The sequence below is a fragment of the Alligator mississippiensis genome, chromosome 9 (genome assembly GCF_030867095.1).
Source record: "Alligator mississippiensis isolate rAllMis1 chromosome 9, rAllMis1, whole genome shotgun sequence".
In the NCBI taxonomy this organism is placed as follows: Eukaryota; Metazoa; Chordata; order Crocodylia; family Alligatoridae; genus Alligator; species Alligator mississippiensis.
Window position 1 is genome coordinate 3,593,367 of NC_081832.1, and position 125,696 is coordinate 3,719,062.

A 125,696-nucleotide genomic window follows, 5' to 3' on the forward strand; every position below is an offset into this window, starting at 1 on the left:
TTGCATTTAGCCCTATTTGATTTCCCCCCCATGATTTTAAAATATATTTAATCGGGGGTTGTTTTTTTTTTTTTTTTCCACCAGATCTTCCTTGTTATTACACTTGCTAGGTTTTGCAATATCCTGGTAAATACATTTTCATATGTCCATCTTTGCGTGCTGTAAAACGCACACAATATATATTTCCTGGGTATGGGTGAGATGATATATTTATTAAAAGCACTGCATGTTCTAGGTTGTCCAGTTGTCCCATTTATCAAAACAGAAAGCAATGTAGCGGAGAGAGTTTATCTGATGTATTTTAACTGTGAAATAATGTAGCTTGTAGCCAGTAAAAGAAGGGGAATTGTAAATATAGCTTTCCCCTTTCACAGCCACTTGCACTGTAGTTTTGTATAGTAGACTAGTGCTTTTAATAGACTAACTGTAGCATAGCATTTTTTGCGTAGTCTCTAAGCACCGTGGATATACCACCAGTTTTTCTGTTGACTATTTCACACTTGTTTGCTTTTTAAATGTCCTTTCTAGATTTCTAGATTTTGATAGGATCGTAAATTCATATCTGAGCAAAAAAAAAACAAAAAAAAGGAACAAGCTTCAAATGGTTTTAATCTTAAGTTCGTCGATTCCAAAATGTGTACAAAGGTAACAAGACAAATTTGCATATCTTATAAGGCATGCAAAAATGTTTCAGTTGACAATTTTTTTTTTTTTTTTTTAAATGAGTGTTTCTATACTAATAAATGCAGTAAAGACATTTTGGCTTTCTTAACATTGTATCCGGTTGTATTTAGGATTTTTTATGAAAATAAGTATTTTCATAACTACAGGAAGGAATGTGTGGTGTCGTAGACGAGATCATTCGTCAAGTCACGCAGACGTATTTTACACCGAATCCTTTAAAACTTGGAGCATCCGCTTCCAAAATAGCACAATTGATGATCTACAAACCAGAAGGTAATGGAAATGTGGAAGACTTTATGTTGGCCCATTAGGAGTGCGTGTGGAATGGGTATGCATTTAATAGTATAGCAATATCCTGGTAAGCAAATTTTCTTATTTACACCTGTCTGTGTGAGTACAAGGTAACCATCCAGGCTTCTTTCTCTTGCCGGCGCTGTGAAAAATTCCATTTTGGCTTCAGGTGCAATTGGAAACTACTTTGAATGGCAGGTGTATTAGCGGACCTGTTTTCTACACTTGGGCAAGCAGCACTCTTCCTTTTTTCCTTTGCATCCTCTGCATCGGTCCAGGCCTGTGCACGGGGACTGGGTGTAACACGTTCTCTCTGGTGCAAAGCAGCAGCGATGCGCTCACATGCTGCAAATTCCTTTGGTTTCCACCCGCTGCTGATCCGAAACGTTTGTATTTTCTATTTGTTTGGGGGTATGCGTGTGCCATGTTCTGCCTTCAGGAAGGCAATGTGGTTATATGTCGCTGAATCCATTTAAAAGGCAAAGGTCCCCTTTTCAATAATTGTCATTGTCTGACAGAGGGAACACTGGACAAATGCTGTGTAGGGACAGGTAACTGGGATTTAACAGTTAAATTGCTGTATGCGTAATAAGGACTTCAAAATGGGCTATTAATTGGGGTTCCCTTTGTACGAACTCTTAAAACACATTCCAATTCTGCTAAATACCTGCTCATGCGGACACGAGAGAGGAAAAGAAAGGATTTGACTGATACTCTGAAGGGCTTGGAGGAAAGCCTCTGACAACCTGCATACACTTAAACTCCGGGGCTGTGTGATGGGAGAGTCTCTAGGTAAGATGTCATGCTACCACAGCTCTCTGGAAAGTGATGAAGAGCTCCCCAGGAGGTATTAGTAAGGGGGGATGTTTTTCTTCCCTTCTGCTTGGGGTTAGTCGTCTCGTGTTTAAAAAAAGAGGAGCCTGGACGGTCACCTTGCTGGGGTCGCTTGACCCCAGTTGTCTGTCCCGCTTGGTGCAGGGGGGCTGGACCCAGTGATCTTCCGAGATCCCTTCTAGCCCTCAATCTATGAATGCATCTATGAACACTGTGAAAACAGTAGTATTCTGATAATCATCATTCATCTGTGGATAAACGAAATCTTTAGCAGTGTTTTTCCCTTTTGTATTACTCCATGCTAAAAAGTAGTGTTTCTTAGTTCATCCCATAGACTAAGGGTGGGCAGTGATAAATGTTCTAGAAATCCAAGTTGGGGCATGTCATTGATGCCATTGTCCTGGTTGGGTCTCTGTGAGGCATTCAGAGGTGTATATAACCAAATACTGAACTGATTCCTCCATAATTGAACCAGAGAAAGCTATGTTTAAAATATCTACTTCGAATTGCCAAGCTTGGATACTCATTGACAATAATTGGAGCGCCACTCAAAACATGAAGACACTTGGACGGGGAATCAATACCCAGCCATATCTTTCCTTGAGGCATACTTGCAACTCTCATGGGTGTTTGTCTGAGTTGCGCTTGTAGCTTGAGGTAACCAAAAGTAAAGAGGCGTCTAGTATCTTGGGATCCATGTAGTGCACAAGTGCAGCCGGGTTCGGACCAGTGTTTCAGGTGTATCCTTTGATTCCTTTTTTTTTATTTGATTTTTTTTTTAATTATTATTTTTTTTTTGGACTGCCTTTGAGAATCTGAGGACATTTTGAACATACAGCTTGTGGTTTAATTTCTTCTGAAGCGGCAGCCCTGTTAATTCCATGTAGGAAACAAGTGAGCCTATTCCAAGGACTCTCTTAGACTTGGTATTTTGTGTGTATTATATATTTCCAGTATACCCTGTAAATGCACACTGATAAAAGAGTGTGTCTGCATGCTACGTAGTAGAGGAAATGTTGCAGTATCTATAGTTATGAAAATTAATGCACATGCGCAGCATCTATTTTTAACAGGCTTTTCTAACTATGTAGAAGATCCCAGTTTACACTGTAGGCTGATAGCACTGTAAAAATCATTACTCCGAAAAACAAAAACTTGGTGACGTGGGATCTCCTAGGGTGAGACTTTGTGAAAAATTAATCTCAGTGGCATTATTGGGTGCTAATACAATAATTGAGCAAAAAAGTCTTGATTTTTATATTTTCTCCCAGATTTAGGTTTACTAAAACTACTACTAAAGTTACTATAATATCCCAGCAGTGACCCAAGCCTAGCTCTTCATCAAAAGGTGACGCTCATTCTTGTCTCTCTCCTACTAAAACCCGTTGATGGGTTGTCTTTAAATTCTAACGCTTTTATTTGCTCTTTTTAATTTTATATTAAGAGGCTGTTGATTTGTAGCCACTATATTCTGCCTGATAACTTGATTTCTTCCCTTGAAACCTCCAAATAAGTGTCAGCATTATTTACTGATATATTCATAATGGAAAATGTTCATTTGGAAGCAGTGTGTTGGGGGGGGGGGGGGGGCGCGGTTCCTTACTGTCCAATGTGTTTTCCACATTTGTGAAGAGCCAAAACACTTCTTTCTGGGGGTTTTCCCCTCCATATAACCTCTCCTGTTGATAGTGGTTTTATTTTGTAGATCAAGTCGGTTTCTAAATAAAGTGCTTACGGATTTTTTGATGTGTACTTAGTTTTTCTATTGTGTGCTTTCCACTGAGGTTTTTTTTTTTTAAGCTGGCACATGGTTCATTAGTAGGTATAACACCTGGGGTGGGGGTGGTTTGGGGTTTTTCTACTTTTTAAAAAATTATTTATTTATTTATTTATTTATTTATTTATTTATTACAATAAATATTATTTATGAAACTTAATTTCACATGGTTGGATATCTACAATAAATACTCACTGTGTCAGGACAAGACAACTTGGAACTGAAGTGGATGTGATCGGAAAAGGTAAATATAGAAATGATAGGAAAAAAAGGGCTAGCGTGGACCTTGGGGAAAACCTCTAATCAACCCCCCTGCTCGGGGCGGGAGCTTCTCTGCCTTAACCTGCCCAGCTAAGCCTTTGTCCAACTTGTGCTTGGTGACTTCCAGTGATGGAGATGCCGCAGTTTCTCTAGGTGGACGGCTTGAACCCATGCGTTAACTCTTCCCGTGGTTGTTCCCATTACCTGTGAAATTCCAACTCTCTTCCAGAGCGGTGCATGCCCTTTGGGGTATACGTTGTGATGCTGATGGATAAATTTAACTATGCAAAAAACGATGCATTTAATAACTGCAACTCAGAAGGCCAGTGGTCTGTAAGAGCAGCAACAGCAAACGGATGCAAAAGATAAAATGCGTAGTGGGGGAGAAAAAGATGTTAATTGAGAACTGCAACTACTTTATCAAGAGCCCATTTCCTCTGAGGAACTGTAAAAACTTGCTGCTTTTAATACAGAATGGCTTCCTGTATATAATTGTTGGCAAATCTTCCAACTTCACCAATATCCCTACCTTGCCTTCGACAGCATCTGGGTGAATGGACGTTCTTCATTGCAAAATAATGCACCAAGCCAAGGTACCCTAGTCACCGTAGCTATGGGAAAGATTGAATCCCCTATGAGCACTGACCTTAATGAAATGTCTCTGGAACATCTAGGCAGACAAGGTTCCTTGGGTGAATTTGATATCTTTTATTAGACCAACCCAAATGGTTGGAGAATGGTTATTAAGCAAGCTTTCGGGTTCAAAAACCCTTCATCTATGGGTTTAAATGGGGGTGGGTTGGAGCTTATTTTCATAGAGAGGATTTAAGTGGGGTGGGGGGGAAAGCATTGCTTTTTTGTAAGCTGAATTGGTTTGGAGAAGATGGATATAGCTATGGGACACTGAGCAGTTGTACCCTGAGAAGGCTATGACCTATTTGTGCTAAGTTACTCCCGGGCACCATGGGTCATCAGGGTGTACCCAACCCATGGTGCCTGGGTCTGTCGGACTCCAGCATGACTGGGATATTGGTGTAGAGCTTGTATAATTTTGACATAACATTTTGGCAAAACTTGAACCCAAGTCAAGGCCGCCTTGTTTATAAACAAGTGCATAGGTTAACTTTTAAACTAGTTTCAAATTAGAATTTAAACTTCTTGTTACTTTGGAAGAGTCCCGTTACATCTAGTGGTTTATTAGCCATCCGTGGTATGTTATTAGGAGAGGGGGTTTTGCCACTAGAGGTCACACTTACTACCCTAGAATCAAGTCCGCAGAGTAAAGGTGGAAACGTCCCTGCACATTTGCCTCGTTTTTTCAAGCAAGTGCCAGTATAAATAGCAGATCGCTGGAGGGCTGGACACAAACCTGGCGCTGTGCGTCTCCTCTTTCTGGCGGAGAAGTGAGTGACTTTTTTACCTTCAACTCCTTTAAAAGCCCAGATGATCAGATCCAACGCAACAGCCGCACACTGTTGTATAGTTGGTTCATTTGGCTAGTGCAATGGGAATTACTTTAGAAATGTTCTGCAACAGCTTCTCAAAACTCTGATTTGGACGGGGAGTATTGCTAGAAAATCTCTGAACCCTAGAAGGCTGAAGTAATGCCAAGAGCTCGGGGAGAAAGGGAAAACATAAATGCAAGGAAATACAGGCTGAAAAAGCTGAACTCCTTTCATTCGTCAATAGTGTAGGAACCGATGCCTGTATCCAGAGAAGCGTACCATTGCGGGAATCTGTAGTGATTAGAGGGCTCTCCTTCATTTCTAACTTCCCTGCGTTTTGAAGACAATTGGGCTCTTGCTAATCTCTTTTTGTGTCATTTTAATTATTTCACAGTTTAAACGATGGAAAAGATGACTGACTTGATGGGAACTTTGAATGGATCCTGCAGACAGAAGCCTGGAAAGATGCCTTGTTCAGAGTTTCTGGAATAGCCATATTCCTTAATGAACTTCAATACTTCCCACTCTAGTTATGGCTTTGCATATAATCATCTCTGAAAAAGTTTCAGAATTATTTAACCCTTTAAACTTCTTCTTATTGAAAGTTAAGACTTCCAGTCTGAAGACCTGATTTGCCTTTCTTCCCCGAATTCGTTGTCACATCACACGCGAGTGCTAGGATTTGCATTTCCCTACTTGAAGGAGACAGCATCACTCTTTTGAACTCCTACTCATCTGAAAGGGTTTCATTGCCTTGTGTTTATACTATGTTTCATTGCCTTTAACTTACTTAAATTTGCATTTTTCAAGTTGGTAGATGAGACATCCCAGTATCAAAGCATTTTATTTGGCCACTTTGATCAATGAGTAATCAACTGAGGAGCTATTGATTAGGCTGTCGAGTCCATTTTCCTTCTGTTAAGTGTATATGTTGCCTCTGATACTGTTCTTTGCATGTAGTTTATTGCCACGACTGATCAAACTCTTAAAACCACCAGAAGCCTTAGTTGAATATTACTGACGTAGTTGCTTGTAGCATGGAGAGGCTACTGTCTTTCTGCCCTGAACAGCTTACTCTCTGAATAGATGAGACGGAAAAAAAGGCTCAGGGAAAAGGGACGTCTCATCACCTCTAAGTTGGAGTGGGGGCACCAAGATGGAGATTAAGGGATTTCCTCCAAGATTGTACTAAAAATAACGGAGCCCAGGTCTCTTGCGACCCAGTCCGGACCTGCACCCATGTGTTCCCCCATCCCAACAAAGTGGACTTCATTAATATCTACCAGAGACTTCCCTTCCCTCACATTTTTAAACCAGCCAAGAAATGTGCCAAAGGGGAAGGCGCGGAGTTAATTCATTATTCCAGCTGAGAGTCGAGGCAAGCGTAAGTCGAAAGCAATTGTGGGTGTCAAATATAAGCTCTGAAGGGGGGAGCCGTTCGCTCTCGCATGATGTATGTTAGGGCCTTGTTTTAATTGAAAACACATGCTGATGAAGTCTAGGAGGAGGGGACTCGGGGCTGGGAAACTTTTGTCAGCTCCCTGCAGTTCTGAACCGGGGAGCCTGCACGCCAGCAAACACCATGCTGGTCAGGTCTGCAGCTCTCCCAGGCTTTCTGCTTTTTCTCCTCTTGCCCGGCATCTCCTGCTCCTGTCCTAGCCGCTGCTTGTGCTTTCGGACGACGGTCAGATGCATGCATCTGATGCTGGAAAACGTCCCCGATGTCCCACCGCAGACCAACATCCTGTGAGTAGCCGATGCATTTTGTTGCCTTTGTAACCTGATCAGACTTCTGGGTGAAGAAAGAAAACCCAGAGGCAAAGGCAGGGGCTCTACCCTGTGCTTTTCCTACAGGATTGTGCTTGCGCAGCAAAAGCCTCCCTTTTAGACACTGTCTTATTTAACCTCCGTTGCTAATTAACAGGGTGATTAAAAGAAACAGAAAACCCATAGGGTTGCAAGAGGTAACCTTTGATTATCCAAGGCTAATATTAAACTGGGCTGATGTAAAGGAAATCTATATGTTTCCACCAAGGGAAAGCATGGGAGTGTGGAGAGAGAAGCTATCCAGGTCTGTCTGTAAGAAGTGTGTGCTTTTTTTGCTTTGAAACACCACTCCCTTCTCCTTTTAACATTTTATCTTTCCCATCCCCACAGGAAGGCTTCTTTAGGGAGAAAGCGTGGTAAAAAATAAAAACTTATGAACCCTTATAAATCCACTAGCTTGCTGGCACTTCTGGGGCTGGTGGCAGTTGCAAACACTTGGTTGGGTCTATTGCAGTCGAAGGTCTGAAAACTTGCCGGGAGGTGCATGTAGCATGTTGATACCATTTTGGGGCTTGTACACAGTTCATTGCAAGACATGTAAAACAGTAAACTGCCTAGGACTTCTAAGAAATGCCATTTCTAAAATTCGACGCGCGTCTGGCTGTCCAGAAGAGCTTTATTTGGATAGCACAAAGATAATCTTAGTTTGGAGAGTCGGACAGTGTCAAAAGAGTAGGAAGTTACCAAAGTTTCATTATACACACAGCTGGTCTGGGCTAGGCTGTTGCTGACCGCAAAACTTGTTCAACATGAACTAGCCAAGGATTTGCTCTTGTGGACCAAATTCTGAGCTCATCTGGGGCGTCTCTTTAGCTTTTTTCACCCAGTTTCCCACCATAGTCATTGCTGGCAGAAACAAGAGTGTAGTGGAGATGGTATGCTAGCAACCACAGACTTTTAAAATTTTTTTTAGCTGTTGTATCATCTAAATGTGCTCTGGGAGGAGTTAGACACCAGTGGTTCAAGTGCTGGCTATGTGTGTATTAATGTTATTACTGTTGCTACTGTCCTGGTGGGGGAATTTGTATTTTCAGTGGCACAGAGTAAATGGGGACCATTATAGTGGCCTTTATGGGCCTCAGATTGAATGTGCATTATAAGCTATAAACTCAATCTGCAAAGCAGATTCATCCAAAGAACATTGTCTGCCTATGCAGATCTTCATCGCATTGATCTGCTTTACAGTTATTTCCACCATGTCTGTTCAAGCACTCGCCAAATAGTTTTTTTATGTCACACCTTAAAATGTTAATCCATTTAAGTTGTGCTTATTCTCTTTCTTTACCCTCAGGGGAACAGTCTCTGCCTTGTGTTGTCTATGGGTTTCTTGGCTGAGAGGTCTTGTATCTCTTACCGGAGCGTGTCAACAGCGATGGATTATAACGGGGAAAGACTAACTCTGGTCTTTCTTTCATAGCAAGGCAGCATTTTACCTCTACGTCTGATTTAAATGGTTGCACTTCTTTCTATGAACTTCTTAGCTATAGACAGAGGGATATTTATGGGAGCAATTACTTTTTCTCTGTTGTGGAAACTTTTTCCATACAAAGATTCTGTAATGGTCTCAGATAAGCTCTTATGGGAAACAGCCTGTATGTTTGGAGACTTGCAGGCTGGGATCCTGCTCTGTGACTGCACCTCCTAGGTGCTCTGAGTAATGCAGACAATTCAAACCTCCCTGTGCTCACATCTTGTAAAGGGGATTGAGCTCTCTCTAGGATTTACCATGTGTATCCAGCCAGATTTTCAGGACTTTCAGGCGTGCTGTTACCATGACTGCATGAAGAAAGAAGGGGCTAGACTTGGGTACTTTCCAGTATCCAGTTCTCCTGTAAGTTGGTTGTGAATGCATCCGCACGTTTTCCAGGCCCCGAAGGTTGGAATACCTGGATAATTTTGCTTGATGTAGCAGGCCCAGGCAGCAAACAAAAGCAGTGGCTTTTAAATGTCAAGTCCTGAATGTGACTATACAGGCATGGACTGTAGATGGTGAATCAAAAACACTCCTTGCATGGTGTGGGGGGATGCATACTTCTTCATCAGGGATAGTGCTTCAGACTCATCAAAGGAAATGCATGAATCGCTTCCTTCTAATATGTCCTGTAACATTAAAAGCTCATTTTGGTCATACCTAGAGATTTAAGCTGACCTGGTCCAGGTGCAATATTTTCTGTTCCTGGATCACTGCAAAGGTATGGGGTGCCTTAAGCAACACTGTTTTAAGATGAACACGCCTGATGGGCAGCTTTTAATTGGATTTGTAAAAAAAACCCTTAATTGTTCACGTGCCATTTAAGAGATGCGATGGAGCGAAGAGCACAACTTGCATACCCCCCATGCCCCGATTCCAGACACCCCTCATCCTTGCCTGATGAGCAGGTGAACGTGAAGTTATTTTAAGTAGAAGGAAAAGAAAATGGTGGCGTTGTGATCTTTTACACATCCATGTCTTGGTACGAGCAGAACAAACCTTGGTACAAACCAGGCACCTCCGTGCTGAGCTTCAGCCCTGTTGTCGGTGCCACTTGAACAGTCAGGAGCAGCTGCAGGTCCCTTGGATGTAGGGAGGCACAAGCCTTGCAGGGCCTGTGTGTCTCGTGTCTATCTTCCTCTCTTGCATCCAGTGTAGGCAATGGGATTGTAAATGTAGGCAATGAGGGTTGTACAAAGCATGCAGTGTGTTGCTAGCTGATGGCTCCTTTGTGTCTGTAGCCAGTTGGCATAATTTACTGCCGCCTTTAAACTTAGAGCCAGTCCCAGGATGGATGAGCTGTCACTGGATCCCTTCTGGTTCCCATCTCTTCCCTCCCACAACCTCTATCCCAGCTGGGTCCAGCTAAGGGTCTGAACCAGGATCTGATTTTAGCAATGGAATAGCCATCTCTGCTTATGAACCCTGTTCATTTTATCCTGAACCAGGACGGCGGTAATGGTTGTATGCATACGGGTAAGTCAGCTCTAAAAATGAGCGCTGTATCACCGCAATTGTATTTTGGCTGCTGTCTGTTCGACTGGAGCATGGCTATCCAGATGTGATCTGCTGCTTACCCCTGGGACCTGGGCAGTGCTTGTAGCCAAGAGCCCAAGGAAAGGCAACAGCTGTGAAGCATACACTCTCTGAAATTTTTCAATAGGTCGTTAACCTTTTAAGCCATTTCTGGCATTTAAAGCAATACACTCTGAAATGTGGGTCTGGGGAGAAGGGGCCGGTGAGAAGATCTTCCATGTGCCTGGCAGCTAATGAATCCCGATCCTATTAGATACATGGATTATTCTCCTTTGCATTGTGCACAGCACACCATACAGAAGTAGTTCTCACTAAATTTAGCCCAGGGCACAAACCTCTGTGAGCTGAACTCACTGCTGGCCCCAAGCAAAGGTGACTCCATCTTTCCATCTCTCTCCACAGACTGTGTTGCTAACTTTGCATTTTTTGTGCATGGGTTTCCAGTTTGATAACCTTTGCCTTTCCTCCACAGTTGTTCAGTGTGCTGTGTCAGGTTGCCACTCAGCAGCTTGCTTCCTCCCCAGAGGTGGCTGCATTTTCAGTGGCAAAGCTGTATGCATGGCTTTGATCCTCTTTGGGGTCCTTGCGGATAAAATGTTTGGCAGAAAATGAAATACCATAGCTATAAGAAACGGCATGGAGCGAGTTTGCGGGGTTTTCTCAGGGGCAGGGGTGGGGGTTCAGGAATGGCTCCAGATTTTTCTCTCCGAGTATCGTTTTGTACGGTGGATGGGAGGGAGGAATGAGGAAAACTGCTTAGGACTGTCTGTGTCTGTGTCTAGCAGCCTGTAAACATGTATCCCTGCACTCTGGACACGCCAGGTGTGATCTTGTCCTGTTAGGCTATTTAATTAATCCTCATTAAAGCCTTAAGTGTTGGCCAGGCTCTTCTCTCTGCGCTGCAGAGGGGAAGTCTGTTTATCAGAAGGAAATGGGAAAGATGATTCAATACTCTCCTTTTCCCCCAGTTTTTGGGAGAATTCCTGTCTTCTTTGAATGAGCTGGAAAATCAGGGGCCTGAACTTGTGATGATGGGTTGCATAGTGTCTCACGGGACTAGTTCCAGGATAGATATTTATGTTTCTCCTGCTTACCCAGTCCCCTCCCCACCCCAATGGTTTCACCAGGATCCTTTGCTATCCTAAACCACAGGATTGCTTTGCTGCGTGCCTTGAAACAGCTGTTGTGCGTCCTCCAAGAGGTGACGGTGCTACAGCAATGGGTGGGGGAGGTATCCCTACCTCTTTCTCTAAGCAAGTGTCTGTGTGCACACACATGTATGTGCACACTTAGTCAGTTGTGGCCTCGGAAAAGCTGATGCCCAAGCTGCTGGAGAAGCAATATGAAAGCATGCAGCAGGCATTCATCTTAGGCTGGAAAGTGCCATGTGCCTGTTGGTTCCCCTGATGGGGATGACTTTATCTTAATGCCTAGATCCCTCAGGAGCAGTGAAATGATGCTCCAGGATCAGTGCTGGTGTCTGTGTTTCAGGAGGAGGGAAGAGCTGTCTTCCTTGGGCTCGGACAGTGTCCTGAGGCAGGAAAGCTGCAGCGTATTGAGGGAGCCCTGCTGCCCTCCCACCAAGAGGCTTATCTGCTTTGATCAGGATCCAACCCTAATCTCCTAGTTGCAAAAGGGGACCAATTGCTGCTATTAACACTTAATGGTTTGCATTAGCAGGGATTGCCTGGGTCAGCAGTTTGCTGCATAATCTGCTAATAGTAAGACCCAATATTTATTCCTGAGACTTCTTCTTCACTTCCCCCCCCCCCCCAACCATTTGGCTCCCAAAGGGGTGGTCACTAGAGGTGTTAGCCTAAGACTGGACTATGCAGTAGCCTACCACAGGGACTCGGGTCGTGTGCATGAGAAAAGGAGCCATGCATATGAAACTTAATGCAACCTGGGCAGCAGAGCAAGGAATCCAACAAGCAGACCAGGGCTAGGTACAGAAATGACGCATACACCAGTATAAATGATCAGAAACTGGTTCAAATCTGTAACACAACAGAGGTTCAGTGCACATAAACCAGTTTCAAAATGGCCCAAACTGGTTTAAGATGAACCTGGATGGATGTAGTATCAGACTTAACTGATTTAGTTTAAATCGGTTTATTGAACTTCTGTCCCAGATCCAGCTGAGGAGTGTGCTGGGTCTCCTGGTCCTAACAGGGCCACCAACCTCCTGCCTCTACTACATCAGTCCCCACTACAATAACTGGGAGATCATTTGTTAGCTGGGGTGAGTGGGGCTTTTGTGGGGGATGAAGTTCAAAGGGCTGCTTCTGCTGTCACCAGAGGTGGGCCTAAGGGCCAAGGTTGAGTGCGCAGGCTCTGGGAAACTCTTGGGACATGTTTCTGCCTTTCTTGTTATGGGGGCATATAATTTAATATAGCCTGATGTAATGTAAACCAGGCTGGAGGCTTCATATAATGAGCAGAAGCAAAACCTGAAGTTTTTATATTGTGCATTAGTAGTGCATCTGGACTTAGTGTTATGGGGTTACAGTGGACAATAAACTGGATATGATCCAGCAGTGTGCCCTTGTTGCCGAGAAGGCCAACACCATCCGGGGCTGCATTGGTAGGAGCGTTGCCAGCAGATGGAGGGCAGTGATTCTTCCCCTCCATTCGGCACTGGGGAGACCGCATCTGGAGTCCTGTGTCCAGCTGTGGGCCGCCCACGACAGAAAGGATGTGGACACATTGGAGAGAGTCCAGGGGAGGGCAACAAAAATGGTTCGGGGATTGGGGCATATGACTTGTGGGGAGAGACTGAGGGAACTGAGTTCATTTAGTCTGCAGAAGAGAAGAGTGAGGGGGGATTTAATAGCAGCCTCCAACTCCCTGCAGGGGGGCTGCAAAGAGGATGGAGCTGGGCTGTTCTCAGTGGGGGCAGATACAGGACAAGGAGCAATGGGCTCAAGTTGCAACAAGGGAGGTTGAGGTTGGATATTAGGAAAAAACTTTCACACGAGGAGGGTAGTAAAGCACTGGAACAGGTTACCCAGAGAGGTGGTGGGATCTCCATCCTTGGAGGTTTTTAAGGCCCAGCTTGACAAAGCCTTGGCTGGGATGATGTAGTTGGAGCTGGTCCTGCTGGGAGCAGGGGGTTGCACTAGATGTGACCTCCTGAGGTCCCTTCCCAGCCTCACTTTAGATGATTCTGTGATACAGTGACGTACATACCACCCATGCTACTTAAAAGGCAATAGGAAACGTTGGGTTTTTCCTATTCAGCACCTAGGAGTGCTCCAAACTATTGTCTCTTACTCCTATAATCTTGGTTGCAATGTCAAGTGTCTCATGCAATGCTAACCAAGTATTCCAGGTGAAACAGAAATGGTCACACTGTCAGAGGCAATAAATGAGCATGGATCCATGAATTGCAATGGAGCAATGTTAGTTTGCAGGAGGTGAGAGGTTTTGACCTTAATGCATATAGCATCCCTAGAGTGAACTCTGTGCCAGTGCTTGTAGTCAGTGCCCATGTTTTACTCCACTATTCCTTTGCAATCCAGCTCTCTTGAGACCCTTTCCAATACTTTGGCCAATCCCAAGCTCCTCGGGACCATGCCAGCCAAGCAATTACTGCTCAGAAAGAAAAGGCGAGCTTTTTTAGGAACATCTGAAGGGATTCCTAGAAGTGTTGCATGTGGAGTGCATAAGGGCGCATTGTTGTTGTTAGCCCCGGATGACATCTTTTGTTTCAAGGACGGCCATCTCCCCACGCTCCACTGAGTCACTCCATAAAAATACTTCATCTCAGGCCAGGTTTTGGAAATAGTTTGGGATATTGGCTGCTGGGTTGTTTTGAAATGTTTTTGCCTTGAGTGTCATAATGAGCATAGAGCACTGTTGAGAACCGGCCCTCCACTTGGGATGCTGACCCCAGCAAGGGCTGGTCTGGACGTCTGGCTGTCGTAGGATGCTGATTTTTACAATGGAGATTTTTTTTATCCCTTGAACTTAAAGGTGGAGTCATGCAGCAGTAAAAGCAAGAGAGAGCCACCTTTTGCTCTAGAGCAGAAGGCTCTTGGTGATTTTTGAAGCCTGAATTTTCATCCTCTTCCATCCCTACCTCTGCAGATCCATCCTGCACTGCGCTCTGCTTTATCTGAACTTGCTGCAGTATTTCTCCCCATCTCAGCTTCCTTGACAGGCATTGGGGGTGACCCACATTGAGACCCAAAGATAGCACGTGGGAAGAAACATCTCTTAGCATCCTTATCGGTCAAACAAGGACCGATAGGCAATACTTAAAAGGCAATAGGAAATGTTGGGTTTTTCTTCTTCAGCACCTAGGAGTGTTCCAGACTATTGTCTCTTACTCCTAAATTCTTGGTTACCGTGTCAAGTGTCTCATGCAATGCTAGTCAAACAAGCATAACAGCCCCCACTTTCTCTGTGTGAAGCTCAATGAGGGAAACGCAGTGGAAACGCTTTTGGGAGCTTCTCCATAGATCTGGTAGCCTGAGCAGAAAAGCCAAAAGCTGAATAGATGGGGAAGACCCAGGTCTCCTCCCGTGTGGCTTGTTTGACCCCTTTGTGGCATGCCTTGCATGTCTGTTGGCAGAGCAGTGGCGCCTGCCCAGCTCCTACAATCTGTGAATACGTGGAGGCAGTCGGCCTGCAGGGCTCTTACTTGCTTGAAGTTTACTTCAAAATAGTTGAATGTTTTTCTCCCGCAAAATGGTCTAGGATAGCCTCAGAGCCCTCTCCAATTCTCTCTGCCGGCATACAGTCCCGAAGAGCCAGGTCTTTGCCTATAAAGGCATTATTGGGCTTGCATTCAGTTCTGCTCTGAATGGCTTGGAAGACTATTCTTGTGAAAGCTGTAATACTCTTGCCAGTTCAATACTAGCAATAATTTCCAGGGCCTAGCAATATTCTTGCATTAAATGGCTCTTGCAGGTGATTATCTGCCTAGGCATCGTGGTGATCAATGCTTCTGTAAATGCCGAAATAGATTAAACACAAAGGAAAATGGCTAATAAGAACCACTGATTGCTTTGTGTCCTCCTGCCATGAATTATTCAGCTTAATGATTTACAGGATGATAACAGCTGAGCGGTTCAAAAGCATACAGCATTAGTACTTGGGTGGCACTGCAAACATCTGACTTCCCAGTCCTCTGGGTATAGTGCTTCATGCTTCCTGGGATAAACTTCATGGAGTTGCATGAAAAGGTGGAGGGTTTATTCTTGTAGCAGGTCCTAGGTCACCTGCTTATATCAACCCGGCTTCCCTGCTGTAGCTTCAGCTTTTTCACATGAGGCTTAGATCAGATTTACCCCCCAGGCAGCCACTGTCACCTGCTGGTGGTCCAGGGGGGATTATTAGTGCTTAGTGTCCCCAAGTCTGACTTCAATGATGCTGCAATCCTGGGCATGCCGGTCTGCATCGGAGGCACCACTGCCCCCACATAGCGGTATGGATTGCAAAGCCAAAGCTCGCTCTCCCTTGCAGACACGAGAGAGTTAAATCAGAATATCCCCCGCTTCTCTTCCCCACCCTGCACTTTGCAGATCCCAAGCTGGGGAGGTGAAAATAAACACGAGGGAGGTTTGCTGCTAATATCGAAAGCAGCTGGGGACAAGCTGGCGGGGGAGAAGCTGTGTGGTGGGTCCCCGGGAAAAGCATGCTTATTAGTTTAAGGAAACCTGAAGGTCTCAGTGACAGTACCCCGGGGGGGGGAAGCATTTCTGTGCAAGGAGGGATGAGGCCCCGGCAGGGAAGCTAGCCATCAAATGTAGGCACAGCATAGGCATGTCCCTGAGCAGCTTTCCATCCCATCCCATCCCTTCCCCAGTTACTCCAAGGCTGAGACATGGACTTCGTGACCCCAAAGCTGACTTTATACATGGGCAGGAATATGAATGGACAGGCAGTACCCCTAAAAGATGAGAGGGACTGAGAGGTATTTGACTGCTATAATGAAAGATGGGGAGAGAGAGGTCAGTGGAGGGGACGAGAGTGCTTGTTTGCACAGTAAGGTTTGAGGCACAGGCATCATGTCTCCAGTCTGTCCGTCCTGGCCTTAGATGCTATGGGTGTTAGATGTACTATTATATATATTAAGGGAGATATATAATATAATAAGGCATGTTGTGGAGAGCCCTTCCCCCAGGGTATTTCAAGGAAGCATAAGGAAATTAGGTATCTAACTTTCACTGATGCTTTTTTTGCAGTTGACTGGGCTCCAGCCCCCTTGAACTCATTTGCAAATCCCATCTGAAAGAGATGTCCTTCTCATGTGTCTATACCACATTTGACCATTTTATACGTGCTTTTGCTCATTTATTGTGCTCTGCTTTCATTGTCCACGTGCCTTCAAGCAGTGGGCATTGCAGCAGGTGTTGCAGTCTGAGGCTGTGCTGCCGTCGCAGGGGGTTGAACCCCTGGTCTAGCCCCACTTCATTCATTCCTTGCAGCATCCGACTCCAGTCTGTAAGCAGTTATAACCATGGTTGGTTAGCCTCTGGTAAGGGCTCAGCTGCTGAAATGTCCATTTTTTCACCATCACCTCTCCTTCCACATCTGTAGTCACGTCACCTCGGCTGTGGCATCAAGTTTGGGTGCTGGTGAGGAAGTGAATTCAGACCTTTGTGCACTGCTGGATGGTTGCACGGTGAGTCTCTCACATTTTCAGTTTGTCTCGGTTGTTTTATCCCGCCGGCCTCTGCTCTTCTGATGTCGGGCGGAGCGATGCCAGCCAGCGGGTTCACACCGTTTAGGCTGGTCGGCTTCAGACATCCTGCCATGCATCAGCAGCTATCGTTCAGAAAGGGGTCACGGTGCTTTGCATGTACAGATCTCTCCTACACAGGGCGTGCATGCTTGGCACAGGACAAGCTGAGAGCCAGACCAGTGGTTTGGGCGGCTGAGGGGCTAACTCCCCATTTTGAGTTGGTGAGCTTATGCAGAATATTGTTCCGAGTGCTTTTGTCTTCATGACCCCTTTTTGGATGAAGGAGTTCGATTGCAGCTGACCCCAAACTAAACTGAATTTGAACAGTGGGATAGTGGGGTCCTGGGCTGTGTAATGTTTTGCTGGTGGGTGGTCTCATGATTTTTCACATGGAAGGCATATACGTGTGTTTTTGCTGGGTTGGCCCAGGAGCTGGAAGAGATGAATGTGGTTATGCAGCAGGCTTTTCCCATAAGAAACGATGGATTGGTTTTTCCAGAAGCATTTTGCTGCTGGAAGTCCATGAGATGTGTTGCTAGCTGCAGATCCAAGCGAGGGGCTCTTGCTTTCCAACCGTAGAGACCGGAACAAGTTCCTGCGTTCCCGGGAGTCTGCCGGCCGGGGAGCCAGCAATGCAATCTCAGGATCTTGCACATGTTTTCAAGGGCTGGCACAGGTCAACGGACCAGGGTCAGCGTGTGGTCTCGACTGCAAAGCAGAGTGGATTTGCGTCGGGAATTAGAGACCGTGAAGGGAAAACCTCGGTGGTGCCGTGCTGTGAAAAGGGGACGTGGGCGGCTGGGACCTTCACTTGGTTGATTGTTTCCCGGGGAGGCCTCTGCAAGGAGCTCGAATTGGGGCGAGGGGGTGTGAGACGGAGAGGGAGGGAGAAGGCATGCTGCAAAATGAAAGCATTTAGTTGTGTTGACCAGAACCAATTAATTGTTTCTAATCTTTTTGTCTGACCTAAATTGCCGTCTGACCTAAACCGTGTTTTACACTTCACTGATTGCTTCCCGCTGTCCCTCTGAAGCGCCAGCCGGCTCGGCCTGCACCCTGACGTATTCCTCCCATTTATTTGTTACATTTCCCGTTACCTGTAGCCAGCTGCCTGAACCAATTACGCAGCTCCTTGCCGGTCTGCGGGAACGAGGCCTTCATGTGCATGCAACAAGGTGTCCATCGAATTAGCATTTCTTTACCGCTAGCCTTTCCTCACTTTCTCTTAGCAAGACGATGGAGAATAGCAAACGAGTTGCAATGCCACCCTTCTTTTTATTCAGGTGTATAGAGTCTGCCATCACCCGGACCGGCGTGCTTCGTCCAGATTCATAAGATCAAGACAACAGTGTGTAGAAAATCACCCATAAGCAGATTTTGCAGCCAATATGGGGGAAAGTGCATTTTGAGCAAGCTAGCCTATATATTTTATTCAGTTATTTTGAGCATTTATTCTGCATTTTGAGCAATGCAATAATTAAACATCAAGCACATCAGCAGACACGGTTAAAACCCAGCAAATTAGTTTTTGGAAAAAGCCATTAAAATATTCCAAATTGTTTCAGTTTGGAGGGTTTTCAATGGTAGCAAGGCGTTGTCTTGTAATGGTGCTCATTGTATTGGGTTCAGAGGGGAGAAAGGAAGAAACAGCACAGGACAAGAATTTGAAATTTCTGATTGAATCAAGACATGCATTTTTAGTTTGGGATGGTCTATCAAAAAGTAACATAGAAGTACAAGTACATAAAAGTACAAGTAGCTTCCTACGGTCATTTTCCAGGGACTTTGGTATTTGACTGCTTTATAAACCTCACTTTTCAGCAGGAAAAAATGTTGGTAAAAAAAAAAAATTTCAGTCGCCTCCACAAATTGCCAGTTGTAACATTACTGCCCAGACTGAACCTGGTTTACAGTTCCTGACATCCAAGCATCACAAAAACTTGCACGTGTTGGCAGACATCTCATGTCTACGACAAATTCTTACCTTGCTGACTCCTTGTTTTTCAGTGGAAGCATCATCAGGAAAAAACCCCCTGAGGTTTTAGCATACTTTAACGTTTCTGTAAATAGGATTCCCGGGGATCTGACGCTTGCACCTGAAATTCAAGGCTTACCCTGCCCCCTTATTGGAAAATCATACGTTTGAAAATCCATGCAAATCATTTTTTCTGTTCGTTCAAGGGGAAAAATTCAATGCAACCTTCAAGAATGAAATGCCTGAAGCTTCTCCGATGGCAACACCAACTGCAGGTGCTTCCTCAGCCTGATGAAGGGTGATGAATCCCCAAAAGCTTGCAAAGAAGATTTGTTCCGACTATTTGAGCTGGTTTAATAAAAGAGATCAGATTTACCCAAAGAAACTTGAAGCGTCAACTAAAGTGAATAGAAGAAGATCAAAATCTTCTTCTCCCTTGTTCTGTTTTAGGTGGTGTGCGGTTGTGGTGGGGTCTTTCATTTTGTGCGTGTTGTTTTTTGTCTTAAAAAAGCTTGCGCTATAGTGGGACTCAGGTCAGCAGACATTTCTTATAGCCTTGTTTTCTACTTGGTTAAATGTGTTAAATCATTTGGCTCTTATCCAATTAACAATCAAGACTATAGTTTTAGACTTCATGTCAGTGTAGTTCCACCCCTTTACATTTGCCAGCCCCTCCCTGGACTCGCTCTAATTGGAGTTGGCATAAATTGGAAATGGAGACAGCAATAAGTCTCTTTGATTTCCGGAGCATTTGTGAGCAGGATAAGAAATGCCTGTTACATGAGGCCAGTCAGCCAGATTGAACTATTTTAGGGCAAAATAAAGAAGTAAAATTGGCTGGAGTTGAAAGAACGAGTCCACAAAGCTGTCTACACACCTGGGTCGCCCTGCACGTGCATCTCTATTTTGGGACATGCCTTTGCAGACTGCTTGCATGCAGGAATAGGATCATAGGAAAGTCAGGCTGGAAGGGACCTCGTGAGATCATCTAGTCCAGCCCCTTGCTCCAGGCAGGGTCATCCCTGATTAAATCATCCCGGCCAAGTCTGTCCAACCTGCTCTTCACACTTCCAAGCGTGGCAATGCCACAGTTTCCCTAGGCAGCCTGTTGCAATGCTCGACCGTCCTCCTAGTCAAAAAGTTCCTTTTCTCCAAAATAAATGTCCCGTGCTGCAGCTTGAGGCCACGATGCAGGAGTTTGCATGCAAGTCTGGGGTTAGATGGGTGCTGCTATGTAGCTGCCACTGAAAATGTTGCTCTCAAACTCAGGTTGGAAATGCCGTGTCCTCTTTCTAAGACTATAAAAGCACAGGTTGGCTGGTACCCTAGCAAAGAGGAACAGGGTATGGTTTAGGTAGCTTTGCCTTGTTTGGATGTGCAAGATAGCACCTCTGAGCAAGTCCGCTTGTTAATGGCGTGTGGCATCTCAGTGCTCGAACCATTTGTGACTAGGTGATTGTGTATAAATTAATTATCCGATTCCTTTCAAAACTTGGCAGCTGCGCATCTGCTTAAGAAAAGGATCCTGTGCATGTAGTGCTACCTTCTGGCTACTGCCAGGTTGTCTGAGCAGCTCCCAGCTGCCCCAGAAAGGAGATTTTGTCTTCATTTTGCTAGCTCCTCTAGGTTTCACATGTGGAAATCTAAAGCGCTGATGGTGACTTGCTAATAAATCATCTTTCATCTTTCAGTCAGGCATGCATTGATTCATAGATGTTAGATGTTAGGGTCGGAAGGGACCTCAATAGATCATCAAGTCCGACCCCCAAAAGATTGATCAAAATCTTCTTGCTTTCAGGGATTTACGTTTCAACCACATCAAAGAGATCCAGCCTGGGGCCTTCAAGAGACTGAAAAACCTCAACACACTGTAAGTTGTCCCCCCTCTTAAGGGGCTTCCGGTTGTAATGCGGTCCTGTGCTTCTGAAAATGGGAAAATTGAGACCATCTAGGTTTTATAGGCACAGCCACCCATGGTTAAGTGCCAGCGTAACAGCCAGTTCCTTCATTTAGGAAGGCAATCGGGTACCTGATGCAGGAGAGACGTTTGAATGATATGAAGAGTAGGTAGCAGTAAGTGACTGCAGTGCTTATGTTATTAGTCCTTGTTATCACTTCATGAGCAGAGAAAAAAAGAAGTTAGATCCGAATACTCTGTTAAGCAATTGCATTGATGCAGGTATGAAGAGTAGAGCACCTAATACTCTTACTCCAAAGCTATCCTTGTCTGCTGTCCTATGTAGCAGGAGTCCTAATAGAAGACAATGTCCTCCCTATAGTCTGACCTCTGAATCTCTGCAGACCCCCTCGTGTCTTTGCATTTGAGAGCCCGCTGGTTGCTAATAACGCTCGACCTGCACACTTCATGCTGAGCTCACTTGGTTACAACGGTCGGGAATGGGGAGCTCCATTTTCTTTGCTCTTGGAGAAAACCCCTCTCTTTTCGAAGTCTGTAGTGGAGTTTCCTTCTGAATAATCCGCTAACAACCTTCTGCCTCAAACTAAAGGGACTTGTTAGACACCTTCGCTGTAAAAAATATGAGCTCATGGTGCACAAATGACATCGTGGCCAGGAATCTGCGTTTTTGTGTTTTTTTTATCCTGAGCCTACAAAGAGAGCCCTGATTTAGCTTTGCAGCCTGATTTTGAGAGGCCAAAACTCTGAGGGGGCAAAGTGAGGAAGGGAGGTGGCAGGAAGACACCAGGTAAGGTTTGTGGAGGTTGCCTGTATCCCTTGTGCATCTGGATGGAGCATCGAGAGCGCTCAAAATCCCAGCTTCTGTTTGCAAATACAACAGCAACCAGTTTGTCTGGGAGTCTATTAGGTGGTGGAAGCAGCTGTGCCCCAAGGTTGTGTTTTGCTTGTACGGCACAGTGTTGCACTGGAGTCTCTCTCCTGTTTTGGTGCACGAGTCCTCAGGCAGCTGTGGTGTTCGCTACCTGCTAAGGTTTCCCCCCCAGCTCTCAGTCATGTTTCCTTCACCCTCCAAATGGCTCAAGCTCTGCTTACAACTCCCAGCTTGATGCAGTTGGCCTGCAGGATATCAAACCCTGACAGCAGAGCTGATATCAGCTGAGTCAACAGACTGGAAGGAAACCCATGCTATGGGTGTCCCTGTAACTTGGGTATATTATATTGCAGCAACTCTGTCAGCTCTGCTTGAATGAGCCAATAACAACTCCCAAAGCACCAGACATGGTGATAGATCCATCTCTGCCTCTTTGCTTTAAAGTCAAATTGTAGTTGCATTTAGCTGCCTTGAAAGTGCAGACTCCCAATGCGACCTTGAAGTCAGGCATGATGAGAGCAGATCCTATCACAGTGATGACACATGGATTTGAATGCAGTGACGTTCAGCAGGTTGCATGCTGTGATCTCCTTGTGATTTGAGATTCAACCACGTTTAGGGTAAGACGGGGCACCTATTCTACAAGGCCAATAGTATGAAGCAGCCCTATGCAGGGATAGGAAAAAACAAAGCCAAAACAGATCTATTAATTTAGCCAACATCATGATGGACAAAGGTCTTTATCCAGGATACTGGGACAGGGGTTCATCCTCTTGCAGATATTTCTGGGGGGATGAGTGAGAATGGATCTAAAGGATAAATGCTGGTCAGGCTGCGGGGTGGATTCATATAGTGTCACTCTTCAAAGGGCTCAGATTGAGCGATAAGCGGAGCACAAATGCCTGGCTGGATAAACAGAGGTAGAAAGCCCTTAGCCAGGGGTATGTCTTATTGCAAAGACACCGATTTTATCTGTGCAGTGTGGCAATGTGCCTCCATCCAGACCTGCTGAACTCTGCTCTCTGACCCTAAAACTCTCCTGAGTTTTAAAAATATATATTTCCAAATGATGTCATGGTTTTGTGCTGCGGAGAGATGCTTGGCAAGGAGCAAGGCAGGACTGCCAAACTAGCTCGAGCTGAGCCCAAGTGAAATGAAGGCAGCTGGCAGACCTGTGCTTAGGCTTGTGTCCCACCTTTACCATGATAGGTTTGCATGTCTGTCATCTCCCTGTCGGGTGTGACTGGCCCCCAGCTGTGCAGTGTGGCTTAGCACGGTGCAGCTGCTTAAACAGCCAACAAATTAGTTAGTCTTGCTTAGGTTTTCACATTGCAATTCAGCACAGGTGATGGAGCAGGAAATGGGATTAATAGTAGTACTTCAAAAAGAGACAGTTTGCTATGGAGCCTCCTGAAAGTCTGCAGGTCTCCGCTGTCTGTCTCTGATATTTGTGCTGGAGTCCTGTACTAGTAATGAATTTGGACTTGGCAACCCTGCCTTAGGGTTATGAGGCATGCATGCATGCTCCTTAATACAGTTGCCTCGAGGCTTCCCATAGTATTTCCAGGGAGTGGCACAAGTGTCAAGACTGGAGGTATTTATGGCTACTGGCCATCCAATTCCTACCATAGCCTCTGTGCCTTCTGGTCTTAGAGAAATGGGACTGGAAGGGACCTCCAGAGGTCACATCTAGTCCAACCCCCTGTCTGAAGCAGGTTCATCCCTATCTAAACCATCCCATACGAAACTAGTGTCTAACCTCTTAGCAAAACGACACCGTCCACCCTGCCACAACACAACACAACACCCAAACCTGCCCCAGGTAAAGCAGAGGAACCACAGCAGCCAGCATCATGCTGCTGCCAAGGTTATAATATGTTCAAGAGATCTCAAGAAGAGGGCAATCTTGGATCCATAGTGCTTCTGGCCAGTTGCCATCACCTTCCTAATGATTTGGGGGTCCAAGGGGGTTTCATTTGCTAATTTAGCCTGCTTGGGAAGCTATGGATGCCAAGCACTGGGAAAGAGAAATGGCTTTGGAGGGAGCTTGTGGGTTCAGAATAAGTCCTTTTATTGTGGAAAGATCAGGGAAAGTGAAGGTTTTTGCCTCCACTTCAAGGCATAGCCCAGCATCCTTCCTCGGAGCTAGTTGGGAGGCTAGTCTATGAAGCCCTTTTTTAAATTAATCTCCAGAGTGTTTCTTGTATCTCGCTTGGGAACAGGCCGTTCCAAACCATTTTGTCAGTAAAAGGGAATTTCTGGCTGCGCATTGAAATAATACTTCAATACAAATTTAGTTTCTGCAGATAGGCATAACAAACAAGCCTGGCGTTGAGTAATGCAAGAATCTAGAGCTCTTGGTTCAGAGATGATTTGGGTTCAGAAGCCTTTTATTAGACCAACTAAGAAATCGCAATGTTTTTACATTTTATTTTATTTGGTTTAATAAAAGGTATCGTCTCTGAACCAAAAGCTCTACATCTTTGCATTTCTTTTTGTCTTGGACCAACACGGCTACCAAATACATCCCTGAAACATGGCTTCGAGTAAATATTTTTATGGCATTTCCCTCCTCTGCTTCTCGAACATGCCAGTGAATGAGAGGAGAAAAACAAACGGCATGCCCCCATGATAGGAGCACATGGGCTGTTGAATGGGGAGAAGGGCAGTGCACACCCACGTCCAAGATCACTCTTCTTGCATCATCAAAGAGCAATAGTACTATTGATTTTACAAACTGCTGCAAGAAGCATTGTCTTACAGTATCTTTCTATCTGTGCTTGGCAAATGAGGGAGGAAAAACCCTTTGGCCCGTCTTAGACATCGAGGGGTCTCATCTGCATTTCTCGAGCAGGAATAGGATCTATGTTGTTGGGGTCTCCACTTACATATTTTAGAGGCATATGGTGCAAAATTTACTGATGTGTTGTGGGCCTGACACTTGGCCTCTAGCTTGAAGAACTCAGAAGAGTAAATAGACTTTTTTCTTTCCTGCCATGGCCCTTCCCATCATCCCAGCCCATCTGCTCTGGCATATCTACTCTCAGTAGATTTGTTCATCCTTAGCTGGTGCTTGTTGGGAGCTTTCCACCCTCATTTGAAGGTGGTAGGAACTTGGGAGTTTTGCTAGTCACGTCAGTGGGGAGACTGGTGGAAAACCTGAGCTCCCTCATGCAAACGGGACTATGGTGCAGCTCTTACAGAGGCAGACGTGCCTGGAAATTGGGACTGTTTTAAATGCAACAGCTTGCAGAATAAACGCCTAAAATCTTTGCAGGACCGAGAAAAGTGGTCTTATATCCTAACTTTTCTCTGGAGGTAGCTTTCTTGACTGAAGACTTCCACTTCCTTGCATCATGTTGTGTATACCTTAGAAATGAGTATTTTCCCCCTCTGAAAATGAAGTGCTGCTATTCCACCCGCTCTTGTGTTTCCAAGGACCGTTGCAGCGTGGAAGGACCAGCAGAAGGATCTTTCTTTTTGATTCACTGCCTCTCACGTGCTTGGATCAGCTTTGCTTGTCAGGGGAAGAGGATGTGCTTTCAAAATTGAGGAAAAAATAAATCTTGCTTTTGAGTCTCTTCCAAAGCACAAGGAAGCCTTGAGATATTTCTGCTTCCAATGACTTTCTAAGCTCTCATCAGGCATCTAGAGGATTTTTTAAATGTATTTAAGGAATGGGCTTGCAGCCTCTTGCATCTGCTTCTCGCTCTGTGTGTGTGGCTTGTTTCCCGAGGGCTGGTGTTCGGTTTTGCTCGGGATGAATGATCCTGCTGGTGGAAGCTCTGCTTCTAGCAGATTTCCTCGTGGTTGATCCCCTGGAAACGGATGGGTTAACCTTTCAAAAATAGCAGCTGGGTTTGGTCATGGAAAGGGTTTCGTTTGTGGGATTGAGTCCAGGTTCAAATTTTTAGGATTACTGAATTAATTCCTAGAGGCTCCTTGTGCCAGGTGCTGTACAGAGCATTGGATAGGGACAAAGAGCCCAGCTGCGGGGAGTGAGCAAGGAGGTCGGATTTAGCCTTTGCTTACCACGGGTAAGAGGGGGCAGATGGCCGGTTACCAGAGGTCTTGCTCTCTTTTGGCTCAGTGCAAACTGACTGTTTGTCTGTGCCCAGGGTAGAAATGTCCCCACTTCAAAGGGAGCACACCACCCTGCAGCTGTCTGCCTGCCTGTGTGCAATGGGTGGTTGACGTCAGTCCCGTTGCTAGCAGACAGGTGCCGGCGGGCATGGAAATGGCATTGCAGCTGGCACGCGTTGCCATCCCATCTGGCGGTCTCAACTGAGGCCACGGATCAAGCAGCCCTGGGACCCAGAGGCCCGGCCATGCCCGGGGCTGGTCCTTCAAGCTGAGGGATGGCAGTCGGGTGGCAGGGGGAGGGATGCTTATGCTGCTGCTGCCTTTGCAGCATTTACTCTAGGAGAGCGAATAGATGGTGCTGTCTGCCTGGGCTGCTTTTGCCAGCACTCATTAGCAGCAGGGTTAATTGTTGAGCATTCAGGAGCTATTTTTTTTCTTTCAGCTTTGCTGGCACGAGAAACAGGCCATCTCAAGGACCTTATCGTTGCGGGGAGGTGGGGGGAGAAGCAGCTGCTTGGCCAGCGCCAGGGTGTTGAGCCTTGCTTCCAGCTGCAGGCAGAGGTTTCCCAGCGTCTCTCTGTAGTGACCTTCCACCCTTTCCTTTCTCTCTTGCTCTTGCTGCTGATTTATCTCAAGATCTCCTCTGTAGCTGGGGGCAGCTCCTGCAGAGACGACGAGCACGGTTTCTAAGACACCTCTGCAGCCAAGGAGCACGAGTCTCTCTGGCTTGCCCTGGGTTTTGGGTCCCAACATTGCTCACCCCCTCTGGAGATAGCTGCTTGCAAGAAGTGAGCTTTGCCCATTATTTTTTAGGCTCTACCAGCAGGGGTTGCCAACACCAGGGCCCTACTGAGAGATCTCTGAACCCTATTCCTACAAGCTACCCTGCAGGAGGCAATGGCTCTTGTGGGTTTTTTAAGAGCATAATTGCCAGAGAAGATCACCAGGGCAGGCAAAGAAAGAGCATGACTCTCTAACTTACTCGGGGTCCCATCCATGGAGAGCCTGGAGAATTGGGGCCTGGGTATTAGCCCAGTTTGAGCCATAGTGTTGCTAACTTCTTCCATCCTGTGGCTACTCCAAGAACGGCCGGTTTCTGCGCATCAGCAAACAGCACAAGCGAAAGGCTCAGAGAGGGGCAGTTCGGCAGGTAGGACGAATGGGTCAACTTTCTCTATTCAAGAGCTATTCATAAGCCATTGGTTCGGTTTCACCACTGTTAGGCTTGGCAGCAATCGCCGGCGAAATATCTCACGGCACCTAGACGCGTGCTTACCACGATTGCAGGCACCAGTTGGGTAGTGACCAAATGAAACACGCCTCTGTGGTCATTGGCACACGCATGGTTTTTTTACATGCATAATCATGGGGATTGCACATGCAAATCAGAGGCTCGTTGGCGGGAGCACGGTCATCCAGAGGTTTTGTATTGAAACCTTGCACCACGCTCGCTGACCTGAAATAGTCCTACGGGTCATTTCTAAATCGCCTTGTGCTGCTGGCCTGTGCTTGTTTTGCTATTCATTATTTTTCCACCTCTGCCTGGAAACCAATTGGATCCCAGGAGCATTTGTTTTATTACCATTATTTTTAGCTGGAGCAGTGACATGTTGATTTGCTCTGTGTTTATTACCACTGCTTTTTTCCGATGCAATGACACGTTCATTTGCTCTGTGTTTGTTCTGCTCTCATCGCTCTCAACCTGGGAGGTTTGCTCTCCAGCATTGACTCTTGTCCATGAGCGGGACACCAAACGCTTTTAAGAAGACAGATTGCAGCTTGGTGCTGCAGTGAAAGCCAGGGCACGTCTACACGTGGGTGTTAATGCTCATTAGCCTATTTTAATGCGCATTAAAGCATCACTTTTTAAAAGCTGTGCTATTTAGTTAATGGGCGTTAAAATAAGCTAATGCACATTAAGGGTCACTAAAAAAACATGCTTTTTAGTAAATGCTCATTAAGATAGGCTAAAGCACATTTTCCTAGTACCTCATAATGGCAATACTGGATTTAATGCGCATTAACAGAAGCACATTAATGCACATGTAGATACGCCCGTGGTGCCACAAGGCAAAGAAATGACATGGGGCTCAGTTTACGTTGGGCCTGATCCCATGTTAAGAGGCACTCGGTGCCTATCAGGATACAGCTGTAGTGGTCAATGCATTATAATCCAGTGAGCTTTGATCCGATGGTCCCTTCTGGGCTTAAACTCTCTACAACTGAAGAACTAAAGACAAGGTATAGGAATGTTATATTCATGTGTTATGCTTTCTCTCCTGGTTTTCAACAGGTTACTGAACAATAATTTGATCAAACAAATTGCAAGAAGGTCCTTTGAAGATCTGGAGAACTTGAAATACCTGTGAGTGCCTAACTTCTAACCCTAATAAGACCTAACAGCCTCTCTAACCACTAGCAATCAAGTACATGCTTTTGTAAGCTGCAAATGTGTAGATGCCATTGATACATTGCTGCTAATATTAATTGGAAAGCTCCAGCTGCATTTTTCCACTGTTTCTTTAATCTCCTGAAATGCACCAAATGGCAAAGTATCCTAGTGCTTAATGTGCTTCTGTTTCCTTCTCTCTCCAAAGCTACCTGTATAAAAATGAGATCCAGAGCATCCAACAGCATGCCTTCAAGGGGCTCCACTCTCTGGAGCAGCTGTAAGTACTGAAGAACGGTGGTGGCTTCTTATGTGATTCCTTTTAGAAAACTAAAGGGGGTCTGGTACCCGAATGGATGCGTGTGACCTTGGTCGGACTACAGCGACGTTGCATCAGGAGCTGCTCTGTTTGACTGGTTGATACCGAAGACTATTCCTATGTTTGGCTGCCTGTGTCCCCAAGAGATGCACCAGCTTCTGTAGACCTCTGGAGCATACTGTTACTCTGGCAGAGCTCCCCTTTCCATCCTCCACAGGCATTTAGCTTGTTCTGGAAAGTGATGGGAGAAGAGAGAGAGTTTCTAGAGTAGCATTAACCAGGGGGAACCAGCCCCTCCGGCATTGCAACTGCTTTGTGTCATTGGAGCAAGCCCCATGATGTAGCCTGTAGCTTGCATTTTGGATGAAGGATCTGTTTCTCTTTTATCCAAGCCAGGGTGCCCTTTGCTGACAATTGGACTGTTGTGCAAGTTGGAAAGCTCAAGTATTTATGGCAACCATCGACACTTGGGTGCATGCACAAATTAAAACCCCGGCTGTGTGGGTAAGGTTCTCCACAAAAGCCAAGGCCTTCTACCAAGCTGCATTTGTGAAGGAAGGAGTGTTGCATTCTGCTTTGCACCTGAATGACACTTCATCTTCCCATAAAAGCATTCCTGCTGCATCCCTAGGAAATGCAAATGGTTTCTCTGCACAAATGACTTGGGTTTCCAATTATCAGCACTTCAAACTCAAAAGGTGAATTAAGGAGGTCTTCCGAAGCATTCTCAAAAGTTGGACTATAGGTTTGCTGCTATCCAGGGCCATAATCTCTGGTGGGTGGATAGGTAGTTATATGAGCATGAGTGTGAGGATTAAGCTAGGGTTTGGGTTGTAGCCGTGTTGGTCTAAGGACATAGGCAGACAAGGTTCCTTGGGTGAATTTGATATCTTTTATTAGACCAACCCAAATGGTTGGAGAATAGTTATTAAGCAAGCTTTCGGGTTCAAAAACCCTTTGTCAGGCAGGATTAAGCTAGGCATTCAGAAAGTACTTGCCCAAGATGGAGGATATGAGACAAAGTGGGGAGTCCTTTCTAGTTCTCATGTCGCCACCTCTCACAAAGATTATAGAGTTGGAAGGTAACTGGTTATTTAGCAGTGCGAGGAAAAATAGGTTCCCGCTTGGTCTCTGTGGCTGACAGTAGTAAGTAAATATAGTTACAAGAGGAAATGTTCAACAGTCTTAATTATAGGTGTGCTGTTGAGCCCTGTCTAAAATATGCTTTCCTTCCCAACCAACTAAGCAAAGATAGAAACCGCGGGAGTGGGTGCTGCTCAGGCTGCATGGAGAGGGGCTGTTCGCAGAGGCGCACCGTTCTGGCCACAGTAACATTTGAACAATGAACAAACCAGACTTGATATCAGAAGGATGAAGGGGAAAGGAAAAAAACATGCATCACATCTGTTTCCAATCTCTGAAACAGGCTCTCTTCCAAGCAAATTAACCTTGCTCCAATCTTCTGGAGAAGCCAGCTTCTCAAGTAAAAGTAGAGCCTGATTGATGGACAGTATCAGATGCTTTCCTCAAAGTCCAAAGCCATGACAGCCCACATCTGAGACCTATTAAAACACTCAAGCCTGGCTCCATATTCCCTCCCTCCACACACACATACCCCCAGCCATGGATTGAGTCACGCTGCTTTAGTTTTCATTCTAATAACCAACCCTGTATAGCAAACCGTTCCTTTACAAATGAAACAGCCACCCACTGAGACCTTTTATTTCAAAGACCCATTGGATGCACTTGGGAACAACGTATGCTTGCAAACCTCAGACTGATCAGGGGATCCCCATGGCATCATATAACGGGAAGGTGCTCTTAAACCTTGAAGCTGTGAGAAGGACTTAGCTGAAAATCAGAGCAATGTCAATGATGTGAGTTGATGTACCAGTTAGAGAGAGGTGGGAGTATCTCATGGTGCTCTTGAGCATCATTGTCCATGATATGGGAGCGTACTACAACCCTGTATTACACGATACATTGGTGGATGTGATGTTGCAGCAGAACCAAAAATATTAGCCCAAGCAACTATATTTTCACAGACTGGGGCTACCAGACCATCTCTCGACTGGGAACCTCCTTGCTCGGTGTCTCCTGCGGTTGCTTAGAGATGGTTGGGGATGCTGTAGGCAGTAGGAGGGAAGCGGGGAAGCTGGCTGTATGCTTACAATCACTAGCTAAGCAGAGGACAGATGCAGACAACTCCACTGAAACACAGATTAGGATGGTCCCTTCCTGCAGCTAAGAGTATGGTGAGTTGGTGGTGATAGTGAAGTTCCTAGGACTGAGGGGAGAGCTTTGCAAATCTGACCTCCTGTGTGTTTCTTAGGCTTTTAGGGAAGGGGGATTAATAATTCACTAAAGTTTCTTGGAAGGGATAGAAAGGGCCAAGCCTTTTGAGTATGGGGTTACCATTTTTTCCAAAGCAAATTGCAACGACAACAGCCAAGGTTGTCTTCTGAGAATCTGTCCTACCTGCGTGGTGGCTGAAGGGTGAACACTGCAATTTATTCTCTTAAACAATTGCCATATAACACCACCCTTGTGCTTTTCTTTTTGTGACAGCTACCTCCATTTCAACAACCTGGAAACCTTGGAACCAGAGACCTTTAGTGACCTGCCCAAACTGGAACGACTGTAAGTAGAGACGACATGGGCATCTCTTGCTAAAGGTACTCATTGCTTCTCCTGATTTTTGGCCGTTGGATGAGATGCACCTTAGCTGATGGGCAAGGGGGTTTCTGTAGCTTTGATTTTGGGCTTCATATCCTGCTTCAGCTGCATGGAGCAAAGCTCCATCTTGAGCTGCAATGGAGAGCTGGGAAGGAGTTTCTCCAAATGAAGAGACTTTAAGTGCCTGCAGGGCAGAAAGGATAGCAGGATGTTATGGGATGGAAAGATCTCCTGGTTCTGTGCATCCTCTTGCGTAGGAAGCTGTAAGTCCATAGACAGTCCTATGTCAGCCAAGTGTTATTAGGATGCTGTTTTTTTATGCTGGCCTGCAGGTTACGATTAGTCACTCTTGGGCAGCTCGCATGAAAAGAAGGGGAGAAAATGTAGTTGGAGAAAAGGATAACAAGAAAAACATGTCTCATTCCTCAGGCTAGAGGCATCAATCCTTTTCCTCTCCCACTCCCCGGTGTACCTCAAAGCAATCACGCTGCAGCCAGAGCACGAGTGCGGGTGCAGCTTCATGCTCCGTGTTGAAATCGATAAGCCAGGTCTATGCCACCCACAAATAGACCGTATATCCGTATTGCACCAAAAGAAGCCAAGGGAGGGAGGGCAGAAGGCATCTAAACACGCCCTGAACTGTAGGAAAATCCAGACCTGGGTGCAGACATTGTGGCTAATTTTTATCTCTGTAATTGAGTGAACCAAAAAAATCCTGGATCTGCACATCAGGGGAGCTTTGTCCGGACCCAAACTGTAAGGTAGGCTGGATGTTAGTTCACGCTATTGCGCATCCACGTGCCGTACTGGTCCTCCGTTCCTTTCCTTGCTCCATTATTCAGTGCAGTTACTCCCAAATATCTATCATGGCCCTATAACAACTCCCAACAGAGGCATAGGAAGCTCGTTATTCCCACTCATGTGCATTCTAGTAATTAATTTCCTGCTCTTCGTTTCCTGGATGATGAAGTAAGAGTCTTAAGTGAGGTGCTGGGAGCCTGGAGCTGAGACTTTTGCCTTGATTTTTTTAATCTAGAAATCAGACAAAGAGATGATGTTTGGATTTATATGAGATCTGCAGTGGGGCTTGGGTTCAAGTGCACGTCAAGCCTAGGGGGAGGATTTGGGTTGAGAGTTGGTTGCGCCGAGTGACCCACAACCAAAATAGCCCTGAGGCATTCGACCCCCTTTCCTTTCTCAGATTGTGACGTGATTTGGCTCAGTTGTTTCAAACCCTGAGTTGCCCTTTCCACTACCCACCCCATCCTTGTTATTGCATATTCCACTGGGTTCGCTAGCAAATTAACAACACCCACACCAGTCCCCAGCAAGCGTTGAATGATCACGCGCACGCCGTAACCTCAGCCGTTCAGCTGGGTTCTGGTGACCCATCTCAACAATAATTCAGCTGAGCCTTGACCTAGGATGTTATTGTCTGTATAGGGTAAAGACTGAGTAATGCTTTGGCATTGATATTCTCATTACAGATTCTTGCACAACAACAGAATTTCCAAAATCCAGCCAGGATCCTTCTCTCAACTGGAATCCCTCAAACGCCTGTAAGGGAACAGCATTGCCTGCAAAGAGAGCTATTGTTTATCTTGTATCAAATGGTGCAGATCTTGGGACTGGCACGGCTGGCCAAGGGAGGTTGAAGTTAACACAGTTTGGACGCCAGTGCTATGACCACTGCACAGTTGTGGCCACACGCAAAATCAGGCTTAATGAGCCAGTCCTGCCGCATCGCGGCGTCTCAAATGCCTGCAGTATGTCCTATATCTTGCTGCAGGTCGGGGTCTAAACGCAACCATCGTAGAGCTCGGTCCAGCAAGATGCTCCTGGAACATGTTGCTCTCCTGGCAGGGCTTTGCGCCCGTGGGGACCTCATCCAAAGTCCAGTGAAGTCAGAGCAATGGCTCGTGTTGCTAGTCATTGTAGGCTCCTTCAGGGCCATACACCCAATGGAAGGAGAAATGATAGGAAGTGAAGTCTTGTAATATCTATTTTATGGAGACTGAAGTGCTTGCTCCAGAGCCAAAGCACGTGGTTCTCTTACAACAAAACGCACGCTCTGCTATGTGTTATTTTTTACTTAACCTGGCTGTCTCCAGGGCTCTCTTTGTTTCACTTAATAATCCTACTGAGCTTTGAGCTGGTCCTTTTTATGATCTCTGGCAATGAGCTGTGTGATAAGTTTGGACCAAAAGTGCAAGCCGAAGAATTTCTGGGGTTCTGCCACGGTTGCAAATGCTGAGAGAGGATCACGTTTCCCCACCGTAGCCTCCTCTCCGTTGGCTGCGAGCAGGAAAAGCTGCTGCTGGTCTTTCTAAAAAAAAAAGGGGAAATTTTACTCTAGCACAGGAGTTGAGCTGGGTATTTGCAAAATGTGGTGCGATTGGTTGTAGGAAACATCGTGCACATGTTTAATGAACTGTGTCGATTTTTTTTAAAGACCTTTAAAATGTGAAATTCAAGCTTTCTTCCACAGCCCAAAAGGGAATGGGGAATATAATCCCTTTATCTAGCACTGGCAAGAATAACCAGATCTGCAGAGAAGAAAGTACAGCATGAGCTCAAATGCTGTTCCTCCCTTTCCATAAAGGGTGGCTGGGCAATAAAACCTCCTTCTCTGCTCACTCTGGCACGGGCTTCACAACTGCTGGGTATTAGGGGCAGCTCCAGACACAATAGACGCCAAGGGATTCGTTCCACTGGTTTCAGTGGCTTTTGGTGAAGCCTCAAACCACCAAATAATCAGATTGCGGTTGCTCCTTCCCTATCGATTTGCATTTATAAGCTGCTGCATGTCTCTGCATGGCTTTACGGGAGCTTGCAAAACCCGTGATTGGAAATTATTATATCGCTAGAAGATTTGTGCCTGCATTCATGTTCCCATAAACAAATTGTGGATCCAAATATTAGTATCTGCCAGGAACATACCTGCTTTCTTTAACTTGGAGCTACATGAAATATCTACATATTAAGCAACAACATTTATTCAAATAATCGGGGTATAATTCAAAGTAACTGGCCCCGGGGGAGTAAGAACAGGATTTCTACCGTCTGCAGGTCAGAGCAGAGCCGCACAGAAATTGGAATTTTGATCTCGGGGGAAATTCTCGTGTTTCAGTGCTTTGTTTTTGTACTGAACTGAGCTCAAAAAGATTAAATTGGAGCTGGCTGGCAGGGTGGGGGAGAAGCCTTTTAGATTAAACAGTTTTCCATTGAAATTGAAATGCTTTGTTAGTACAGTTTAATGTTCAACTGACTGGAAACAAAGTGTTTTATATCACTCCAACAAACAGTATTTCGCTTGGGTTGGACCAGCCACTTCAGTTGTCCTGATGGTTGACAAAATCACAGCGTTGCATAGGAGAAATGTTTTTGATTTTTCCAGTGAGAAGTTACTCGGATGGAAAAACTCCCAACCATCGATTCCTGAATTAGATGTGTATTGCTGGCAGAGAAGCACTGGTAAAAACTGAAGGCTGGCTATTCAAAAGCTCCCTTACATAAAAGACCTTTGGGACAGAGAGGACTTCTGAAAATCACCCTTTTTCTGGGCTCCCTCTTCAAAGTCTGGTCCTTCGAGGTGTAGGCAAATGATTGTATATGCTAGAAAAGAAGGTGGGGAGGAGGATGGGAGATTTAATTGCACATGTGGCCTATGTCTCTCTAGGCGGCTGGACTCCAATGCTTTGCACTGCGATTGTGACTTGATGTGGCTGGCTGAACTGCTGAAGAAGTATGCCGAGCAAGGCAACATCCAGACCGCGGCTACCTGCGAGAGCCCTCGGGAGCTTCAGGGCCGGTCCATCACCACCCTGACAACTCAAGAATTGAACTGTGGTGAGCACCTTTTGCTTGCTTTCTCTATTCACCCTGCAAAAGCTCAGTGCTGAAGTGGGAGGGCTTACAATAAGTGAGAACAGACCTGAAACCATCTGCTTTCCATCCGCTCTCGTTGCGGCAGAGAGAGAGAGACGCTGAACAGCATCAAGTGACTTGATCCAAGTAACTTGCAGGGAAGAGGGCACCTCGAGCCAGAACCCAGGACCCTTTTGGTTCGTACTTCTTTTCTGTGGCCATGAGACCGATGGAGCTGGATGAAGCATGGGTCTCACCCATAAGCATCTTCTAGAAGTGGACAGCAATGGTCTCTGAAACCATTTCAGCCATGTTTTTAGGTTTCTCAGAGCCACCACATTACAATATATTAACTGCTAGCATGCCACCTCCCATCCTGGGTGCATATTAGTGCAATACTAGCGCTCCCCAGGAGCGCCTTGCCTTCAAAGGGAAAGAAGAGGACTATAGGTCCAGAAGGGCCCTCCTGAACCATCACGTCCAGTCTCTTGCACCATATTCCATTTTTGGATAGGAAACTAAGCTGAAAAATCAGGGGGGAAAAATAGATTTGGGACAGCCCAAACCAGAAATGTTTTAAGGTGTTTGGTGAAATGGGAGGGGGGGAAATCATTTGGTTTGACTCAAAATTCAGTCTTAACACTTGTTTTTCATGGTCTTAACCCTTTTGTTTGACCTTTTCTTTGGTTTTGGTTAATCTTTAAATCAAAGCGTGCTGTTGCAGAATAAAAAGTCAATCCATTTCACCATAAGAAAATGTCAACACGAAATAGGTCAGCATTTTCTAAACAAGCGATTTCATCTTGAAAATGTTCTAGTGAAATCATCTGCGGCTCTTTTCAAATGGCTTCTTCCTTTTCTTTTTCGGTTGAAACTATTTGCCAGATTTGACTCCAGTTCGCAAATAGTTTTGGTTTTGCTTGAAACTCCGTTCCGCCCCCTCTCCCCTCCAAATTAATGAACATGATCATACATACACATATGTATATACATATACATGTGTATATACATGTACATATACATTTTTTTTTAAGTTTGCAGCAAGTGTATGGTCCCGCTACCTAAAGAAACAATAACTGCAGTTCAAGTGATCTGAGTTCAGGTGCAGAGTCAAAGTATCTGGGAAACTAAATGAGCCATAATGTACAGCTTCTGACTTTTGAAAGGAGAATAGAATTAATTTTTATATATATATTTAATTGCAAGCTTTTGGGCATGAGTGGCCTTCTTCAGGCATAGGAGAAAAGATTATAAAAATGCTCCTGGGTAGAAATGACATGAGATCCTGTTGAGCATTCACTCGGGTAGCTTTAACTCCAGCAAAACTAAAGCATCCTTCTAAAATTCAGCATGCGCTGAACCCGGGGGTAGCGAGTGGAAACCCCCTGGAAGTGGCAAGGCTTATGACCATACATTGGGATACTTGCGTTAGAAAGGGAGGCTGGGATTTGAGCACTATGAGAGACTGAAATGGTAAAGGTGTTTTCCTTACCCTTCATCTCAAGTTTTGGCCCTTGGTTCTGCCCTTCAATCGGGCTTTCTTCCCATGCTATCTTTCAGAGAGCCCTCGCATTACCTCAGAGCCCCACGATGCCGACGTCATGTTGGGGAACACCGTGTACTTCACCTGCAGAGCAGAAGGCAACCCGAAGCCCGAGATCATCTGGCTGCACAACAAGTAAGCCTTGCACAATGCTCTGGGCTGGGAGAGAGTGATGGTCACAGGGCTTTCTGCTTGTACTGAGCCGCAAACTCTTCCGCTACTGCCTGCAAGGACAAAGTCCTCTCGCCCGGGGTAAAAAGTAAAAGTAGCTTCTTAACTGCATCTCACTTCAGTTCTTCCAGAGTTGTTTTTTTTTTTTCATGGCCCTGCAATTTAAGTGGTGTCTTCCTTCTCCAAGAGTTTATAATGCACTCATAAGTGTCCTCTGCAAGCACACAGCAATGGTCTGTGAAACCATTCCAGCAGTGGTTCGGGTTTCTCGCAGCCACCACGTTTGCAATTTCTTAACTGCTGGCATGCCACCTCCTAGCCCGGGTGCATATCGATGCGGTACTAGCACTCCATAGGGGCCTCCTGGGCCATCCCATCCAGTCTCTCGCACCATACTCCATTTGTGGAAGAGCTGCTGCATAGCAAGAAAGGGCTTGATGCTCTATCGTGTTGGGCCCAGCACCATGATGTGCAGTCGTGTCCGGTGCTGGAAAGCCACTGGGACATACTTGACCACCCAACATGCTTTGCTTCAGCAGCTGCCTGATCTGAATGAGACCCTGCCTTGCTATTTCACTAGCTCCTTTTCACTGGGAGTGTGCATTGGGCTTGAGCCACGGTCCTTTTGCAAGAATAACAGCTGTTGGCTTTACTGCCAGCACCAAAAGCCATAAAAGACTGTGTTGTAGGGAATGGCGTGATATCTCCCTGAAGAGAGGACGCTGTGATGGAAATGCTGGCAAGCTTCCAATGATAGGGGTGAGTGGGGTGGCACTTGTATACTTTTAACATCCTAGAAGTCGCTCTGATCCGTCTGTAACATTGACCGGGGGAATTAATAAATATCCATTAGGAGTGTTGCTCTGCACAGTGGACAGCTTGGGATGGAGAAGTTCCCTTAACCCAAGATGCTTTGCTGGGATTAATGGAATCCAGCTGTGGGACCTTCCACCTCTGGCTGGGCTCCAGGAGTTGCTGGTCAATGCAAGGAGAGATAATCCTGTGCAAATTCCAGGTCCTGGGATGGAATTTCCTGATTCGCTAGGATTTCACTCCTAGCTCTGTGCAACAGCCCTCCAGCCCTGCTGAAGTGAAGATGACTGCATGTTAATAACATGACACCCTGTGTTTAATCAGCAATGTATATTTAATATTATTTTTGTGTAGTGATGCCTACAAAGAAAGGTTAGGCTGCTAATGCACTGAGACCATTGCTTATCCTCCTGACATCAGTGTTGTTGAAATGTCTCCTTGTCGTTCTGTCTCATGCAAAGCGCTTATGCTGCACTTGCCTTTTTAGTTCTGTTCCTGTACAGCCCCTAGCACAGCCGAGCTCCCCCACGACCCGGGCTCCTGATAATAATACAAACCATGAAATAGTAGCGGTGTGAGCAATCGCTTCAATATTACTGCATGTGACTTGCCTGTAAGAGATCACCAAATGAATGCATCTGGGCCCATGTGGGGAAAAACCAGTAAATGAGTCTGCAACGTCATTTAATCCATTTGCATGGTGGTATATCACCTTGCAGTTTATTATTCAGCTGCTAGATGTTCCTGCATGCTGATGCGAGTTCCCAAAAGAGTGAGAACATTTCTACCCGAGTTGATTAGAAGGCTGGATGGTTGTCTGTGGTCTTTTGCCTAATTGAATGTCTCCGGATTTGGTAAATGCTGGTTGTGATTCCATATGTGACAACTAGCGATTAAAGGCAAGCAAACAAAAAACCAAAAAAAACCACCCTTATTGTCAATTATAAAGAGGTAGAGACTAATTTACGGAAATGCAAGATTAATCTCCCACATGCAAAACTCCCCAGAAATTTGATGTCGGTGCATAGGGGAAAGGTGACTCCTTTGGCTTTTCACTCCAAGCTTTGCCGCTTTGTGGTTGACTTTGTTTTTCAGTAACGAGATAGACATGAAAGACGACGGACGCCTGAACCTGCTGCAGGATGGGACCTTGATGATCCAAAATGCCAAGGAGTCTGACAAAGGCGTCTACCAGTGCAGGGCCAAGAATGTCGCAGGAGAGGTCAAGACGCAGGAAGTAGTTCTGCGCTATTTTGGCACCCCATGTAATTGAGCCTTACGTGGTTCTCAGTTGCTCTGCTTGTGAACCTGAGGGAGGGTTGGGAACGGAGTTAGATTTGGCTCCTCCTTTAGTTCTTCATCAGTCACGTCCCCCAGCCTCCGAACCATTTTTGCTGCCCTCCACTGGACTCTCTCCAATGTGTCCACATCCTTTCTTTAGCGGGGCTCAAAACTGGACACAGGACTCCAGATTGGGCCTCACCCGTGCTGAATAGAGGGAAGAATCACTTCCCTTGCCTTGCTGGCAACGCTTCTACCAATGCAGCCCAGGATGCCGGTAGCCTTTCTGGCAACAAGGGCACACTGCTGGCTCATATTCAGCTTATTGTCCCCTGTCACCCCCAGTAGTGCTTTTCTGCAGAGCTGCTGCCCAGCCTGTCACCCCCAGCCTGTCCCGGTGCATGGGATCACTCCCTCCTAAGTGCAGGACTTTGCACTTGTCCTTGTTGAACCTCATGAGATTTCTTTTGGCCCAGTACTACAATTCATCTAGGTCACTCTGAATCCTATCCCAACCCTCCAGTATGTCTCCTACTCCCCCCCAGCTTGGTGTCATCTGCCAACTTGCTGTGTGTGGACTCTATGCCATCTTCCAGGTGATTGATGGAGGGTGAGTGCTTCAGTCACGGAGGGAGGAAGGCATGATCTGTGCCACAGAGCGGCTTGGAAGGTCAAGGCTATTTGTTGGGTGACAATCCCCAGTTTTCTGTTGGCTATTTCTAGAAATCCCTATAGGGTGTCCATCACTTTCCAGACTGGGGTCCGCAGGAGATGGCAGAGTGGCTGGGGAGTCAGTGTATTAGTGGTGTGAAGGAAAGCTGGATGTGTGGAAGTGCACTCCGTCCTCAGGAGAAGTGTGCAACTAGCAAAACCCTGCGATTGTGGCATTCACCCCTGCGGGCATGATTTGATCGGTTTTGGGGGCTGTGCAAGAGGGGGCAGCCCCTTTCTGATACGTGTTGCTGACTTTCAGCTAAGCCCAGCTTTGTGATCCAGCCCCAGACCACGGAAGTGCTGGTTGGGGAAAGCGTCACCTTGGAGTGCGGGGTGTCCGGGCACCCTCCCCCTCGCATCAGCTGGACGCTGGGCTCGGGCTCCCCCCTGCCACGAGACTCCCGCTTCACCATCACCAGCTCCGGAGGGCTGTACATCCAGAACGTCACCTTTGCAGACCAGGGGCAGTACAACTGCAATGCCAGCAACATGGAAGGGGCCATTCAAGCGACAGCAAACATCATCGTGCAAGGTAAGGTGCCCAATGACCACCTGCATGGATAGCAAGCGCTGGCCGTGAGTTTAAGCCAATGTGTGAAGACTGGTTGCCTTCTCAATGGGCTGAGTCCTGTCCCCAGATCTCCCTGATTTTATGTATATATTAATATAGCAGGGAGATATTATTCTATTTATATATATATAAATAAAACCAGGGAGATCTGGGGACAGGACTCAGCCCATCGAGAAGGCAATCAAACACGCACGTGTACATGTAGACATACAAAAAAACTAGAACTCTCGGTTCCAAAATAATACTTTTTATTGGACCGACTGGGAAATTGCAAGAAAGTTTTCCTTTTTTGCAGTCTTTCAGGATCAAATTCCCTTCATCAGGCTCTACGAAAAGTATAGATGGTACAAGATTTCCTACTTTATAGGGATTTTTTACCATCTTGTACCATCTATACATTTCCCAGATGTACATTTCTTGTACATCTATGGTACAAATTGGTAAAAAATCCCTATAAAGTAGGGAATCTTGTACCATGTATACATTTCCCAGAGTCTGATGAAGGGACTTTGATCCTGAAAGCTTGCAGAAAAGGCCAGTTTTCTTGCGATTTCCCAATTGATCCAATAAAAGGTATCATTTTGGAACCAAGAGTTCTAGTTTTTTGTACGTCGTCTTGTCCCAGACCAGCACGGCTACCAAGTACGCTCCTTGTACGCGCCTGCACTTGTAATATTTGGTTTATTTTGGCACCCCGTGTGTGTGTATATGTGGTCTGTATACCTGTGTCACTGTTCTCACTATTCTTCAGATTCTCCCAGGTTCTTGGTCGTTCCCACGGATCAGACCGCAACCGAGGGGCAAAGCGTGGATTTCCCCTGCTCTGCCGAAGGCCGACCTCCCCCTGTTATTGCCTGGACGAGAGCAGGTACTTCCCCAGTATCACCATCTCTTGTAATTATCCCCTGCGCCCAGGCTGCGGTGAGGAAGTCCCTGCTCCGGACGTCCTGCTGCAGGGATGAGATGCCATGAAGAGGAAGCTGGCATCCAGCTGAGCTCAGAGTGGGGTGTCCTGGGGGGGATGTCTCATCCTGTGATGTCCTTTCAGCTGCTGCTTTGCTTGTGATGGAGCTGGCAGGTAATGCAGTGCTATTCCCAGCACTCCCTGGAGCTCGGGGCAGCCCTAATCCACTCCCTCCAGAGTGACTGGAATACCTAGGCTCCATGCAACAGCAAAACAGGCTGAGTCACTCTGTCAGATGACTTGGGAGTGGTGCAAATATATCCCATTGCATCTTGTGAGCAACTGGAGGGTGAGGGCTAAAATACTTGGCTTGTGGCCATAATACAATCCTCTGGGCTCTGGCAGGGGCAGGGATAATGGGAATACAAGAGCTGAGAGCAACCAAATCTAAAAGGAACCTCTTTTTTCAGGGTCAAGGAGACAGCTCAGCTTATTTAACCTGCAGGTACTGGTGTGGTCAGTCCTGGCAGGCTTCTTTTCCATTCAGTGGCTTCACTTGTAGCCATGATACCATAGTGCTGGCTTCACGCTCTGTATTTTTGCCCTGAATCTCCTGGGACTATGAGCTAGTGGTGGGTGGGGACCTGGGAGATGCATGGCTCATGAAATGAGATCATGGATGGTAATGTTAAGAGCAGGAGAGGACCAGTGATGCTCCCCCACATCAGTAATAACAGGATGCAGGAAGGGGGAGCCTGGATGCTCTCAGCCTTCGCATCTTCATCAGAGGTGTTAGGGCAAGCCCTGCCCTAACATCCCCCCGACCTGCAGCCTGCTTCAGTCTCTTGTCTGATGAGAAAAAAATGAGTCTATACTGCAATGCACTATAGTACTTGGTCATGATGACCTGGCTTGTTCCTCAGGGGGGAGGTGGTTCAAAAAGAGAACCAGTTTTGCCTCTGACACATGAACAATATTTCTCTCCTGCTTTTGCAACCCTACGCGAGGCCAGCAGGCAGTGGCGAACTCCTGAAGTTGTGATGTGTTGGCTTCTCTGAGCTGATCCTGGCCAGGAGCCGGTAATCCTTGGTCCGCCAGCCTCCACACTTCCTCATGCTTCCCAAAGACATAATTAATGGTTAAGAGCTGGGAAGCATTCATCCCTGGTACTTCAGCGTCTTAGCAGCTACCATTGAACTTGGGCAGATCAGCTGAATTATCCTTCAGCAACATATTCCCCATCCCCTTCAGCCTTTCCCAGCTTCTCAGTTTGCCTTAAGCCATGTGTAACAGCGTGAGAGTGATTCCACTTCAATTCAAAAGTAAATCTGGGGAAAAAAAATCACTCGGTTTGACCCAACAAAGAATATTTTCAAATTTTGCAGCGAATCCTAAAGTAAAAACTTGTTTTGGGGTCGAACAATTTTTTTTTTCATTTGATTTTGCCTGTTTCAATGTTTTGAAGGGTTTTTAATGTGGTTGCCATGGAAATATTTTCATCCTAAAAGTTAAAACATTTAGTTTTTAAAAGAAACTAAACTTTCCAGGTTTGGGGGGGGGGGGGGGGAAGGGGGTGTTGTTTTTGAACAATTTGGTGAAATTGGTTTGAATTCAGAAAAAAAATGTGGGTATTGGCAAATCTGCTTTTTATTGCCACTGAAAAGTTTTGTGTGACTCCCCCACTAATCCCCTCTGCTCAAGTCTGTTCATACTCCTGGAGGGAAGTTAGGAAGGACCTGGAGGGTGAGAATAGCATCCTTGCTTGGTCTTGCTCGTGGCATTTCAGGATGTTCAATGGGTGGGATCGAGCTCTAGACCATGCCACAGCCATCTCCAATGTCAGGGAACATAACAACTTGCTTCCTTAGCGAATGGTTTTGCTGTCGCCCTCAGGCGGACCATTGCCGAGTGACCGGCGGCACAGCATCCTCTCCACTGGCACCTTGCGTGTAGTGAGGGTAGCCTTGCACGACCAAGGCCAGTATGAATGCCATGCCATCAGCGCCATCGGTGTGAGGAGTCTCCCTGTGCATCTGTGGGTGATGCCACGAGGTAGGACGGTGCAGGAGGTACCGGTGGGCAAACAGGTTTCATTTGCTTTACAGTGTGTTGGATGTTGTCCGGTCTGAGGGGGGTGGTCCTGCAAGGTGGATTCCTTCTTTGTATCTGGATCATGGTAATATTCCTTAGAAGATGGAAAAAAATGCAGGGAGTTATAGAAAATGAGGGTGGGGAGGGAGCTCAGGAGGTCACATCTAGTCCAAACCCCTGCTCCAAGTAGGACCCTCCTCAACTACATCGTCTCAACCAGGCCTTTGTCTACCCGGGTCTTAGAAACCTCCAGAGATGGAAATGCCACCACCTCTCTGGGTAACCTGCTCCAGGTCTTCACCACCCTCCTAGCGAGAAAATTCTTCCTAATATCTAACCTAAATTTCCCTTGCTGCAACTGGAGCCCATTGCTCCTTGTTCTGCCATCTGCCCCCACTGAGAACAGCCCAGCTCCATCCTCTTTGCAACCCTCTTCATGCAGTTGAAGGACACTATTAAATCCCCCTTGGTCTTCTCGTCTCCAAACTCAATCAGCCCAGGTCCTTCAGCCTCTCCTCGCAAGTCATGTCCCCCATCCCCCAAACCATTTTAGTTGCCCTTCACTGGACTCCCTCCAATTTGTCCACATCCTTTCACCTTGTCAGAGTTTGTAAAGCAGTGTCAATCCTCAGAGGCCAAAGCTGTTTTTTTTTTTCAGTTGCATCAGCTGAAAATTTGGCATGCAACATAGGAAGAACAAACCAGCTCCCCAACCACAGGCTGTGACCATCGTAGGAGGCTGCACTCCTACATAACACAGGCTAGAGTCCCTCCTTCATTAACTTCTGTACCAAACCTATAACTCCAGTTGGAGCTGTCGCCTCTCCCTTGGAAATTCTTGTATTATGAACCCCTGTTGATGTGGGGATCTTGCATGTACCCAGGGATTTCCAGAGCGGAGATGACAGCACAAGATCAATTGTGAAATGTAATTTAGGTAGGAATCACTAATGAGACCAAGGAAATAGATGCTACTTAATCTGATGGTGGAAGCAGTCTGGGAATCCCAACTCCCCCCTTGTGAGAAGTTACAGACTCAAACCAATTTGACCCTAACCAAACAGCAGCTTGTTGGTTTTTTTCCACCCCCGTATTTCTTCCTCCTATGCAGTGGTCCCCGTGTTTCTTCATCGCCCCCAAGATGTGGAGGCAGAGACTGGACAGGATGTTGTGATCATCTGTGCTGCCCGCGGGGATCCACGGCCCACCATCACCTGGGTCAAAGTAGGAAAACTCATCCTTTCACCATCACCAACAACATTGTGGCTAGACCCTTTCATGCCATGGTTATCTCATGCTGCCACTGTTTCAAACAAGCTTTACTGCATCGAAGGAAATGCAATAAAGTCATAACGAACAAGGATTTTTTTTAATTGTTCAGAACCTAGATTTTTGTCCTCCAAGTTGGGCTTGTTTGCAAAGTGGCTTTCCTTTTTCCTCCAAGGGCGTAATGTGAGCTACCAACCTCTCCATATATTAGTTGGCCATGACCCAAAGACCAGGATAGTTCTAATACAGGACAATTTGTCCTTGTTTTCAGGGATTCCCACTGGTGGGAATCAAATGTGCTACCTAACTTAGTTCTGGATCTGACGAGGCAAACTAAAACACCCAAGGCAATATCAGGCAGCAAAGAGGAGGGTTGGCTGTAGCCGGAAAAGAAAAATATTTAGTTTTTCATTAGATCAGGAGCCCTTTGGGAGGCACATTATCGTTCCCCTCTGACACCACATTGCACTGCAGTCCTGGTTGAGATCTACAGCATAATATGAAGACTAACCTACCTGAACTCAGCCAGAAGTAGAACAAAACCACAGGAGAGAGTGTGTGAAACACTCAGTAGCCTGAAAAAGCTCTCTCAGGCCTATAGTTTTAGACACGAGTGGACCTTGGGAGCCAAGGAAAGTAAGGAAATCTCTGTATCAGTTCAAATAGGAAACAAACCTTCTCTTATAACAGCTTAGGTTTTGCTCTACAGTCGAATCGAGGCACTGCAGTCAAAGACGAGCTTTTTGTATTGGGTGCTGCACAGATAAATGATAGATAGGAATTTCTAGGGTTAAGTGTCCTCGTTAAGATTGCCAAGGATTTTCCAGGCCTATAATGAGTTCATTGTGGTCAGTCCAGAGTTGCACCAGTGCGTGTGAGATGGTAACGGCCCTTGCAGGCCTTTACCTTTGGCCAGAAGACCCCAGACTCCAAAGAGAAGGGTGTCTCCCATCCCCTTGATTGTATTGTAAATATTAGTCATAAAGACCTTTGAGATCTCCTGATAAAGTGCTACAGAGGGAGGTGCATGTTAGCTACTGAAGGCAAATGGATGCATTGAAAAAGAACGACTTGTTCCTTCCAGTTAAAGAAAGGCACTTGGAAATGTCACTGGAGAGCACCCTGAAAGCTTCGATCCTGGCAACAAGTCTGAAATGTAGTTGTTTGGCTTAAAATAATAATGTGGTGACTTTAAGCCTTCCAAGTCATGCTAGCTGAATATTTGGGGTTCATGGTACTGTACTCCAGGCCTTTCCCAGGCTGCAGCCTGTTGAGGGAGAAGCTGTTCCTCTCGAGGTTCAGCAATGCTTCAACTTCTGTTTCTTCAGCTGGGCTCAGTTTCTCTCCAGAGGACAAAGAGGTGAAGAGCGATGAATGAATGAATGAAGTGCGGATGACGACGTGCAAGAGGGGCAGTGGGGAGGATTGCTGTATGTGTGAATAGGGAGGAGACATGCTTCGGGATGGCTAGGGAAAGATAGTGTTTGGGCTTTCGGATTTCTCTGCCCCTCCTTTGCTACGCTGCACAGAACGATGCTAACATCTGGTGGCTGTGCCGGTTAATCCCAGCTGGGCCTGTGTTTCTTGGATAAGCCCAATATAAAGCTGACGGGATGCTTTCCAAACACTGAAATTTCTTCCTTTTTTATGTATTTATTTTTTTCATGGTGTGCAATGTAGGAGGGCATTCAGATCACAGACAGCGGCAAATTCCACATGAGCCAAGATGGGACACTTTCCATTCGAGACCTGGGGGTGGCTGATCAGGGCAGATATGAATGCATTGCCAGGAATCCCTTTGGGTTCACCTCCAGCACCATGCAGCTGACCATCACGGGTAGAGCATCTCCTTTTCCTCCATGATCTTGTCTTTAGTCTTGAAGTCAGAGAATATATGGGCGCTTGTACATGATATGTAGTATTTACATACATGGGATGAAAAATCACCGTGTCACTAGGTTAGTTGCATGAACAAATACATGTTGATGATTACTTTTCTTTTCATGGTAGATTTTGCTTTATCATAGCAGAGGCGCAAGCTAGGCTGATGCCTGCTCCTTTCAGAGGATAATTCTGTCACCCATAAGAACAGGGGGCTGGGACAAGCTTCTTAGCCTAGACCACTGAATTCAGTCCTTTCCTTCAGCTTGCAGAGGGGTCAGTTGGACATAAAGGGCATGTCTACATGAGATGCGAATGGCTCAGTAGACTAATTCTACTGCGCATTAGCATGGCACAAAAAACCTGTGCTAATGCACAGTAGAATTAGTCTACTGTGCATTAGCATCACTTAAAGAGCATGCACCAGCACTACTGTGCAGTAGCACCGATTACACCACATTTAGTTGGTGCCTGTCATTACAGGTACTAAACTAAATGCACCGTAATGACGGCACGCATGCACGTGTAGATAAGCCCAAAAAACGGAAGAATGAGAACGACGTTGCCAGTAGAATGGCAGCGTTTAAATCATTTGCTTCTATTCCTAGTCCTTTGCGGGGATTATTCTTTGGGAGAGATTCAGAAAAAATATTATTTCAGTTGGCACAGAGCAGAGATTGGCCACCAAACCAAAAAAAATAAATCATTTGCTTCCCAAAGCTCTACTCGCATGTAGAGATGCTGTCATCCTGCTCCACGAGGCTTTTCCAATAAAAGTTGATTCTTTCCAATGAAGGTTTCTGCCAGTTACCTTCTTCCCTAGAAGATCTGTGGAAAGTGATTGTGAGTGCAGAATAAGCTCGACTAAAATGCATTTGCTTGTTTTATTCAAGCACATATCCATATAACAAAATGTTGGGGGTATTCAACTAAGTCTGAGGATGTGTGCTGCGTCTTTCACCTTGCAGCAGCGTGCTTTGCATTCGTAGCTGTTCTGCAAACTGGGACAAAATGTTTCCCTCGGCTGTTTATGATGGCATGACGAGCTAATTGCAGCATTGTATTTTGTACTGGATCCAGATGGCAAATCCTCTCGAGCTTGGAATTGTAAAGCAATTTCTGTTTATCGTTGTCTCCCTCTTGGTGTCTAAAAGCTACGGACGTTGGTCGGAGCGGTGACACCTTTGTAGCCTCATCGATCAAGGAAGCCATCAGCAGTGTGGACCACGCTATCAATTCAACACGGACTGAGCTGTTCAGCAAGTAAGTGCACCAGGGGTTAAGGTCAGAGACACTGAAGCTGGAGTAGATTGAGATAATTAAAACACTGAGTGGAGAGAGCTCAGAAATAATATATTATCTCTCACCGTGTATAAATAAAAGCTGTGATTCCTTTTGCAAGCTAGAAAACGTAGGATTAATAGCAGGCTAAAATCCCATAATGAGAGGTCTTCTGGATTTGGGAATAGTCTTACAAGAAACAGTTTTATTGTCCTGAGCTATTCAAAGAAGAGGCAGAGCAGCCAGGAAAATTATCTGATCAGCATAATTCTTTTATAAATACAATTTACTCAATTCATACTTAATTATTTTTATCTAAACTTTTTCTTGATGGATGGTTTGTTTTTTTTGACAGAGTGCTGATTTCACCTAAAAATGGTTGGCATGGATGATTTTCAGCTTTTTATAAAATAAAAAAAAAATCAGTTTAAAATTCAAACCTTTTCCATTTGCTGTCAGCGCTGCAACTAATGTACTGACCCAACACATTTAAAAAAATGTTACAGCGAGGCTGAAATAAATTGATTTTTGTCAACATTGTTCATGGAAGGGAGAAAAATGGGCTTCCCTGGCTGGCTCTAGTTTGTCAGAAAAACTGGGGCACTAATATAGGAGCTGTTGGAGATTTATTTCCTGAGCAATGCTAGATGTGAGCTCTGGTGCCTGCAGCATCCTATTACTTCGAGCAAAGTAGTTGTTTAAATCACAGAGAATCACACGTAGCGCATTTTAAATTTCCTACAACAGGCGACCCAAAACTCCCAATGACTTGCTGGCGCTCTTCCGCTACCCCCGGGACCCTTACACCCTCGAGACGGCACGGGCTGGCGAGATCTTTGAAAGGACCCTGCAGCTGATTCAAGACCACGTCCAGCAGGGTTTAATTGTGGATATGAATGTCACAGGTACAGGGAGGTGGAGGTTACTTCTGACCTGGCCTTGGAGCATGGGAAAATTTGCTAGTAAAATTAACCCAAGGGTAACAGCAGCAGAGAGTAGAAAGACGGGGGAATGCAAGAACAGTTGGAGCGCTTTAAATATTAGTAAGTTGAGAAATAGGCTGTCCAGGTTTTAACTTGGGGGTATTCATTCGGACCCATACCTAGATCGCCATCTTCTCTCTAATTATAGACAAGTCATCCCTAGGCCTCATATCTGTGCTGTGAGAGGTCAGGAAAGATGGTTTAGTGGCTAATATAATGGCCGCAGACTTGAGATACCCAACCTCAAGGTCACTTGGGGACTCTCTAGTAGACCAGTGACTTGAATGCTGGTATTTGAGCCTGGGTCCCCCTTCCCCAAATCAGCTGGAGGGCAGAGATGCAATTTTGCCTTGTTGACTATGGGAGTCCTAGCTGCAGACCCCAAGTGGCCCCTTAGCAGGGTGGGTGATGCCATGGATGAGCTGTAATGCAATTTTGGGGTTACTTTCTAGGCTACCGGTACAATGACCTGGTCTCGCCGCACTACCTCAACATGATTGCCAACCTGTCTGGCTGCTCTGCCCACCGCCGCACGCCCAACTGCTCCGACATCTGCTTCCACCAGAAGTACAGGACTCACGACGGCTCCTGCAACAACCTGCAGCACCCGATGTGGGGGGCTTCTCTCACTGCCTTCCAGCGTCTCCTCAAGCCGGCCTACCAGAATGGCTTTAACCTTCCCCGGGGCGTCTCGCTGGCCGAGGACTCCAGGGAGCTGCCCCTGCCTCTGCCCCGGCTGGTCTCTACGGCCATGATCGGGACAGACACCATCACCCCCGACGAGCAGTTCACACACATGCTCATGCAGTGGGGCCAGTTTCTGGACCACGACATGGACCAGACAGTGGCAGCCATCAGCATGTCGCGGTTCTCCGACGGGGCACCCTGCAGCGAGGTGTGCACCAACGACCCGCCGTGCTTCTCCATCATGATCCCGGAGAATGACCCACGGGTGAGGAACGGGCGCTGCATGTTCTTCGTCCGCTCCAGCCCCGTGTGCGGCAGCGGGATGACGTCCCTGCTGATGAACTCCGTCTACGCCAGGGAGCAGATTAACCACTTGACCTCTTATATCGACGCCTCCAATGTCTACGGCAGCACGGAGCAGGAGCCTCGGGAGCTGAGGGACCTGAGCAACCAGAAGGGGCTGTTGAAGCAAGGGCGAGTGGTTCCCAGCTCGGGGAAAGCCCTCCTGCCCTTCGCTGTGGGGCCGCCCACGGAGTGCATGCGGGACGAGAACGAGAGCCCCGTGCCATGCTTCCTGGCGGGGGATCACCGCGCCAACGAGCAGCTGGGTCTCACGGCCATGCACACCCTCTGGTTTCGGGAGCACAACCGCATTGCCACCCAGCTGCTGGCGCTGAATCCCCACTGGGATGGGGACACCGTCTACCACGAAGCACGCAAGGTGGTGGGCGCCCAAATGCAGCACCTCACCTACGCCCACTGGCTCCCCAAGGTCCTCGGGGAGGCCGGCATGAAGATGCTGGGCGAGTACAAAGGCTACAGCCCCAACACCAATGCCGGGATCCTCAATGCTTTTGCCACCGCAGCCTTCCGCTTCGGGCACACCCTGATCAACCCCGTCCTGTATCGCCTGAATGAGTCCTTCCAGCCCATTCGCCAGGGCCACGTGCCCCTCCACAAGGCCTTCTTCTCCCCTTTCAGGATCATGCAGGAAGGGGGCATCGACCCCCTCCTCCGGGGCCTGTTTGGTATCCCGGGGAAGATGCGCGTGCCCTCCGAGCTGCTGAATATGGAGCTGACGGAGAAGCTCTTCTCCATGGCGCACTCCGTCTCGCTCGACCTGGCAGCCATCAACATCCAGCGGGGCAGGGACCATGGCATCCCACCATACAATGACTTCAGGGTTTTCTGCAACCTCACGTCGGCACAGGAGTTTGAGGACCTCCGGAATGAGATCAAGAACCTGGAAATCCGGGAGAAGCTCAGGAGGTACCGTGGCCTGGGACCCCTGCCCACCACCCAAAAAGAAGGCATCAAGGTCACTGAGATCAGCATAGTTTCCTCTCTATCACTGAGTTGCTCTACCACTGGAGGGCAGGGTGATATTCAGAGGCTATCAAATTCATATCTGGGGTGATATTCAGAGGCCAGGGTGGCATGCATGCTTTAAAAACCCAACTAGAAAAGGCACCAGGAATTTTCCAAATGAGCAGTGTCCTACTTCTCATGCTTTGGTCCTGCACAGAGAACAACGTTTCAATACAGAGACAGCGTTAATCCCCCGGAGACGTTTTCCAAGCAGCTTTAAGTTGCCTGTTGTCTGTGTTGACTGACCCTAGTGAGTCTCAGTTATTTTCCAAATGAATCCATGGGAAACACCCCACAAATGAGCGCCGAACACCCAGAGTCCAAATTCCTGGTAGGATGAGGAACCCAAGTGAGACTTCTCTCCGCCCTTTGATAACCCTTCATTTTTTTCCACTTCTTACCCTGCAGTTTATACGGGACGACCAAAAACATCGACCTGTTTCCAGCACTGATGGTGGAAGACCTGGTCCCTGGCACAAGAGTCGGCCCCACATTGATGTGCCTGTTAACGACGCAGTTCAGGAGACTCCGGGATGGAGATAGGTACCAACCTGTGGAGTCAAGCCGAAGCCTCTCGTTTTCTGTCTGTGGAGATTGCTTCCCCCGTGCAGCCTGGAGGGAGCAGTCCTTGACTTCTCCCGAGTGCCAGGACTCGGTGGGATGGAGAGAGCTCTGTTCTCCTGTAGTCTGTGTATGCACAGAGGATCAAGGGCCTACATCAGGACAGGCCTTTTACCCCTCTCTTATTCAAGGGCTAAACTAAACGGAGCCACCTTGGTACTTTCAGTGCTCTTAAGTTTGTTCATCTGTTGTTTCCAAAATGGAAAAGCTAAACGTAAGTATTATGTGCGTCCACAGTAGGTGAGCCCCGCTCTCAGCAAAGCTGGCGGTGGTGCTAGCTCCCCGTTGCTACCAGCACCCACCGAGTGGATGTGAACAGGTGTGCAAACCAAGGCATTTCAGCCTTAATTTACTGCACTAAGGCTATTCAGTGGTGAGCCAGCTATACGGTCCGTCACAGGAACATGGGGAGGGATTGACTGCAGCAGGCACCATTACACCCCCGGGCTCAACTTCACATGTGACCCAAGCCGAGAATCAAACTTGGGTCCTGAAATGCAGATATTTTGTGCCTAAACCCCAGTGCGTTCCCCCCAGCCACCTCTGCCCCCAAACCTACTGCACTGCCCGTTACCCCCAGTCACTCCTCGCATTAATTCTGCTGTAGGTTTTGGTATGAAAACCCTGGCGTCTTCACTCCAGCTCAGCTGACACAGATCAGGCAGACGTCCCTCGCTCGCATCATCTGTGACAACAGCGATCACATCCGGCAGCTCCAGAGGGATGTTTTCCAGGTGGCTTCTTACCCCCAAGGCATGGTCGGCTGCGAGGAAATCCCGGCGGTCGATCTCCGCCTGTGGCAGGATTGCTGCGAAGGTGGGAGCTGAGCAGGGATGGTGCTGACTGGTGCTTGGGGTCCAGTTAGGATGGCTTCCTCCCACTGAGTGGTTGGCACAGCGAGCCAAAAAATGCCTGCTTTTGCCCACCTCTGGCATGATTGAGGACTGGGAGGCGAAGGGTGGGAGGTGGTCCAAGCCGAAATGACTTATTTTGCTCCCTTTTCTCCCTCCAGATTGCAGATCCCGGGGCCAGTTCCAGGCTCTTTCTCAGCGATTTCGGGGCAAGAGGTCTCCTGGTTTCAGCTATCCTGAAGAAAACCCCGACAAGCACAAGCCGGCACCCCCCAGGTGTGTTACTTCAGCCCTTCTCTCCTTCATCTCCTCTCGCATCATTTGGTGCAGGCGATCCTCTGAAATGTGGTGGTCTCTGCTGAGGGCTGGGCTTCAGGGATGTTTGCAAAGCTAAATACAGTAGTTCAGCTCCTTTTTGGCTGCATGCAGTGTCAGAATCAAGTGGCAATGCTGTTCAGGGAGCCGTGATATCGTGTGCACTAACTGAGCTGGGTCCAAAGGTTTCTGAAGGCAGTAGAAAGGTTTCCCCTGATTTTACTGGCCATGAGATATCACTGAGAGTAAATATGAGACTGGGTTTAGTGCTGCTATTTCCTGGTGCTGTTCTACAGCCATGAACCCAGTGCAGGAGAGCGACAAATCTGGAGGCAGATCCTCCAAATCCCAGAAACCGAGGTGCAAAGATGCATTTTTTTCCTTGCACGTGGAATTAGCATGTGCATTCACTTTGGAGGGAAAACCAGTGTTTGCAACTCTGATTCTGGTTAATTATGCGACAAATGCAGCAAAACCCATAGATGTTTAGCTGCAACCCTTGATGTTTAAAGCACTGACACTGTCCCTGAATTCTCCTGCTTATTAAAAAAAATTGAAAAAGGCACATGCAATACAAAGCTGGAGGTCACCGTAACGTGAGAGCGGTTGTTTTGAATATGCACCTGCAGGGATTTCAGAGGTAATGTTTTTTGTAAGAGTCCCCACTTTCTGTGCCTGTTCACAGCAGTGAGGAGCCTTCCCAGAGCCATTCCCCGAGGGAAAACCTTGAGTCAGTCGTGGCTGAACTAGAACAGACCGTCTCCGTCCTACAGAGACAGGTAAAACGTCATACTACAATGGGGCTTTTCCACCAACCCACCTTTATGAGCAGGTTTAGGTGCCCTGGACAATCCCCAGGAGGATGTCCTGCAGACTTGGTCATGGCTGATATGGCCGGCTGGCCCTACTAGAAGGAGTGACCAACTCTCAGGGAGAGCAAGAGGGTAGATAAAGGATGGAGGCAGAAGGCTACTGTTGTTTCGGAGCCTTTCCATCCCCCCCAGTTCACCAGAAGGCCTCCACGATGGGATTTATCCTCTGCATCCCATGCTATCAGCTTTCCCTGAGACCCAGAAGTCCAGAGGCATGCTTGGGTCCTCTGTGGTGGCAGGACTGAAACTCAACCCAGCCATTTCGTCCTCTCCAGAGCTGCCCATGGTGGGGTTAGTCTTGGAGGGGTGTTCAGGCTTCAGCGCTTTGGTTTGGTAGCAGGATTGGTAGGAGTTCCTGTCCCGGGGTTGGTGATTTCCTTGCCCTACTCATTGCAGGTACATGCATTGGAAGGCCAGCTGCGGTGGCATCAGAGGAATACCAGTGCCTACGGATGGCGGACAAAGACCGGAGAGAAATGGAGAAAAAGATGACAAGCTTGCCTGCTCCGATGAGGTCAGCGGGTGTGTATGCCATGCTGGGGGTGGGGGAGAAGTGCTTATACATGCATCAGTGCAAGATTGTGGGTCACGTAGACTTAACTTATCATGGCAGTCTACTAAAGTGACCCTCAATCTCACAGCATTTAAGGGATCTCTAGAAAACCCTGGAGGAGATGGACGTGAGGGCTCTCTCCAGATTGCCAGGTTCTGATGCATTTCTAAGCAATGTGACAGTATCTGGAAATGGCAGCTAGCCCGTGGACTCCTGCTGTGCCCCATGCCACAGCAAGACGGCTGGGAGCACAGTGCCACGTGGCCTCCATGTCACTATGTCCATGGGGTAGCCGTGCATGATAGAAAACAGCATGGGACCCCCTATTTTTGAGGCTCTCGCATCCTTAAAGGAGAGAGACATGTCCTGGCTGGCAGGCAGTACTATGTAAGGTGGGGCACCAGGTCCAACCATTAAACACATCACAACTTGGGACCCCCATGCTTGGGGCTGGTGCTGCCTGTGCATGACTCCAGGGACAAAGATGGACAGGTTGCACTGGGCATCTGGGACCTGCTCTGAGCAGACAGCAAGTGCTTGGGGAGCCTGCTCAGAAAGGAGGAGGTTTGACATAGCTTGGTGCATTCACAGCAGAGGCTGGATACACAGAAGGGGCTGCTGATAGCAAGGGTGGCAGCATGCTGCAGCAGTGCTGACAGGTCCTTGCCCTGTTGTGCTGGTGCTGTCCCAGTAACAAAAGGTCCCTGCCCTGTTGTGCTGGTGCTGTCCCAGTAACAAAAGGTCCCTGCCCTGACCTGTTTGCCATTGAGCCATTCTCTTCCCACCACAGGTGATCTGGGCACTTCTCCTCCTCCTCCCAGCCAACCTGCTCCACTCCATGAAGGATCGGTAACTGCCAGCCAGGGAGAACAAGCTGCTCCACCCAGTCTCACGCCTTCTTCACCGCTCCACCCAGGGCACCCAAGCTTCTTGCAGGACCTGATGTTACACTGACTTATTCACAAGGGCTTTTGACCCTCTTAACCCTCTGGGTGCACTCCTCAGCCTCGGGTATGGTGCTCTCCCCAGGTCTGCAAAACCTCCATGCAATGCCCTTGGATGGAAGCAGACCAGCAACCTGCCGCTTTTCCCCAGCAGAGCCCTGGCTCCAAAGGTGGAGACGAGGGAGAACTGCTTTGACGTGTGCTTTCTTCCTGCCGTGCCCATCCCACCAGCTCTTGCCACAGACATCCTGGGAGCACTGCATGTGCAGCCATCTTACCCAGCCGTGTCAGCAAGGATTTGCAAAATCTGATTTTTTGCGTGCACAAGTGTCCTGGCTATCTTTGGCTGAGCAAATGAGACGTTCAGAGTGCAACCAGTCAGGCCTGTTGTTAATGCAAACAGTGATGGAAAAAAAACCTGGGTCTATGGGAAATATTTCTACCCTGAGAATGCAATGCCAGAAATAGGGATTTTGTGTTTACCCAGGATCATTTCAATTCTGGTGGCATCTCCCAAACTGAATTGCTGAGTGGGGGAATCTACTGCTTCCACCTCAACCGCCAAAACCCTTGGCTTTGCCCTGGATGATGAGCTCCAAGCGTCTCCCCTTGACATTTTTAATTGGGTGGATATTTTCCATTCACCTTTTTGTCCTGTAATACCTTTTGTTCAGAGCAATATTTACAGTGTAAACACAACGGGACTTGAAGCAAAACCTCAGATAATTAAATGTAATGGCCCCGCTCGTTAATTCATGGGGGCTGTTGTGTTCTGTCAATTAACAGCGAGGCGAGTAGCGTATGCGGTGTTTGATGCCTTAACGAATGCGAAGTGGTGTTTGTATTTATTGTTCCCAGGTGCTCTGCAGCTCTGCAAGAAATATGTAACCAGCTTTTTAAAATCTTTTTCATGGTGCTGTTATTCTTTAGAGGTGCTTATTAGTGGTGCTACAACTTCTGTCCAGGGGATGCCATGACCTCCCCCAAATCGAGGACAGATTAGTTTTGATGTGTCAAAGAAGCCAGTCGCAGAGGTCAAGAGAATATGTCCAAGTCCTTCACTGCCTCTGGCTCTGTTCCCTCTCCCACCCTGTGTCACAAGGATCATAACCTCCTACCGAAGCGCTGCTGTTTTTCTCCCGTCTTAGGGGTGTGATGCTTCCCAAAGGGATGAAGCAGCCGTGAGGCTTCTGTGAGGATGTGGAAATGTTATAGGAAAATAAAATGATGCTAGAAAAAAGTTGTGGTTTCCATCTGTTTCGTGGCGTGGGGTTTTGAGGTCTGCATGTGCACACGTGTGCTCAGAGGTATGAGTGCAAATTCAACACGGCTCGGCTCCGGTGCATCCCTAAGTGACACCTGTGATCCCCAAGTACAAGCCAAGATCCAGGACTAAATCCTCTGGTGAGTAGTGAATGGCTGGTGATTGCACAGACACACACCTGCCCCATCCCACTCTTGCTTGTACAGCAGCATGAAACAATGCAAGAAGCGCGGCTCCAGGGAACATCCTCCAGGGTCTGGAGAAGACCAGCAATGTCCACTCCCCTTATGATGCCCTCCACAGAGCCACACCAGTTGAGCTGCACTTGCAACCCTGTGCCCAGTGGAGTTAGGGAGGGACCTGTCCCTGAAATCCTAATATTCAAGTTGTTTTTGGGGCAGGCAGTTTTACATCATCAGAAGCTGGGAGTGGGACACGGATGGGGCCTTGATGCCGAGGCGTGCGATTTCTGTTCCCTAAGCAGTCTCTTTGCATTGCCTTTTTGTCTGTCTTCAACCACTTGAACTCTGATAATTATAAAACAGGCAAAGATCTCAGTGTGATCGACTGAGGCAGCCCCTCAAATAAAAGGCATGAGAAGAATCCTCCCAGTTCAGCAGGAGACGAAAGGTTGCCCTGGAGCCCTCTGGATTGCAAACTCAGCCCGTTGAGGTGGATGCTCCCTGAAGTGGGAAGTTTCAGAACATTTCTGAATTTCTCTTTAGCAGCCAACCTGAGACTATTTAGATGCCGGAAAAGCAATGCAATAAAACTTCCTTTTGGAAAAAAAAGTCTATTTTAGACAGATTTGTATCCTCAAATGAGGTACGGGAGGGGGCCGGGAGGCCTGTTCAGTGACAGGAGGACCCACAGAGGCAAAGGATCTCAAGCTGCAACCTGCAGCATAGAAGAAAGTCCAGGCCGCTTCCCATCTAAATGCATCCCTGCGTGGGGTTTGTCCTCTGCCCTGCCGCTCTGCTGACCTCTGTAACTGCCTCAACTCTACTACGCTGCTGCAAAGGACATGAACAACCCTGTGCAAACCATAGATTCGCCTACCTGGGGTTTGCTGCAGGTAGGTCCAGGTCACCAATTTCTGCAAGATTTTGTTAGAGTGCAACCAGCCCTGACGGAGGAAGCACAGGCCAGCTGTAGCCATCTAGCCAGATGTGCTGGCGGAGCCAAGCCTATAACTCCAGCTGGCAAACCCGTTCCACCAGGTTGTCTAGTTTCACTTTCCAGATGAGGAAGCTCAGCACAGACACACCTCCCCAGTGCCGAGAAGCAGCCCGGCACACCGTCGGTGCTGACTTGAGAAGAGCACGAGTAAGGGTCTGCATTAAGGCGGCAGGAGGGAAGCAAGGTTGGTCCCTGCTTTGGCTTCTGGAGGTGGCTTGGAGGAGCAGCACTGTGCTGGGACATCGGGGTTGGTGTAACAGGGACATGGAGCAGTTTGTGAGGAAGCGCTTGACCTTCCTGGCTTCCTTCTGGAACAAACTCCGCCCGAGATCCGTCCCCGACAACTGCTCTCTGGGGTATTTTGGTCCCGACCCTGTCTCGCTGCAACCAGACCAGGATCCGGATCCTGCTCTCCCTGCTTCCCCGCTCTTCGTCGCTCTGTACGATTTCACAGCCAGGAGCACAAACGAACTGAGCGTAAGCCGAGGAGACAAACTCTGTGTCTACAAAGACGTGGGCGAGTATGTCTTGGCCCGCAGGCTTTCAGGGGACTCTGTAGGCTACGTGCCTGCTAATTACGTGGCAAAGATCAGCCAAGAAACTCCCTCCCATCAGCTGTAAGTATCTGACTCCCAGCTCCTGAGGGTCTTGAATGGGGAAGGTTTGGTATAAAGTAAAGCAAAAGGCAAGGGATGGGCAATGCACCCACTTCGGCAGTATCTGTTGGCATACAGTGCTTTGCAGGTCCCTGCAGCACATGGGGCTCTGGTCTACTTTGGCAGAGGCAAAACTGCAGCCTCTTGGAGGGCATCCGCACATGCTCGACTTGTCCTTCTGAATGTGTGTCTGTTGTCTGTGGTAGGAGTCTGGTTGTAGGGCTGGGTATGGACAGGCATGTCATGCAGGTGGAGGGCTGAGGGCTGGCCCTGGCCTAATGCTTGGTCCTTGCACAGCTTTTACAGTGGTCGCTTAAGGGTGTCAATAGTTCAACCGGGTTAGATATAGCCACGCTAGATGTGCTGATGGAAACGTGCCTTGTAGGGGAAAGCAGGGGGAAGAGCTACACCATTACAACACGACATCCTGCTGGTCTGAATCGTTCATTTGAAGGTGTAGCTGAGCCAACCCTCTGGGTGTTATATCAGTGTTGTGACTATTGGATGCAGGTTTACTCCTGTGCTGCATAAACCATCACAACTGCATCCTGCTCTTCCTCCTCTCCTGAGTGCTTGGATGCAGGTGAGGGTTAAAGTTCATGCAGACAGGCAGGGGAAGCTTTGCTGGATACCTAGAAAGGCAACTTTTGGGTACCATCCCATTAAGGCCATGCTCCAGCTCAATCTACTTCCGCAGCCTGGGAACAACCCCTTGGTGGGAGGGGATGTGCCGTGCAACTCCCTACTCCTACTGGAGCCACTGTCCGCTCCCTGCCAGGCCCGGGAGCATATTACACACAGGAAGGAAACGGTGAGTTGTGCAAACTTTGCCTGAAGACAGGAGCCTCCGTGGCACCCACCTACTCCACCTGCCCCCCTTGCTCCCCATCAACATTATTGCGGCCAGCTTGAATGTTAAAGCATCGGCCACCTCCTCCCCGCTGCATGACTGAGTTTCTTATTCAATAAGGCAACGTTTCTTAGCCCAATCGGCAAATCTAGTTCCAACATGTTTTGTAAAGAGCTTCTTCCGTTCTGCCTATATCGCGGCCGTGAGTCAGGGCTGGGAGCATATTACACACACGAAGGAAACGGTGAGTTGTGCAAACTCCCACTCCAGCCCCAGGAAAGAGTCCCATTTCTCATCTACCGTGCCCCTTCCTGGATGTGGGACGAGGAGGGGAGAAGGAAGGTGGAGGAAAGCCTCCAACCTGCCCGTGAGTTTTCAAAACTCAGTCCTTTCTCCTTGTCTGAAAATAACTTTCAGTTCCAGCTGGGGCTTTCAGCCCAGTGGTCCCCCGAGCTGGGAGAGCCAGGGTGAAGGGGTCCACTGAAGGTTGCATCCTCCCTTTCAGTGCCAAGGTGGAGGTTGCAGGGGTGTGTTGGTTCAGAAGTGTTGAACCCAACCGTTTGAGAACCACTGGGCTGGGGAGAAGACGGCAAATGCAGTAGCCATGCAGCTACAGTGATGAAATGTCCAAAGCCAACAGCCTCTAAATGGGTTATTGCTGGCAAAATAAGTAGTTTGACAAACTGCATCTGCTGTTTGCAGCCCCACGCCACGAGCAAGCGGGGGCTCTTCCTGCTGCTCCCTGCAATGCGGCGACTGTGTCAACTTCTGACGTACCCTGACCCACTTCGAAGGACCGGGGGGTGAAATCCAGGGCGGGCTCTTGCCAAAAGTGCTGGTGCACCACACCCATAATGCAAATGGCACAGAAGTGAGACATCAGCCTGGCTGGGTTGCTGCATCCCCTCCTAGCACAGTTCAGCTGATACGGTTGGTAACGTAGGATAAAAGCCAAAGCAGCAGAGGACAAGCCTTGGCAAAATCCCTCAGCTAGATTCATTCCTAGGGCCCAGAAACTTAGCAGCTGCTTCGACTAGCCCCAGGTCAAAAATGAGACGTGTTAGTAGCATGGTAAGAGGAAGCTGAATCAGCGTGACCTACCATGGGCTCAGCTTTTGCTGATTCAAACAAGTTTCTTGCTTTCATTTGTCACCAGTTCCTGGTTTTCTTCGTCATCTGGAGCCATCCTAACAGGTGAAGCTAGAGATCCCCTGCGTGGCGGAGCGGTGTGGAGGTCCCACTCCTCCAGCGAAGCTTTGGTTTGCTACTGCGGGTTGTAGGAGCAAATAATTGGGAGTGCTGTAGGTATCCTGTGCCTGCACCCATGAAGCCGGCAGTACAGTGAGGATCCCGGGAGCATGTCAGCATTAGCTTAGATGGCTGAAATCCAGCAATAAAACTCTCCTGTGCCCCAATGGGAGCAGGGTTTTGCTGTCACTGATAATCCTGGGGAGCTTCCACCCAGACCTGGACACAGGCATGGGTGAACTAAGTGGCCACCTGGGACCTGGACAGAAAGGGGGGCCTGAAAATGAACAAAAAATTAAAAAATTACAATTGCCAAAAAAAAAAAAAAGGTTGCCAGTCACACACACGTGCAATATTAAATGTTATCAATTGAAAACAAACATGGATACCACGGATGTGATAAAGACTTTTGCAACAAAGTCTTGTCTTGCTGGGATCCTATGACCCCTGCTGACTTCCTGTCCTTGGGGTGGGGGGCTGGACATGAAGATCTTCATAGCCCAAATGTCTATGACATCTATGAAACAAAAAATGATTATCTTTGGCAAAGGGGGAGCCAATACTAAAAGTTCGCCCAGGGCTGCTACGAGTCTAGGTACGGCATTGCTTCCAGCCTTATGATCAATGTGTCCGAAAGGCGGTTGCAGTTCCCCGCACCCCTAGTTGTGCCCTTGCGCGTGGGACCAGGGCACCAAGTGGATCATTAGGTGCTGTGATCCTCTTTCCACTCGTTCCTGTTTCCTTAACCACTCAGCAAAATGAATGAGCCCTGTATCGCCAGTTGAGTTAACAGTGTATAGAAGAAAAAGTGTCATTTCCAAGTACCTGTTCTAATCTGGGGCAGGGCAATGGCTTTATTGTAGCTTCCTTCAAGCAGAATGGCATTAAGGAAATAGTTCAACATTAATATGCTGTGATAGCAAATAACAAAAGAAGGCCGAGGGTGGAAAAAACAAACAAGTCGGTCCGCATGCTCTGGGTGCAAAGGTTAGTGCTGACATGCAAAGGCAGAGCCACTTGCTGTCACCCGACCTGTAAATCACCTGTCCTGCTGCTTGCAAAGCACGTGCACGGATGCAAAGTGGAGCCAGAAGGAAGTATCTGTGTTGTGGGCTGCGATGCAGGGCTCAGAGGCTTGGGTGTCCTCGGGGAAGGTGAGGGATCAGGAAGCCTGATGGGACTTCTCTTTTCTCTGGCCACCCCCCTGCTTAGATGCCAGGAACTCAAGAGATGCTTCTCCTTGCTTGCCGTCTCTTCCACGGTGGGAGGGACATGGGGAAGGCTGAGAGCACATCCTGTACCCCTGGCCAAGCATTTAGTACAGTGAGGGGAGCACATTGGAAAGCCAAGTGATGCCACTGAAGCTAGTCCAGAGCACAGCTCTCTGTTAGCTCAGAGCTGAGAGCGACGTCAGCAGGCAACGAACGCCGATGGGACCGACACCTCCATGGACTTGTCCAAAGCCACCAAATCTTGCATGCAGGCTCCATGTGGGTGGTCCTCCTGCTAGGGGCTGGAGCAGCCAGCTGGGCTGGGGTGTGACATCTGGGGAGATGGGGAGGGAATCTGCTTCAACACAAGCCTGGTGACCCAACCAAGAGCCCTTCTCACACCCACTCATGCAAATATACTTCTGCCTGTGCTACGTTAAGCCCCAATCCTAAGAGGCTTGAGATAATACAACCTCATATAAAGATGCAAATCGGATGTCTTGCCAAATGGGAATTTGCCACTTCCTCCCTTCCCCAACAAGCAGGGGCAGAGGACGTCCTTTCCCTGCTTGCCTTGTATCTCTGGAGTGGACGTGGGCAAGTACTGGTCTTGGGTAATCTCTTCTCTGCCAAGGGAAAGACCCATCTGTGTTGTGGGCATTCAGACTGGCCCTGGGATTGGACATATTATGGGGCTTTTCTCCTTCCTTTGCATTGCCCCAGCCCTTGCACCCAGCGACAAGGACCGGCCTCATGCTCTGACCTGCCCCTTTGTCTGTCTTCCAGCTGGTATTTCAGCGGCATCAGTCGACATGAAGCCGAGAGGCTCCTTCTCTCTCCGCCCAACGAACACGGCTCCTTCCTCATCCGTGACAGCGAGAGTAGCAAGGGGGAATATTCTCTCTCAGGTAACCCCAGGGACTTGGCGACCTGCTGCCTGTTTGCTCTCCATCTGCCGGTAGTCCACTTCTGTCTTTCCCTCCGGCACCCCAGACACCCCCACCCGACACAGCAGCAACACTTTGGTGAGATCAAGGCCAGCTTCTTGGCCAAACCAACCCCATGCTCGATTTAGAGCAGCCTCCAGGCTCTTCTCTTTGACTCGGGGGTGGTTATATGATCCATCCACGGGGAATCAGGGCCTCGTTGGTCTCAGGCCAAGCTTTTGGAAGCAACAGGGCCATTGTCAAATGTAACTGTCCTGGAAACAAGACTTTTCTTTTCCATGAGCAGCTGCTGGGCTGAGTAACATGGGGCGTGGGGAAGGAGAAGTCTATTCAGGTTTTGCCATGTATTATTGCTCAAAATGAATCCACTTCATCCCTGAAAGCGAGCTGGGAAGCCAGGACAAGTGTCACCAAGTGAAATGTGGACCGGGAAGATATCGATCTCTGTAGTACCGTGGGAAAGGAGCATATGCAGCGCTCCTCCAGGGATAGGAGCGCGTCATAAGCAGTTAAAAGGATTTAGCAACCTTTCCAGAGTGCTGAGCTGCAGGGCTTCATTCCCATGGTTTACTTCCTTGCTGGTCGATTATCCACCAAAAACAAAGGAGTCTTTTACACCAAGTTATCCAGGTCTGATGCTCATCTCCCTTCCAGTGACCTAAATGGATTGATATTAAGGCTAAAAGGCAACACTATGATCCAGTCAGATCTCTGCATGATGCTAACCAGAGGATGCTATGCTAACCCTGTACATTTTTACTTCAACCTAGGAATTCCTATATGGGCTCAGAGGATGCTAACCCTTTACATTTTTGCTTCAACCTAGTAAATCCTATCTGGGTCCAGAGGATGCTAACCCTATACAGTTTTGCTTCAAACTAGTAATTCCTATATGGGCCCAGAGGATGCTAACCCTGTACAGTTTTGCTTCAAACTTGTAAATCCTATATGGGCCCAGAGGATGCTAACCCTGTACAGTTTTGCTTCAACCTAGTAATTCCTATATGGGCCCAGAGGATGCTAACCCTGTATATTTTTGCTTCAAACTAGTAATTCCTATATGGGCCCAGAGGATGCTAACCCTGTACATTTTTACTTCAACCTAGGAATTCCTATATGGGCTCAGAGGATGCTAACCCTGTACAGTTTTGCTTCAAACTAGTAAATCCTATATGGGTTCAGAGGATGCTAACCCTGTACAGTTTTGCTTCAACCTAGTAATTCCTATATGGGTCCAGAGGATGCTAGCCCTGTACATTTTTGCTTCAACCTAGTAATTCCTATATGGGCTCAAGCAAATATAGTTTGCTTGAGGGTTTGATGTATAGGCATGCCCTGTCCTTCATACACCGTTGTAGTGGTGAAGCTGCGTCATTATTAAAAATGCGCTTCTCTCGTTTGAATTCGATCACCGTCTGCTTCCACCCATCAGCTTTCCTCCTGCCCTGGTCTGCACAGTTAAATAGCTATCTGCTATTAGAAACTTCTCTCCCCTATGAGGGAATTATAGATCATAACCTCCCCTCTTGGAAAAGCTAAACAGATTGAGCATGGGAGAGGCAAGTCTCGTAGGTACCTAAACTCAGTTTCCCTTTTGCCCTTTTATTCCTCTTTGCAGTCCGCAATCAGGCAAAAGTCAGCCATTTCCGAATCTGCAAGTGTCCCGATGGCGGCCTGTATATTCAAAAAGGTCACACTTTCCCCAGCATGGAGGAGCTGCTCGCCTTCTACATGGAAAACTGGAAAGCGATACAAAGCCCTTTGGTCAAACCCTGCGTCCTCAAGGTCTGTATGCAGAAATTTAGCAAGTGCTAGTTGCCTTCAGCCTTTGCACATCTTAAGTAGGACCCTTGCCATTAGCTCTTCCCTTTCTTCTTACCTTGGTAGATCCCATATTAGATCTTGTAGGTTTTTCTGCAGTGTGGGGCAGATGATTGATTTTCGTGGGGTGGGAGGATGGTTTTACCTGTGTGAATCCGGGGGTTTGAGAGTCCAGGCAAACACAGATTCCCGAGAAAAGCCACGGGTAGCCTTCTCTAAAATGAGTTGCAATTTTACTGGTAAAAACTGGCCTTATGTAAGCAAAACAAAAAAAGCCAATGCACAAAGAACTGGAAAGAGTTCAGGGGAAAAACCTGAGGGAGGTGGGGGGGAAAACAAAAGCAAAAAATCTGTTAAAGGAAATGGAGAAATTTTGAAGAGAAAGAAAGTGAAAGGCATTTTTTTGACATTGTTTGCACTCACACCCCTGTATAATTGTTCAGTCCTCTCCAGCTATATTCTTTATTCAATTAAATGCTGAAAGCATAGCTGCTCTCTTATCCTCCCATCAGCTTCTTTGATCTGGAGGGTTAATTAAAGGGTTGCGGAGCTTCACTTGTGTTGGAGCTTTTATCTGGCTTTCCTTTGCTCCACGCTGTAACTGGGTTGCAGAGGTCTTGCTCGCAGGCTGAATTGGCAAGGTCAGTTAAATGCACTGGCCTAAGGACTTAGGTGCCCAATGAAACCCATGGGGATCTTTCCGTTAATGATAGCAGGTCATCCCAGTGAAGCAGGCTCCTAGATGAGTGGAGGGACCAAAGGCAAGCAGCCTTGTCTACGTGCTATCTTCTCTCCTGATGAAAAGCAGCACCATGCCATGTAGAAACCCTGGTTAAATCCAGCCTCTGCATTTAACCTCCTTGCCTAGAAGGCCTTCTGGTGTGTAAGGAAGGCAGCAAAGGGTGGGATTTTCCCAACAGAACCATTTTTGGTCCAAAAACGCCAATCCTTCTGAATCGGCATTTTTGCCAATCCTACAACCTACACCCCTGTAATCCTTCTGAATAACATTCCCCAGGAACGTGCTAAGTTGAAACCAAATGTCCTTTCCCCCTTGCTGGAAATGGCCTCTCTTCAAAGTTTGCCATATAATTTTACAATCATAACAGTAAAATTGAAATGATCCCGATCATTACAGTTGCTTCTTTTTATCTTTCAAACACAATCAGTACACCGATTAGGAGCCCACTCACAACTGTTCAAATCACCTAGCCATTCAATAGCTATTTTGCAATAATCGTATCCTTCTAGAATATAATTTAATCGTCAAGATAATGGTTAAAACTTAATGTTACAAATAATGCAAAGCTCCGTGTAAAATAAAGCTAAAATCGGAATCGGGTATTCCTATTGGCCAGAAACAGATTTGTTTTGGAGGTGGAATTTTGTTCCGCAAGAAATCTGGAAAGTCTGACTTTGGGGGTCTGATTTGAACTGTGAGAGTATTGCCAAGCATTGGGAATCCCACATTTCAGCCAGCTCTGCTGACGGATGGAGTTTGCAATAGGCTGAGTCCGGGTTGCTTACGAGGCCGGCCGGTCAAGATTTAACAACACAGGCTAGGATTAAAGTTATAGGTGCAATGATGTCTCTTGGGCCAGCTGACGTGCTGCTCCAAGATGCATGCCCCTTGCAGCAGCTTCCCTGCGGTCATACTCCCTGCAAGGCCCAAGTTTCTCCCCCAAGAGACCAGAGCCTCCAAGATGCCTCCAAGCTCTTGTCCATGGGGCACCCTGGTACCCAAGTGTGTCCCATTTGAACCAGGATTTCATGGAAAGCTTCCCAGGGCACACTTGAGAACCAGAGGTGAGGACAAAGTTGAGGAGAAGCAGCACAAAGACCTGCCATTGGAAGTAGCCTGTGGGTAAGAGACTGTGTTGGCCACTAGCATGGTTCTGAGCCTGCCCTTTTATGCACAGCATCCTGAGCCAGCGGCCCTGGGTCTCAGAGCTGCCTCTTCCAGGATAGTTGGCTGGCACAGGTCTGAAATGAAGTGTTGTTCTCTGTGCGTCTGCTTTCGACAGACACTCCCCGAAAGGGATGAGTGGGAACGGCCCCGGTCAGAATTCACCCTCCGGAAGAAGCTGGGAGAAGGAAACTTCGGCGAGGTGTGGGAAGGTCTCTGGAGGAACACGGTGCCGGTAGCCATCAAAATCATTAAGCAAGGTACGCAGAAAGTGAGGCTGAGAACTTTTCACCTTGTTCCCTTTTGCCCCGATGCAGTGTTGTGACAATTTCTTCCCTCTGATTCCCTTCCCCTTGGTCACCAATGATGCAAAATGAGGGTGGGAAGGGACCTCAGGAGGTCACATCTAGTGCACCCCCCTGCTCAAAGCAGGACCACCCCAACTACATCATCCCAGCCAAGGCTTTGTTGAGCCAGACCTTAAAAACCTCCAAGGATGGAGATGCCACCACCTCTCTAGGCAACCCCTTCCAGTGCTTCACTATCCTTCTAGTGAGAGTTTTTCCCAATATCCAACCTACACCTCCACTGCTGCAACTGGAGCCCATTGCTCCTTGTTCTGTCATCTGCCACCACCAAGAACGGTCCAGCTCCATCCTCTTTGGGACCACCCTTCAAGTAGTCAAAGTACCTTCTTGTGTCAGAAAGACTAGCCTATTTGGAGATAGGACCTCATGCCTGGTGTAGGCAAACCCTTGACATGCCCGCATGCCACTGAGGTGTGTGATGAAGCAGGTGTGTCCTATGCAGCTGATGCCTTTATAACACAACTTGTCTTCCACCCTATTGGTCTGGTGGCCTTATCTTGAGGCATTGAGCTCCCAGCCCACTCGGTCCCTCCCTGAGAGAGCCATCTCAATCAGAAAAGATCAATCTCCATAGCGGGCTTGGGGTGATTGAGGGTAGGTGAGAGAGTGTGAGCCTGGAAAGCTGGAGGATCGAGCTGGGGGGAAGGTGCATAGCCAGGAAAGCGGGTTTCCACCCCAATGTGCAGAAGCCCATGATGGAAAGGGCAAGGCTGGACTCTGAGAGGAGGGTACTACTCACCTTGGGGGTACCATCTTGTTTCTCAACAGCTGACATGAAGGCAGAAGATTTCACGAAAGAGATTCAGAATCTGAAGAGCCTGAAGCACGAGAAGCTGATCCAGCTCCATGCCGTCTGCTCCCGGGGCGAGCCGGTCTTCATCATCACCGAGCTCATGAAGAAAGGCAACCTGCAGAGCTACCTCAACAGTCAGTACCGCCCTGCCCTTTCCACTGTGCACCAAGGGGGCAGGCAGCGAGCTTGCCGCTGGATGGCCATGCTCAGGCTTGGTCAAGCTGCCTTTGCGGCTCAAGGATCACCTGCCTCTGCCTTGTTCAGATTCAGCAGGTCAGCTTTAGTGCAAAGAGAGGGCAAGCCAAACTCTGCTCTCAGACACAGGTGCAAAGGCCCTGAGATCAATGGGGCAGGTCCGTGGTTGCACCAGTGTGAAAGACAGCAAGTTGTAACTCTGGGCGCAGACAGAAGTGACGTGTCACATGATCGGCCTCTTGAAAGGGCTCTACAGCCATGCCCTTACAGAAGTGCACAACTATAAAGCACTTTAAAAGTCCCTGATTGCGTGACAAATTAACCCTCGTTATGTGAGGCCTGGTCTGTGCATGTCTTTGGGATCTGGATAACTCCCTTGTTCATGCACAAGGTTTGGTTTGGGGTTTTTTTACCCAATATATTAGGCTGGAACATTGTAAGCCTAGCTGGGTCACTATAAAGGTACCTTGTAGCAGTGTAGTTTGTCTCCCCTTGGATGAGAACAGGCTAAGACATATTTTTCACCAGTGCCATTGTGACTGTGCTGGTATAATGAAAGGGGTACAACTATTACTTATCCTTAAGCACCATGAAGACACCTGTAGTTTGAGCTCCTAGCTTTGCTTGGAGCACATCTCTAAAAGGTGTCATAGTGTTCACATATTCAAGCAAGTTGACTGGCAAAGCACTTTGGGTGCTGGTTCATGGTTAGCTACATAGCTTGTTTATGGCAGTGGGTTCACCTGGACCCTGAGAGCAGGTTTTTTCTAACACACGTGCATGCACACATTGTCCAAGAGATGTGTTTTACTCCAATAGATGTGTACAGGATCGGCAAACCGCCCCCTAATTAGTTCTCAGACTTTCATTCATGTGTGAAACTGGTAAAAGGGCAAGTCTCCTCCCATCATCTTGACTCATCAGCAGTGAAACAGCTCAGCAAAGAACATGCCAGTGGTACTGACTTCTCTCAGTCTTTCCTTTTAGTCTCCCGAGCAGTAAACAGCCCTTGAGGGAAACGAGTCCAACAACTTCTAACCAGAACTTGCTCTTCCACTGCTCACGCCCCCCTGCACTGAGTCACTTGACCTCGTTTTGGGCTCTGTCTCCAGCTGGGCTTTATTATCCCAGCAGCAGAAACTCCTAAGTAAAAGGATAGGTTCAGAAATGCAGCTCCCAGCCGGGAGGCAGGTGTCTACTGATCATGAATTACTTGACAGAAATCAGCTTCCTTTCTTGCAACACACATCCTCTCCCGGCTTTGAACTGCCCTCCCGTCCCAGTCCAGGAGATTATGCATGTGTTTAAAGCTGGAGTGATGGCATACGTGCTTTGCAAAATTTCAGTTTTCAAGGGTTTGGTGGGATCAGTCTCAAAATGATCTTTGTCCATCACACTTTGGCTCAACAGGTCTGGAAGGGAAATCCCTGAGCACCCTCCACTTGCTTGATATGGCTTGCCAGGTTGCTGATGGGATGACGTACCTAGAAGAAAAGCACATCGTCCACAGGGACTTGGCAGCTAGGAACATCCTCGTGGGAGATGACCTCACCTGCAAAATCGCAGACTTCGGCCTCGCCAGGCTTCTCAAGGTTGGTCTATTGGGAGGCACTGGCCCGTTTCCCTCATTCATTTCTGCATCCCTTTCCCAACCCCAAAGAGCTCCCTTGCATGTCTGTCAAAGCACCTTTGAGTTGCCCTGAAACAGCCTTCCTGGCAGCTCCACCTCTCCCCACCATGCCTCCTTTCTCAGTCTCCCTAAAAATATGTGAAACCCAAACACCCAAGTTCAAACCTCTCCCTATTTAGAGTGGGAGGGAGATATTGAAATGTGTCTTCCACTTATGACTGGTACCATGATATCTGCTCACCACCACCTGGTCACCTCAGATCAGTGTTGGTGGAGGGATCCAGGTGGCTTGGCCCTCTACCCCTCACCTTGCTTTGCCTTTGAATAGAGGGGGCATATTGGGTTGGTGTCACCTCGACTCAAGGCCTGTCCTGGTTGCTTTCCAGGATGATATTTATTCCACCAGCGGCAGCACCAAAATCCCAGTGAAGTGGACAGCCCCAGAAGCGGCCAACTACCGCACCTACTCACTGAAGTCGGACATTTGGTCCTATGGCATCTTGCTGTATGAGGTCTTCACCTATGGCCAGACACCATATGAAGGTATGGCTCCATCGTCCTGTCTCCCCAGCATCTGGCTGTCCCTTGATTGTGTCCCCCCTTTATACCAAGCTGCTCTCCTCTCTCCTTGCCACGCTGCTCACATCCAGCAGACATCACTGATGGGATTCATCACGAGCCCCTTACCACCCATCAGTGCTGCCAGGAAAGGAAGCTTTCAGCCTAGCACCTAGAGAAGATGCTACCCAACCTGGAGATGTTAAAAGCAAGTTGCTTAAAGCAGGTTTCATATCTGTTTGAGATGCATTGGATAGAAGATTCAGCAGTGAAGGAGGAGCTGCTAGATCCTTTATATAGCACGTGTTTGGGATTATATTTAGTCTAGGGAACAGAAAATTGAGAGGGATTTGACTTGCTAAGTCTTCAAAGAGAATGTGGACCCATTCTGCTATGTCTACCTGAGATGGGACAAGAAGCCGTGGTATTCAATTGCGGTGATATTAGGTATGAGGAAGTATTTGCTAACTCAGAGGCTGGCTAAGCAATGGAACAAATGGTGTAGAGAGGTATGAACTTTTTCTTTCATCATTGGGAACTTTCCTTCAAGTTCAGGTGAGATAAACATCCGTCTGACATGGGTTAGACCGAGAAGCTCCTACCTCGAGCAAGGCATCAGACTAGGTACCCTCCTCAGCTCCTGTCTGGCCATCTCTACCTGCTTTGGGGAGCACACCTGATGTGCAGGTGGTGATTTGGGAGCCCTCGCTTGCACAGAAGGGTCCTTGGGCATTGCTTGTTTTTGTTCCCTTGCAGGAATGACGAACCAAGAAACCATCCAGCAGATCACCAGAGGCTACCGCCTGCCCCGGCCCAGCACGTGCCCTTCAGAGATCTACCTCGTCATGCTGGAGTGCTGGAAGGGGAACGCCGAGGATCGTCCCACCTTCTTCGCTCTGAGAGAGAAGCTCAACTCCATTTACAGCCGGGTGTACAAATTGTTCTCCTGATGGAAACCGGCCAACACTGCCCCATGACAATTAGCCCCAGTGACCTCCCCATGCTCGCGGCATGCCGCAGGACTTACTGCAGGGCTTCACTCCAAAAGGCCTCTGGGAGCAGAGCTGGAAACGCACCAGGGCTTCTCCTTGGGAGGCCCAGGAGAGAGCATTGACTGTTGGAAGAGATCAGCTCTGGGCATGTTGTCTGGATGCATCCCAGAGAGCAGAAGGACTCTTCCTTGTAGATACTGTACAGCAAAGATGTCAGCCTGGGCGTGACACGTCCCAACTTGGAAACAGTCGGTTTGCCTTGTATAAACTAGTGGCTGATGCTAATTTATTTGCCATGTGCATCCAACGTATCTATCAATAAATGTGCATCCAACCATCCATCCTCCTGCAGCCGGGGTCATTCTTCAGCATATAAATGAATACCCATGCACGTTTATACCCAGGACAGCTGCAGACCCGTGACTGGCCATGTTGTAGTTGAGTACAGTTTTGTTGTGCTGAGAAGCCCTGACTTCTCATGGGCATTGCTGTGGTTTGGAGACATCTAACATCAGGGAAGCAGTTTGTAGACTCAATCAGCTACAGGCCTGAAGCTTGGTGATGTCTAAACCCAGCCAGCCTTTGGGGTCCCTTCATCAATCATTCCTGGAAGCATCGGTTTTCCTTCCTCCTGCCAGCGTGCATTCAACCCTCGCCTGGCGAGTGCCCTGTTTAGCCTGCAAGCTCTTTCGAGCAGACACTTGCTTTCTAGGTGGTTTTTGCCAAACACTCATTAACCCCATCTTCAAAAAAATAATCCATCATCGTCACTAGCTCCTAGAAGGCAAGGAGAGCTGAGCTCAATCTCCCTGTCATTAGCTCCATCTAAAGCCAGTCTGAAGCAGGGCAGTCTCCATATTCACGTTTCTGTTGCAAAGGGTCCCTGTACATTTTTTTTTGTCCTCTTCAAACATGTAAACTTGCCCAAAATATCCTCCCTTTCTTCATCAGAGTGCAAGAGGATGGACTGGGAAGTGGCTGATACATCCTAAAAAGAGCGTAGGAAAGAGGCCTCTCCAGTATAAAGGAAAGAAAATGCCTCTATCCCATAACAAGTGTGCCTGAGTATCTTGGGGTCTAGTCTTTCATGCATTTATCCCCAGGTGAGGCAGGGAAGAGCTATTGTCCCCACATTATAGGTAGTGTCCCTGTGTCTTAGTGACTAAAGAGGCAAGGTTTTCAGTTTAGCTGGGCATCCCAGGAGGCAGAGAGGTGTCTAGTGGGGTGGTCAGAGGCACCTGGACATCTGATTGCCACTGAAATGAGTTGACATGAAAGGCTTATGCAGATCCCACTCAGGCCCGTCTGCATTTTTGGCTACCTAGATACGTTGGAAACTCGGTCCCCGTGTATCCTTCCCAAGGCCATGGGTATGATGTGGAAGGGAGATCTCTCACAGCCCTGCCTAGTGTGCTGTCTGCTGGGCCACAAGCAATTATGTCCCTTTCTGTACCATTATGCCCCTTTCTATACATCTATGCCCACCACCATTATGCCCCTTTCTATACACATGGCACAAAAGAGAAATAAATCAGAAGATCCCCTGCCCTGATCCATTCACCTGTGGTATGCACGAGTGAAAGGAAGGAGAAGCACAGAGCAAAAGCCTGGGGGAGCGAGTGGAGCCTGGATGCAGGCCCCCAGAGCTCCTTACCCCACTTACTTGCTGGAAAATATGAGTCACAAGTCATTTCTCTTCCTCGTGCCTCAGTTTCCCCTCCTTTCTGTAACAGGGAGGCTCCTCTCTGACTTCCTCCTTCCCTTTCTCTTCTCCTCACCCCTGTTGTAGCCCACAGGTGAATCCTTGTGCAACACGGGGAACTCACACACGGTGCCCGGGGCTTACCCCTTGGCCCTGGATCATCTGAGACGTGGCGGACAAGTGCAGGGCTGCCTCCCTTCCTTCTGTTTGCGTGAAGAGGAGTGGCTCGCAGACCCAGGCTGTGTTGTAGCCGGAGGAGGAAGTCCAGAGTGCATGATTTCAAGGTGTGTTCCTCACCTGTCCCATCTGACCTGTCTTGGCTGAGATGAGTTGGCAGAATTACACAAGCCTCTTCAGAAGGCAGGAGGAACCGGGGCAAGGCAGCAGCAGGAGGCCTTCGTGAGCCTTTTCCAAGAGCTCGAGCCTGGGAATCTGCAACCACGTTTCTTTGGCTCTGATGCCCATGAGACCCAGCTTTGGTGGCAACTCAGCTCTTCCACCTGCCCAGCATGAGCTCCACCATCTACACCAGCCTCTGGGACTTCAATGCTAGGATGGAGACAGAAATCAGCTTCAAGACCGGAGACCTCTTCGAGGTCATCAGGCAGGAAGGAGAATGGTGGTGGGCCAAGAAAGTGGACGGCTCTGGAAGGCGCCTGGCCGAAGGTTACGTTCCTTACAACTACTTAGCCAAGCAGGAGACGATGGAGGCTGAACCGTAAGTCAAACCCTGCTGGGATCGCCACCTCTTTCCTTCGGGAAGCCCGAGGGGAATGACAGGAGTGTCGCATCTCAGCCTAGCTCTGTTGGGTCTGAGAAAGCAGTTTGATGTTGATGTGAGCATGCTTGGAGAGAGAGGTTTGGGCTCAACAGGCTATGAAAGTCCTTTATTTGGGATATCGATTCCCTGGAGCTGCTGTCCAGCCCAGCTTAACATGTTGCAACCACAGCAACGGAGGGCAAGGCCAGCTTCCAAAATGGGTTGGGTTTTTTTTTAGTTTGTTTGAGTGTTTTCTACTGTTCCCTTATTGTTGCATACAAGGGAGGACCTCTAGCAAGGTCTTTCAGAGCCAAATTCATGCATGCATGTGCCACTCTGAACACCCTGTGTAGCTGGGCACAAGCCCAGTGCGGTTAGCTGGGGAAGCTCAATGTCGGTGATTTTGCATTCCCCTAGATAGCACCCGGCAGGTGAAGAGTTCAAGTGAATTCAACCCTTATTCTCTGGCCATAAATCTCAGAGAGATTACAGAGCCAGATAAATGGGTTTGAATTTAACTTCCCGCTGGAGACTGGCACTGGCCAGCTGATGCTCTGTTATTCTCTACCTTATCAATCAGACTCGTCTGCAAAGGTTGGCAGAGCGGTATGGGCTAGGAAAAAGGGGAATCTGAATGAATGAGTGGGTCCTAGGCAATGTGATTAGCCAACAGGAGGATGCACGCTTGCAGCCATGCTGGTGCCAAGGCTGAAGGCAAAGGCAAGAGGGAAAGTTCAGGGAATTGGGATCTGGGTGTTCCCTAAATGCAAGGGAGCTGGTCTCTGTGTTTCTGGATCTGGGGGTCAGGGTCCTGTCATCCTCTGAAGTTGGAAATCTATAATGGGGCAAAGCAAAACCCTAGCAGGCTCTGGGTTGCTAGCTCTGCAGTGCAGTCCCATACGCTAACACCCCAGAGGGAGTCATACCATACTCTGGTCTCTTCCTCCAGATGGTTTTTTGGGAAGATCTCGCGCTCGGAGAGTTTGCACCTGGTGCTGGCGGACAGAAACCCAACTGGGGCCTTTCTGATCCGCATCAGCGAGAAGAAAGGAGCTGAATACGTGCTGTCAGGTAAAGGGACCAGGTTTGCCTTCTGCCCCTGCTCTGTGGTTCAATGCCAGCCTTTTGGCTTCTCTCTCTGCACCTGGGATTTCACTCTGTCTCCCCTTCTCTGTGTTGGAGAGACACTGCCAAGTTGATTTTCCTTGAAATGATCCTTTGTAAAACCTACCCCGTTCTGATCAAGCCTTTTCATTCAGGCTCTGTCATGTTTCGCAAAATGTAAAGAGGTTTTTTTTGGGCAGAGGAAAGGGGTTGGTTTGTTTGATGTTTCCCCCTTCTTGCTACATACAAGGCATTTATCCCTGGTAATAAAAATCCTGACTCTGTGGCCACACCAGAGAAACAGTGAAACCACATCAACAAAACCTTTTCAACTGCCCAAAGCAAATAAATACGCTTCTTCCTTGTTGACGGTTCTTCGCTGTTACTCCAGGGTGTACACAGGTTTGGTCTCCAATCTGATCTTGTTGGCAATGAGAGCCTGTACAGCTCTTTCCGTGGTATAAGACAGCGGGAACCAGGAGTCTCAGGCTTATTCTGGTCCCTCAACCCCTGGCAAATACACTGAGTTGACTTTCTTGACCCCATCGGCTGAGATCTAGCACTTAAACTTTAGGTCCACTGAAGCTGCCACTAAAAATGCAAGGACTTAGGCAGAAAAGATTCTTTGGGTAAATCTGATATCTTTTATTAGAATAACTCAAATACTTGGAACAATTCTTTGCACGCTTTCGGGTATAAATACCCTTCGTCAGGCTGAGGAAGCATCTGCAGCTGGTGCGTGCTCATTTCTCCAAGCTTTTCTGGCAGGAGCTCTGTTCTCCTCTGCTGTTGCAGCAATCCACCCTCTTACTGCTCAAGCCTTTCTCTTATATCCTCCAAGGTCAGGGCCAACCCCGCTGTTTCATTCTTCTTCAAGGGACTTTCCCTTTCTTCCTTGCAATGGGGGCTGGAAAAGGGCCCTGTTGCAAGTGCCCACAACCCCAGCTGGAATCCATAAGAGCATCCTATTGCTCAGCCGCTCTGAACAGATGGCATTTTCTTAGCTGGTGATCATCATGTCTCATACTGAAGAGCATGAGAGGTGGGAAGACTCTGTTCAGCCCAATCCCCTGCAGCAGTGAAGATGCTGCCACAAGTGATAGGTGCGTGAGGAGCCGCTGGTTCCCCGCGGCTTGCTGTCGGTTACTGCAATTGGGAGGCGTCCTTGCCTTGAATGACTGCTTTGTACCGAGTGCTCATCCTGCCTCTCCCTGGTTTCACAGTCCGGCATGACTCCGTGGTGAGACACTACAAGATCTGGCGGAGCGCCCAAGGGAAGTTTTACATGAACAAGGCGCAGTCGTTCCCAGATCTGCCCAGCCTCGTGGAGTGCTACAAGGAAAAGAGCCTCTCCCACGGCCTGAAGCTGACCATCGCCTGCTGGAAGGTAAAGCCCGTGCTGGGAGCCGACGGGTGGCTCCAGGGATGCTGCTTGTGGCAGAAATGAGAACATGGCAAGGCAGGATCCCAGCACAGGGAGGTGGTGAGCCCAACACAGGCACGTTCGGGGCAAATCTCGTGGTCTGTTCTTACAAAGAAAATCAGACTGAGACGGTCCTTCTAGGATTGGTCTCAATGGACAAGACCAGGGGGTTGATAGCAGAGGACTGGGGTTAGCTTTATGCATACCATTAAACCTCTATTAGTGGTAAAAAGACTTATGCCCATTATTGTGATATCCTCACCCAATAGATGCCATGTTAGCATGAGGGATCATATGTCCAAATGCTTTATGCACACCATTAAACCTCTATTAGTGGTAAAAAGACTAATGCCCACTATTGTGATGTCTTCACTCAACAGATACCATGTTAGCATGAGGGACCAACTGTCCAAATGTATTTGCTTGCCTAAAAATGAAGATGGGTGCCTAATGGGATTTCTGAAAGCATTCAAGCAAGTTATGAACTCCCATTAAAATCAAATACCTTTGAAAAAAATCTCACCTTACCTCTGCTCCGTTATCAATGAGCATCCTTGTCCCATGAAGAAATAACCCCCCAAATCTCACCTGGCCTCTGCTCAGTTATCAGTGAGCATCCTTGTCCCATGAAGAAATAACCCCCCAAATCTCACCTGGCCTCTGCTCAGTTATCAGTGAGCATCCTTGTCCCATGAAGAAATAACCCCCCAAATCTTACCTGGCCTCTGCTCAGTTATCAGTGAGCATCCTTGTCCCATGAAGAATTAACCCCAACATGGGGGGACCCCTTGGAAATCTATTCTGATGTTTCTTACAGAGCTAATAGTCTGCACCTATTTCAGATCCGATGTTGAGCTAATCTTCTGCACCTATTTTGGATCAAGGGTGGGGGGAATTTTCTCAACCTGAAAATCTGATTTTTTTTTTCCTTGAAATGTTTTACCATTTAAGGAGAGAAATGCAAAAGGAAATAAAGCAAATGTTCACCATTTATTTTCCACATTTTCTGACAGTTGCTTATCTGTAGTGACAGTTCGTAGATATGTAGGGAATTCAGGAATGCACATTTAGAAAAATTGATTTTTTCGGGGATCTCATGTAAGAGGCCGTAGGGCCTCATTTTCAGATGTGTGAGCACTCTTAGCTCCCATTACCTAAATTAGCTTGATGTTCAATGGTCTCCGTGCCTTGGAAACACTACGAGACTGAGTGTCGGGAACAGGCTTGTGTTGGCTGGGAAATGGTTTCCATGACCCCATGGTCTTGCCTAGCTCCAAGCTCCATAATTACATTTGCTACCACAGGGATTTAATGATAAGGTTAAGACCCACCCGCTGTTTAACAACCAGATCTGAAGTGGTCTAAAACTTGCACGGTTACTATTGCACCTGTAACCCCTTTGCAAAGTGCACAGAAACAGCAGGTGCTTCATTGTGGGCAGCTCAGTAGAAAAGGGTGGGGGGGAAGTCCAGTGGTCCCTGCTTCCCTTTGCTATAGCATGACATCGTTGGACTGGTTGGCTGGGGTTTTTTTGCACCCCACCCAAAATGATTGGTCATCTTCCTCCAACTTCTTCCATTAAATCACTGATTCTCAACCTCGATAGACTCAAGGTCCCCCCTCCCCCTTAGAAAATACAAGTTTTTAGTTTTCACTTGTTTTTTGACTGTAGAAAATGAGAGCAATTCTTCTCTTCCAAAGAATATAAAGATCGCAGCTGGTCCAAATGGCTTTAATAATATCAATGCTTGTTTGAAATGTCTGGGTTTATCTTGTGAATCCTGTTTGGATGCCTAACACTGTGCGGCACCCCTCCTCAACACCCTTGAAAGGATCGGATCACCCTGGTGGAGATTCACTGCATTAAGTAAATCATCCGGGACACAGCAGTGAAGACTGGTTACAGAGCCAACACTACCATCTAGCGACGCTTTATGTGTTACACCAGTTCTTTCAGTACTCGTGTACATACACTCTGTTATGTAGCCCTCATCCTGTAATCCTCTCCTTCAGAAATCAAACACACAGGACTAAATGAATCCCTGGTGTAAGCCTCTTGCAATCAGGGTTATTATAGGAGAGCATATGCAGCCAATTAGTGCATAAACACAAGTGAAGGGAGAGATCAGAGGCAACAGGATGGCAAGAACTGAAGACGTAGGCATTGCAATAGTATACGAGATGGGCAAAGGGTGCGGATGTGGGTTGAAGCTTTGCAGAGAGTGAAAATGTGGTCACCAATCTCACCATTTCTAACGATGCCCTTTTCATTAAGCCGGACGTTTGGATGGAGAGGAATTCTGATCTTTAAGAAATGAGTTCTCATTTGTTTTGGAAGGGTGGATGCAATTTTTACTTGGCCAAATAGCAGGGGTTTGCTGCTTGCAGACAAGACCCCTTCACTTTGCGGCGGTGTATAAAAGAGAAAGCAGTAGTTTGCAATCAAGGGAAGTATCTGTGGTCTAAGTACCTAGTCGCTACATACATCATACACCACTTCGTTAATAGGAGGTATACTCAGATCGCTGCAAGATTTGAGTGCCTTCATAGGAAGGACATGGTGGAGAATATGTATCCTGGGACATGGCTCTGTGGTTGTAGAATAGGCACGGAAATCACAGCGGTTGTTTCCCCAACCCACTTTCTCAGGCTGAAATCCTATAAAGTTGTTCTGTCTTTGTTAACCTAGCAACAGCACGAACCTCTCCCTCACTGGGATGACTGGGAAAGACCCAAAGAAGAGTTTAGTCTGTCCAAGAAGCTGGGAGCTGGGTACTTTGGAGAAGTCTATGAGGGATACTGGAAAAACAAGGTCAAGGTTGCAATTAAAGTGATCCCCAAAGGTGAGAAGGAAAGAACTTGGGCTGGAATTGCTCCCCTTCAGGAGGGTAATGCAGAGCAGTGGTTTACCCTCCCTCTGCTATTTGTTTCTCTCTCTTGCTGAGTAGCTGAGACTGCCAAGCAAACTGAGTCTCTACCCTCCTACGGTCATACAGAAATTTGAGGGTGTCAGGAACGTCCTTCCCTACTGCATACTGGCAAAGACTGTGGGGGTTTGGCCTTGCATTGCATGGTGGGACATGGTCTTGGACCTTGGGTTCTCCAAGTATCTAGGAAGCAATCACTTCTCTGTAATGCAGTGGTCTCCCTACTCTTGTGGTAGGGTATCTTTGGTTTGGGGCCTTGTACTTGTATGTGAAGGTTCAAAGTGGTGATTTGGGGGGGGATCCTTGGGTTGATGGCTTCCTACAAATGCAGGGGGCTGGGAGGCTCCATGCTGGCATTACTAGGTTGGTGCCTTGGGCACCAAAGATGTGTTCGGTATAAAGATCTCCATTCAGACAACTCATGCCCCCCTGTTCTCTCCTCCTGGCATGGGTCCTTCTCAGCGGACCTGACCTACCAGTGTGCATTCAAGAACGAGATTGAGGCCATGAAGAAGCTGCGACATAAGCACATCCTCTCGCTGTACGCCATCTCCTCGGTCGGGGACCCAGTATACATCATCACTGAGCTCATGCCCAAGGGGAACCTGCTGGAGTTTCTTCGAGGTAAAGATGTTTGAAGTAAAGCTGGGGGGCTGCCAAGAGACTTTGAACTGCAGAGGGTGGAGGAAGGGGTTCAAATGAACTTGTCTTATCAGGGAGGCCCCCAAGCATCCTGCCAGGGCTTTGACATGGGCTAGGGGGCTGGTTAGCTGCTCTGCACAGCCCAGACTGAGCACTGTCTGCTCAGAAGAGGACATTCAACTTCCACCAGGAAAGTGCTTTGGCAATGTGGTGCAGAGGATTGAGATGGCTTTAGGCTTCTGAGGACCTACATTTTTGGATGCAGGCACCCAAAGGATCAATCCAGTCTTTTGATGAATTAAGGCCCAAGAGCCAATGAGTTTGGGGGCTCCTAAGAGACTCAGGTACTTTCGAAAACATTGTCCCAAGGCAATTATAGGAAGGGCAAGATACTTAAGCCGTGTCACTCATTGCCTTCCATGTTCTGAGGGTGGTGGTACTTCATTACTGGAATAAAATTAGAGACATAATTAGAGACATAATCCTCAGAGTATCTCCCTGGGCTTCACTGGAGTTACAGCAGGGGTGGAAATGACCCACTGAATTTCAATGTCCATCCTCCAAAGAGCTGCAATATGAAGCTGACTTGTGTTAGGACAGAAGCCAAGGCTGAAGCTTCTTTGATGGCCTGGAGCTTTGCCTCCATCTATGCAGACAGGAGAGAAAAAATGTAAATGAGTATTGATTGGAAAACTGGAACTAATACTTTGCAGGGCAGTTTTGGCTCAATGCTGGAAATTGTGTCTCAATTTACAAGCTAGAAAAATGTCAGCTCCACACGGTAGCGTGTCATGGGAAGTGTGTCTCTGCAGACTTCTGTTCACACTTACATGCTCCCTTTGCAACATCTCACATGTACTTCTTGTTGGCTCTCTTGTCCCTTTCTCATCAGAATCGGAAGAGGAGGACCTGCAGATGCTCGAGCTGGTTGACATGGCGTCCCAAGTGGCAGACGGGATGTGCTACCTGGAGTCCCAGAATTTCATTCACCGAGACCTGGCTGCCAGAAACATCCTTGTTGGAGAGAACAACACCTGCAAAGTGGGTGATTTTGGACTGGCCAGGCTTATCAAGGTACTGTCAATCAACTCAGGCCTGCAGAGGGTTTGGTTTGGAGGGGGCAGAGAGGAATTGTGATTAATGGGCACCAAAGAACTCCCTCCAAGACCTTCAGCTGTATGACAACCGAGGACCATAGATGGTGACCCATGGCCCCATCTGCACACCTCTGTTGTCCATGCCCTTTGCCTGGGCAAGATGCCATTGGAGTGATGTTAAAGTGCATCTAAATTTGAACCCATGCATGAGGAGAACAAGACGGGAGCATTCATCATGTTGCTCCCGCCTTAGGCTTCTCCAGTAAAGCAGTGTTTACTCATGTGAGTAGTTCCCACCTGGTCTATGGGAGCGCTCATCAGGAGGAAGGTTCATGCACCTGGGCTGGCTCAAGCCTGATGCCCCTTCAATAGCTGTGATCTTGAAGAAGAAAATCCACCCTTATCTGTTGGCCTCTCCAGTGGCCATGAATTGGTGCAGTTGCATTGAACAACCCCCCGCTATAGTACCCCCTCTTCCCCCTGCCCCCAGATTTGCCCTGTGGAAGGAGCAGGGCTCTGCCTCCATGGTGCATGCAGCTCCTTCTGCTCACAATCGCCTTGTGTTTGCAGGATGATGTGTACTTGTCTTATTCCAAAAATATCCCCTATAAATGGACAGCCCCTGAAGCCTTCTCCCATGGACGCTACACCACCAAGTCCGACGTCTGGTCTTTTGGGGTCCTTCTGTTCGAAATTGTCACCCACGGGCAGATTCCATACCCAGGTACTGTGCCACTAATCTCAATTCGGGGTTTAAATTTGAAGGATAACAGTAGGAAGAGCTTGCTTTGGGTTGTGTTTGGGGGCCCCATGTAATGATGTTAGTCAGGATCTGTGCTGAGAGGAGACCGGCATGTTGTGGGCAAGAAGTCGGGAAGGTGCTGCTCTTCCTGTTGCATCAAATAGCAAGGAGAGCTAAAGGTCAATGTTCCCATTCTGTCCTAAATTATAGCAACATTTGGATGCTTATCTTGCTGGGATCCTTTGACTCCAGCTGACTTCCTGCTCCTTGGGCAGGGGCTGGACTTGATGATCTTCGAGGTCCCTTCCAGCCCTAATGTCTATAAATCCCGAGTGCCATGTAACTCAAAGCAAGACTGAGATCAGATGTTCCTCCAGCTGTCTTTTCCTTCCCTATTCATAGGTATGCAAAACAGTGAGGTTTGCAAAGAAGTCCAAGCTGGTTTCCAGATGCCCTGCCCACTGAAGTGCCCACCAACCCTCTATGGCATCATGTGCAAGTGCTGGCACCTCTTCCCAGAGCAACGGCCGAGCTTCAAAGATCTCTGTGGGCTGCTCCAGGCTGTCACCAACTACGAGAACCCAGAGTGAGCACTCAACATTTTATTCACCATTTCTTTTCATCTCCTTCCAAGACCTGCATTTTGGTTATGATGGTTCCCTCTGTGACACGATACGCAGGACTCTGCTGCACCGTGCCGTGCTGGCTAAGCAAAGGCTTTTCATTGCTTGTTCCTTGGAAAGCAGGAATACTTCTCAGTTCTTTCAGTGTCTCTCTGGAGTCTGAGTAACCTTCCTGGAAAGAAGGTATTTATGCAGAAGCAAGGACTCATGGCAGTTGTAGTCAATTGTTTGAGTAAAGAGCCCTGAGAGATTCAGGAAGGGAACGGCACAAGGCAAACCATTTGGGGCTGATTCTTCCAGCAGTTTCCCTCTGTCCATGCTCCCAATGCACTTGACCCCTGCCGACCAGGCAGTTGTACATGCTTGCTGAGCACCCAGAGGAGATGGTGAATCTTCACAGCACGCTTGGACGGTGTAAATGCTTAGTAAAACAGTATACCAATAACATGCATGTCCCATAGGAGTCTCTATTGGACCCCTCCCACTGTGAGGAATAAAGGACTCTTATCTCTTTGTTAGCTGAGCAAGGCTCTGGGGTCTTGAAAAGGGATGAGGGTGAACCCCTATATCTTGCTGTCATCACATATGTTGTGTATAGTGGGGTTTACCCCCCCGGGCCCAAAGGAGAACTCCTGCTTCATTCTGCAACGTGTGGTTGGGAGCCCATAAATTGAACCACATCTTTGGGTAACATAACTTATCTTTAACACTTTTTGTTCTGCACTAGATGCCTTGGATGGAGTTGGGGGTGCTGGTTGTAGCTGTGTTGGTCTGAGGACATAGGCAGACAAGGCTCTTTGGGCAAATGTGATATCTTTTATTAGACCAACTACAATAATTCTTCTTTACAAGCTTTCGGGTACCAACACCCTTCAGGATGGAATCAGCCTTCTGCAAGTCTGAGATCGTTGCCCCTTCTCTGCACTGGCGCCCAATAAAGCCTCAATAATACATGTGGGATTTGGGAAATAGAGGGGCAACTTCACAGAGGAGTTAAGGATCATCCCAGCCTTTGCCAGCACCTGCACAGTGGGGCAGCAGGGGCCTACATGCCCTCGCTCAGCACATGCCCCCTCTCTCCCTGCACAGAGAGAGAGAAACAAACCCCAGGGTCACATCGCTTAATGCCTGAGACACCACGGGGAGGGGGTAAAAGAAGAAGGATCGGGGAAGGCAGGGCCACAAAGGTTGCAGTGTTTTTTGCCGGCAGGTGGTGCTGGAAGCCAAGAAGGAAGCAAACCACATCTATTTCCATGTCTGCCTGGCTCAGGAAGAAAGCAATATGTCTGCAGGCTCATTGTCAGGGAGAGCAGCAATGCTAGCGGTAGCCCTTGGACCCAGCCGGGCCCTGGGCAGCGTGGGCTGGTGTGCAGCAGGAGCAAGGGGTTGCGTCCCACTGCATCCGTGCACACAGTGCAGCCCTGGCACGCGGCCCCTGCCTGTTTGCAAAAGGGAATGTGTCCAAGCCCAAGCAAGCAGCTGGGCAGCAAGGTGGAAAAACATGGTCAGGAGCAGCTTTTGTGCCCACAGCCCAGGCTGGGCAGAGTTCAGCTGAGGTCCTGCCATGCCACCGGGAGAGCAAGGACGGGGCTTTCCCAGGTGCACAACTTCACAAAGGATGTTGTTATACACGATGTCCAGAGCTGCGAGCAAGTGGCACAAGACCTCAGTTTCCCTTATTGCAGGCTGAGCCGCAGGGAAAAGAGCAATGCCCTGTCCCATGGACGTGGTCCTACAGCAAGACGTGGGTTGAGAGCCAAGAGGGAGGCCCAGCACAATACTATGACACCTTCCCTTGCCCCAGGCAGGACTTGAACCCAGAACCTTACCCTCTGGTAGTATGGCTACAAATCTCATGTTACACATTCCTCTTTCTGCCCCCTTTTGATCCTGCCCTAAGCACCTGACACCTCTTAACTGAGCTATTAATAGTTTACATAAGCCTCCCCCCATCCATAACATATGTTCATTTAGCCTTCATGAAGTTGCTGTCCTCCCCTGCCCAAGACACACACGCGCGCGTGCGCGCGCGGCTTCTGTGGTCTCTAGTACAATGACATCATGTGCACCTATGAAACCCAGACACACGTATGCACACACATGCCTGCATGCACATGCACACACATGTATACACACACACACACACACACAACTTTTGTGGTCTCTAGTACAATGACACTGTGTACCCCTATGAAACCCAATACTCTCTCTCTCTCTCTCTCTCACTCTTTTGCGGTCTCTAGGACATTTGGTACATACATCCTCTAGTACACCCCGTGCTCCTATGAGACCTGGACGCAGCACAACACACATCCTGCCTGCCCTGCCCTGCACAGCGAGATCAAAACCGCAGCAGAGGATCCAGCTGTTAGGCGCGTGGCGTGATGACTGAGCGCCTGGCGATGAGCCTTCCCCCCATCCCCTTCACTGGGACGTGGGTGTATTGTGCATTTCACACCAGCTGACACCCTGCAGCTCACTGACACCCACAATTGCCCACCCTCACAAACACCCGGAGGTGTTTTGGCCATGCACCCAACTAGCAGCGCTGCAAGTTTGGGGCGAAGGAGGAACAAGTAGTGCTTTCCAGCATGAGTACACATGACTCATTGCCTTTATTTGCCTGTGTACAATGTGTGCCAGCATGTGACTGCTGCTAGGGCTGTTCCACAGCATGAAATTACGGCAGAGACAGGGCTTCTGCATCACCCAATGCTGGGGCCTTTGTTTTTTCAGCGTGCACCTAAGCCCCTTCAGCAAGAAAAAGAAAAGAAGCATGTACTGGTACCGGCAGGGCTGGCCTGGGGTTAACACAATCCCTTGTGCTCCGGAGCAGGTGGCGTGCAAGGACAAAAGTGTACCAAATCAGGACAAGGAGTCATCTGCAATGAGCTGATGGAAACCACCTCACCTGGCTTGTATAGGCAAAGTCATGCAAGGGCAGACAAGGTCCTTTGGGTAAATCTGATATCTTTTATTAGACCAACTCAAATAGTTGGAAAAAAAATTCTTCCTTGCAAGCTTTGACACAAGGGTGGCATTTTTCAGCCTGAGTTTGGAGCAGGCCTTAAGCTCGCAGCCCTGGAACCACAGCACGATGCCGGGACCACCAGCCTCTGCTTGCTAGGTAGTGCACTCCTGTGTTTCTTGGGGTACATGCAGCCGTGGAGGGGGGCTACCCATTATATGCCTGCTCATTTTTTCACACCGGCATAAAGTCAGGTTACCACGTGGATGTGCCATGTGTCCAGGCCTTTCATTTTGGGCGCTACTTCCAACCCGCAGACCGGACCTCAGTGGAATGGCTGGTCTCACATACAAATGAAGTGGGGAGAGTGGGTGTGCAACTGATACCCCCAAGCCTGGCTACAGACCCAGGAGCAACAGGAGTCACTGATCTGCAGAGACCACCACCAGCTGCGTGAAGACTCCCAGGGAAAGCCAGGATGTGGGCGATGGAGGGCGGCAGCAAGATTTCACATCAAGCCCAGTGACTGGAAAGGTGGTGAGACTCGCCAAATGGGCAACGTGACTATGAGTCAAACCACAAGTGGATACCAACCTTGAGGAATGCCTGACTGAGGAACCCAGAGCACGGAAAGGAAAATGAACTGAAAAGCATTGCTGAGAGCAATGAAATCACGTTGGGGAGCAAAGGGGCAGCACAAGGAGGCAGAGAAAATCAACCGATGGAGGCAATTCCATCAGTAAATGCAGATATGCCCCCAAAGAAGTAGCAACCTGGTGCAATCACGCAGTTATTTGAGGCAGACATAGAGTTTTCCTTCCCTGTGGGTTTCTGAGCACCCTGGTCAGGAATCAGCAACAGCGGTCACCTACTTGTGTGCGTGCTGGACCAAAGCAAGGGCTGCCCTTCGGCTGGGGATGGAAGAAAACGTTGCACTTTCCAACCTCCTGCCAGTTTTCCAACAAAGAACGTGACAGGCAAGAGCAGCTCCCCTCTTCTGCTTCAATGCATTGCTTCTGCTGTCAGCTGTTTCACTCCAGAGATCGCGCTTTAGCTAGGAGCGGTGTTCGGATGCCTGAGAAACATGAGATAGCAGCATGTCACCCAGACAGCCGTCAGACACAGCGAGACTTCAAACCTAGACTGCAGCAAGATTGTAAAACACATTCAACAACCAGTGGCACTGTAATCTTCTGCTTGCACACGGGCAAGCTGGTTCAGAAAGTGCGCTGGATCTGAGCGAGCTGCCCAGAACAGGAGACATCCCCCTCCACGGTCCGGTGGACAAGCCCTTTTCATCTCCCAGTGTCTGGAGTGCCTCAGGAAATCAGACTTTGCAACGAAGCAACATCTCTGATGCGTCACCTCCAAGAGGAAATTGTGCCTGGGCACAACTATTCAAAGTACATATTCAGCTCCACGGGAACATGATCCAGAGGGAAGGTCTTCCTGCCTTGGACGCTGCTAAGTATATTCTATTACTTGTCGGGGCACCAAAAACACGAGTAAGCATGAGCAGATGTCAATGATTGCTAGAGATGCTACTGTTGTGGCAGCTACTGAGGCCGGAGAAGGCGGCATGACAAGCAGAAAACATTTTGCTGGGCAGCTGACCTCAGAGTCACGGCACAGCTGGAAACATCAAATGAGGGATAAGGAGCAAGAGAGGCTCATTTTACCCACGTATGCCCCTGATGCCATGGGAAGGAGGAAAGACTGAACAACCATGCAGCAATTGGGTCCAATGCAGAATCCAAAACCAGATGGATAAGCTTGGACATGGGGATTTGCTCGTAAAGCCGGCTACAATGTGAAGGGTTTCAAAGTCAGGTTCATCTCTAGAGAAACCAGTCTCCCCCAGTCAGACTCAGCACCGGTACCTGAAGCTGGATTTGCAGATGTGCCCAATGCTCAGCTGTTCCCACTGACACTCTTGTGCCCAAAAGGAAGGTAACATCATTGGAAAATCCAGGTATTTTTATCCCGAGGCTTAAATGTTGATCGCTGATTACTTCTGGAAAATCAAAACCATTTTCTACATCCACTCCAAGCACTTAATATTCGAGGCATTTTCCTGACCTGAATTTATCCTAGCTATGCTATGTCTGGGAATTAAACTTATAGTCTGTGGGTTAAACCTTGCCATCTGCCATTTGCAAACTGCAGCTGTCTCACATAATTCATCCAAGTTCAGCATTTGTCTCAGCGCTAAAGTTTCCCATTGGTCCACGGGACATAAAAAAGGAAGAAAAAATGGCTATTCAGCAGATTCTGAAAAATAAACTCCAAAGACAAATCTGATGCAGGAAAAGGCAGCACATCTGCTCCCTGAAATGAGCTGATCTAGAAAGCCCTGCCTGTCATGAAAGGGTGAGTGTTGTCACCCAACATAGGTCGTGGCGCTCTAGAAAGCTTGTGTTACCTTTGCACAAATGCACGAGCCACTCTGCACATGGAAAGCGCCTCCACTAATGCTAGATGGCTTGAGAGAATGGCATCAAAATTTGCACAAGCAGCCAGGGGGTTACACACCCAAATTGCTAAATGCACGTGCTGCAGCTGTGTGCTAAGCCGGTTTCCATGTACCATCCCAGCAGCGGCACATAGCAATGGGTGTTGTGTGTACCAGGCTCCTCGGATAGAAAGTCCTATGAAAAAGGGGGGAATAATATAATCCAACCCCCACTTCCTCCATCTTCTATTGCCTAATTCATTGATAACACACACTTATCTACAACATCAAAACGGCTACAACCTGGATACCTTTCTATGATATCACGATTCACTCCCCGCCTCGGCAGGGTCGTGCATGCAAGGACTGGGCTGTGAGCAGTCAAGCAGACAAAAGCAGCGGGATGGGTCCAGAGCTTGGGTGTTTCATGCTGATTTGCTTGAGTTTAACAAGGCGACGAGGCCTCTGGAAGTGAAACGTGGAGGGAAGGCAGCAGGGACACTTCCCAAATCCAGGGAGAGGCAGCTGTGAGCACCGCAGACCACCCCCGTTGGGTAGTGTTGCACGCTCACGGAGCTGCTAAAAAAAATGTTTCTGGACAGCTTTCTCCCTGGGAGGTGCTGACACCTGGTTTTTATACTCATTGCTATGGCAGCCCTTGTTGCCTCGGTAACGACAGCTCGTTGGCAAGCGAGGCATCATGTCTCGAGAGCTACAGGAAAGGCCTTGTCCAAGTTGTCCCAAGCTGACCTTCGCTCAGGCATGTTTTTTTCCTCCTTCCCCTGTGCAGTTGTGGAGAGGCCGACGTGGAAAGCAGCAGACAGAGCTCCATACAAAACCTCAGCTCCGATCAACAGCAAGGAGCTGGCCCCGAGAGGCTGGATCATCACGGGGTGGGAAAGGTTAACTGCTTATCCCACGGACCCCTGCACCGGAGCCAAGAAGGGGCACTAAAAGAGCTTGGCAGCCCAAATGTATCCCCTGCCAGCCACTTCCCACGTCCCTGTTAACAGTAAGTACTTTATCAGTCACAGCCAGACTGCAGCATCAGCACCGATGGTCAGGTACCAGCCGATGGAGGGGAGCCCATTGCATGGGTTTCCTGACTCATTACCCAGGTGCAACCAGCCCCAGCGGTACCTCAAGCTGCATCCACGTTGCACGGAGGCATCTGCACCACTCTTCTGCACATCTGGTGTCTGGGGTCCTGCATGCTGCACACCCTCAAACCAGCCAGGCCCTGGGAAACAGCTCCACAAAGCCCCATGCCTTGGACCCCAAGAAGGATGGGTGGAAAGCCCTTTCCTCCCTGCAATGGGTCAGTGACAACCCCAAGCTAGAACCGTTTTTTCTTACTGGACAAAAACCTACAAAGCCCATCAGTTCGGTTATGCAGAAAGAGGGGGGAAAGACAGACTCCCTTGGTTTCTGCTTCCTGCCCTGCTCCTTGGAGGATGGGAATATATGGCTATCACATCCTTACCTCCTCGTGTGCCGTGCCCCATCAACCTGCGAGACATGTCCCTTCCCATGTAATGATGGTGTTTGTCTTGGTTGCGTTTCATCCTGGGTGCAGTCCTAGGGTAAAAGGCTTCCTGCGGTGGCAGTGACCAGAAGGCAGGTGCGGTCTCCCATCTCCAACCATGGATTGCAATAAAAACAGGCACTTTAAGGCTTGGGAAATCCTGTTTTGTACAGTGGGTCCTGATGTAAAATCAGCGATGCTCTACCTCTGCTCAGGCCCAGCAAATGCCGGCTCACCCAGTTCTTCCTGCCTCATACCCCTCCATCTCCATCGCAGCTATATATGCCTATGACAGCATCTCTAGTAACACTGAACTTGCAAAAAGGGAAGTGGGGAAGAAAATCCCTCAAAAGGGTGAGTCCTGGTCACTGCACCACACAAGGAGACTGTCAGCTTTCTCACCACAGTCATTAGCGCTGAGCATGCATCTGCTTTTCCACCTTGCTCACTCCCTCACTGACTCACAGCCTTGCAGGGAGCAGGGTGCCTGGAGCCAAATCCACCAGGGAAAGAGGATCCTCAGAAGTGGATGCATTTATTCCTCAGGTCACCATCTAGTTTTCAGCCCTACACTACTGCTGCAGGGAAGGGATGAGAAGGACACCTATGTCCATCATGGCAACTCGAATGGTGCATGCATCTTTTCAGGGTATTACAAGGTTTGCTGCCAGCTGCTATGTTTAATGAGCAGAGTTGACAATGAAGTCCCTGGGGGGTTAAATCCCTACAGTGCTCATTGAACCTGCTTAGGTTGCTTTCCAAACTGTTGTGGGCTCATCCAGTTTAATGTCAGTAAATTTAGGGCTACTCCACAGCTTCTTTAAAGGCTGCAATGATCCTATCTGAAGCCTCCCATCTGCCAGAGCACAGCTTGTTTTCACCAGCTCCCTGCTGCTCCTGTCTTGTCCCCTACATTATAAGGAGGTTAGGGGTTTCTCAGCTCCCAAAGACAGCTTTAATCCCATCTGCAAAGGCAACTGGGCTAGTCACTGTTTGCTTTATTGCTACTTTATTGGTGAATCCAGGGCTCATACAGATGGGAGCAATATGATATTCATAGATTCACAGATGCTAGGGACCTCAACAGATCATCGAGTCCGACTCCCTGCCTAGGCAGGAAAAGCTCAAAACCTCAACTCTGCACCTTGGCCATGCTTTTGCTTCAAGTCCCCTGATGGGTCAAGCCCATAGTTCAACAAGGAAATGATGAGAAGAAGAAAAACAAATTAATTCAGGGAGGCAGACCCCTGGCTCGAAACCCTCTGCTCTTGGAGGCCACGTGAAGAAACACATACCCTAGGTTTCACTTCACACCTCCCACGAGCCCATTTCTCCTGGGTTCTCCTCGCGCTGGGTCACAGCCAGCTCTCTAATGGCAAAAGCCCCATGCCAAAATGTCCCCCTCCCTCCAATGGCAAAACTCCCGCGCCATGTGATATAAAGGGAGGCCATCTGGGTTCGGTCACACGAACCAGTGGATGGACACCTCTGCCTTGCTCTGCATTACAGTCACTTCAATTTTCATTTTTCCAACCACCAAAACAGGCAGAAGACAAAGGAGACTTTTATAAAGGCTTAGGCTGATTTCCCTTTCTATCCACCTTCACCATTGAACCCCTGGTTCAAAACCCTGAAGCGGGGTAGGAACAGGTGGAGAAGGCTGAGGCTTCACAAGTGGCCATGCATCGATCCTGCCAAGTGGAGGAAATGCATCCAGGCCCCACCTCTGCTCATTTCCCATGAAGCAGAAAGGTTCAGCCTGAGTCAGAGCTGAATTATACTGATTGTTACCTAAGGGGCTGGCAGCGCACGGAGCTGGGCACTATACCAACTTGAGCTCTCTGGCCTGGCTGGTGGTTTTGTTTCCCCTTGGATAGCCCAGTGGGTTAAACAAACAGCTATCGTCTTCCTCTTTTGGAAGCAAGCATTCGCAAGAAGGAGCTGATGCTAAAGTCCCCTGCTCAGGATTGATTTAGCCCTTCCTCGGGCCGTGCACATTTGACACACCGGCGACAAGGGTGCTTGGGGACCGCATGGGCTCTCCGGACCTCGGGAGCTGCAGACTCATTCAGGCATCACTCACGTAAGAAGAGTCGCAGCTGGTTGAGAAACAGGAAATGAAGCTGAGTTTCAGAAGTACTTCATTTCCTTGTGCGTGTTGTTTGTCACGAAGACAAGAGCCTCTCCATTCACCCTGCTCAGAGCTCAGCCTGCCTCGACTAGCTGGGTCTTGCTGGTGCTTTCAGTGGAAAGAAGATGAAGCCTCTTGGCAATCACAGGCTCCAAGGTTGGTTGGTTGGTTGTTTGCTCCCACCAGTAGAGTACACTGGTATCCTCTCTGACAAGCATGGATCTTGGCGCTGGAGGGGTCATAATACTTCTGTGAACCAATATATCCCAGAAGAAATCCAGTGCAGTCACCCCAAATCCTGGGGCTGTTGCTCGACCAGGCTGCATGCTCTGGGCTTTATATGCAGAACATCTTGTCTGCCAAATGGAAGTGCAGATGCAATTGGCTGGCTCTAGCAGATCAGTTAGATGTGCTCGTTTGGTGTAATGCTGATTAGGGCAGCAGCACACAAAGCATAACGAACCAGCTTGCTCCAGAAACAGCTCAGATTAACGAGCCCATTGTCAAACAGTCACCTGCCGGTCTCCTGAAACATCCAGAGTGCCGGGATGAGAACTTGGTGTTAGATTAGATGGAAAGTTATTGCCTCCCCCAGACAATGATCTACTTGTTACGTGCTGGATCTTAAAACCTTAGTCTAGAAAACATGAGCCACTGGGGCTTTTGAGAAGTACCAGGCCCTCTCCATCATCATCATCATCATCTTTATTATTATTATTGTGATTATTCATTTATACTTCATGTAGAATCTCCTGATTGAGACAGGAAGCATCACTGTGTTGGAAGTTGTATATATGAGCATAATGAGAGAGAAAGTCCTGACTTTTAGCTTGGAGAAGAGAAGACTGAGGCGGGATTTGATAGCAGCCTTCAAGTCCCTGCAGGAGGGTTGCAAAGAGGATGGAGCTGGGCTGGTCCCAGTGGGGGCAGACGACAGGACAAGCAGCAATGGGCTCAAGTTGCAGCAAGGGTTAGATATTAGGAATAACTTTCTCATTAGGAAGGCAGTAAAGCACTGGAACAAGTTACTCAGAGAGGTTGTGGACTCTCCTCTCCATCTTTGGAAGTTTTTAGACCTGGCTAGACAAAGCCTTTGGGACGATGTAGTTGGGGCTGGTCCTGCTTGGAGCAGGGGGTTGCACTAGATGTGACCTCCTGAGGTCCTTTCCAACCCTCGTTGTCTGCGATTCTGTGACCTCACAGATCTTACAGTATCTCTCTCTCTCTCTGTATATATATATCTATCTATCTATGTTTATCTAGATATCTATCTATAGACCTAGACCTAGATGTCTATGTCTATATAGATATAGATATAGTGGGAGGAAAGGACAAATCTTATTCCCCCTATTGTGCAGGGAAGAACGGAGACACCCAGAAACACACCAAAGGAGCCTGCAAGGGAATGAGATAGAGAGCCCAGAGGATCTCAAGCCCCAACCCAATGTACTTTGGTCCAACCTGCCAAGTCTAAAGAGCACTGGGGTCTCCTCTCCCAACCAACAGTTCTGGGTACTTCGGCCTCGTGTCCGGGATAATTCAGTGCTGGGTAAAAGCTGGTGCATCGGGAATAACGAAGGGGAAGCTTCTGCGCAGAGAGTTCAGCGCTTCCCTTGCACAAACAAGCCTCCCCCGCCCTGCCCCACAGCAGGGGAGCAGAAGATGCACGTGCCTTTATCTGTCATCCCTGGAAGTGGGAGAAAGGTCACCTGCCCTAAGCAAGAAGCTGCAGAAACAAGTCAAGAAAGGAGGTCAGACCAAGTGTTGTCTGGGGCTTTGTCTCTGCATTAGGAGCTTGGTGGCGGGGAGGGCGGGGTGTATCTCCTGCCCCTAGAAGCCTGCTACAAGCCACCCAGGCTGTGACAAGCCAGCAGCATCTGTGCAGCTGTGGCTGCTCCAAGCAGTGCCCTGCAACTGCAATAGCCCGGCTGGTCCCTTTGGTCTGGTCCCAAATCTACAGCCTGAGTCTTTCCACTGATTTCACTTTCCTGGGAAACAGAAGGGGAGATGGAAAGAGAGGCCCCTTTCTCCAACGGCAAGGTCTGACATCCCTATCTCCGAAGCACTCATCCCAGGGCCTCCAGGATTTCCACCAACCTCCCCCAGGCACATTGCTGTGCCTTATAAAAGTCCTGGTCTTCATCTTGGCTTGCTTAGCAAGCCAGGGCAGGCTTGGGAAAAAGTAGGTCTGGCTCTATTGCTGCACAACAGAGAGCTGGCAGCTCAGGGGGATGGGAAATAAAGCAACAGCTGCTGAGTGAAAACCCAGCTCAGGCCCCTTTCTCATCTGCATTGTTATTTATAACATGAACTCGCATTGCAGCAGGTTTCAAGGCTCCCAATTCCTCCCCAAGCCTTGCAGAGAAAGCACCTCACCGGGGACGAGCTCTGACCTCCAGAGCAAGTCAGATGGGACCCAAGCAAGGAGAACGCAGAGTAACAAGGCAGAGGATGCAAATGTGACTTTACACAGCCCCAGCAGTTGGCAATTCTCATTATCCCGGAGGACTCCTCCTTGAGGCATAAGGAGCTCCGCCGTCTCTGCTCTTGGCTCCATACACCTTGGGCACTGCTTACTATTTTGGCCGGCTTGATTGTTAACCCCAGTCATTCTAACTAACTACCTCTTATATAGCTGGATTGGTGGCAGGGAGAAATTTCGGTCACCATCCAAGTCGCACATGAGCTCAGCAGCAAACTAGACATCTCACTGCCCTGCTCCCCAGCAGCTGTGGAAACATCAGCTACCACATCAGACACGTCCCAGCCAGGACCCTGTGCAATGCGGCAATGATCAGATTGCATATGAACGGAGATGCTAGACATCTGCTCAAACCACAAACTGTCATGCCAACCCAGCGTGCAATGCGAAGGGAGAAACACATTGAATTCAAGGACTTGCTACTTTGGCAGGTCACGGGAGAGCAAGCCCAACTGCCAGGAATAATAAAGAACACAGGAAGTTTGCAGCATGTTGACACTCAAGGTGGTTTCTTATTAATCAGCTCAGTTATATAGTAGGTGTTGCGATGGGAAAATCCTCACTGAAGCTAGCTTTTTGAAAGAGCCTGCTAGCCTCATTGCACACGAAAGCCAGACCCAACACACTGGGTGCAAGGTTGACTGATCCAGAGGTTGGGGTACGAACCCATAGACTGGAAGACGCTAACTCCTTCATCAGTGTGGGGAAGCCACTTAACCCATATCACCGGTCCTGAAAGCTCAAAGAGCAAGAAGCACCGATTCTGGGGGTTTGCTTCCTGATACATCAGTGGACCTCAGGTCTTCAAGTGGGTCTTTGCAGCTATGCTAGCTAGTCACTTTTAAGTGAAAGCTGAGATCCAAATGTCATCGCACGAAACCAGGACTGACACTTTCAGTAAGCCAGCAAATATCACATGAATCACAAGCCTGTTGTGGCCTGGCAGCACATCTCTGCTCCGTCCCCCATCTGCCGCTGCGCTGTAATAACCTCCCCATGCCTCAGGGAAGCTGTGAGGATAAATACAGTAAAGACTGTGAAACAGCAGAAGGAAAACTTGGACAACTGTTTGAACAGGCTGTCCTGAACGATGCCGGAGCCAAAGGAACGGCACGGCAGCCTCAGAAAGAGCCGCTCCCAGATGAACTGTCTGGGCTGGCGTGGCTCAAGTGGGATGTGCAGCTTACAAAGGGGAGCGATACAGCACAGCCAAGGACACAGCTTGTTCTCCCACGTACAGAGTGCCACAAGGCTTTGAGTGGTGGCATTGATGCATTAAGAGCCCTAGTCCAGCCTATTGAGCAGCTTTAGTGCTGGCTTGCAATCCAGGTGAGCTGAGTTGTCCGTCCTGATTATCACCGACTTGCTGCAAGACCTAAGTTCAGCCCAGATCTCTCCTCCTGTGAAATAAAGATGATAAACGTTCTCAATTTGCTTTGAAATAACCACTACTCCCTTAGGTTGCATCAGGAGGTCTCAAAATGCTTCCCAAAGTGCCAAGTATTAGTATTAATACAGCAAAATCAAAAGGACCTGGGGCTGACAGTGGACAAGAAGCTGAACAGGAGCCAGCAGTGTGCCCTTGTTGCCAAGAAGGCTAACGGCATCCTGGGCTGCATTGGTAGGGGTGTTGCCAGAAGGTCATAGGACATGATTATTCCCCTCTATTCAGCTCTGGTAAGGCCACATCTGGAGTCCTGCCCCCACGACAGAAAGGATGTGGACAAATTTGAGAGAGTCCAGTGGAGGGCAACAAAAATGGTTGGGGGGCTGGGGGACAGGATTGCTGAGGGAACTGGGCTTATTTAGTCTGGAAAAGAGAAAATGAGAGGAGATTGAATAGCAGCTTTCAACTACATGAAAGGTGGTTCAAAAGAGGATGGAGCTGGACTGGTCTCAGTGAAGACAGGACAACGAGCGATGGGCTCAAGCTGCAGCAAGGGAAGTTTAAGTTAGATATTAGGAAAATCTTGCTCGCTAGGAAGGTAGCAAAACACTAGGGGAGGTTACACAGGGAGGCGGTGGAGTCTCCATCCTTGGAGGTTTTGAAGGCCCAGCTAGACAATGCCTTGGCTAGGATGATGTAGTTGGGGCTGGTCCTGCTTAGAGCAGGGTGTTGGACTAGATGTGACCTCCTGAGGTCCTTTCCAAACCTCACTTTCTATGATTAAGGGTGAACTACAGCCCAACAGAGAGACCTCTTTAATGGGAGAGGGGGACAGAAGTAAAGTGTCATCAAGCTATCTCTAGCTTTGAAACTTTCCTTTCTGAGAGAAGAGGGGATGAGCCAGGATTTCCACAGTACCCTCCCGTCCTGGACAGGACGAACAGCGCGTGCACATTACCTAACACGGCCACTGAAGAGTGCAGGGGATGGGCCTGAAGGTGTGAGAAATGTTCCCAGTGGCAAGACAGAGGGATCCGTGTTGACCAGTTTGGAAACCAGCAAGCAAGATTTTTTTGCCGACTGCTCTCCATGTGTTCTGGGGAGTAGACGAGGCAATATACTGGGAAAGGGTTTGGCCTTGGAGCTTGGGCACAGCCGAGACCAGAACATGATGGCCTTGCGTGCACCGCGTTGATGCTCTGTAGTCGCCAGCAGGCTCTTGTAGATGGACTGCAGATTGCCTAGAGCTGTGTTGTATACGGCCTAATCTGCTATGGGCAGCTCTCAAAAAGGGGGCCAGCCTAGCTGCTCCATCCGTGGCCTAGCTGCTACCCCTCTCCAGCTCTGTGGTTGAAGGGACAGGACATTTGGAAGGAGCAGGGATGAAGAGCACCTGTGATGTGGCTTCACCAGCCTCCCAGGGATCCAAAAGAAAGGCTGGAAATTCCTTTCCAAGAATTAAAAACCTTTTCCATTCCCTGCCCAGTCTAAGGCGAGAGCCAACTTATTAAACTCAGTGTCTCCATTACTCGTGGGAAGCTAATGGCAAGTAGCAGTGAGAGAGTACATGGTCACAGCTTGGCTGGTAGAGAGACCACGTGTTGCATTATGCACTTGGTTTCATTAGGCGAGGTCCATCTCGGCTGCCTGGTGGTCTCCTGCTCAGTGGGAGAAGTTACAAGAAGGGCAAACAATCTTGCTCCTCTTGAAGAAACTACAGGATCTCAACACATGAGCTCTGCTCAGCAAGCGTAAAATGAAGGAGTTATGCATTTTCCGTTCCCACTGCTTACTACTTATTTATGGCAAAAACTGCTCTGGAAGCTGTGGAAAATCTGGCCAGGTGTTGTTTTGGCCAGAGGTTTTCTCTAGTGAAAGCCTGAGGAAGGAAGCAATATTATTTTGGGCTGAAATAGGCACCAGATGTTCTTGCAAGTGTTTCTATTATGCAGAGAAAGGCTAGGCTTGGGCAGCCATTGCATGTGCTTTCTAATGTTTTCAACTGCTTCATGAGAAAGCAGGAAGGCGGCAGAGTATGCCTGGCCTGAGTTTTTACTCTTCTACATGAGCATAACATGAGGGGCAGGCAGAACCACTCAGTATTGACCTAACGAGAACCTGTTTGCAGAGGCTTAGGATCTAATTTGCAACATGCATTTCAAAATCCATTTATTTTAGCCTTCTTTAAAAACTTTACAAGAGCTTTGTGTCCTCCCACAAGTGGTGTCCAGCACTCCTCCTGGTGATCATGACATCCAAACTGCATGAGAGCAAAGCTCCCTGGAGGTACATCTCATTCTGATTTGACAGCACCTCGTCCTTGGACCTTTTTATCATTAGCCCTTTGCAAAGCTATAAATAGCCACACGAAGTCAGGAGTATTTTTGGAGAGCAAGGCAAGAAAGAGAGAACAGGTTCCTAGACAAGCACATCAGAGAAAAGGATCGTGCTGAATCTCTCAAAATACCCAGCTGGGTAAGGAGGCAAGATCTGTAGGCGTTTCAGAAGGGGAAAGCGACTCAAACCAGCTGTTAAGTGTTCTCCCAGGACAGCAGACTTTGTACTGAAAACGTCCCCAAACGGCTGTTTTACCAAGCAAGCCAATGAGTAAATCAGCTGTTCCCAAACTTGAGTGATACAGCATGAACTTCTAAACTGTCTGGCATTTCTTATCCACCCACTGCCGAGGCTAGTCTGCCTTTCCTATTACTCACAAACCTATATCACATCATAAGCAACTTTTCTGTTCTGAGAAAATGACCAAGTCTGGTGTCACTGAACTGTGCCGAAGCCATTAACAGGAAAAAAAAGAGACTCCAACACGTCTCCCTGTATCCTTGACTGAGTGTAGCTACCATCCGAGGTCCCGCATGGCTGTTTTTAAACTTAAAGCATCCTTCACTGAAGGCACTGACAAATGTTTAGTGACTGCCCAGACTGCTCTTCCATAGCTTTTTGGAAACACAAAGACTACTGAACTGTGACTTCCTCACCCGTGAACCAGACGTGTGCCTTCATTCCCAATAGATCATTAGATTCATTTAACAACCTTTCCAAAAACTTTACATAGCATGCCCTGCCGGTTTACCCAGTAAGCCTTTATAGCCCCTAACTAACTGCTTTCCTGTTTTAGCCGATTATTTTTATTCTTGACAGCCAAGCAAGCAATCAAGCTTTAATTGCACTGGGTGTTTCCATCCAGAGAAGGGATGCAGAGCCTGATTCTTTAACAAGGCATTTAACCTGCAGGTACACTTGATTGGCATCTGCCAACCTGTTTTTTTTTTCTTTTGCAGCCAACTGAAGAGTTATTTTGAGTAGGAGTGAACTAATTAATTGTTTATTCAAAACAATTAAGCTATTTGAATCAGGGTACTTTAATTAAAAATTAAAAGATATCTGAGGTTTATTTCCCCCCACCTTCCCTCTGGTTTAGGTTTTAGACAAATAAATAGGTAGCAATTCTGTGGTTGGAAACTACAACTGATGTGTGCTGCACCCTCTTGAGACAGTAACCTGCCCCAGTACCCACCTACTTGCTGGTTTTCACTGCAATGCCTGGTAACTTAGAAAGTTGCTTCTCCCTGGGTTATAAAAAGTACATCAGGAAAAGAATGCAATTCCTAACTCATTGCCAAATGCAGCTCTTTCCCACCAGGGCCAATCAGCAACACAGCAATTAAGACATCTTTAAAGCACATCTTGGATAAATGCTCTTTTAAGAGTTTACTAAAGGAACATCCCAAGCAATTAACTCAGGTCAATTCCTTTGGCTTGAGGGCACTTACAGAGATCACACTTCCCATTTTGGGCCACGCCAACCTTCTCCTTGGCATACTCTAATCAGTCTGTAACAGCCTGTGCAAAACCCTGCTCCGTAAAGACAAGCTGTGCAAGGTGAAGGCAGCCTTGTGTGCTGCAGTGCTGTTGTTTGAATGGTGGGTATTAACTAGGAGACAAAGTCCATTTCCAAAAAAATAAGCAAGCTTGATTCTGTGCCTTAGCACAGGTAACATCCAGCAGCCAAGCTCCAGACATTGCATTACGGCTGCATTTGTGGACATTTAGATACAGACACCAGGCACCCTTCACTCTATCCATTGCAGAATATGCAGGTTAAATCCTTCTTTACCTATATCCTCTAGTAGCTGCATTGGGAGCAACATGAAAAGCCAGTAAGATTATGTTGCATCCAGGTTCAAATGTAGAGACTCAAAAGCAGCAGCCTATCGAGTAACTACAGGGCTTCACACTTATCACTGGCACTGGATCAGGTGGCAAAGGCAGACTACTTTTACAACTGCAAGCTGTAGAAAGTAAGATCTTTCCTTGGCACATATGGCCTATGAACACAAAGGGAAAGCTTGATCAAGTGAGTGGGAATACATCACATTCCCCCATAGTTAGGCAGCTTGGCCTATACAGAGCCCCAGTGAAGGGACTGCATTTTCAGTCTGGATTCCTAGGATTCCCGTCTGTCAAAGGAAAGCTAGGATTTGGAAACTAGGATTCCTCTCTGTCAACCATGCTCAAGCTTTCTTAACAACCCACAACACTATGAGGAAGCCCCTTCTTCACACTATGGGTCAAGAGAAACCGCTCCATGGCAAAAACCAACCCATGGGGGAAAAAAAATTATGTAGTATCCACATACAGCAGCTTCCCCCACATCCACCCGTGAAACACTCCCAAGGCCCCTGCTTTCCCACATCCAGGAGAGCCCAGTTATGCTCATGGCTCGTATGTTGGAGAGACGAGGAATACAAGTCACCCAGCATATAAAAGGCTGCTCAAGTTTATTAGTTTCCATTGAACAAGTACGAAGTAAACAAAAGTGTTACCAAGTCTGCATGGAAAGCACGTAGTCAAGTTAGTGAAGTAGCAAAAAGATGGTATAGAAAAAAATTTTTGGTTGTGTTTTCTTTTTTTTGCAAAAACCTACATCTAATTCCTAAAGCAGCCTGTCTACTCTATGGGGGGGGACGGGGAGGGGAGGGAAATGGGCTCTGATGCCTAGCGTTTGGATCAGAAGCAGCAACCAGGCGAGCAGCAGAGAGAGGTGCCAGCCTGTTCACGCAGAGGGCCCAGCATTGGGTTTGCTGGGCTCACTGGCGTGGCGCTTCCTCATTACTTCCTGAGCCAGGCCACAAGTGATCACGCCGTTAGCCACCTGGAAGGTTCCCGATCTGGAAGACAAGAGGCAGAGGAAAGAACCATCAGGCAAAAGACACCACCTTGGCTACCTCGGTCTCGACTATGCAGCCTGGAGAAATATAGCTCCCTGTTCCTATTGCAACCCATATGCAAAGGGGCAGGGTGTATATGGTCAGATCTTGAGGGGCTCTTTCTTTTTAGACTCCTTGCTAGACAGATGGTAGAAGGCTCTGGCCTCAGACCAAATTGGTGCCAGGATGCATTTATCAGAGACTTACTGGTGAAGGAAGCCTGTACTGCCTTCCTCCCTATGGGCTAGTTGTATTGAGGGCCACATGCAATTGCAGGTACCAAAAATGAACTAAACTTCTGATCATTATGTCTTTGCTAGAAGACAGAGTCCCCTCCCCACAGCTTCAGGACAATATTCCAGACTCCCCCCCGCCGCTTTCGACTGTCGTCCAACATCACAGTTAAGACTAGCAAAAGACACGCCACCAAGAGCAACTTACTTCTCTGGGGACTCCGACACAGTTGTCATGACTGGGTGGGGCATCTTGCCAAAGAAGAAGCTAGCCCACCAGTGACCGGGATCTGACTTGGGAAGACCTAGGAAGCAGACAAGCTTAAGTCACGATGACAGGGACACGTAGCTCGATTGCACGGTACAGCAGAAATAAGCAGGTCATTCTCATGCAACAAGCAAGCAAAAAGGGGTTTAGGCAAGCTGTTAAAATGACCAACACATGGCACTGCTGCCTTAATTAAAAATGCAACTGAAAGCTCAATCTTCCAAACACTGGAAGAACGCTGCATCATGGGAGAAAGACCTCCTAGATATTTTTAAACGGGGTCTTTAATATACACGCTTTAGCAGTCAGGAACATGGAGACCTACTGCCAGACAGGTCTTGTTTCCTGAAGCATAAACTTAAAAGACACCAGTGTAGATGGTCAAAATATCCACCCGACATCCAGGCGTTGAGAGCCAAGTAGACCGACATCTGCTTGAAAACACTCTGCGTTATCCATGGGTAGCAGACTTTTAGCCCCAGGAACATTTTAGTCGCTACACTGGCTCTCACAGAAGACAATGTTAATACTGTCTGATGCTCCAGTAAGGAGTTAAAGCAAAAGCATTTGAGGCACAGAGGTCCCAGCTAGAGAAGGCTTGGGCCAGAGACCAGCTGGTGCTTACCCGGATGGTGAGGAATAACTTCCCCAGAGTACTCAGCACTTCCACACGAGCTGTTGCTGGACGTAGAACTCAGACGCCCTGCAAATGACAGAATATCCTGTTAAGCCAACATCCAACCAGGCCCTCTACTATCACCCGCTGCTATAATGTCGGCCAAAAATCACCCTCCCTGCAGCTACTGCATATCTTGCCACAGCAGGCAAAGCATTTGCTGCATTTCAACTTCTTAGGACCAGTTTCTCCTACAACACCCATTTCTTTTCCCCACTATTGGGTGGCAGGTACCAGCTTTATAGTGGCGAGGCCCTGGAGTACAAGTGTAGAGCTTTGAAGGAAATGTAGGCATTTTATATATTTCCAGACAAGATTCAGAGCTCATTTAAGGGCTTTCTTATCACACTGGCCTTTAAGAAAGTGTTCTGTCCACAAGCAAGGACAACAAGTGGCACCTCCAATTGCTTTCTATGCAGTGGGCAACAGTTTATTACAATGTGCTGGAAGATTCATGTGCACAGAGCCTGGTAAGCCTGGGTGAGAGACCTCTGCAGAACATCTGACTCAGTGGATCCAAGCAAGCAAGATAAACACACACTTCATTTCTCAGTTTGTGGTACAAATATCTCAGTGACATTATTCTGGTTATGTGAGGGTCTTTTCCCAGCCTCTGACTCAGGACAAACTATTGCAATCATTAGTCATTTAAGTGATACTTAGGAATTGAAGTGGAACCTATTGCATCATGCTGGAAACCAGTTAAAAAAAATTGCTTATATAAAGCAGCAAGCACCTCCTCTGATTTTGCAAGACATAGCCCCATGACAATGGTGAAGGTGTTTTACAGAAGCAGGCCTGTTAATAGGTCTTCAGGGAATGGAGCAGGTTGAGACAGGATCGTAATTAGATGCCAAATAGGTGGGACAGCTCTGGCTCCTGATGTGAGACACTACCCTACGTACATCCCTGCTCATCACCTGGCCTCACCCTGTATCCCTAAAACTTGGGGGAGAAAAAAAGAGACCAGGAGACCACTCCTCAGCTGCTATTTTGCACTGCTATATGTAGACGATGGAGCCCAGCACAGTCATACCAGTTGAGAACTGGCCCATGTGCTCATGGCTAGTGAGCTCCATGCCAGTGGGGGCAAGACATGAGTCCCTTATTTCACCCCCACTCATTTCTGCCTTCTGTAGCATAAAGGATCTTCCGGCTTGTGGAAGACAGCCTCCTATGCAAGTCTCCTAAAGAGAAGGCTCTGCTCCCTTGCCTGGATACCCAGGACAACACCACAAGAAAGAGGAACACGGGTTGCTATTCTGTACTCCCACAATGCTGAATGCTAAATAAGGCTCGCTCCTATTCTTGGCTCTTTGCCTGATGTTTTAAACAAAAAAATACCGCTGTGTCAGGCATTTGCTTTGCATAACCAGAAAACAGGCTTTGTTCAAGAGTGCTCTGAGAGGGAACGGGCAGAGCTGGGTTATAGAAAGTCCACTCCACCTCTACCCACAGCCACCAGTTTCAATCACGTTTGGGGCCCAGTGATCCACAAGAGAAGCTGTGTTTCCACCACTCCCAAACAGGGCGTGGGGACTGATGAACTTTAGGATATGCTGATGTTAAATAGAAGAGATTGGACATGCTTTTAAAGCAGATTTTTAAGGAGTCGAATTTTAAAAGGAGTCCAGTACCCGGCTCCCACCAATTTTCAGTGGCATCCAAATCTATAACATCCCAGGCTAATGTCTCTCTGCTTGAAAGAACCGACTTAATCCTGTGGAGCAACACCGACTATAGAGGGAAGGAGAACATAGGGCTTGGAAACTTGTTGAGACTAAGCCTGTAAACTCTCTAGGTTCGTGCTACAAGATCCGTGCCATATTGAACCCCTTCCCCACCACAGATATCTGCAGTGTTTTGCGAGCCCCTCCTTTTTACCCCAGGTCACAAGTTTAGTCTTCTTACTTCTGTAGTAGTCATGGGTTGCCACAAGCGAGCCGCTTGACGGGATTGCTGCCATGTTCCTTGGTCTTTGTTCTTGTGCCGATATAAAACCTGTCAGGCAAAAGGGGAGAGCCTTCAGAATATGGAAAAGCCACCCGGTCATACCCACAGAGATCAGCCCCTCCAGTCACGACACCATTGCCTTCACAGTGTTTTCTACACCAAGAATGAAACTCAGGATTTCTCAACCACCGCTTGAAGCATACGCAACCACACGAACAACCCTACTGATGTTGGTGTACCTTCATCTTCACAGGTGCTAATAAAAAGGATGGCTGTAGACTATACTCGGTGGCTGCAGGAGATGGGACGAGGAGCGCGGGAAATTTAGGTTGGCTATTAGGAAGAGCTTTTCACCAGGAGGGTGGTGAAGCATTGGGACAGTTTAACTGGAGACATTGTGGACTCTCCTGCCTTGCAAGGTTAAGAGCAGGTTCAAGACACTCGTGTTTGGGATGGTTTAGTCAGGGATGATCCTACCGTGAACAAGAAGCTGGACCTCTTGAAGTCCTTTCCAGCTCTAATTTTCTAGGAAACTTTATTAGGGTGCATTATTTTCTTCTGTGCATGGTCCCAAGCTAGAGACAAAGCTACCAAGGATTAAGATTAAAGTACTTTTTTACCAGCAAGCTAAAGATCAAGAAATCCTAGGAGGAAAGGTCATGGAAGTAACTGCTTATTGAAGGACAAACTGATCTGGCTAGTTCATGCATTCTTTTCTCCGAATCACAAGCAGCCAATGCTTTGCTCTGCCGCCAGCAATTTAACTGCCTTGTTTACAGAAGGTCAGAGCTCAGGAGTTTTTTGAAACTAGTGCAAAAACAGTGTTGAAAGGCAAATAAAGTTAGGTCCAAAAGCAAAGGTTTGGCTCCAATTTTGGCAGGAAGCTCTTTTCAGTCATACTCGTCTGTCCAGCTTTCTGCCACCATTTGTGCAATGGAATTTCACTGCCTGGATCCTTCATAAGAATCGTGTCCCAAAACAGCACGCTGCAGATCGAGCAGCACTTCTTTCGATCACTCGTGTCTGAGAACCAGCGAAGCCTTGGCCCTCTGCTCCGGGGAGCCAGACAGCCTCGGGTGGTTGTAAGGGCAGGGCGGGGAAACTAGAATAGTCAGATCCGTTCTGCGAGTGCAAGGAAGTCAGTCTGCTTGCTATGCCCTTCGACAGGAAAGGGCTGGACTCCTAGACTAAGGCAACAGTTCTCATCTCTGCACTAAATATAAAAAGGCTGATTCAATCCAAACCCCTTTTCTTTAAGAGAGCTTAAAAATGCTGTCGAGTGTGCAAGACAACCGGTGAGAGCAAGCTACTATCACATCTCCAGAAGTGCGCTGCAAGACACGTCCCACAGGCTGTAAAAGCAGCATGAGACCTCGTGTAGGTCTGTCGCAGAGAAGAAGTGCCTACAGGCACTTGCAGAAAGCAGGAGGAATGACTTGCTTGAGGCAAAAAAAGATCACGTCCTTCTCCAAGCCAGCTCAGAAGGCAGTGGATATAGGGATAGGATTTGAATGCGATTCTCATTTATTCCCCACATTGCAAGTTGCTTAAACTGGAATGCAGTTCATCACCCGTCAGACACTTCATAGTTTCATTTATTTTGCCTTGCCTATTTACAATGGAAGCCTTGAGCACCAACCCTCACTATTTGGAATAGCACCCGAGGGTGGGGAGAGATGCCCCACCTTTTCGGGAGACCTGGAGATGCTGCTGCACAAGGTCCCAGTTGTTGCATAATTGAGACTTTTAGTCTCAACTCTGGATGCAATTAGTTGCAGAAATTGAGACTAATAGCTGTCGGGTTCTCTGCTTTTCCCATTCGGGATTTAACCTGTACAACCAGAGCAGAAATAATGAAGGGCATAAACATTCCCATTTACCTCCACCTCTCCTGAGCTCTCTAAACCGTGACACTTGCTGCTCAGTTTGACTTCTGTCAGCAAAACGGAGGCAGCTAATTATACACAACCTCTCTGAACAGAGCCCAGGACTTACTATTAGCCACGTAAAACAGGCCATGAAACATGAAGTGAGTCTAACAGGGCTACAGGGACAGCGTCAGCACTCCTGAGACAGCACGCACTTCTGCTGAGCTGCAAATAAATGCAACTAAATGGGACGCATAAATGCCTACGATTTCTCAGGGAAGTTTTCCAAATAGAAAGTTAGAAGCAAAAGCGCTCCCAGAGTAGCAGGGTCTTGGATGTCATGGAGGGGCTTGACCTTTTCCACCGACCATTCAACAGAGATGAAAACGCTGCCGTCACCCAACAGCCCATAAACTGGATCAAGGGGCATCTGTTAGCACTGGAGCGCACTTGTTTTGTAGGCATTTCATTAATGAGCAACTGGATGTTACAGATTTTACACAGTCCCTGTTGCTATCGCTTGAACGACATGGCGTGCAGCTCGTTAGCATGGCCCGCATTTGGACAACTGATGCTCTGCTGTGTTTGCGAGGGTCACCTGGGAATCACAGCCCACTTGCTTTCTCTTGCTTTTCACCCTTTCTGAATTTATTATATTAGCATTCAGACAAAGCTCCAAAAGATTTTAAACTATATCAACCCAGCAAGTTCAGGATCTGGATCTCTTAAGGGGAAAAAAAGCCTCTTCCCATTCACCATCAGGGCAGCTAAGATGATTTTATTTTTTTATTAGGCAGTATGTTCATGCCTGACCTCCAGCTGTGCTAGCTTTTCTGCTTAAGCGAGCCAGCAACAAGAGCTGCAATTTTTAGAGCCGAATAGAGGAAGTTTCTTCTTTATGGCTAAGACACCGTGTCACAGGCCTGCTTTATCAGCTGGGTTTGTCACGTGCCAACTAATCCTCTCACCATTTAGTGGGAGTCACTGAAAATGCAGCCTCAGCATGCTCTCATCTCCCAGCCAGCTTAACAGCACCACAAAGGAATATTTAGTCCAGTTTTGGGTCCCCTGCTACAGAAAGGAGGTGGGCAAGTTGGAGAGAGGCTAGCGGAGGGCAACAAAAATGGTTCGGGGGGCAGGACTGGTGAGGAGAGGCCGAGGGAACTGGGCTGATTTAGTTTGGAGAAGATTGAGAGGGGATTGAATAGCAGCCTTCAGCTCCCTCCCTGCAGGGGGGCTGCAAAGAGGATGGAGCTGAATGTGATGGTGGCAGATGACAGGACAAGGAGTAATGGGCTCCAGCTGCAGCAAGGGACATTTAGGTTGGATACTAGGGAAAACTCTTCCACTAGGAGGGTAGGAAAGCACTAGAAAAGGTTACCCAGAAAGGTGGTGGAATTTCTATTGCTGGAGCTTAAGACCCAGCTACACAAAGCCTTGGCTGGGATGATCTAGTTGGGGCTGGCTCTGCTTGGAGCAGGAAGTTGTCACCTTCCAACCCTCATTTTCTATGATTTGCAAGGTGACAAGTCAAACAAACCAATATAAGGGGGCACATTTGATCCAATAAATTTCTTCAGATACACATCCCTGAGAGCTGCTGTATTTAAATCCCATAGTTCAGAAGTCTTTGCTTGTGGGAAACATCCCTCAGAGCGATTCTGCCGATGCTTCCCTTCAGCAGCATGAGACAGATGCGCCTGGTGGGACGGAGGGACCAGATGTGTTTGGGTCAGTCAACCCATCACTCTGCCATTGAAAATATGGGGGAATCTCAGTGCGATGAGCAGGAAATGTTGGAAGAGGAGAAGAAAGCAAGAGGGATAGTTACAGTCATGTAAAGCAGACTGGAGCTAGAGACAAACCGGGACCCTTTGTGGCTACAGGAGCAAAGTATCTCAAGAGAAACGCCTTCTGCGTTCTAGGAACGAGAACGCCACTGACCTCTCCAACCCAAGAGGAAGTCTACCCATCAGTGAAAACAAGAGTCAGCAGATGTGGGGGGAAAAAGTCCAAGCATTGCAAAACACCCGAGAGAAAACAACAGGCACAGACGCAGAGAGACTCATTTAGTCCGAGGGTCAGCTTCCGAGCCAAGACACGGCCCAAGCAAGGCCTGAAAGACTCCAGTACGTCCGCTTCGAAAGTGCGAGTGTGCGCACTAAAACTGACAGCACATTATATATATTTTATTATATTATATATTCATTCTATATAATTTCTCCAAGATTAAAATCCTGTTATATGATCTCAGCTCTCTCTTCCTTTCCATCCTAGCTGTATATAGGATAACAGAAGGTCCGTCATTTGACATTTGTCTACTACAGAGAAGTCTAGCTTGTTTCTCTATTACTGCAGGATATGCACATCTTGGAAGTCTGGTGTTTATGGTCATACACACCCCCCCCCCCCCCCCCCCCGTGATATGGGGAAGTATTCATCCCAATTTACAGATGTGAAACTGAGGCATGGAGAACTAAGGGGCTGCCCCAGGGTGCTCACGTAGGCAGCCCACGGCACAACAGGGCCTTGTGTAGGACTGCCATCTCCCAGAGGGTGTCTGTCCCACCACAGTCTCTTCGAATGCTGAAAAAGCAATGGGAAGATGGAAAGAGAATTTGCTTGTGGCGAAGGTTTCAAATGAGCAAAAGCTTCCCACTCGTCAGCAATTACCAATTATCTCTTAAAGGATAGGATTATGCAGACCCTGATTTTGCAAAAGCGCCCAGTGCACAGATGCAAGCAATGCAAAAGGCTCGCAGCCTCCACTGAAACGGGGATTTGGCTTATTCCCTACCCTGCTCTCTGGAGGTCCCACAGTCCATAGATCCCCCACCCTAATGTTAGCCAGACACGGGGCACTCCTTTACCCTCATGTTACATAATAAAGACACGCATGAGACTACCTACCAAGGAAGGCAACATGTTTGGGGTTATGTTCTCTTCATACTGCAAAGCCCCAACCACATTTCTGCAATAATCAGGTTAATATTCTGGCAGATTTATTTCACTTTTCTATGGCAATAGCAGGAGGGTTCAGAACGGAAGCCTTAACTGCTTGTGTTCAAAAAGTCACCCTAACCCTAAAAGTGACTTTCTGGCTCCAGACAGCTAGAAAGAGTCTCCACAACCAGATTTACAGAAATAAGACATGCAACAAAATTCAGCGTCCCAATGAGTTGCAGGGGGAATGGGTCAGGTCTTACTTGCATCCTTCACCCTGGCGATTGCCACTCGAGGGCTGGGCCCCTGGACCAAACTAAGCATTGGCAGCCCCCCTTTCCCACAAGGGCATAAAATGAGGATATGGCAAAGTGTGTGTGGAGGCACAGCTCTCCAGCCATTCCCTCCCCCACACACATGCTCAGCCATTTTAGAAACCTTTCCCTGTCAACTGTGGAAGAACATGTCTGTCCTTTAGAGGGAACCCTGGGAAGGACACCGGAGGACTATCAGCAGCAGGTCACTTGCAGCCTGCCGACTGCAGAGCGGGTAGAGAGAGATCCAGCTGAACAAGTCTGCAACGAACCCACCTCCCAACCCGGGGAGAAGTTCTTTTCTGCACCCTGGGCTGAAACCTGGGTCAGAGCCTAGGTGGGACCTGCCGTAAAGAGACACCCAACCCTTCTGCTAACCTGCAAACACAGGGGACCCATTAGCATCTAGCTTGTGGCTACCCTTCACCTTAAGGTCTCTGACTAGTCTCATTTTGATGCAAATGAAAGTGAAATTTTAATCGGATGAATGAATGCATGACAGCATTTTCTCTGACATTTTTCAATGAAACTGGAAGCGAGCGGTAGCTATTACAGCCTGGGATGAACGAACTTCCTAACCTGGTGACTCAGTTGGCTTTATGCATTTTAGTGCTTCTGGAAACAGTCTATCCAGCTTTAGTTTCCGCTCTGTCTCTATGCAGAGCTCGGCGCTGGCCGATGCAGCTGGCACTGCTATCCAAAAAAAAAAAAAGAGAGAGTCCCTTAACTGCCCAGTTGGACCAAAATCCAGTGCATGCCCCTTGGCTCCTTATGCACCAGTGACAACATTATTCCCAGCCCGTTCCTGCCCTGGAAGCAGGTCTGCAGACAGACCTGGAGACAAACCAGCGGCAGAGTCTCGCTCAGAAGTTTGCAAGCAGTAAGGGAAAAAGAGGCTGTTCTTCCCTAATGCTTGCAGAGAGGGGGTTTTATTCACCATCTCTTTTTCCTGGCATAGCATCAAGCAAATTCTTTACTCCAAAGGGTGGGACGGAGAGAATGGCTGGGATGCCTTTTGTCTCCCTTTTGAGAGACTTCTTCAGCCGCCTGCTTGCTCGGGGTGGGGAACAACTCAACGCAAACCGGCCTGAACTGGCTCGCAGCAACCCGCACGCAGCCTTTTCCCAATCCCCTCCCTCCAGCTCCCAGCCCCGCACAGGCACCATCACGCTTTCTGCAGCTCCATCAGCCTGGCCCAAAACACTGCGGGGCGAGGGGAGCAAGAAGTGTGTGTGGGAGGGCGGGGGCCTAAGGAAGCATGGCCACGGAGGAAGCCCTGCAACGCGGCGAGAGAGCGATGCCCCTGCCAGTTCTCAGCCCTGCCCCACCGCGGGGCAGAAGCCCCGGGCCACGCACGCTGCCTGGTTTGGAGGGGCTGGGGGGCAACAAGGACAAAGACATCCCGAGACCCGGCACAAGCGAGCCGTGAGTCCGGAAAAGCAAGTGCAGCCGTGCCAAGAGCACGGGGAGGGCGTTCTCCCGCAGCCACGCGCGTCTGTCGCCCCGGGGGACCGGGGCCAGCCCGGATGGAACGTTCCGACACGGCATGGAACGTTCGGACACGGCATGGAATGTTCGGACACGGCATGGAACGTTCGGACACGGCTTGGAACGTTCGGACAGGATCCCCGGCCCCGGCCCTGCTAACCCACAGGGAAGCGAACAAAGCCCCCCCGAGCGACCCATCTCGCTCCCACCCGGGCCAGCGTTAGGGAGGAACCCCCAGCCCCGCTCGCCCAGCACCCCACCCCGACCTCGGGTCTCCCTTTACCTTCCTTTCCTTCAGTGCTGGTCCCAGTAGCACCCAAACGGCTGGAGATCACAGGTGGCGAGGCTCAGGGGAGTAAACGCTAGGCCACGGAGCCCATTTGCAAAGGAGATACTGGGAGTAAACTCCACGTCCACTAAGCACACACGAGGTCTTAGGGGTTTAAGGGACGCTAGGCTTCAGCTCCGCCTTATATAGCCGAGCCCAGCGCTCCCCGCACCCGGGAGCCGCCTCCTAGGGGCGGCTCGGGCTGGAGATCTCCGCCCCGAAAGCCGGGAGAGGGGGGTTGTGTTACCCCGCGGTAAGCGCCGCCTGGCTGCCCTGGGGCTGTGCGCGGTGCTTGAGAGGGAGCTACTTCCCAGGTCTCCCTGCTGGTCACGGCTGCTTCTTTCCAGGAGGACAAAAAATGGGGAGAAGAGAAGGAGGGGGTAAAACTTTTGCAGCCCTTTGCCCCGGGTCTGACAGAGCAGCCTCAGGCTTGGCCCACTCTGGAGTGATAACCAAGGGGAACCGGAGTCCTTCCTTACTCTCATCATCTGGGTTTGCAGTTTTCCAGGTAGACAGAAAGGAAAGCATGAAAAGGGGAGAAGTAAAGGGCACGATCCCATAAGCAATGCTGGGAACCAGTGGTGCAGTGCTTTCAGCAGGATATGGACCAGGGGTGGGTAAGATGCCATTCTATCTGGCCCGTGGGGCCCCTAAAATTTTTAGAAAATTAATATTTACCTGCCCCCAGCTACCTGTCCTGCGGCCCTCAAAGGCTTGCCGAAACTCAGTAAGCAGTCCTCTGCCCCAAATAATTCCCTGATTTGGACTGTAGGCCTCCCCCAGTGTAGGATCCCTCCCTGTATCTGTGGATCTCAGTCATTAATGGAGCTGTCCCTCACATCATCTCTTTAAGGGCATCCTGATGGCTATGTGCCTCCGGCACTGAAGTCCACAGGAGGAGCTGGGGTGGAGCGGGCACTAAGGCACACAGATGGAGGCTACAGCAGAGGCACTCACAGTCCGGCCTGGCAGATTCCAACAAATTGCAAATTCTGCTAAATAGATTCATAGAGTTGGAAGGGACCTGAGTGGGCCATCTAGTCTGACCCCCTGCCCCTGGCAGGCAAGAAAAAGGTCACCAAACCTGGGATCATGTGCTCCCAGCCAGGTGCCTGTCCAGTCTCTGCCAAGGATGGGGTGAGCACCACCTCCCTTGGAAGCCCATTCCAGATCCTGGCAAGCCTGACCGTGAAGAACTTTTTTCTAATGTCCAGTCTAAACCTACCCTCCAATAGCTTATGGCCGTTGTTCCTTGTTATTCCAGGGGGTGCCCTGGTGAACAGATCGTCACCTACTTCGTGTTGCTCCCCGCTTATGAATTTGTACCCCGCCACAAGGTCCCCTCTCAACCTTCTCTTGGAGAGGCTGAAAAGGTTAAGGTCCCTTAGCCTTTCCTCTTAAGGCCTTCCCTGCAGGCCTCCAATCAGGCGAGTGGCTCTTCTTTGGACCCTCTCCAGGTTGTCCTCATCCCACTTGAACTGCACCGTCCAGAACTGGACACAGCACTCCAGCTGCGGCCTGACCAGTGCTGCGTAGAGAGGGAGAATCACCTCCCTGGACCTGTTTGTGAAGCACCTACGGATGCACGACAAGGTGCGACTGGCTCTGCTGACTGCTTCATCACATCAACGACTCATGTTCATCCTGGAGTCAACAGTGACTCCAAGATCTCTTTCTGCCTCAGTGGTGCTGAGAAGGTCGCCCCACAGCCTATAGGTCTGATGGCAGGTCTTCCTCCCTAGATGCAGCACCTTGCACGTGTCCTTACTGAATTGCATCCTGCTGTTCTCTGCCCACTTCCCCAACCTGTCTAGGTCAGCCTGGATCTGGTTCCTCCTCTCTATGGTGTTAGCTTCACCCCATATTTTAGTGTCATCCACAGACTTGGACAGGGTGCTTTCCACCCCCTCGTCCAGATCACTGATGAAGATGTTGAACAGCACCGGCCCCAGAACTGAGCCCTGAGGGACTCCACTGCACACATCTTTCCAGGTTGACATGACCCATCCACCACCACTCTGAGTGCGACCCCTGAGCCAGTTTGCTACCCAGTCTACTGTGTAATCATCCATGTCAAAGGCCTTCTTGAAGTCCAGACAGATAACATCCACCTCGACTCCTGCATCTAAACATTTGGTGGCCTTGTCGTAATAAGAAACTAGGTTAGTCAGGCAGGACATGCCTGCTGTAAACCCATGTTGGTTGCCCCTCTGCATCACATTAGCCAGCGGGCTCCCACAGATGTGTTCCTTGATAATTTTTTTTAGGATTTTCCCCGGGATAGAGGTAAGGCTGACCGGTCTATAGTTCCCCAGATCCTCCTTCCTCCCCTTCTTAAAAATTGGGATGACATTGGCCCTCTTTCAATCCTCCAGGACCTGACCTGAGCACCGTGAGTGCTCATATATCCTTGCCAGTGGATCAGCTATGACCCCTGCTAACTCCTTCATGACCCATGGGTGGAGTCCCCCCGGCCCCAGTGATCTGAACATGTCCAGTCCCTCCAAGCGTCCTTTTACCATGTCAGCACTGACCGTTGGTCGGCTGATGTTCACCTTGTTGATGTCCGTGATGCGTATTGAGGGTTCGTCTAGGTTCCTATTTAAGAAGACAGAGGCAAAAAACTCATTGAAGAGCTCTGCCTTGTCCCTGCTATGTGTCACTAAGCCCCCCTGCCTGTCCTGTAGGGGTCCTATGCTACCCTGCACCCTCTTTTTGCTCCCAACATACCTAAAGAAGGACTTTTTATTGTCCTTAATCCCTGCCGCTAGTCTGAGTTGTAGAGCTGCCTTGGCCTTCCTGACCGACTCCCTGCAGGGGCCAAGGAAGTGTACTCCTCCTTGCTAGCTACCCCCTGCTTCCACTTCCTGTATGCTACTTTTCCCCCTTCATTTATCCTGGATGACCCTGGTTAGCCAAAGGGGATTCCTGACCCCTTTGCCCCCTTTTCTCTGCCATGGGATTGTCTCACTCTGAGCCCAAAGAATGGTATCCTTAAGGAATGACCACCCGTCCTGGACCCCCAAAGCGTCTAGGCTCTTGGTTCCTAGTACCCTGCTAACCAATCCCCTGAGCCTATTAAAGTCAGCCTTTTTAAAGTTTAGCACCTGGTAGATATAGTGCCCGCCCTTCTCTGGATAGTGAATTTTATCATTTGGTGATCGCTGTCCCCTAAATTGCCTTGAATCTGCAGGTCCCCCACCAGGTCATCCCCTGTGGCCAACACCAAGTCGAGCGAGGCATTACCCCTGGTGGGACTCCTTACCTCCTGTGTTAGATGGAGGTCCAATTTGATTAGGGAAGATACGTACTGTTCTTTGACATAGAGAGCAACACCCCTTCCTTTTTTCCCTTCTCTATCTCTCCTGTACAACCTATAGCCCTCTATTCCTACTACCCAGCCATGAGTAGAGTGCCACCAGGTTTCCATTAGACCCACTAGGTCAAATACCTTGTCACAAGGACACAAAAAAGGAAAGAACTAATGTCTAGCATGTGGGACTGGCCTGAGATCACAAAGGCAGGCCAGCCCAGGGTACTATGGTCCATGAGCCTCATTTGAACCCACAGAGTCCTACAAATGCAACCTAATACTTGTTCCATGCAGTCCTACTACGATAAACTGGCTAAACCTTGCCTTCTCTCTAGGCCTAGCCCAGCATGGCCAAGGGGTCCCTTCCCAGACATTAGCCCAGGAAACCCTAGGAACCTTATTCCAAATCCCAGTCCAGAGTGTGCTCACACCCCATCCCTAGTGCAAGCCTGGAAACCCCAGCCTGTGACAGCCCTGCACACAAAGCTACCCTCCCTCCCTTGTGTTACATGAGCTGCAGCCTTCTCAGACCTTGGTTCACATGTCCTGTTCTATAGCCTTTAATGGGATCACTCTCATAGCTGAATTATGAATGTCTCAGCATCAGCAGGACTGGGTCCCTCTGCAGTAAAACCGAAAGGGAATTCCTCACTATTATAAATATCAGCGCAGCAAGCAATGACTGAGAGTCTGACCCCGCAGCCCTCGTACCAGATTCCCATTCAGTGGTGTATCCATCAGCTATTCTGGAGCAGCTACCCAGTCCTTGCGAGATGTTTTCTCTCTCCTATCTTTTGAGCCAAATATGGCAACATAAAGCAAAGAATTCAGGAAGCAGGCAAAGAAATTGTCCTTCAGCTGGTGATTTGCACCCCTTGGAGAAGCGACGATTCAGACCATCTTAACAGCAGCAGGTTTTGCCGCAGAATTATACAGTCCGTGCTGAAAATGAGAGAGTTAGCAACTACAGACCAACTCTGGCACTGCCCAGGCTTGACAACTCCATTTTATTTTTAGCAAACTCAATAGTTTTCCCAGGCTCCTCTTCACTTCTCCCCTGCCAATACCACATGTGCCTTTTCTAATGACTGCTAATAATAGCCTACATCTTTAGGCAGCACTTTCCATTCCACAGGGCCCAGAATTGCTTTCTGGACTGAATGGCCTAATGGCTTTTAGAAATGATGGGGAAGAGAAGCACTAACACTTTTTATCTGTGTTTGATGTCTCCTTGGTTCACATCCCCACTGAAGGATCACATAGTGTTGTGATCATGGCAATCCTGCCTTGGCAACCAGGATAACTTCCTGCCCCCACAACCTGCTGATTCAGCATGGATAAATCTCCCACCTTACACCCAATCCTAAAATGTCTTTTTTTACCGAGCGGAAAGAGTTAATGCAGCGTTCCAGTTAATGCCCAGCCCATGCGCCTACGCACAGGCAAATATAGCTAAGATCAGTTTGCAGCATTCATTTAGCTTTAATGAAGCAGCATAAGCAGAGTCATGTAGAGAGTATTTTTTAGTCTGCAGTGCCCTGCTAAGTCAGCAGCTGTAAAAAGAGAGGTGGTAGGGATTGCTTTAGTCTCAAGAAGGGTCACTTAAGGTGAACTTTGCATAGCACGGCGGGAGTGATTCAAGGCCATCGTGTAGTGGAACTGCCCTAGTTTTGCAGCCTGGAGAGCAGATGGCTGAGGAGTGCAGATACACAGGAGTGCTCCATAAATGTGGATGCAGGGGACCAGACCTGTAGGTAACTCCAGTGTGCAGAGACAGGATTAAAGGGGTTGGGTGGTAGGCCCCTGGCAAGAGATACAGTGAACCTTAGGTTCAGTGTTAGGTGGATCCGGCTGCAGATTGCTTCAGCATTGACTTAGGTGCTTTTCGCTCAGGAGATCTCTGGCTTCCACACTGGGCATGGTAGGCAAAATGCTGCAGCTGACCACCGGCTTGTGTTACGGTTCAGTTTGGAGAACATTTGGGAAGTGAAAGCTTTTCATGTAACCTTATGGACTCGGCGCAGACATTGGGAAGGAAGCAGGCTGCAGAGCGTAATGAAGCAGATGAACCCTGGACTGCATCGTACTTGCCAGACCTAAAAGCTATCAAGTAATAAATAAAGCTTTAACTAAATTTTAAAAGCACAACATGTTTTTTTCCCCCCACCTCCAAAATAGACTTTGCTTTTAGCCACTTAGAAGTCAGAAAATGAATATGCTTCCTCTCCTGAGAGCTACCCGTTCTGCCTCCTGATTGCTATTGTCTACCAAAGAGAAAAGACACAGTGCAGGACATGAACACCTGCTGAACTGTAGAAGTGCTTGAGAGCTGCATAATTATTTACTCCTGTGCTTGTGTGCCAGTATCATTAATGTTACAAGGCCTTTCATAGCATCTGATGATGTTAACTGCTGCTTACAAAGGCCTATAGATGTCTGAATTGGTTAGTCTATAAGGTCCAACTCTGCACCGTCTTCTGCCTGACTTCGGACCGACACAGTTAATTACCTGTCTTCGCATCATTAATGGCTTGGTAGGCAGAGAATGCAATGATTAGCTTTCATTAGGTCCTTGCTGCAGAGCTAACCATAAAAATATTTTGGCTTTGGGTATGTCCTACAGGAAGTGAGACTGTTTCTGTATGATAGTTGGTGGCAGGAGGAAGGCGGATTATCATTGATCATTCATAATATGTCCTTCATCATTAATAATATATCCATATCATTAATAATATATACTGCAATAGAGCCAAGCTGAATTCGCAGTGAAGTCCCACTTCAGTCACCTGGATACTTGCTGAGATGAAATACAGAGCACACAAATACTGTGTAAATAATAGATCTGTAGATCCAGGTAGGAAAATCCTTTTTCCCATCCCATAGAAGTTGTGCAATTTCCCAGTATCCCCTCCCACCCAGAACAGGGCATAGTCAAAGCTTGGAGCGTCTGTTTGGAGCTTCTTTAATTTCTCCCATCAATTAGCTTGAACCTTGACATGAAAAGTCATTTTACACAGAAAAAAAAGGGAAAGTTGCATTTAAAAGAGGTTGAAATGGGGCTTTTCCGCACTTTCCATACTTCCTAAAATAGGAAGTTTGATGGGACTGAACCTCTTGAGTTGCTTTAACGACCTTTGCAGCAGCTGCTGGTCATACTGAAAACATCTCCTTCCTTTCTGTATGGGGAATGGGAAGTGGGGAGTTTGTTCATGTTGTGCTGTTGTATCAGCTTGCTCTAAATAATCCGTTCCCCAGAGGAGAGCTGTTCTGTACAGCTTTCCTTCTGGGAGGCTGTGCAGAGAAGCATCATGATGCAATACTCCAGGCACGTTGCATTGTCTCTTGTGGTGCCTGGAAAATCATCTCTCTCCCCGACAAGCAGCCTGCAGTGCTTGCCATCAAAGAACCCAGGTTTTCACCAGCTGGCAAGACCAGAAAAAAGTGACTCAAAGCATCTGTGCCAAAGAGAAACGGGCCTTTTCCTTGGTCTTGGAGTTGTTTCACCTCTGTATAGGATGTGTTTCCTTGGGAGGGTCTCTGCATGAGAGTATATTTAATCCCAGCCTGGATCATGGAGCTATCTAAGCCTCTCTTCATACTGATAATACTGGATGCCAGCGTCAGAAAATCAATGCCAAAACACAGCAGCAACAAGGCAAGAGGTATCCGTCTCCATCCCAACTTCTATGACACATAGGGTATTCATCCAGTGAACCTGTGAGGTAGATTCTCTCTAGTTTGTACATTTGCATGCAAAGGGGAGAGGTCACAGACAGCACCTTGCTTTCCGCCGCCCCCAAATGTCCAGCATAAGGCCTGGAGCGATTGCCACAGAAACAGCTCCTTTCCACGTATCCCTCAAGGCATGCACAAGTAGTGGAGAGATAACTGGGGAATTAGAAGACCCTGTGTGGAATTACCAGCCTGAAAAGTTCCACAATTAAGATCCAACCCTAGCAAAAAAACATGAGATTACCTTGAAAATGCATGTGACTTAGCCACCAAGCTCCCATACAAATTCTGTGCACTTACCATGTTGTTTTGGAGATTTTGGCTTAGATTTTCCAGCTGTGCATTGCATTGCTATCCCAGGGGTCCAGAGACTTGAGCACTTCAGGGGTCAGCTCAGGAAGCTCTTGGTTTTCCATGAAGGAGATGACCCCTCTGGTGCAGCGGGAATTGAACATCCCTCCTACACCACAACCGAGCAGGACACATGGGACAGGTGCAAGAAGTGAGATGCTCCAGTGCACTCAGCGGCTCCCAGTACAAGGATCTGCCCATTTAGGGTTCACATCTAAGGGACTTTTATTAATGACAAGATCAGGGCTGCAGCGTACTCACAGGCCTGGCACGATCACCCTTACACACAGCAAGTAGAGCCTTGCCTTGCAAGGAGTGGGGCTCAGAATAAGCAGCAATGCTCTGTCCAGTCCAGGGTTAAACCTGCCACCGCCAGATTGAACAAAACGGTGTTTGGGAAACACTGGCACTGTCCTTGCCCATGGCTGCAGTGCGGTGGCAGCAAAACAAGGCAGGAGCACACAAGGCAGCCCCTTGGAGCGATGCCTATTTGGGGCTCCACCAAGCCCTGCCCTGTTCAACCCTTCCAGGATCTGCATCCTCCCAGAGTTGCTGGGTGACAGGTTGAAATGTTAAGCAGCCATGGCTCACTGTGGAGAGCTGCTGCCACCTATGGATAAAGATTAGCCAGACGTCATCCTCTCTTATTTCACACCTTTCAGGAAAGGTCACTCTATTCAAGGGCGCTGGGATCAGGGCAAGAACAGCCGGATCCCTGAAAGCAAATGGATCTCTGCGTCCTTTGGGCAGCAGCAGCAGATGCTGCGAGAGATGCAAGCCTGGGACAATTGGTAATGGCCTGTTCATTAAAGCAGGTGCTGGCACCCAACCCAATGCATCTATCTGTAGGAAAATGACATGAATAAATGAACAGCAGAGGCTCCCTAGGACTGAAGAAGGGCGATCACACCTGAAAGCTTGCTAAGAACGTTTTTCCAAGTACTCAGTTGATCTAATATAAGATATCGCAACTACTCAAAGAACCTTGCCTTCCAATGATAAATCAAGGCATCAGGAGAAGGCAGGCCAGCATTGACATTTGCCATGTAATCTGCCTGATTTAGCTGTGGATTTTGCAAACAATACAACTAAAAGCACAAGAAAAGCTGTTAATTCTTTTACAGCTGAAGAGCATGGGGACGGGGTTGAATTTATCCTGTTATGGGAGTAGAAATGGGACAGCTCTGCTCTGTCTTTCCAGGACACCAGCAGCAGAAAGCTAGCACCAAATTATATGAACAGAGACATCTAGAGAGAAAGGGTTGGAGAGGGTGTTTTCTGGTGCCACCAATTCAGGATTATTTTTGGCATACTGTTTAACATACACGGGGTTACAAAAGAATAGTTACAGTCAGTTGGGCACATCAAAATCAGAGTCTCTCCCTGGAGGTCTTCATGGGTAAAGATGTTAACAGTAAATCAACCCCTCACATGCCTTGTAGTGGTACCATAATATAAGGTTTTTAAGTACCCTTGGGCATAGCACTAAGATGCAACGTCCCAAAAAGTGAGATATAAAAAGAGGCACAAAGACCCTTCCAAGATTGAAAACTATTGTCTACACTGATTTGTGTCAACCCCTGTTGTTTCTGAGCTAAAATATCCTAGAGGCTAGACAAAGCCTTGGCCGGGATGATGTAGTTGGGGCTGGTCCTGCTTGGAGCAGGGGGGTGGACTAGATGAGGTCCCTTCCAGCCCTCATTGTCCGTGATCCTATGAAATGTGCCTGTCTTGGCAGAATGATAAGGGGGATAATGGTGCATGCGTAAAATATAAATGTATAATTAATGTGCTGTGTGTTTAGCCGAGTTAATACATGGCATCCAGTCTTGCAGAATGCCTTTCAGCAGGTTGAGTGGCTGCGTTAATCCCCAGTGTCTTTCACACTTGCCGATCTTTTTAGACTTCCAACTCCCAGGTCCAACATTCAATAGCTTTCTACACTGCATCTACAACTGTATGTTTATCTTGAGGCTGATTTGCATGTGGAAATAAGCATATGCATATTATGCACAAAGCAGACATCTAACAGCTTCATTTGCTTATACATAAGGAAGTGCTTTTAATTTTGCAGCTTGAACTTGAAACTGGAAGTTTGGGCATTGCTCCTTTCTCTACCGCTAGCTTAATATGGGCCCACACCCTGCTCCATGCCTCAGACACTCTCTATACTCTAGGGATCAGTGACCTTAGCCAGCTTCATCAAATGCTTTGAGATCTCTAGGTGATTAAAGGCTCAAGGCATAATTATGCAGATGATTAGTGGTAGTAGAAATAACTCATTTTTGTAAATTCAGCCCAAGGGCTCAAGCTTCAGATTTTGACAGTACAAGTCCTTTGATCCGTCTGGTCCCTTAGGAAGCCTCCAGTTGAAAGTGTGTTTTGAAGGAAGAGGCAGAGGCAGGGGTTGTTTGTAGTGTGCTGTTGAATCACCAAAGCCCAGCATTTGTCTCTGCTGGTTTGAACATGATCTCCCAGAGCTAGGAGATGCTCAGGACGCCTTCTTCCACAGTCGATCACCAACTATATTGCTTGACACGCACGACTCTCACCTGGCCCGGGCTCACTGAGTACAATTCAAAGATGGTTTGATGAATTAAAACATATTGGACCATATTCATGAATGTAACTGCTTTGGCTCCAAGGGGTGAATGTGGCATCTCTGTTTCACAATCAAGGTGGTGTAACACGTCTATTTGTGGGCACCACAACTCTATTCCTTTAACCATATCATTGCTTTAGCAGGTAGTTTATAGTGGGGAGAAGATGAGTTCAGGCAGAACTCAGCATCTAGATATTAATAGACAAAGCTACCCCTAGATTCATATTTTACTAACTCAGCTGGAAAAAAATGAGATGCACTAGGGGTGACTGATAAATAACATGGTCTAGTAGATGACGGATATGCCGTAAACAGCTCCCAAATGGGAGGCCTGGTCTTTCTCTCCAATTTGACCTACATCAGGAATCAAATAGAAACATGAGTGGGGGAGGCTATTCTTCATGCCTGGTGGGATTTATAGGGACAGCTTCTCTTGGCATTCATGGGATCTCCCACCCCCCACCTCACAAACACCAGGCTGAACGAAGGGGGCAGGGACTTGCACAACATTAGCTGCCAGAAGTCTGTTCTGAACGGCACCTGGAAATGTGTGCGTCCCTGGTGCAGCTGACCCAAGACAGGGGTGGTGTGGTTATATTTAGGGAGAGGAGGCTGTGGCAATGGTGGTTGTGTGATTCCTGGCACCCCTGTGGCATATGTGATGGAGGCTGGTGCAGGAGACAATGTGCCACGTGTGTTGGAGCTGCAGGAGGTGATGTGCCACGCGTGTTGGAGCTGCAGGAGGCGATGTGCCACGCAGGAGACAGCCGTTCCCTGGGTGGCCTTGCATTTGGTGCTGATGCTGAGCTGTAGCATAGCATTGCCATGGTGACCAGCTTCCGCCTGTGCTGCTCTCCCTGCTGCGTGAGCCGCTTGTGGGGAGGCTGGATGGACATTGCTGTGGTCCCCTGGTTGTCTCAGGTACCCGAAGGATGGAGAGAGACTGGGCACGTTTCATGGCTTGCATTGCTAGGGAACAGAGTGGGCATCACTTACCCTCCATGTCTGCTCTGGATTAAGAATCTGATGTCTGGATTTTTTTTAATGTCTCTGAAAGGATCCCAAGGTCAAAGAGTCTCTAATGGAAAAGCCCCCCTGGGAGAGGGGAATCTGTCCCCTTCCAGCTCTTTCCCATCCCTTCATGCCTCTCTTTCTTGTTGCTTGTCTGGCAGGGACACAGTCAGCCTCCCCGCAGACCCATGAATATCTGTCTTCCGGATACCAGCCTCATTTTGTTTGCCCGCCCCGGGGGGCAGCTTTGCTAAAAAGGAGCTGCCAAGGCCTGGAGAAATTTGGGCCTTTTGGGGTGCAAGAGGATGGCACCACCCTGCTGCAGCTCTCTAAGGCCCGTGTTCTCCTCCGATGCTTTCTGAAGAGACTTGCTTGCTTTTCCTTCCCTTTCCCAGGGCGATGCATAGGCAGTGCACCATAATGCATCATCATCCTCGAGGCCTTTGCAAGCAAATGGAAGGTGGTGAATGCCCTGTCCCCTTCCAGAGCATGGCATTTTTCTCTCTTCCTACACACACACACACACACACACACACACACTTCCTGGCCGCAGGAAGCACTGGATAATTATAAAGGCTGACCAGTTCCCCTCCAAAGCCAAGCCAGGACCCCACCCCCTCGGAAAGGCACCGCTTGCCTGGAAGGTTCAACCTGTTATTAGACAATGGAAGTTATTAAAATGAAATGTCATTAGTGATGCGCTCCCCCCTCTCCCCCGGGATGATGTCACCAGCAGCCAACAGGAAAGCTGCATTTGTGCCTAGGGTCTTTGAGACATTTCACGACCCGGTTTAATTTGAGCTGGATCTGCCTGGCGCTTGCGTGATCCCGGGAAAGTGCGAGCACTGCTTGGAGACAGAGGGAGATGGAGTCTTTTTGGAGTCCTTCCTTGTCTCTGACAATCCACTTCATCCCAAGCTATTGCTCACACTTGCTGGGCACATGGAGCAGCCTTTCTCATCCCTTCTTTTCCCTTGCTTTCCACTATCTTCCCTTTCCCTGCAAGGGCCAGATACCAGCCAGCTCCAATACTCTGAGTTTCCCCTGGGGAGTGTCAGTTCTCCCCAGGATGCGGTGTGGGAAATGAGGTCTCTTGACAACTTTACAGGGCTTTGAAATCAAGCCTGGGGACCTGCCTCTAATGAGGAAAATGAACTGTTTGTTTGGTCTCTACCTCCGTGATAAAATGAAAGGAAACTCCCCGAGGCAAAACATAGCTCGAGGCCTGCATGGAGGTATCGGAGTCCCGCACGGACGCGGCAGTCACACTGTGAACTTTGTCCGGACAGATCCCCTTTCACAGAGATGCCCTTAGTGTCCTGTGCGCCTCATCCTCTCACTGCCCATCCCACATGTGAATGGGGGAAGACAGCTAAGGAGACACTATCTCTGCACTTGACCCCGAGTTTTTAAACATACGTCGGGGTTGTTCTGCCCAACAGCTCATCGCCTAAGTGACAAAGTCAAAAGGGATTTAGGCACTGAAAAGCCCACGTCCCATTCAATGCCATTAGGACGTGACGAATGTAATGTTTAATGAATTTAATGAATTTAACGTGACGAGTTTAAACCTGCAAGCTTGCAAAGAAGAATTTTTCCATCTATTTGAGTTGGTCTAATAAAAGATCTCAGATTCACACAAAGAACGCAGTCTGCCATTAGGACATAGATGCTTAAGTCTCATTTACAAAAGTGACTTTGTGGATTTAGGCACCTAAATCCCCTTGGTCTTGCAATGAGGAGTGCAATAAATGCCTAAATCCTTTTAAAAAGCTGTCACAGAGTGCGCGCGCCAGGGCTCAGGCCTTAAAGCAACCGTTCAGCAATAACAGCCCGATTCGGAGAGTGGAGAAGCTGACACAGGATCCAGGCCCCAGCTGGCCGGAGTGCTGATGGGCTTCGGGATCTTGGTTTCACATCAAATGGTTATTTTTAAAGTCCTGGCTTGGGTTCGCTGGTCTCAGCAGCCTCCAGTGACTCATGCCACACAAGACAACCTGTCACTGCCCCTTCCCCATTCCCCTTGCTCTGCTGGCCCTTCCTTTCACTCTCTCCCCCCCAAAAACTTGAGTGCACTTACAGCCTAGCTGGCTGAAATGCTTTGCTAGTCTTGAGCTGGCCCCTGAAAGAGCTTCACAAACCCTTCTCCTTTTCAGACTATATTGGATGCCATTCAACAAAACCACACCTGTTTACCACCTTTTCAATCCCCTGCATTATCAGTGACCCCTTCCTCCTGCTGCACTATATCATTTAATTATTATTATGGCTCAGGACCATTGCCAGCACAACACGAAGGCCATCTTTTGCCCTAGTGAGGTTGCGGTCTAAAAGCAGACCCAGAGGCTCTGGGAAACCAGGCGTGATTTGCAGCCTCCTCCATGGTATGACGGTTGTTTATCGGAGTGTAAGTTCATGTCTCGTGGGCCCTGGGGTGCAGCAGGGAGGGAGGTGCTGTGGAAACGCGTCTAGAAGAGGAGATGGGGAATGAAGAGAGTGCAATAGCTTGTGGCATTGACCTAGGAAGGCATTGCCTGCTGCATATTCAGCCCGTGCATTTATCTCCAGGAGGCAGCCTACATGGAAAGGTGCTCGCTGAAGAATCCCTTGTTCTGGGGGCTGTCTGTGTCCAGCTGGGTTTTCCACAATGGATGCTCAAGTTTATTTCCATCCCTTATCGACAGTGGAAGTGCAGAGCTGTGCAGACAGGGAGGGGTTGGTGTAGAGGTGAGGGGATGTGGTTAACGAGCTGTTAGTGACTCCAATAGCCTGGATGGAAAAAAACACATGAAGGCTAGGTACATGCATTCAAAAAGCCCGAGGCAGAATCAATCTAAGTTATGCAGTTTTCTGTAAGCGGCGTAGTTGAGATCGGTGGTGAACAGAACGCACATTCGCCCTTTGGTTGGGGGGCAAATCTTAGACCAGAGCCTGCCATTTTAAACCAGTCTATGTGTGCCGAACTTCTGTTCGGTTACAGGTATAGACCAGTTTTGTGTGCCGAACTTCTGTTACGGGTGATATTTCCAAACACTTTTATCAGTTTAGACCAGTTTCCAACCACTTATACCAGTAAAAGCATCCTGTCTGTACCTGGCCTGAATGAGGAGAGCCCAGACAGAGGTGGCATTTGACAAAATGCCCAAGGACAAGTCGCTCTCCCCCATCACACCCCTGCAAATGGTTGTTAATCTCAATTAATGTATTTTGGACAAATGTCCAACCACTGCAGCTCCATTGCTGCAGGTCAGTCCTCTTCTGCAGACAGAACAGCTTGACCCCTGGACGTCTCTTGGTTAGAGATTGCCAGATTTCTGGAACGAGCTGCAAATGGGTGATAAAGGTTTTGCGATACAGACAGCATGGGAAATTATAGAGAGTGTTTTAATGGTGAACTAGATATGTACTAACCCCAGGGACCTGGCTGGGCAAAGCTGGACTTCCTTGGGGACATTGCTTATGGCTTAGGTGTCCGGTGCCCTTTCACTGCATTCTCAAGCCTTCACGTATGGTTTCACAATGCAATTTTTCACTTCCCTAGAGAAGCCCTGGATGAGAAAAGCCTTGATTCAGACATGGTGGGGAACCAGGCAGGTGCAAAAATAGCTAAGGTGAAAGAGCCAGCAGCAATCACATTTGCTCAGGCTCAACCTTTTTTTCATGTGGACTCCAAAAGCCTGCGTGTCCGGCTGCACGGCATCAGACAGCGATTGCTTTAAATCATTCGGAGGCAACATGGCTCGCCTGAGCCCAGATTAGCCAGGTCTGAGAGCGCTGTTGTGTACTGTACTATTTATAGCATCAGGGATTGTCAGGCTTCATTATTAAAATATGCAGCATGCTATGGACCAGAATCCACCCGTGCAGCTCCTCGCTGGCAGAACGGCCTGGATGTATCGGAGGACTTGGTGATGCAGGTCACACCTGAAAACTCAGACCCAGCTGCTATGCAATAGCAGCCAGCCCCTAGCGATCCTCCTTCCTGAACACAGCCGTGGGGGACGAAGTGATTATGCACCACGTTATTTGAGATGCAGGCTCCTTTACTCCTTTGTCTCTGATGGTTATATTCCTGATGCAGAAAAGGGGCCAAAAATGAGCTGTCTTTGAGAGAAGAGGGAATAAACTCAGTGTTTCTTGCTCCCATGCATTGTTATTCCCTGTGGGCTGATGCAGTTATATCAAGGACTAAAAGAGGGAGGATATTGCTTTTCCCAAGCACAGGCAGCTAGGCAGAGATGGGAAGAGCAAGGGGGTCCTGTACACCGAGCCTAGCTCCGATCAGATATGTGAGCATGCCTGACATGAAGCGTTTGCCGTAACGTCTGAAATCCTAGCCCCCTTCTAGTCAATGGGAATTTTGTCGCTGGCTTAAAACAGTGCCAGGACTCCTCCCTTTGAGCCAAACCTATCACAGGCATTAAGGTCAGTCTGCTGCTGTCGACTTCCAGTGCTTGCTTCAATCCACTCTGTTTATATTATAATGATCCTTTCCCCTGGGAACCACCTAACAATTATACCTACTGAGCTAAATCCAGGCCTGGGGTAAGCCCATTGATCCTGGCTAAGAGGGCCGAGGACAGTCCTGTATCTATTGTCTTAGAGCCGTGCTTTTGATTCCCTTTGTTTGCCTCTGAGTGCATTGTCTTTTGGAGAAGAAACACTATGCAAAAGGATCGGTGTTATATGACAGCCCTAAAAACACCACTAAATGACCGGCCTAGCATAATACCAGAAATAAAAGTGATTTCTTTCACAGTAGAGGTGAGCAGCATTTTAAGGTACAGGACACATATATATTTAACCCACGAATTACCCAGGTAAATATATAAGTTAGCTGGCAAATGAGTTATAACTATCATCAAGAGTCCCACTTGTGCCAGGCACTTGCAGACCGACAATACAACGCTCCCCATAAAGAGTGCACTATTTAGGTCAAAATTTGTTATCTTTTGACCTGTCCTGCAGCTTCATAAGAGAGAAGCACACTGCTTTAGCCTTGTAACCACGTAGCTGACACAGTATTTAAATACCCTGACCCCTCCATGCTATTTCTCAGGCAAGTAAAATATCAAGTTAATGCACTAGAAAAGATTTCTTATGTGGCCTCAGTACTGGCAGCACTTCTCCTGGGTTCACTAGATCAAACAAGCCTCATCTGCTGGGTAAATCTGTGTGCA

At 48.2% G+C, this 125,696-nt stretch overlaps 5 protein-coding genes across 8 annotated transcripts in view; 4 read left to right on the forward strand and 1 right to left on the reverse strand.

Moving 5' to 3' along the window:
* The window catches only part of PCMTD2 (protein-L-isoaspartate (D-aspartate) O-methyltransferase domain containing 2), a 17,294-nt gene extending 13,733 nt beyond the window's left edge, over positions 1 to 3,561 (forward strand). Inside the window, exon 6 of the mRNA XM_014609738.3 lies at positions 1 to 3,561. This exon is cut by the window's left edge and continues 2,545 nt beyond it. The gene's annotated coding sequence lies outside the window, so the exon portion shown is untranslated.
* A 3,124-nt stretch (positions 3,562 to 6,685) lies between these two features.
* LOC102558716 (peroxidasin) lies at positions 6,686 to 55,384 on the forward strand. Of its 3 annotated transcripts, none has more exons than XM_019495220.2 (23): positions 6,686 to 7,038; positions 20,591 to 20,662; positions 27,958 to 28,029; positions 28,262 to 28,333; positions 30,941 to 31,012; positions 32,536 to 32,607; positions 34,728 to 34,897; positions 36,476 to 36,593; positions 38,538 to 38,707; positions 39,697 to 39,969; positions 40,760 to 40,876; positions 42,806 to 42,964; positions 44,115 to 44,227; positions 45,953 to 46,109; positions 47,308 to 47,416; positions 48,182 to 48,339; positions 48,870 to 50,373; positions 50,881 to 51,015; positions 51,701 to 51,909; positions 52,106 to 52,220; positions 52,945 to 53,038; positions 53,528 to 53,653; positions 54,475 to 55,384. In XM_019495220.2, the coding sequence occupies exons 1-22, from the start codon at positions 6,875 to 6,877 to the stop codon at positions 53,621 to 53,623; spliced, it is 4,221 nt and encodes a 1,406-aa protein (XP_019350765.1). In that variant the 5' UTR covers positions 6,686 to 6,874; the 3' UTR covers positions 53,624 to 53,653; positions 54,475 to 55,384. The 3 variants fall into 3 exon arrangements, with proteins under 3 accessions (XP_019350765.1, XP_014465240.1, XP_019350766.1); XM_014609754.3 differs by having other exon boundaries at positions 53,528 to 53,645; XM_019495221.2 differs by having other exon boundaries at positions 52,948 to 53,038; positions 53,528 to 53,645.
* Positions 55,385 to 55,629: 245 nt separating this feature from the next.
* On the forward strand, positions 55,630 to 70,585 carry SRMS (src-related kinase lacking C-terminal regulatory tyrosine and N-terminal myristylation sites). The gene is made up of 8 exons (XM_006267055.4): positions 55,630 to 57,688; positions 61,823 to 61,944; positions 63,602 to 63,768; positions 65,829 to 65,970; positions 66,847 to 67,005; positions 68,477 to 68,658; positions 69,083 to 69,239; positions 70,011 to 70,585. The coding sequence occupies exons 1-8, from the start codon at positions 57,060 to 57,062 to the stop codon at positions 70,202 to 70,204; spliced, it is 1,752 nt and encodes a 583-aa protein (XP_006267117.3). The 5' UTR covers positions 55,630 to 57,059; the 3' UTR covers positions 70,205 to 70,585.
* Positions 70,586 to 72,324: 1,739 nt separating this feature from the next.
* PTK6 (protein tyrosine kinase 6) lies at positions 72,325 to 81,789 on the forward strand. The gene is made up of 8 exons (XM_006267057.4): positions 72,325 to 72,666; positions 73,658 to 73,779; positions 75,036 to 75,199; positions 77,925 to 78,078; positions 78,625 to 78,786; positions 79,697 to 79,878; positions 80,472 to 80,625; positions 81,046 to 81,789. The coding sequence occupies exons 1-8, from the start codon at positions 72,458 to 72,460 to the stop codon at positions 81,231 to 81,233; spliced, it is 1,335 nt and encodes a 444-aa protein (XP_006267119.3). The 5' UTR covers positions 72,325 to 72,457; the 3' UTR covers positions 81,234 to 81,789.
* Positions 81,790 to 98,990: 17,201 nt separating this feature from the next.
* Positions 98,991 to 109,635, reverse strand: PPDPF (pancreatic progenitor cell differentiation and proliferation factor). 2 transcript variants are annotated; one of them, XM_019484428.2, is made up of 5 exons: positions 109,463 to 109,635; positions 102,498 to 102,614; positions 100,563 to 100,640; positions 99,878 to 99,974; positions 98,991 to 99,397 (listed from the first exon to the last, which is right to left on the reverse strand). In XM_019484428.2, the coding sequence occupies exons 2-5, from the start codon at positions 102,577 to 102,579 to the stop codon at positions 99,283 to 99,285; spliced, it is 372 nt and encodes a 123-aa protein (XP_019339973.1). In that variant the 5' UTR covers positions 102,580 to 102,614; positions 109,463 to 109,635; the 3' UTR covers positions 98,991 to 99,282. The 2 variants fall into 2 exon arrangements, with proteins under 2 accessions (XP_019339973.1, XP_014465120.1); XM_014609634.3 differs by having other exon boundaries at positions 102,525 to 102,614; positions 109,463 to 109,634.
* Between the last annotated feature and the right edge of the window lie 16,061 nt (positions 109,636 to 125,696).

Bases quoted from the DNA above. Each gene is read 5' to 3' on its own strand.
- LOC102558716 (XM_019495220.2), top strand. From the start codon at position 6,875: ATGCTGGTCAGGTCTGCAGCTCTCCCAGGCTTTCTGCTTTTTCTCCTC. The intron at 51,016-51,700 runs GTACCAACCTGT...ATTCTGCTGTAG, and splicing joins AGACTCCGGGATGGAGATAG to GTTTTGGTATGAAAACCCTG. The intron at 53,039-53,527 runs GTAAAACGTCAT...TACTCATTGCAG, and splicing joins TCTCCGTCCTACAGAGACAG to GTACATGCATTGGAAGGCCA.
- SRMS (XM_006267055.4), top strand. From the start codon at position 57,060: ATGTGCTGGCGGAGCCAAGCCTATAACTCCAGCTGGCAAACCCGTTCC. The intron at 68,659-69,082 runs GTTGGTCTATTG...GTTGCTTTCCAG, and splicing joins GCCTCGCCAGGCTTCTCAAG to GATGATATTTATTCCACCAG. The intron at 69,240-70,010 runs GTATGGCTCCAT...GTTCCCTTGCAG, and splicing joins TGGCCAGACACCATATGAAG to GAATGACGAACCAAGAAACC.
- PTK6 (XM_006267057.4), top strand. From the start codon at position 72,458: ATGAGCTCCACCATCTACACCAGCCTCTGGGACTTCAATGCTAGGATG. The intron at 72,667-73,657 runs GTAAGTCAAACC...CTCTTCCTCCAG, and splicing joins GAGACGATGGAGGCTGAACC to ATGGTTTTTTGGGAAGATCT. The intron at 75,200-77,924 runs GTAAAGCCCGTG...TTGTTAACCTAG, and splicing joins TGACCATCGCCTGCTGGAAG to CAACAGCACGAACCTCTCCC.
- PPDPF (XM_019484428.2), bottom strand. From the start codon at position 102,579: ATGGCAGCAATCCCGTCAAGCGGCTCGCTTGTGGCAACCCATGACTAC. The intron at 100,641-102,497 runs GTAAAAAGGAGG...TGTCATTTGCAG, and splicing joins GACTAAACTTGTGACCTGGG to GGCGTCTGAGTTCTACGTCC. The intron at 99,975-100,562 runs GTAAGCACCAGC...TCTGCTTCCTAG, and splicing joins AGTTATTCCTCACCATCCGG to GTCTTCCCAAGTCAGATCCC.